Below are 144,179 nucleotides of genomic sequence, written 5' to 3' on the forward strand. Positions count from 1 at the left end.
GCTTTTCCAGCACCACTCTTATCTTGACTGTAATCTCCAGCATCTGCAGTACCCACTTCCACTTCAATATTGAGGACCTCCATGTCATGTCCTTCTGACTGTGTACCACTGTACCCCCAACTCTGTATGACCTGCCTGCTCGTGGGATAGGACTTACATCTTACTTGATGGTGATGTCTGGGACATTTTCTTTGAGGTATGATTCTGTGAGTGTGACTATGTCAGGTTGTTGCTTGACTAGTCTGGGGGACAGTTCTCCCAATTTTAACACTAGCCCCCAGATTCAGGGAAGGAGGATATAATTTCCATTGTCCTAGGTTGATGCCAGGTAGTTTATTTGGTTTCATTTGTTTTGTTAGTTGGAATTTCCTGGGCGATTCCCAGGAGTCAATAAGTTGGGATTTCTGTGGGAAGTCCCAGCAGCCACTTTGGACTGTTCTTCAATTATCTGGATGATCTGAGTTGAGATGACAAAAGATTGCATGGTACAAATGGCAAACAAAATGGTAATGGTTGTTTTTGTTTTGTTGTTTCACAGCACGCGTTCTTCCTTCCCAATTACCCAGAAGAAGGAGCTTCCATCTTGAATTGCCACAAGCTGTCTGGGTGGACCTGTGTGCGGTGGGTAGACCATTGAAGCGGTTAGTGAGGGAGTTCCAGGATTTTGAACTCAAAATTGAATGGGAAAAATGTGAAGTACCAAATGAAAGCGTGAAGTGCTACTCCTTAAACTCATGTGCAGTTTCACTGCCCCACTGCAGCAGGCCGATGATAGCTATCTCAGATCTCACAACAATTAAACATGGAAAGTTAGACTGAGAGAGGAGGTACCCATCCTGTCTGGATTATGCCTCCCTCCCCCCCCCCCCCCCCCCCCCCCCCCCGCCAGTGTAGCGGAGACTGCATTCTGAGTATTAACTGCAGTATGCTAACTTGAAACCATGATTTCAGTCTGAACAAGTGTCCGGGACCTTGGACAGTGAACGCTGAACAGTGAGGAGGTAATAGGCCAGGTGCTACACCTGCATTTCAGTGAGAAAGTACCATGGGAAAGAGATGAGGTGTTGGTGGGACATTCCATATCAATAATATAACTTGTCGAAATATGTGTATGTTGCACAAGTGATGTATTGCTCGGTTAAAAAGTAGAACAAGATTTTTATGCAAGGTCTCATTAAATTCTCTTCACATCAGGTAACATTCAAGAGCAGGAACCATAGAAATATTGCTAGAATGAGGAAAGTACAATCCCCCGCTTCCCCCATAGCAGGGTCAAGTGGGTGAAGAGATATGAAAACATGGGTATCCAGATGTCTATTAGAAGATTGGATTCATAATATCTGGCACGAACTTGAACATGGTGGCTGAAAACAGCATAGTTCTGCCTCTGTGTCAATCTTACAATGGTATGTTTAAATTACACTGGAGTGTCACTGTTGCTGTATTGCAGATATTCCCCTATTGTCTTTAAGTAAACTATGCACTGCAATAAGCTTCCATGAAAGTCAATGGGTTTAGGCTACACTCCAGGCACCGAGCAACATAGATTAGGCTGACACTTCAGTGCTGCACTGAGATAGTGCTAGATGGGACATTAAAATGGAGCTTAGTCTGCTTTCTCAGTTGGAAATAGTGAAAAGATCCCACTACGTAATTCTTAAAATATTATGGAATCTTCCTAATGCCATGAATAACATTTATCGGTCAATCAGCACTTATCTCATTACTCTTTGGACCTTGCATTATTCAAGTTAGCCACTGTATTTCTCTATAAAGCTGTAGCATCCAACACTTCAAAAGTAATTCCTTGGTGTAAGATGTTTAAGATGTTCTGAGGATTACAAAGATAAGGGTTTGGATTTACCCTCCCTCCCCCCACCCCCCACCCCCCACACCACCCCGTCGAAGGGTAGTCAGGTCTGGCCAGGGCAGGCTCCATCTATGAAGTGGGTGAGTAGTCAGGTGATCAGGGGTTAGTGTAGTCAGGAGGGTTTGTTAGGTCAGGTTGCTGATGGGGTTGGTTGTGAGGGAATTGATGGTGGCGGTGGTCTGGTTGTTATCAGGATTAATGGGGGAGCCAAGCACGGTAATTAGGTCAGAGCAAAGTGTCGGGGGTAGTTGTGGGGTCAAGAGGTAGTGGGAATTGAGGGAAATTGTTGAGGGTCAGTGTCGTGATGGGGAAAGGGCAGTTCAGCAGATATTCAGGAGTTAGACTGCAATTGAGTCTTCTTAAAATTCCCTGGGAAACTATGCAGTTCAGGAAGGAAACTGGGGAGTGTCATGTCAGAAGTTCAAACCTCCTGGACACAGAGGTCAGCCCAGCAAACCAACCCACTATTGTGGGATCCCAACATGCATTTTGGGTTATACACCCAATCTCCAGTAAGGCAAAGATTGAGAGGCCTGGTACATGATAAAAAAACAAAATTTCATTCTTGATTTCTTATCAAGCGCCATTGCAAATTACAACCTGTGCTAGACAAACTCTGACTGGCTTCATCTTCCCTCTGGTCCTGGGAAAGCCATTCTATCTTCACTTTGCTCTGACTATATTGTTCCGAGTGGGCAGATGAGAATAAAAGTAGACGTTAACGATTTTTGGATTTCACCTGTGTTGGTGCTTTCAGTAGAGCTGAGGGCCTCTGAGAAACATTGTTTAATTTTAATGAAAGAGGAGCAGAGTGGGCAACATTCCTGAGGAAGGACCTACATGAGCATTTCATCCCATTTCCCTGAATGACCTCTTTTGACCTTTCCCTCATAATGGCTTTCCAAAGGTTTCAATTCCATACTTTGTGCTATTTGGCTTTTAATGTGTGTGTTTATCAAAGTTGTCATTAAAATAATAAGATCAGTAGCAAGTTTAAGATAACTTCATCCCTTTCAGGCACTGTCTTTTGATAAAAATGAATTATTAGTAAGTGTATTATAGCAATTAAGATGACGTGGAGGTGCCGGTGTTGGACTAGGGTGGACAAAGTCAGAAGTAACATGACATCAGTTATAGTGAACACCTGACAAAGGAGCAACGCTCCGAAAGAGTGTGATTTCAAATAAACCTGTTGGACCATAACCTGTTGTGTGATTTGAGACATTAAGGTGGTAGCTGAGTGCCCTCTAGTGTTCCTTGTAGTACATTGCTCCAGCTTCACGACAGGAAGAATTCCTCATATTGTTGCTGCCACCGTGTGGAACAACATCAAACATCAACTCAAAATGAAGGAGCTTATAATTCATCACACACTGGCTGACGTAAATCTTCTCGCAGCCCATAATGATTAGAAAAGTGAACTGTATCCCACAAACTTAGAATGTTTCAGGAGGAAATTCTTGTGGAAGCTGAAATAAAAAATGCTAGAAATATTCAGCAGCTCTGGCTGTACCTTTGAGGATGAAATGTTCCAGTCACACTTGGAAATATTAATCTATGGTTTTCTTTGATCAATGGTGTCCCATCTCAACCTTGCTGCTTTAGATTCAGCAGTTTTACTTCTCCTTGAGCATAGGAGGTTGAGAGGTGAGGTTTATAAAATAATAAGGGATATTGATACAGTTAATGAGGGGTTTCCCTCATTTCCCTAGGATGGGGGACTTCATGGGTAGAGGGCATTCTTTGGGCTTTTGCCCGAAACGTCGATTTCGAAGCTACTTGGATGCTGCCTGAACTGCTGTGCTCTTCCAGCACCACTAATCCAGAATCTGGTTTCCAGCATCTGCAGTCATTGTTTTTACCTTGGCATTCTTTTAAGGTCAAAGGATAAAAACCTAAAAAAAGGGGAAATATTTTACACAGAGAGTTGTTCGCATGTGGAATGAACTTCCAGCAGAAGTGGTTGATGTGGGTACAATTACAACATTTTAAAGTAATGTGGATAAGTAAATGAATAGAAAAGTTTTGGAGGGTTGGGAGCAAGCGGGTGGGACTGGTTTAATTTGGGATTATGTTCGGCAAGGACTAATTGGACCGAAAGGTCTATTTCCGTGCTGTATGACACTATCACTATGTGAGTCTGAATAGCCCCACGTCCTCAGCTACCCCTTGCCTTTCTTCTTGTTACATTGCCCTCTTGACATCCTTAACACTTGCCCTCCATATGAACTCTGCTACCATGTTCAGGATCACCTTCTCCAACTTTCATTCTCTGATGGAGTCTACATCGGTCACCAAAAAGGAAACTTCCAACCATTTCAATCCCTATTATCAGTGTGTATCTCTGTTGTTTAATTGTATTCACATTTGGAGTTTATGGAGAGTGCACAAGGCTAGGCTGTAGGTAAATATGACCTCTTATTCAATAGTACCTTTTCTTTACAGGCAAAGTCTTAACTTGAGGCATTTATATTGAACCACCTCCCAGTGTTGATTGCACCCTCACCACTGACAGTCATGTTTCCAGCCTCCCAGCTTTCCTGCATGATGTTAAAATGATTTTCAAATGTTATAGCTGAAAACGTGTTGCTGGAAAAGCGCAGCAGGTCAGGCAGCATCCGAGGAGCAGGAGAATCGACGTTTCGGGCATGAGCCCTTCTTCAGGAATGAGGAAAGTGTGTCCAGCAGGCTAAGATAAAAGGTAGGGAGGAGGGACTTGGGGGAGGGGCGTTGGAAATGCGATAGGTGGAGGGAGGTTAAGGTAAGGGTGATAGGCCAGAGTGTGGGTGGGGGCGGAGAGATGAGGAAGAAGATTGCAGGTTAGGAAGGTGGTACTGAGTTCGAGGGTTGGGACTGAGACAAGGTGGGGGGAGGGGAAATGAGGAAACTGTAGAAATCTGAGTTCTGAGATTTGTGTAAAGCAAGTTTTATTTGACCAACGTGATTGTGCTCAAGTGTTTGCAATGCAGAGGGTAGGGTGCTGATAAATGTCATGCAATTGACATTGCACATGTTAAAGGGGCAAGAATACAAAGGTGGCTAAGGGACAGAAAACAAGTTTAAGTTAGACACTTTTTGATCTACCAGGTGGGGGGTGGTCTGGGGACACAGGCAGGAAGGTGAAGCAATGACCCCAGTCCGATTGGTCATAATCCTATCGAATGGTGGAGTAAGTTTGATCAGCTGACGACCTCCTGTTTCTATTTCTTCTGATCATTTGGATGTAGTGGTGAATAGTTGGCTTTTATTTTCAGGCTGGAGGATATTATGCAGTCGTGCTCCACATTAGGAACCCTGCTACTTCTCATATTTACTAAATATCTGGACCTCAGGCAAAATTTTAAAGTCTGAAGATGACCCTAAATTTAGAAACACCATAGCAGGAAGAGGATAGTAGCAAACATTTGGAGGATGTATGCACAGTTCGTGTGACAGCTGAGACTTCAAGCAGAACACAGTGTCTCAGTAGTTAGCACTGCTGCTTCGCAGTGCCAGGGACATGGGTTCAATCCCAACCTTGGGCAACTGGATTTGTGTGGGGTTTGCATGGTGTTTGTATGGGTTTCCTCCCACAGTCCAAAGATGTGGAGGTTAGGTTAATTGGCCGTGCTAAGTTGCCCATAGTATTCAGGGGTGTGTAGGTTAGGTGTATTAGTTAGGGATAATAAGGGAGGGGAATAGATCTGGGTGGGTTACTCTTTGGAGTATCAATGTGGACTTGTTTGGGCCAAATTGTTAGTTTCCACACCGTAGAGATTCTATGAACAATGTAAAGTCATGCATATTGGAAGGAAGTATGAGGACAGGCAATACAACAATAAAGTTTTAAGGAGAATATAGGAACAAAGAGCTGGTGATTCACAAATCATTGTACATGTGTATGGTGAATTGATAAGGGTGTTAAAAAATATCTGTACGAGATTCTTAGCCAAGCATATTAAAACAAGGAAAGGCTGCTATACACAGCACTGATTAGGTTTCAGCCAGTATGATGCACCCAGTTATTGGCACAGTTCACAAAGAATGTCAAGGCTTTGGAGATGATTTACAGGAGAATTACTAAAATGATACCGGGTATGAGGGAGGAATGAGAAATGCTTGGAACAGTGGATGGAATGAACTGGAATGTATTGTCTGAGTGCACAAGTGGATATGATAGAGGAGGAGGCTGAAAAGGCTGGAGATGTTTTCCCTGGAGCATTGGAGGCTGAGGGGTGACCTTATAGAGGTTTATAAAATCATGAGAGGCATAGAAAGGGTAAATAGACAAAGTCTTTTCCTGGGGGTGGGGGGAGTACAAAACTAGAGAGCTTAGATTTAGGGTGAGAGGGGAAAGAATTAAAAGGGACCAAAGAGGCAACTTTTTCACACAGATGATAGTGCATATATGGAATGCGCTATCAGAGGAAGTGATGGAGGCTGGTACAATTACAACATTTAAGAGGCATCTGGATGGGTACATGAGTAGGAAGGGTTTAGAGGGATATGGGACAAGTGCTGGTAAATGGGATTGGATTAATTTAGGCTATCTGGTCAGCGTGGACGGGTTGGACCATAGGGTCTGTTTTCGTGCTGCACATCTCTATGACTCCATGAGTCTGACAACTTAGAAACAGGGGACAGAGCCAAGGAAGATGAAGATTTGAGTTGGATGGTGACAGCTTATATGTGATCCCACTGGGTTTTTGAATGGTACTGTTGGGGAAGTGAGAAAGCACAGGCGTGGAAGCTGTGTTAATTGTAACTTTCACCAAGGAATCCAAAAAGAGAAATACCAAGAGTGCGAACAAACTGCTTCTGCTCAGATTTTGCTGGCGACAAGGGTGGATTTAGAGGCAGAGGAAGAGAGTTTGTGGCATTGACCAAAAATGACAGCATCTGTCTTATCAATATTTAGTTAAGGCAATTTCTGCTTACCTGGTATTACAAACAGGCTGACTGCACAAAGACAGCAGAAGGGACAAGAGATGCGAAGGTGAGGCACACAAAGCAGATCATTAGTATTTATGTGGAAACTAATCAATGAGGGCAACCAGAGGTAACAGAAAGCAAGATCAGAAAGAGAATGCATTGTAAATGACTGTCCAGCAGTTGTCAAATGGATAAGGATGGAACCATGCGAGAGTGTTCCATCCATGTTGGTTGACAGTGGAGAGGCGTCGATGGTTTTCCACACTGTTAAAAGGTGCATACAAATTTGAGAAGGACGAAGTGAAATAGGTATCAATGTCACAGTCACAGGCGACGGCATTTCTAACTTTGGTAAGAGCCACGTCAGTGCTTTAACCCAATTATTTACCTTCAAACAGGGAGTTCAGGGAAAGCTGAGGATAAATATGGAAGGCAACAACTTTGGGATTTTCAAGGAGAAAAGGAGGTTGGACATGAGAGATTAGTTTGCAAACACATAATAATTAAATAAAGGTGCAATGTCATTCTCTACCAGTGGGGTGTCATTTTAATGAATTTATTTACAAGTCCAAAAATAGTTACCTCGTGCAAGACAAATTACTTTTGCTCTTGAAGCTTACAGCAGCAACATTTTACAGGAAATAGTAAAGGTCAGGCCAACGCTGAGATGAATGCTTCAAATATTGCCGCTGTCATCAGATGTTGTTTGCAGTGCGGTTACTGGTCTGTGATGTAGTTACATTTGCAAGCGCTACTTGTTCTGAAGTTTTGGAAATGTTATCAAAATGGCAGATCTGTGTGGTGAACGACTTGCGGCTTTCTGTGCTCAGCCGGGCTCTGTTCAGATGCTCATCATTCTGACGGTCCATCCGGAAACAACAAGAGAAGGCAGTTTTAAATTCTTCCCGGAATTTGCCTTGGGGGGAAAAAGCAAGCATATTTCAATTGCTTTGGACCACTGCTGAGCTAACTGATATTATTAGTGCCATTTGGACCAGAGAAAACACAATTTATACAAATATGTTTGAAAAGGAGATAAAACTCCTACTGATTGAATGAATAACTAATCAAATTCAATATGATCCTCACTGAGCACATACATTTTTATTTTGTTTCTCATTATCTGTTAAAATCCCTCCAAGCGAAATTTGAGTGTTGTTTCAAAGAGAAAAATTAAGTTTCAAGCCAACTAATAGTGAAACAATGCAAGTATGCACTAGAATTCGATAAGAGGATTTGAGTTAAAGGGAAAGGTTGAAAGGCTGAGGTGATTTTCCCTGGAGCTTTTGAGGCTGAGGAGTAAAATTATAGAGGTTTAAGATCATGAGAGGCTTGGATAGAGTAAATAATCAAGGTCTTTTTCTGAGGATGGGGTGTCCAAAACTACAGGGCATAGGTTTAAGATGAGAAAAGAAAGATTAAAAGGGACCTAAGGGGCAACTTTTTCATGCAGAGGGTGATGCGTGTATGGAATGAGCTGCCAGAGGAAGTGGTGGAGGCTGGTACAATTGCAGCATTTAAAAGGCATCTGGATGGGTATATGAATAGGAAGGGTTTAGAGGGATATGGGCCAAGTGCTGGCAAATGGGACTAGATTAATTTAGGATAACCAGTCAGCGTGAATGAGTTGGACATCCACATGACTAATAAAATCGTTGCTGATAGTCTGCCTCAATTTCACCTCTTGCTCTCTCCTCACATCCCTTCATTTCCTCAGTATTGAAAGACCCAAACTTGAAAATACGCAAAGACTGAGCATAAACTGCTTCCTGGACTGGGGGATTCTTCTTCATTTTAGTCTTCAGTGGCTGACTGTCCTGTTTGGAATGATGGATTATGAATTTTGAATTATGCTTTTACCTCAGCTGATGACCCAACTGGATGTCAGATTGCACAATGAAGCCTGGCCTTCTAGATCACATTTTTATGTCTTTTTTGTTTAGTGAATGCTCTATCATTGAAGCATTTTACATGAGGTAATAGAAGTTTACATCAAGGAAGAACTAAATTAAAGCAAGTTAATCAATATATGAAAGACAGCAAGCAAGATCTATACATACAAAACAACAAAATTTCAACCTGTTTCCTGACACTATCCATTACAGAGACTCAAGTCCAGGGAAATTATACCCCTACCTTGATCGTTCTAATTAACCAACTCCTTACAGTTTCCTCCCTGTGGATTGTGAAGACAATTAGTGAGTCCTTTCCAAGTCAAACTCTATGAACCTTTCTCAGATTTGAGCACCTAAACTTTATCATTTCTACTGACCTTCTGATTTCTTGCCAAACTCTCCTGTTTTGATATACTCATAAGTTAAACCTCTCTGCTGAGTTAACTTGTCCTTCAACTGCCATATACTCCTTTCAGGAATTAAACTAAATGTATCTTCTGAGCTCAAGGCAATTGTCAAAGAATCCCTAAAGTGTGGAAGCTGGCAATTCGCCCATCAAGTCCACACCAACCCTCTAAAGAGCAGCCACCCTGACCTACCCTTGTGCCCCTTATCCTATCCTATTCCTGTAAGCCTGCATTTCCCATGGCTAATCCACCTAGCCTGCACATCCCTGGACACTATGGGCAATTTAGAATGGCCAATCTACCTAATCCCCACATCTTTGGACTGGGGGAGGAAACTGGAGCACCCAGGGAAACCCATGCAGACACAGGGAGAATGTGCAAATGCCACATTATTGTCATCTGAACTGGATTAAAACTTTTTCAATCTTGGATTCTTCCGAACTGAAAATAAAGCAAACAGCCTTCAATGTTAACCATTCGTAAACCATTATGAACATCTTTCAATTAAAGCACAGAGGGGTGAGGAGTAATTGTGAAAATGGTGCTGGAAGGACTATCTGGCCCTTTGTTTCTCTTTTAAAAAGGAAACCATTCATAAAAATGACCAAAACCCATATGCCTCTATTTTGAAATCTAAAATAGACAAATGATATTGAATTATGTAAATGGTGCAATTTTCATCATAATTAGGACAGCAGTTTTTCCTGACTTGGTCAGCAGCACTTTTCCATCTCCATCAGCAGCCACCACAATGAGGGGTTTAGACAGAATTGACTGGGAGAAACTGTTCACATAGAGAAAAGGGGTTAAGAAGCTAAATTAAACTGACTTGCCAAAAGAAATAACAGCTGCATGCAGACTTTTTTATGAAGTGAGTAATTTAGGTTTGGAATGTGCTTCTTGATAGGCAGATTTTATCATGTCTCTCACACAGAATTGAACAACTACCTGAAGACAATATGTTCACAGCCAAAGGCAATGGATTAAGGCTAGAGAGCTGGCGTATGCACAATAGGCACTAGAGCCTAGTATTGTACGATCATTAACATAACCGCAGCCATAAACACTGCGACAACATAATTGACCACCAAATGTGTGCAGAAAACTTTTCTCTGCCAGCTGAGCACTGAGGTGTAAATTGATGGACCTATGAAGACCCTTTGCTATTTGCAAGTATAATGAATCTTATTAGTGCTGCAATAATCAGTGCTCCACAGGGATGAGGAAGTTCAATGAATCAACTTGACACTTCCCACATGCCACATGAGATACCTTCTCGTTGCTCAAATGAATCAAGCAACACAGCCGAAATGCACAAATCACCTGCAGTTCCTGGATTTTTTTCTCATTCACTCAGGGAACATGGGCTTTGCTGACTGGCCAGCATTTATTGCTTGTTCCTAGTTGCCCCCGAGAAGGTGGTGATGGGTTGCTTTCTTAAACCACTGCAGTCCATATGCTTTAGGTTGACCCACTATGCTGTCTGGGAGGGAATTCCAAGATTTTGACCAAGCGACAATGAAGGAGTGGCGATATATTTCTAAGTCAGGACGGTGACTGGCTTGGAGGGGAACTTGCAAGTGATGCTGTTCCCATGGATCTGCTCTCCATGTCCTTCGAGGTGGTAGCAGGTATGGACTTGGATGGTGCTGTTTGAGGATCTTTGGTGAATTTCCACAGTGCATCTTGTAGATGCTACACACTATTGTTACTGAGAACTAATGATGAAGGTAGTTGATGTTTGTGGATGTGATGCCAATCAAGGAGACTTCTTTGTTCTGGATGGTGTCAAGTTGATTCAGCTGCAAATACAGTTCTGATTTGTGCTTTGTGGATGATGGACAGGCTTTGAGGACTCAGGATGTGAGCTACTTACTGCTGTATTCCTAAACTCTGACCTACTCTTACAGCCACTATATTTATACGGCATGTCCAGTTCATTTTCTGGTCAATGGTAACCTCCAGGATGATGAATTGGGGGATTAAGTGATGATAACACCATTGAACATCAGCGTTTAGATTCTTTCTTAATGAAGATGGTCCTTGCCTGGCATTTGTCAGATAGTGAACGTTATTTGCCATTTTTCACCTGAAGTCTGTATATTTTCTAGGTCTTGTCACATTTGAACATGCACTGCTTCAGTAACTGAGGTGTTGTGAATGGTACTGAACATTGTGCAATCATTGGCGAACTTTCCCATTTCTGACCTTATGATGGAGGGAAGGTCATTGATGAAGTGGCTGAAGATGGTTGGGCCTTGGACATTATCCTGAGGAACTCCTACAGAAATGCCTGGGAGGTGAGATAACTGACCTCCAACAACCACAACCATCTTCCTATGTACGTGGTATACCTTAGAGAATTGTGGTTAGATATTAAATTGTGCCAAGCAATGTGCATCAGGGAGCAGAATGTACTGTACCTATTTGTTACTGCTACATTAAAGAGCGTGGAGCAATTTTGCTCTATAGTCATTGTAATGAATCAAACTTGCAGTCACAACAGCTGTTTGTTGACCACGCATCTATGTGAGATCTGTGATCTTATAGGCACCCAGTACCTCTTAAAGGGGAAATGCATGCTTGGTGTTGCATATAAAGGAAGCCACGTAAGGAAAGAAATTGATAATGATCCTAAAGTCAGTGCTGTAGGTTCTCTGCTATCCTGGAGACCCCAGGCCAAGCAGAGAACTGGAGGAGAGAAATTCTCTTCCCTCAAAGGGGACAGAAAGCCTTCCAGGAAATAACTCCAAAACCAGTGAGAAAGTATTGCAGAGGTAAATGGTTGCCGCTACATAGTTGCAATGCTCAGAGATGTTCAATGATCTCCTCTGTTCACACCTTTGCCATATTCAGTCCTTCTATTCACAATACTCTCCCATCATCTTCGCTTCACTTTTCCACAATCGTTTCACTCCACTTCCTCGTCCCTACATACTGACTGCCGAGCACTCTCACATAGCTCATATCTGGTACAAATGTTTAAGAGACACAGTGATCCTGATAGTCTCAGGCACTGTTGCTTATCACAAGGTCTGCAACTCAAGCTCTAGTGGAGCAGTTAATCGAGCTCAGAACCAACTTCCTTTGGCAAGTGAAGACTGCTTGTACATTGCTCTTGACTGAAATTCACTGAAGATTAATCTCTCAACATATGCTGGGAGTGTAAACAGAATCCTTCTCCTTCTTCTCATCTCTATCTTTGTCCCCCTTACCCTACAGCTCCAAAGATAATCCTGTCAGACCATCTTTAATTGAAAACTGCTTGGAATGTAGTCAAATCTGCTTCTCAATATTTCCCTTTAAATTTCCAGAGTCCAAAGACATTTTAAAAAATGCCCAGAAATAACCAGAAAGATCAAATCGCCCACTAACCCGTATATTTAACTGCACTATTCCATTACATGACATGCTAAAAGACCCATTGTGTTTACCAGCATGGGGTTTTGAACCAGCTCCTGGCATGGTATTCCAATATCACATAGCAACCCCTCAACAAACACAAGGGTATAATTTAAATACTTGAGCCACTGCTCTAAATAGGTTGCCTGTCAGTCCACAGAACAACTCCACATAGTATGATGTGGCTGCCATTCTAGATGTTACCCTCCTTTCCAAACCTGTCAGTTGACTACAAATGAAGGATAGCCACCGAGCTGTGGCTGAGCATGATGGAGGATGGAACAGAGAGGCAGTGAATTCATGAGCCATTAATTTGCTGCCCACGCATGTGTCATAAGGTAACAAATATTTCTTTCATGAAACTAAATGCTTTCTTAACATTCATTGCTAATCATGAAAAACCTTCCTGGACAATGTCAAATCACAGTTCATTTTTTTGAAGCCTGAGTAATTCCATCCACTTGATTAATTGATTCTCTGTTCATGTCGCTGCTACATAACATGAATGGCAAATTATTCTATTCTTTCATTGTGCAGCTGGTCTGTGATCTCTGCTTAAAAACCATAACAGTCAATATTCAGCTCCTCAATGAGTGGAAGGACTGTGTTGAGCTCAGCCTACAGCATGGCAGTCATGAGGGAAATCTGAGTGTCAATACAAGGAGGTCTGATGTTGACAAACTCAATAACTTGCATTGGTGTAGTATCTTTAATGGAGTTAGCATTCTAAGATCCTTCATGCAAGCATTATAAAGCAAACTTAGACAGTGAGCCACAAAAAGCAATATTGGGATAAGTGGCCATGATCAGAGGAAGATATAGACAGATAGATAGATAGAATGACAGATGTACAGACAGACGGACACAGACAGACAGATAGATAAGCACGGAAGCAGACCCTTTGGTCCAACTTGTCCATGCTGACCAGATATCCTAAATTAATCTTGTGCCATTTGCCAGCACTTGGCCCATATCCCTCTAAAGCCTTCCTATTCATATACCCATCCAGATGCCTTTTAAATGTTCTAAGCACACCAGCCTCCATCACTTCCTCTGATAGCTCATTCCATTCACACACCCAACCTCTGCGTGAAAAGGTTGCTCCTTACATCCCTTTTATATCTTTTCCCTCTCACCTTAAACCTATGCCCTCTAGTTTGGACTCCCCTAAACTGGAAAAAAGAACTTGGCTATTCACCCTATCCATGCCTCATGATTTTATAAATCTTTATAAGGTCACCCCTCAGGCTATTCAGCCTCTCCCTACAGCTCAAACCCTCCAACCCTGGCAACATCTTTGCAAGTCGTTTCTGCACCCTTTCATATAGCAGGGAGACCAGAAGTGAACACAGAGTTCCAAAGGATACACAGACAGACAGACAGACTGTGGAAGAAGAGGGGGAAGAGTTTTAGGGAGGGGATTCCAAAGCTTAGGGCCTAGGCAGCTGAAGACCTAAATGTGGAACAATTAATAATTGGGGGTGCTTGTGAGTACAGATTAAATAAGTGCAGAGCCTAGGGCAACCATCAAAGACATCTCAGTACAAACTGCAGAACAAATGCTTAAAGAGTTAAATATCTTCAAATATATCACATTGTGAGACATTTAAATAACCCCAGTCAGATTCATCAAAATCAACAGCCTTTGATCCTGGCAGATTAGTTACAATATCTGACCTCATTAAGCTGTACATTATGAGAATTTTCATGTGAACTCTCTCTGCCTAGACCTGTCTGAGCTGCATGCCGCCTATCCCCCCTTTGGGTAAGTCTTTCTGTGTGAGAAATGAGATGGCCACTGACTGTCGACAGCAAGCATCAGTTCTATTAGATTTGATAGCACAGATAAGGAAGAAATGTTTCCACCTGCAGAGAGACAATAACCAGAAGAGAGAGATTTTTAAGATAATCGTCTGTAACCAGAGGGAGGATGATATTTTATTTTCCACACTGCATATCATTATAGGCTGGAATACTATCTCAAAAGGAAGTGGGTTCAATAATAGTTTTAAAAAAGGAATTCAATCTGTACTTGCATAGGAATAATTTGTTGTGAAAGGTAATTGGATAGCTGTTTCAGAGATCAAGCGCAGGCTGAATCTTTGGCCTTTTTGCTGGATTATTGGTAATCATCTGTTTGAACAAAGTCCTTTATTCATGAAATGTAACAATAGCATACAGCTACACAGCTTCAGGATGCTATAACTTGAGGATATAGTTTTCCTTCTGTAAGGTCCTTTTTAAGGACTGTTGTTGAGCACACTAAATGCCATATGCACTGCTTCATTGTAACTTTAGCATGTTTCCAAAGTGGCCCATACAAACAAAGCTATTCCATGCCTTGCAGAATTGAGGTGGAATTGAATCCTGGAGTAAACCTATCACTCAACATCTCCCAATATTTCAAGGTTAATTTGCTAAGGGAGAATTTGGAAGGTAGTGAATCTTTGCAACTTTCTTCCTTGAAAGGCAATGGAAGCAGATTCATTAATTTTTGATAAGCAAAGGATGAAAGGTCATTAGGAGAGAGGCAGGAATGTGGACTAATCATGATCTTATTGAATGGCAGAACCAGCTCCAGGGATGAGTGGCTTACTCCTGTTTTTTTGATTAGATTAGATTAGATTACTTACAGTATGGAAACAGGCCCTTCGGCCCAACAAGTCCACACCGCCCCGCCGAAGCACAACTCACCCATACCCCTACATTTACCCCTTACCTAACACTACGGGCAATTTAGCATGGCCAATTCACCTGACCTGCACATCTTTGGACTGTGGGAGGAAACCGGAGCACCCGGAGGAAACCCACGCAGACACAGGGAGAACGTGCAGACTCCACACAGTCAGTCGCCTAAGGCGGGAATTGAACCCGGGTCTCTGGCGCTGTGAGGCAGCAGTGCTAACCACTGTTCCTAAACCATAGAACTAGATGTAGTCTGTGTTCCAGACAAAACACAAGTAAGGGTATGTACAGTCTTGGGGGCAGCAATGGATTAGCAGAGAAAGCTTTTATTCTTGCAGAAGAATCTTATTCTACGGGAATGACCAACAATTTACCAGCAACTGAGAGAAAACTCAGATAAATTGTGCAGTTCCATAATTTTACAAGAATGACTCAGTTTGCAGGGACGGTTGAAATATAGCCCAGCAGACCAAATGCTGAAAAGGTAGCATGAGCAGAAACAATATTTGACAAGATTTGTTGGGAGTACAATAGAATGCTTTAAGAAATCTCACAGAAACTCCTTAGGGAACAGTGAGCTGTCATGAAATACTGAGCAAGAGCAGAGTGTGGTAGCTATGCATTTTGAAAAACATACAGGATTATATTTTGTCTATGCCAAACAAAGGGTTCAGAAAAGATTTACAAGGATGTTGCCAGGGTTGGAGGGTTTGAGCTATAGGGAGAGGCTGACTAGGCTGCGGTTACCTTCCTGGGCAGCTGAGGCTGAGGAGTGACCTTATTGAAGTTTATAAAAACATATTCATTTAATTTTAAAGAGAAAGTGCATTTGGTCCTAGTCAACTAGAGATAGATTGAAGTGACAATTCTCGATTCAACCATAGCAGACTCAGTGACCAGAGCACAGAAAAGGTTCCTTGTGATACACAGTGTCCCAGGCGATCTAATATCAGACATTGGACCTCCATTTGTGAATGAGGATTGAAGGTTAGGAGGCAGACATCAAGCAGCTGACAAGTTCTCTACTCTACCCTCAGTCAAACAGAGAGGTGAAAAGAACAGTCAAAATTGTGAAGTCACTGATGCATAAGAATCTAGATGGGCAATTAGCTCTATGTGGTTACACAGCAACACTAATGATTAATGGGTACTTATTGTAAATGGAGAGAAAATCAAAAACAGTACCAGTTTAGAACATTACCTGGTGTTGTGTGATTTTTAACTCAGGTCAAACATAACTTCCCAAAACTGCAAGAGAGATAAATAACTAACAAAATGCCATGCTAAAACGCAGCAGAGATAGTACAATTATAGACACAAGGTGAAAATTCTGTCAACTATAAAGCCAGAACACAAAGTCTGGTTAAGGGACAGGATAGTTGAAGTTACAGTCACCAGTCACAGATCAACCTGGATGCCATAGTGTCAGAACACCTGTAAGGGCAGCGAGGAGCAACAGGACTGCATTGATCTGACCTTGGCCAAGCATGTATATGATGATCACAGGATGTGGGACAGTCATAGCTTTACTACAAACAGTGTACAGAATGGTACAACTATTCCCAAGTTCAACACCATCACTCTTAGCGCCGAACACAAGTGAAACCAGATCAGAATATCCAGGCAGAGTTCCAGATTATCTCAACCTTTGAGATTCAGACTTTGGTGAGCGAGGGGAACATGCTGATAATGGTGATAACATTGGTAATGGAAATAATGATGTTAATAATGGCGCTAGCGATTACAAAGATCATGTAAGTAAGGAAAAAAACACTACTGAAATAATGTAGACCAAGTAGAGAGAAACTTGGGTGGACGTGTAGCATAACAAGATTTAATAACTAATGATATGGCGTAGATGACAATTGGAGACAGGACAGACAGAGAGAGAGGTCTTAGGCACATTGCTAAAGAACTGTTTCCCATAACCTGAATTTAAAATTGTAAATAAGGAATGATATAGTACAGCAGTGGAAGAGCCTTATTTAGAGATAGAGAGCAAGCTGCCTCAGGTACAATATATCTCAACCTGAGATCCTCCAGATTGTTATTACAATAAGCTGGTAGCACTACTGGCTTAAAGCACAAGGTAAGGCAACTATAATTGATTGTTGGAAAGATCCAGCTCTTTCACTGAGGAGGAAATTTGCCATCCTTACTGGGTCTGGCCTACATGACTCTAGGCCCTTTGTCATGTGGTTGTCTTTTAACTGAAATGGCCAAAACAATTTGAACAGTGATACCCATATCCCATGAGAGAATTTTTAAACTGTGCTGAGTGATCACTTTTAGCAGAGGATTGGAGGGCCAAAGATATTTGCAAATCCTTATCAGTATTATTGGGCCATGGTAGCTACTAACAGGCAGGCAATACACTGAAGCAATTGAAAATTTGAATAAGCTTTTAATGAAATTATGCCCTCCACACAAATAGCTAATATGAGATCACCTGCATTAATGAGTAAATTAAATCTCAACATGTGGTGTATCACAGTTGAAAAACCACAAAAATGAATGGAACAGAAAGTGTTAAGCAATGCTGTTTTCTGCACAATTTGATTCTGCAATATTTACTTTGAACCATTTGTCAGACAAGAAATGGGAATACCAATAAATTACGCTAGTTTTATCACATCACCATCAGCTGTGTTTTCTCCTTTATGGTTTGACGTTATGAATCATGCACAGAAAAAATCAACACACGTCCTTAATAATCTAAACTCTCAACTTCCTTGGGGCATGAAGCAGCTCTATCCATCAGTACAATATTGAACTCAGAAAAACATTTTCTAACCAGCCAACTGAAGAATTGACATGGTGACCAAAGAAAATTAACAATTTAAGTGTACTGTTTTGTTACAGTTATAGGTTCCAAATTAGTAAAATCCAAAAAATATTAAGTCAGATTTTGCTGTTTCGGGCCATTTAGTAATGTTTGCTGTTGTCTAATCTGAGTCCAGGACTATTCCTCTCAAAACAATCCTGCCTACTTTTGTATAATGGATCCTCACCACAGTTTGGACTTCAAAGTAACACTCCCTATCACACATCATGCTAAATGCCACAATATATGATAGTCATTGAGAAATAACTCCACAAAGGCTGGTATCCCATCATCAAGTCACCCTTTTTTTCATGTGCACAGTACATGACACTGACCCAGCTAGCTCAGATCCGGCTCCTAGAGTGAGCAGAACCTCTGATTCTCCCCGTCAGGCAGGATTCCCTGACTGGACCAGATTAACAGCCAATCAGGGAACTCATATTCTACGAGATCCACCTCGTTGGATTGTTCCAATCACTATAAGAGATATACCAGAGATATATAAGGATGAATCTAATATGTCAATGTTCTCTCTCTCTCTTCGAAAGTGTCTCATTCTAGCATATGTTCTAGACTATTCCTTTTTGTGCTTTCCAACTCCACCCACACTGTGCAATTTATGCTCAGTGCTATGCAGCTCTGTGACATCATTGCAAGGTTCCTCCAGGGTCCTGAAGCCCTTACAAAATGAGGAACAAGTTATATTGGAACAGGATCTAATTTTACTAAGATTATAAAGAAGACTTAAAGGTCTTACTGCTTTGGGATCCAAAGTTGTTACCCTTTCCCAGTCTATATGACACCATCATACTGAGTGATGCTTAATGCAGTTCAGACCCTCACAATCTCATGGAAAGCTTTTGAATGGTAAGTTAAAAAGGTCCTTGTCATGCTCCTCATTGCCAAGGCTCCCATGCCGCCTCCTTAGGCCCTTATATCCCCACACCAAGGCACATTTCTATGTTCATCCATAATGTATACACAATGTATAGAATTAAGGAACTGTATATGACTCCATAGTTGGAAGTCGACAAAAAGCTTTTGAAAAAAGGTGCATTTATGACTTTTCATAATTAACATCAGCGTGTTTAAGAAAACTCCATTCAATGCTTTCCAATGAAAGTGTTAATTATCCAAATCATTTAAAGTTTCAATACCTGAAATGGCAAGACACTTTATATCATTTAAGCTTGCGTAAATAAACATTGTGAAATTTAAAATTGAAATCAGGCATGTCGAGCTGTCAGCCCAGTAAGGGGCTGAGGTCCTGCAGCTGTCTAATGGCTATTTGACTTCTCAGTAAAGTATTCTAGGCTTCAACTTCCACCAAGTACAATAAAGATCCTGCCTTTGAAGTCGGTGTTTCTCAAAGCAGGTTCAGAATCATAGAGTCCCTACAATGTGGAAACAGGCCCTTTGGCCCAACAAGTCTACACTGACCCTCCAAAGAGTAACTCACCCAGACCCATTCCCCCACTACTCTGTATTTTACCCCAGACTAATGCATCTAAACTACATATCCCTGACACTATGAGGCAACTTAGCATGGCCAATTTCTCCAAACTGTACATCTTTGGACTGTGGGAGGACACCAGAGCACCCAGAAGAAACCCACACAGACACGGGGAGAATGTGCAAACTCCACACAGACAGTCGCCCGAGGCGGGAATCGAACCTGGGTCCCTAGTGCTGTGAAGCAGCAGTGCTAACTACTGAGCCGCCATGGGGAATTTTTCAAATTCATGTTATCTGCCATTGTGCATGGGAAATCATATTACACAAACTTAACTGAGTTTTTTGAGGACAAAACCAAAGAGATAGATGGGGATAGAGCAGTAGACATTGTCTACATGGACTTTAGTAAAGCTTTTTACAAGGTTCTGCATGAGAAACTAATTTAAAAAGTTTGATCAAATGGGATTCAGGGAGAGCTTGCCAATTGGATACAAAGTTGGCTTGATGATTGGAGACAGAGGGTGGTGGTGGAGGGTTGTTTTTCAGACTGGAGGCCTGTGACTAGCGGTGTTCTTCAGGGATCAGTGCTGAGTCCAGTTTTGTTTGTCATTGATATAAATGATTTGAATGAGAATTTAGGAGGCATGGTCAGTAAGTTTGCAGAGGACAACAAAATTGGTGGTATAGTCAACAGTGAAGAAGGTTATCTAAGTTTACAAAGGGTTCTTGATCCATTGGGCCAAATGGGCTAATGAGGAGTGGCAAATAGAGTTTAATTTGGATAAATGCAAGGTATTGCATTTTGATAAAGCAAACAAGGGCAGGACTTGTATAGTTAATGATAGGGCCCTGGGTAGTGTGATTGAACAGAGAAATCAAGGGGTTCAGGTATGTAGTTCTTTGACTTTGGATCATAAGTGCACCAGATGGGTAAGAAGGCATTTGGCACACTTGCCTTCAGTGTTCAGACCATTGACAGCAGGAGTTGGGGCATCATGTTGAGGTTGTACAGAATGGTTGTGAGGCCATGTTTGGATTACTGTGTATAGTTCTTGTCACCCTGCTGTATGAAGGATATTATTAAGCTAGAGAGGGGTCAGAAAAGATGTACCAGAATGTTGCAGGGACTGAAAGGTTTGAATTATAAGGATAGGCTGAATAGATTAGGTTCCCTACAGTATGGAAACAAGCCCTTCGGCCCAACAAGTCCACACCGACCCACCCAGGCCCATTCCTCATATTTACCCCTGACTAATGCACCTAACACTATGGGTAATTTAGCATGGCCAATCCACCCAACCTGCACATAGAGTCATAGAGATGTACAGCATGGAAACAGACCTTTCGGTCCAACCCGTCCATGCCGACCAGATATCCCGTCCCAATGCCAGCAACTGGCCAATAGTTCTCCAAACTCTTCAAATTCATATACCCATCCAAATTCCTCTTAAATGTTGCAATTGTACCAGCCTCCACCACATCCTCTGGCAGCTCATTCAATATGCGTACCACCCTCTGCATGAAAATGTTGCCCCTTAGGTCTCTTTTATATCTTTCCCCTCTCACCCTAAACCTATGTCCTCTAGTTCTGGAATCCCCGACCCCAAGGAAAAGACTTTGTCTATTTATCCTAACCATTCCCCTCATAATTTTGTAAACCTTTATAAGGTCACCCCTCAGCCTCCAACGCTCCAGGGAAAACAGCCCCAGCCTGTCCAGCCTCTCTCTGTAGCTCAGATCCTCCAACCCTGGCAACATCCTTGTAAATGTTGCACTAGAGGGTATTGGTCTGGATGGGACGCTCTTCCAAGGGTCAGTGTAAACTCGATGGGCTGAATAGCCTGCTTCCACACTGTAGGGATTCTATAATTTCAATGATATTCCCATATCAGGATGGTGCAGGACTTGGAAGGAATCATGTACATTGTGCTGTTCCCATTGCATCTGCTACCCTCATTCCTCAAAGTGGAAAAGGTTTTGGATTTGGAACATGCCTTGATAAGTTGTTGCAATGCATCTTGTAGATGTTACACACTCCTTCCACTGTGGGAGATGTTACACACTCCTTCCACCGTTAGAAGGAGCCAATCTTTAAGGTGGTGTATGGGGTGCTAATCATGAGGGTTGATTTGTCCTAAATGGTATTGAGCCTCGAGGGTGCTGTTGGAGGCAAACATCTAGATAAATTGGACAATATTCAATCACATTCCTGAATGTTGCCTTGTAGATAGCAGACGTACTTTGGGGAGGCAGCAAGTGAATTGACACAGAATTCCCAACCTCTGACCTACTTTTGTAGCCCCACGTTTTGTATGGCTTGTCCAATTAAGATTTTATCAATGGTGACATGTTGATGGAAGAATTGTCAATTAAGCTAAGGTCATCACATTTTTGTGCATTTTTAATGCACAACATTTTGGTATTGTCATACTCTTCAGGTCAATGCATTATCACAATATTACTTAAACTTCTCACGAAAAGAGTGCAATGGGGAGAACATAATAAACACATTGGAGAGTATAATGCTGCTAAAGATTGGCAACAGCCAGAATCAGGAAGAACAGTGTTGCAAGATCGAGTAGTATGCTAAATTTGTGTGACAACAGAATAATGCAAATACAATGCCTGATAACTCAATTTGTTTTCCTAGTACTTTATACTCAGCATTTTACTTGCACCGTATAACAAAGTATCCATTCTGATGTGCAATTTTCACCATTTATGTTATATTTTCCTTCTCCTTTTGTTAATGTATAAACATCCAGCCACCACTATGCATAAGGAATTGGATAACCAAAATAAACATTGGCTCATTTATTAAGAAATAGAAAAGTTGGGAGCAGTACTAACTAGAGAAATTGGAATATTGCGTGCAATTCTGATCTCCTTCCTATCAGAAAGATGTTGTGAAACTTGAAAGGGTGCAGAAAAGATTTACAGTTATTAAAAAGAGGGAGATTTAATGAACTCAAAACACCACAGGATATTTTTCGGAATACAATCTTTACTTCCTCAAATAACAGTTGTAAAGTAAAGCAGTTTGTTGATTGCATCTCCCTAATACATGGAATGGCTAATTGATCCATCTCTCAGAAAACTGCAGAATGATCCATGGAATTGCCTGCAAGATTCAGGTGCAAGCAGATTTGTTGTTATTGTTCCCTGGATCATGCCTTCATATGAATAGATATTGCAGCCAAGGTGGGCTACATTCAGGAAAGCTAAATATTGAAATCAATTGGGACCAGTAATTTGAATTCTATTTATCTGTGATTTCCTCTTGACCCATCATCCAAATAATGTCATCTCTTATTCAGCTGTATCATGAATCTGACTTTGCTCCTCCAGACTTCTGATTACTCAACTTAGTAAACTGGAAGCCACTAGAAAGCCAGCTTCCAGTCAATCCACCCAGATTTGATGCTCATGCTTTACACTTAATTAAAATGAGACCTAAGACTCAATGTTCGAGGCACCTTCGACTTCGCCAAAGGTTTGGGGATTGCTTCCCACAGCTGTGCCCATGCATCTCCAAACTGGGTGTGGCTGAATTTCTGTACCTCACCCTCCCCAAATTTTCCTTAACACAAATAAACTGATATTGATTGGGTCACTTTTGGAATACAGTGTGAAATTCCGATCTCCCTGCAGTAGGAAGGCTGTTGTGAAACTTGAAAGTGTTCAGAAAAGATTCACAAAGATGTTGGCAGGGTTGGAGGGTTTGACCAATAAGAAGAGACTGATGCTATGGACCAGACCAGACCCTCTCAAAGTATTTTAAGAAGACAACCTAGACCCTATTTTTTCTTATTTTAAAGGTAGATGTGAAATGTATGTTCAAGATGAGATGCAACTGGCCAAAACCACTTGATGTTAAGCAAAACACAATTTATTTCAACATTATTGTTAAAAGAAAGAGGAATGTAGAATAACTTAACTATTGGAAAATTTAGCTGAATAATAGATATAATACCTATGATTAATTAACTGTTCTAATATAATAACATGCTATAAACACACCCCTTGGCAAAAAGGTAAATCCAGACATAGATTCTTACAGGCAATCCTCCAATCCAGGAGGAAACAACATCAGGAGAGATTTCAGAGAAAGTAGCAGCTAGGAATCACTATACTGAAGCTCTAACTCTTTTTGGACCCAAACAGCTTCTGACTGCGACAGCTAACAAAACCAGAAAGCCTGATCTGTGAGAACCGGCCACTCCCCTTCCATAGTTACAACACTTTTGCAAAAAAATTAAAGGCTTCCTAAACTCTTAACCTAGGCCATCTCCAGTAGCCACTTTGGCACTTTTGCTTTTACAACCTCTCTTCAAAAAAAAACCCAGGAGAAAATAACCTTTTTAAAGTGACAGCATTGTCTCACTGAATAGGCTAGTTTTTTTTCCCTGAAGTACCGGAGGCTGAAGGGTGACCTTATTGAGACTTATAATATCATAAGGGGCATGGATAGGGTCAATACTCTAGGTCTTTTCCGAGGGAAGGAGCATCCAAAACTAGAGGGCATAAGTTTAAGGTGAGAAGGGAAAGATTTAAAAGGGCAACGTTTTCATGCAGAGGGTGGTACAAGTATGGAACAAGTTGTCAGAGGAGGTGGTGGAGGTTGATACAATTACATTATTTAAAAGGCTTCTGGAAGGGTATATAAATAGGAAGGGTTTAGAGAGATATGGACCAAATGCTGGTAAATCGGACGAGATTAATTTAGGATATCTGGTCAGCATGGACAAGTTGAACTAAAGGACCTGTTTTCATGCTGTATATTTCTATGACTCTATGATTCTATAACTGACTTATAAGTAAATCTTAAAGTTGCTATCTCTAAGCTTGACAATAAGTGATACATTATCAAAGAGTCAGACAATAATATAGTGCAGAAGTAAGTCATTCAGTCCAACTGAGTCTGCTACTTTCCAGTTCCTGGTCATTTTCATGGTAGATTTAGGAAGGATATTTCCCCTGGCTGAGCAGGGCAAGGTGGTGCCTAGTATCAGAATAAGGGACAGAACATTGAGAACACAGGCAGTGTGGAATTATTTTCACTGAGAAAATGGTGAACCTTTGTCGTTCTTTGTCCCAGAGGACTGTGAAGGTTCAATCATTGAGTGCATTCAAGACAGAAATCAATAGACACTCAAATCATCAAGGGATACAGGAATAGTGCAGGAAAAGAATATTTCATTGAAAAGCAGAGCACGCTCAAGGGGCCGTGAGGTCTATTTATTGTTTTCCTACATCCACTCTCAATAGAAGGTTGAAATATAATTTTCATTTCCTCCATTTCCTGCAAGATCATTAGCTGCATCCTGTCAGGTCAAGCACTTCGTATTCCTTAAGCAAAAATAACTTTGGTTACACTTGCCTTTCTGTATCAATTAAAAAACAAGACAACTTACCACTCAGAAAGTTATAAATAATAGGATTTGCAGCACTATTGGCATACACTAGCCAATGTGAGAAAGTAAACCACGCATAGAGCGTTGCTCTGTTGTTAACATTGTCAAAGGTTCCAAACACCCTGAGGAAGTGAACAAGGAAAATTATATCAGTCCCTATGGCCATTTAACAGAAATACACCACAACTGTAAATATAATCTTAATTGCTTCATAATTGTACTTATAGTGTGACCTTAATTAAAGGGCAGGATCTATGTCAGGGGACTTTAAATCAGTTTGCTTCCTCTTTTGCTTGTTCTGAAGACCCAAGGCTCTGCTTCACCATAGTGACTGTTAGAGACAAAAACATAGCAGAGAAGATCCCATGTGGGTGAGGAAGCCCACTCAATCTCTACCATCAATTCAGATGGAGCAAAACATTGCAAAGGAATTTTGGCATTTATTGCTAACGGAATGGAGTATAAAAGTCAGGAAGTTTAGCTGCAACTGCTAAAGAGGATTGACAAGGTAAACAATGAGAGGATGTTTCCTCTTGTGAGGCAATCTGGAATGAAGGGTCAATATTTCAGGATAAGAAGTAGCAGGTTTCCAACGGAGATGAGGAGAAATTATTTCTCTCAAAGAATCTGTGGAATTACTACCCTGGGATATGGCAGATACCTGACCATTGAATAACTTTAAGGAGGAGATAGAAAGATTTTTAACTAGCAATGGGTTAAAAGGTAATAAGGAGCAGGCAGGAAGATAGAGTTGAAACCAAGTTGACTGGCTATGTTCGTACTGAATGAAAGAGCAGGTTTAAGGGACTGAATTGCCGACTCCTGCTTCCAGCTCTTTTATTTGGATGTAAAAATTGAGCTCTGTCACTGGCATGCAATCCTGACTAACTCATTTTCACCTATGTCGTGTATACCTGGGCAATAACAATTGCACTATAAGAGAACACTATCTCACTGTAGAGTGCAATAGCATGGTTTAACTTTAATGGCATGTTTGAATGCAAAGTTTGGGAAAGTTATATGCCAAGCATCATTCTGTGTCAGGGATGAATTCTTACATTTTACACAGAGTCACGTTGTCTGGTCGTGATATCACTGGCCCAATAAAATCCAAAGTTATACAGCACCAGGTTATAGTCCAACAGGTTTATTTGAAATCAAATGTTTTTGGAGTGCTTGACAATAGCGCTGCGCTCTGAAAGCTTGTGATTTCAACTAAACCTGTTGGACTATAACATGGTGTCATGTGACCGCCTGATTTTGTCTACCCCGGTCTAACATCGACACCTCCACATCACAGCAAAATCCAAAATGGCTCTCACCTGCAATGTGGATTGTGAGGATATATGGGAAGGAAGTGATAACAAGATTAACAGCAAACCTTGTACAGTCATTTTTCAAAACTATCGACATACTATATTGTGCATATTTTACTCTGCATAAAAATAGAAAATGATGGAAATACTCTGAATGCATCTCTGAAGGGAGAAACAGAATTACAGACAAGACAACAACCATTCATCATAACTGAAAAATGTTCAGAAATAATAACAGGTTTTAAAGGAAGTGCAATAGCAGGAAGAAGGGAGAAAGGAAATATCACAGCAGAATTTAATTCAACTGTGAAAGATGAAGGAGTACAATAATTTGGGAGTGACTCAGATACCATTACTGCAAAGGTTATGGCAGATTTATTCTTTGATCCTATTTTGAAGTCTTCAAAAAACAGCAAAGATTACAACACAGTTGAAAACAGAGGGGTTTTTTTAAGATTAGATTCCCTATAATGTGGAGATAGGCCCTTCAGCCCAACAAGTCCACACTGACCCTCTGGAAAGTAACCCACCCAGACCCATTTCCCTCTGACCCATACAAACGAATGGGTACAGAAAGATAACTGAATAGAATTCCAGCCTCATGAACAGAGAAGATAAGTCATAAGACAGCATTCCAACAATAACCAATTAAGGAAACAATATTAAAAACATTTTACAAATGAAGCTTGTGAAGGTTTCTGATTTAGTGACCGTCTCTGGAAATAGCAAGCTCACCTTTTCAGAACATTCAGAATACTTATTGGAAGGTAGCAAAGTGTGAAAAAAATGAAAACCACCAGAAGCATCCGTGCTGTCTTCCGTCTTGTTTGAATCTGTTTGATTTCTGCAGCAACAGCATTTATTCGTGATTTGACCTGTCCTCTGCCAGCCTTCTGGGATGAACACTGCAGGGCCCGAGGCTTCCAATTCCTTTGCACTACCGAGGAAGTCCCCGGTATCTGTAATCAATTGCAAAGTCAAGTATATGGCAACCTACATGAAGGTAAAAATAATCTTTCTGTGCAAGGTGTTGGCACACACTTACCTGTTGACACCAAAGTTTCCGAAATATTTGAAAATAGGCCAAAATCATCATGCACAAAGGGGCCACATATGTAACAATGAAAAAGCAAATATGATAGATCTTGGGGTAAATGTCATCTGAAATGAACAAAGGAAGTAGAAATGAAACTGGACATTGAAATTCAATAACATTGTAAAGAGTTATTCTATTCAGGTAATAGTAGTTGAACATAATATTGACCCACTACTTGGTTTAAATTTCAATGTTACATTCCTCCAGTTAATATTAATGGGGAGTGGAAAGTTGAAGATGGCCTTAAGTATTATAATAGTCAGGTAGTTGTTGGAGCAGCTTAGGCTGGAATTGTACATTAGGTCCATAAAGGAACCATGGTGCAGCTGACTCCAAGGGTATTATCTAGGAAACTAAAACTTCAAGTGGACAACTTCCTTGTAATTGGAATCCTCTCAAATAGACTCTCAAGATTAAAGAATTCAGACAGTTTTGACTCAGTTAATCTTAGTAGAAAAAAAAACTGGAAGATCAAAAACTTAATCTAGTTCCTGGGTAGCTATTAAATAGAAGTTCCAACACACCAGTGGCTCCCCGTCATCACCCCTACTGCCCAAAATCCTTTTACTGGATGCCAATATGATGACCCTATAATATACTTACTGCAGCAGTTCAAGAAGACAGCTCACCGTCAGCTTTTCAAAGGCAACTAGAAATGAGCGAAAAATGCTGCCTAGCTAGTGATGCTGAACATTTCCTGAATGAATAACAAAAAAAGATCCTGAAATACTAGAACCTCAGGATTAGATTAGTGAGCTACAAAAGGATCTTGCAGTATTGATCTGGTTAATATATTGATAAATCATCACTAAATATACAGCCATGGCCAACAACTGGTTGGAATTATTTTAAGTGCCTTGTTTGATGATGTTACTTCTCCAGCTAAATGCCTCCAAACTTGTTCAGTCTGCTCACATGCATTCCGTTGACTGGCCACTTATAAAACAAAACGGCCAAGAAAGTGCATCCACGAATGAGCAGGTAGACGGAGCAGGAATGACCGCTGTTTCTGAAATGATGATTCAAGGCACACTGATATTGGCCCTTCTTATTATCAAGGTGCAACATTGTGGATACCATTTGACACCTAGGGAGAAAGTGGGGGATATAAGTGAATCAGTAAGACTAGATATCAGTCGGTGGCAAATGGAGATGGCTCAAGGATGCAATGGTGGGATAAAAGTGGCCAGGAGCAGCCTGTGTGATTCTAATGGAGGATTCTTTTTGTCATGACTCAACAATCAGGCATGCCTGTTCACAATGGTTAGCCAGTTGATACCTGAACTGCTTGAATGACTGCTGTCATGTGCAGGTGTAATTTTCCAGTGTACAGTCCACCCAACAGCGGCTGTGTTCAAGGCAAGCCAACCTTGCAGTACGAACCTCCTAAAGATGCTCAATGACCTATCTGAATTTGTAAATAGCTCGATGTCTCTTTCAAGTGAGCGCCCTGGACACTGATGCTTTTATCAATGTCGCAAGTGTTAAACTACTGCCTCCCAGTAAGTGTGGCACTCCCTGCTCACTGCTGCCACATCAGAAACCATGTTCAGTCAGTGCACAGTCAAATCTTAAGGCCAGAGTCTGGAAATTCCCTAATTGTTAAATTTCTGTTTGAGATGAGTTTTTGAGTAAACATTTACATTTCTACCCAGGGTTTTGAGTTGGTTTGTGGACATTACCATTGTCTTCCCCTTTATTTGTATTTCTCAATTTCGGACGGACTAAATGGGAAACTTTGTCTTGCGCCTAATGATACCCCATCCATCTTTGCCTGCCCCATCAAAAGGAGCAGCGTTAATATAAATAAAGAGTTTATCAGAAGCAATTGACTCTGCCAGTACATTGTACCCTGCTTGTTCTGACCGACACTTTTAGCATCTCACTGCTTGGTATTCACTTCCAGCAGTGTTTAATTTAAATATAATTAATATCTTGTAAAAACATAGCACAGTCATTGCACAGTGGCAATTAATGTTAAGTTCTCAATTGTATTTGTAGGAAAATTACAATTCTCCAGATAATTAAAAACATCTTGTGTTTTCCAACATTGTTTCAGGCTTGGTTGGACAATGGTCATAATGTCACTGTTGTGATAGCAGAAAGGCAGTTATTTATACACATTCAAGCAAAACAAAAACAGCATAGCGTTGGCTAAGGGCTTGGCTCTGTGGAACTTTATATAAGTATAGGAATATTTTAAAAAATGAGCAGGAAAAGGCCATTCTGCCCCTTCAATCTGCTTTGCCATTCAACTAGATCATGGCTGTGTTACTTCAATACCATTTTCAAGCACTATCTCCATGTCCTTTGATGACTTCAATATATGAAATATATCAATCTTTGAGTTGAATGTACTCAATAACTGAGCCTTCAAAGCCTTCTGGGATACAGAAGTCTAAAGATTCACCACCTTCCAGTGAAGAAATTCTTCCTCATCTTCATCCTAAAGGGCCTACCTCATTTGAAGGCGTGTCACCCAGTTACAGATTGTTTAGCCTGGGGAAACATCGTTGCGCATCTAACTTGCCGAGTCCTGTGAAAACCTTGTACGTTTCAGTGAGATCACCTCTTATTCTTCTAAACTCCAGAAAATATTGGCTCAGCCTGCTCAGCTACTATCAGCATGACTATCAGTGCTTACCAAACTGCAGGCAGTCTGGATTAGAGTCATAGAAATACATGGCATGGAAACAGACCCTTCGGTCCAACTCGTCCGTGCTGACAAATATCCTAACCTAATCTAGTCCCATTTGCCAGCATTTGGTCCATACCCCTCTAAACCCTTCCTATTCATTTTTATATAGTGGTGGCACAGTGGTTAGCACTGCTGCCTCACAGCGCCAGAGACCCAGGTTCAATTCCTGCCTCAGGCGACTGACTGTGTGGAGTTTGCACGTTCTCCCTGTGTCTGTGTGCATTTCCTCCAGGTGCTCCGGTTTCCTCCCACAGTCCAAAGATGTGCAGGTCAGGTGAATTGGCCATGCTAAATTGCCCGTAGTGTTAGGTAAGGGGTAAATGTAGGGGTATGGGTGGGTTGCGCTTCGGCAGGTCGGTGTGGACTTGTTGGGCCGAAGGGCCTGTTTCCACACTGTAATCTAATCTAATCTAACCCATCCAGATCCCTTTTAAATGCTGTAATTGTACCAGCGTCCACCACTTCCTTTGGCAGTTCTTCCAGACATGCACCACCCTGTGTGTGAAAACATTGCCCCCTAGGTCCCTTTTCGGCCCCATTGCCACAGCGGGAGTGGTGAGAGCGTGGACTAGAGGGCTGCTGGGAAGGGAAATTCTCCTGTTAAATACTTATCTCATGAATAGGCGGAGCACGGGCTCAACAGGAGCGGAAGGGGACATGGGGACTGCTGGGTACATGAACTGATATACTCTGGCAGTGGCTGAACATGTAGTGTCTCCCACCCATCCTCTTCCTTGAAATAAAATACCCTGTATGGAGGGCTGGTAAGGTAAGGCTTATTTTTATTTATTCAATCTCTCTTGGCAATTTACTGCAGAGGGGATGGAAGCTAGGGCAGTTGCATGGCCCTGTTGCAGAATGTGGGAGGTAAGGGTCACCACCAGTGTCCCTGCTGATTTTACCTGTGAGAAGTGCACCCAACTCCAGCTCCTCACAAACCATGATAGAGAACAGGAACTGGAGCTGGATGAACTTTGGATCATTCGGGAGGCTGGGTGGGGGGGTTTGATAGACAGGAGTTATCGGGAAGCCATCACACCTAATTTACAGACTAAACGTAGCTGGGTAGCTGTCAGGAGAGAGAAAGGAAATAGACAGACAGTGCCGGGACCTCCTGTGGCTATCCCCCTGAACAATAAGTATACCATTTTGGATACTGTTGGGGGTTGGGGCGGGGAACCTACGAGGGGAAAGCTTCAGCGACCAGGTCTCTGGCACTGAGCCGGGCTCTGTGGCTCAGAAGAGAAGGGGAGAGAATAGAAGAGGAAAAGTGATTAGAGATTCAATGGCTAGACGAAGGGGAGGGGGTAAGGCTTCAGATACGTCGAACATTGGGATACCTTCTGGAGAAGGTGGGACCTCTACAAGCACCAGAATTGGAGGGGCATCAATATCCTGGGTGAAAGGTTTGCTCGAGCTCTCTGGGATGGTTTAAACTAGTTAGGCAGTGTAGTGGGAACTGGAGCTACAGATCTGAGGATGGAGTAGCTAATGAATAGCCAGATACATGCAGAGAGGCTGTGAGGAAGGATAGACAGTTGGTAGGGCAAAGTTGTAGTCAGTGTGATGGGTTGATGTGTGTCTATTTTAAAGCAAGAAGTATCGGGAACAAGGGTAATGAACTCAGAGCATGGATGAGTACTTGAAATTATGATGTTGTGGCCATTACGGAGACTTGAATATCACAGGGGCAGGAATGGTTGTTGGATGTTGCAAGGTTTAGATATTTCAAAAGGAACAGGGAGGGTGGTAAAAGAAATGGGGCAGTGGCATTGTTAATCAGGGATAGTATCACAGCAACAGAAAGGAAACTCATCAAGGAGGATTTGTCTACAGAATCAATATGGGTGGAAGTCAGAAACAGGAAAGGAGCAGTCACTTTATTGAGAGGTTTCTTCAGACTCCACAATAGCAACACAGACACAGAGGAGCAGATTGGGAAGCAGATTTTGGAATTGTGCAAAAGTAACAGGGTTGTTGTCATTGGTGACTTCAACTTCCCCAATATTGATTAGAACATCCTTAGTTCAAATAGTTTGGATGGAGCAGTTTTTGTCAAGTGTGTCCAGGAAGGATTCCTGATTCAATATGCAGATAGGTCGACTAGAGGGGAGGTCATATTGAATTTGGTGCTTGGCAACAGACCAGGCCAGGTGTCAGATCTCTCAGTGGGAGAGCATTTCGGTGATAGTAATCACAACTGTCTGACCTCTACTCCAGGTAGGAGCAGTCGGTATGGTAAAGTGTTTAATAGGGGGAGGGCGAATTACAATGCTATTAGGCAGGAACTAGGGTGACTAAATTGGGAACATATATTCTCAGCAAAATACATGACAGAAATATGGAAGTTGTTTCGGGAGCACTTGCTGACAGTGCTGTAGAGGTTTGTCCCACTGAGGCAAGGAAGGGATGGTAGGGTGAAGGAACTCTGGGTGACAAGGGATATGGAACATCCCTTACTTAAGGTTGAGGAAGCAAGGATCAGACAGGGCTCTAGAGGGTCACAAGGTAGCCAGGAAGGAACTGAAGAATGGACTTAGGAGAGCTAGAAGGGGGGATGAAGAAGCTTTAATGAGTAGGATTAAGGAAAACGCCAAGTCATTCTATATTTATGTGAGGAACAAGATGTTGGCTGGAGTGAGGGTAGGGCCAATCAGGGAAAGTGGAGAAAACTTGTTCCTGGAATCGGATGAGATAGGGGAGGTCCTTAATGAATGCTTTGCTTCAGTATTCACTACTGAGAGAGACCTTGTCATTTGTGAGGACAACATGAAACAGGCTGATATGATCAAACAGGATGATGTTAGGAAGGAGGATGTGCTGAAAATTTTGAAAAACATAAGGATAGACAAATCCCCTGGGCCAGACAGGATATACCCAAGGTTACTACAGGAAGTGAGGGAAGAGATTGCTGCACCTTTGGTGATGATCTTTGCATCCACACTGTCCACCTTAGTAGTGCCAGACGATTGGAGGGTGGCAAATGTTATCCCCTTGTTCAAGAAAGGGAATAGCGATAATCCTAGGAATTACAGACCAGTCAGTCTTACATCTCTGGTGGGCAAATTATTGGAGAAGATACTGAGAGACAGGATTTATGATTACTTGAAAACCATAGTTTGATTAAAGATAGTCAGCTTGGCTTTGTGAAGGGCAGGTCATGCCTCACAAACCTTACTGAATTCTTTGAGGATGTGACCAAACACATTGATGAAGGTAGAGTAGTGGATGTGGCATACATGGATTTTAGCAAGGTGTTTGATAAGGTTTCCAATGGTAGGCTCACTCAGAAAATAAGGAGGCAGGAGATACAGGGAAATCTGGCTGTCTGGATACAGAATTGACTGGCCCATACAAGACAGAGGGTGGAGGTAGATAGAAAGAATTCAGCCTGGAGCTCAGTGACCAGTGGTGTTCCACAGGGATCGAGTCTGGGACCTCTACTCTTTGTGATTTTTGTAAATGACTTGGATGAAGAAGTGAAAGGGTGGGTTAGTAAGTTTGCCAATAACACAAAAGTTGGTGGAGTGGTTGATAGTGTGGAGGGCTATTGTAGGTTGCCATAGGACATTTGCAGGATGTAGAACTGGGCTGAATAATGGCAGATGGAGTTCAACCTGGAAAAGTGTGAAGTGATTCATTTTGGAAGGTCAAATTTGAAAGCAGTTTACAGGATTAAAGGCAGGATTCTTGGTAGTGTGGAGGAACATAGATCTCTTAAAGTTGTACGGTATGTTGCCTTTCCTTAACAGGGGGATTGAGTTTAAGAGCTGTGAGGTTATGCTGCAGCTCTATTGAGACTGGGTAGATCACACTTGGGATATTGTGCTCAGTTCTGCTCGCCTCATTATAGGAAAGATGTGGAAGCTTTAGAGAGGGTGCAGAGGAGATTTACCAGGACGCTGCTTGAACTGGAGGGCATGTCCTATGAGGAAAGGTTTAGGGAGCTAGGCTTTCTCATTGCAGTGAAGAAGGATGAGAGGTTACTTGATTGAGGTGTACAAGCTGATGAGAGGCATAGATAGAGTGAATAGTCAGAGATCTTTTCCCAGGGCAGAAATGGCTATCACAAGGTCATTGGAGGAAGGTTGAGAGAAGATGTCAGAGGTAGGTTCTTTATGCAGAGAGTGGTGGGTGCGTGGAATGCACTTCCAGCAGTGGTGGTACAGTCAGAGACATTAGGGACATTTAAATGACTCTTGGATAGGCACATGGATGATAGTAAAATGAAGGGTTTGTAGGTTAGTTTGATCATAGAGTGGGATAAAATGTTGGCACATCAAAAGGTCTGTACTGTGCTATACTGTTCTATGTTCTATATTCTATATTCTAAATTTTTCACCTCTCACCCTAAACCTATGCCCTCTTGCTCTGGACTCCCATACCCTAGGGAAAAGACCTTATCTATTTACCCTATCCAGGCCCCTTTTGATTTTATAAAGCTCTATAAAGTCACCCCTCAGCCTCAAATGCTCCAAGGAAAACAGACCTGGTCAGCCTCTCCCTATAGCTCAAATCCTCCAATCCTGGCAACATCCTTGCAAATCTTTTCTGAACCCTTTCAAGTTTCACAACATACTTCCAATAGGAGGGAGACTAGAATTGCACGCAATGTTCCAAAAGTGACCTGACCAATGTCCTGAACATCCACAACATGACCTCCTAACTCCTATACACAATGCTCTGACCAGGTAAAAACAATGACTGCAGATGCTGGAAACCAGATTCTGGATTAGAGTGGTGCTGGAAAAGCACAGCAGTTCAGGCAGCATCCGAGGAGCTGGAAAATCGGCGTTTCAGCCAAAAGCCCCTCATCAGGAATAGAGGCAGAGTGCCTGCAGGGTGGAGAGATCAATGCTCTGACCAATAAAGGAAAGCATACCAAACACCTTCTTCGCTATCCTATCTACCTGTAATCATTCTTTTGGTTTAGTTTTTTTTATTCATAAATGTAAGGTGTACAACAATATAAAATTGCTTTTACCTCCCCAGTGCTCATCACAGATGGTGAACAAAAGTGTTTTGTTTGCTAACTCTGGCACCATGACGTTGCATTCCATTACAACCGCCTGGGGAATCATTAATGCACAGGAGACAATCCATATTGCAATTATACTGTTTCGTGCTCTTCTGGCTGTACTTTTGAACAGAAGTGGATGACATATTGCATACCAGCGATCCAGTGCTATGCAGCTTAATGTCAGTACAGATACAGATACTGCAACAGTCTGAAAGAAAAAGAAAACATTAAATTTCATTTCTAGAACCAAATGTTAACTACACAAAAGAACAAACTGATTTGAAGTGATTTTTATTAAGACCGCTCCTGTTCCTCTGCTTTAAATCTGTTTCCTTGTATAAATGAACTTCTTGTATTCCAACCAATCCCTGCTGACATGACTGGGCTAAAAAGTGATTCTAATGTTTTGGACTCGGTGAAGTCAGAGCCTGGACCTCTTTCAGAACTTCCTAAGCAGGTTGTAAGCATCAAACAAATGACTAATCTTGAGATAAGGGAAGTGTGATTGCATATTCCCTGGTTGGATATGTGTTAGGCATTTGTTGAGAAAGTGTAAAGTCAATTAGATCCAAGGAATCAGCATATTTTCTTAATGTGGAAAGACTTGAAGCTTTGGGAGAGCAAATGGATTTGTTTATCTTTGTACACACATCATTAAAAGCTTTTGCACATGTGCAAAGAAATGGAAAGTTATCTGAAGAAAACGAGAGGTGGAACACAAATAAGAGCAAGTGATAGTTTATTGTACAGAGCCCTTGGTCAAACTGCAGACACTGCATGCAGTTCTCAGTATTGAACCTTGAGAATGATATATTATCCTTGGATAATATAAAGCACTGTTTCGACAGAATGATATTGGGCCCTAAATGTTAATTTATGAATTTCTGATTCTATTGAAAGATCATTCACCTGAAATATTGACCCTGCTTCTGTCTTCACTGATGCTGCCTCACGTGCTGAGTCTTTTGCTTTTGTGTTAAATTTTGAGGCCTGTATTCACTACATTTCTGAACCTAGAAGATTCTAAAAGGATTTGGTACAATTCAGAAGAGATTCCCTTTGGCATTAGCCATGACTCAGTAGCAGTATCTCTCAAACCACATAGCCACAGTTCACATTCCAGTTGAAGACTTGGAGATCAAAATCAAGGCTGACACTCCATGTTGCTCACGGAAATGCCATCTTTTATATTGGACATTAAAACTGAAGCTCATCCCCTTTCAAGTGGGGCAAACAAGATACCAGGGCATCATTTCAAACAACAGGAAGGCTGATACCCTGGTGAATATTTCTGATTCAGTCAACAGCACCAAAATGGACTTTTGGTCAATATCATCTTGCTGTCTGCAAATTGATTACTGCTTTACCTATCATACATCAATGACTACAATTCAAAGTACTTCGTTGGTCGGAATGCACATTGAGGAGCCCGGTGTCTGTGAAAAAACACAAAATTCCTTTATTTCCAATAGTGATAGGCAAATGAGTTTCGAGAGGCTGTTTGGCTCATTGCTGCCTTCCTGTGCATTGCACAACCTCAGTTTGCATTGTAACTGGGGCTTCTCAGCTGAAACCGGTCATCAATCTGCCAGTGTTAGACTACTACTTAACTACAGTGGTGCAATGGCATTGTCCCTACCTCTGGACTAGAGGATCCAGGATCACATCCAATCTCCTCCAGCGGTTGTATCATAATGCGTCTGCACAGATTGATTAGAATAATTATAAAGTGCAGTGAAACAATTACCTACTTATTCGATCACTACAGTTTTGGTACAATCACCAATTTTAGTGAATAAAAATGAATGTGTGGAGTGGGACAAGCCATGAGGAATTTTCATCTCTGTTACCATTGGGATTGTTTAACACTGGAGTAAAATTATACATCAACTTTGAACACAATCTCACAAGTGATTACTTTAACATGGGCTTTAAAAATTCAAGAACCAGAGGTAGGAGGGGTAGACAGGTAGTGCAGGAGTCTTCTGTGGCTATCCTCATTTCAAATAAGTATGCTGTTTTGGAAAATGTAGGGGGTGATGGACTCTCAGCAGAAAGTAGCACGAACAGCCAAATTCCTGATATCGAGACAGGCTCTATTATAATAAGGGGTATGTTGGGTTCCAAGCAATCAATTGTGTTAGGGGATTCTCTCGTCAGAGACACAGACAGACAATTCTGTGGCCAGCAGTGAAAAATCAGAATGGTGTGTTGCCTCCCTGGGTGCCATGACCAAGGATATCTCAGAGACGGTGCAGAATGTTCTCAAAGGGGAGAGGGAACCAGCAGGAGGTCATTGTACACATTGGAAACAACGACATAAGAAGGGAAAAGGATGAGATTCTGAAGGGAGAATATAGAAAGTTTGGCAGGAATTTAAAAAGGAGGTCCTCGAGGATAGTAATATCTGGAATAATCCTGGAGCTATGAGCTAGTGAGGGTAGGAATAGGAGGCAAGAGCAGATGAATGTGTGGCTGAGGAACTAGTGCAGGGAAGAAGGGTTAACATTTTTGGATCAGTGGAATCTCTTCTGGGGTAGAATTGACCTGTACAAGAAGGATAGATTGTACCTGAATTGGAAGGGGACTAATATACTGGCAGAGAGATTTGCTAAAGCTGCTTGGGAGGATTTAAACTAGCAAGGTGGTGGTAGTGGTGGTGGGGCTTGAAGGGGGGGGGGGGGGAGGGTGGGGAGTGGAGAGAGACCCAGGGAACTAGTGAGGAAAGAGATCAATCCGAGACTGGTACAGTTGGGAAAAGAAGCCAGTCAGACAGTTAGGGCAGGAAGGAACAAATCAGAGAACAAGGTAGGACTGATAAGTTAAACTACATTCACTTCAATGCAAGAGGCCTAACAGGAAGGCAGATGACTCAGGGGATGGTTAGGAACATGGGAATGGGATATCATAGCAATTACATAACATGGCTCAGGGATGGGCAGGACTGGCAGCTAATGTTCCAGAACACAAATGCTACAGGAAGGATAGAAAGGGAGGCAAGAGAGGAGGGGGAGTGGCGTTTTTGATAAGGGATACTTAGGGAGGATATTCCTGGGAATACATCCAGGGAAGTTATTTGGTTGGAACTGAGAAATAAGAAAGGTATGATCATCCTATTGGGATTGTATTAGAGACCCCCTAATAGTCCGCAGGAAATTGAGAAACAGATTTGTAAGGAAATTTCAGTTATCTGTAAGAATAATAGAAGTGATTATGGTAAGGGATTTTAACTTGCCAAACACAGACTGGGACTGCCATAGTGTAGAGATAGAGAGGAACTTGTTAAGTTGTACAAGAAAATGTTCTGAATCAGTATGCAAATGCACCTACTAGAGAATGCACCTACTAGTCCCTTTCCAATTCAGATGCAATCTATCCTTCTTGTACAGGTCAATTCTACCCCAGAAGAGATTCCACTGATCCAAAAATGTTAACCCTTCTTCCCTTCACTAGTTCCTGAAGAAGGGCTCATGCCCGAAATGTTGAATCTCCTGCTCCTTGGAGGCTGCCTGACCTGCTGCGCTTTTCCAGCAACACATTTTCAGCTGTGATCTCCAGCACCTGCAGTCCTCACTTTCTCCTACTAAAGAAGATGCAAAACTTGACCTACTCTTGGGGAATAAGACAGGGTAGGTGACTGAGGTGTTAGTGGGCGAGCACTTTGGGGCCAGTGACTATAATTCTATTAGTTTTGAGATATGATCTGGAGGAGCCAGTGTTGGACTGGGTTGGACAAAGTTAAAAATCAAGCAACACTAGTTTATAGTCCACAGGCTTATTGGTAAGCACGAGCCTTTGGAGTACTGCTTCTTCATCAGGAGGTTGTGAAGCTGGACCATAAGACACAGAATTTATAGTAAAAGATTGCAGTGATACAATGATACATTGAACAAACTTAGATTGTTCAGTCTTTCTTCTTTTAAAATGGATTTGTTGATTTTGATTCTTTAATATGTAAATCCTAGAACTTGTTTTAAGTCACCTTCTCAAGATAATTTAAGATTTTATAACAAAAAGTGACATCTCAGCTCAGATAATGCTTTAAAGGTGTGACTCAGACCAATCTTGAGTCAGACTGGTTCTATTTCCAAAGTGGAATTTACAATATTAGATGGATTCACTGCCTGCATTGAGTGCTTGCAGGTCCTGCATTTTGAAGGCTAATTTTGATAGTATTAAGTGAGAATGTTCAAAAGCTGAGTGGAGACAGATATTCACAGGTAAAGAGACGGCTGGAAAATGAGAAACCTTCAAAAGTGAGACTGCAAGAGTCCAGAGACAGTATATTCCTGTTAGGGTGAAAGAAAAGTCTTGTAGATGTAGGGAATGTGAGATATTGAGAGAAATTGAGGCTTTGGTGAAGAAAAAGAAGGAAGCATAATGGTCGGACCAAAGGGTCTGTTTCCGTGTTGTACATCTCTATGACTCTATATGTCAGGTATAGACAGAAGAGATCAAATGAATCCTTAGAAGAGAAGAAAGACAGTAGAAATATACTTACAAAGGGAATTAGGAAGGTAAAAAGGGGACATGAGCTAGCTTTGGCAAATAGGGTTAAGGAAAATCCAAAGAGTTTTTAGAAATGCACTAAGGACAAAAGGGTAACTAGAGAGAGAATAGACCCCCTCAAAGATCAGCAAGGCAGCCTTTGTGTGGAGCTGCAGGAGATGACGGCGATACTAAATGCATATTTTACATCAGTGTTAACTGTGGAGAAGGACACATAAGATATGGAATGTGGGGAAATAGATGGTGACATCTTGAAATATGTCCATATTACAGAGGTGGTGGTGCTGGATGTCTTGAAACTGATAAAAGTGGATAAATCCCCAGGACCTGATCAAGTGTACCCGAGAACTCTGTCGGAAGCTAGGGAAGTGATTGCTGGACCGCTTGCTGAGATATTTATATTATCGATAGTCACAGGTGAGGTGCTGAAAAACTGGACATTGGCTAACGTGGTGCCACTATTTAAGAACAATGGTAAGGAAAAGCCAGGGAACTACAGACTGGTGAGCCTGACATTAGTAGTGGGGAAGTTGTTGGAGGGAGCCCAGAGGGGCAGGATGTGCATATATTTATAAAAGCATGGATTGATTAGAGATAGTCAACATGGCTTTGTGCGTGGGAAATCTTGTCTCACAAACTTGATTGAGTTTTTTGAAGAAGTAGCAAAGAGGCTTAATGAGGACAAAGTGGTGGACACGATCTATATGGACCTCAGTAAGGCATTCAACAAGGTTCCTCATGAGGGACTGGTTAGCAAGGTTACATCTTATGGAATACAGGGAGAACTAGCCATTTGGATACAGAACTGGTTCAAAGGCTGATGGTGGAGGGCTGTTTTTCAGACTAGAGGCCTGTGACCAGTGGTGTGCCATAAGGATTAGTGGTGACTACTTTTCATCATATATAACAATGATTTGGATGTAAACATAGGAAGTATAGTCAGTAAGTTTGCAGATGACACCAAAATTAGAGGTGTAGCTGACAGCGAAGGAGGTTACTTCAGAGCACAGTAGGATCTTGTTCTGATTGGTCAATGGGCTGAGGAGTAGCAGATGGAGTTTAATTTAGATAAATGTGAGGCGCTACGCTTTGGAAAAGCAAATCAGAGCAGGACTTATACATTTAATGGTACAGCCCTGGGAAGTGTTGCTGAACAAAGTGATCTTGGAATGCAGGTTCATAGTTCCTTGAAAGTAGAGTCGTAAGTAGATAGGATAGTGAAGAAGCTGGTTGGTATGCTTTCCCTTATTAGTCAGAGTATTGAGTACAGGAGTTGGGAGGTCATGTTGCAACTGTACAGGTCATTTGTCAGGCCACCTTTGAAATATTGCATGCAATTCTGGTCCCCTTTCTATCAGAAGGATATTGTGAAACTTGAAAGGATTCAGAAAAGATTTACAGGGATGTTGCCAGGGTTGGTGGGTTTGGGCTGCGGGGAGAGGCTGAACAGGCTGGGGCTGTTTTCCCTGGAGCATTGGAGGCTAAGGGGTGACCTCATAGAGGATTATAAAATCACGAGGCTCGTGGATAGGATAAATAGACAAGATCTTTTCCCTGGGATGGGGAAGTCCAGAACTGGAAGGCATAGGTTTAAGATGAGAGGGAAAAGATATAAAAGGGACCTAAGGGGCAACTCTTTCACGCAGAGGATATTGCGTGTGTGGAATGAGCTGCCAGAGGAAGTGGTGGAAGCTGGCACAATTACAGCATTTAAAAGACATCTGGTTGTCTATATGAATCGGAAGGATTTAGAGGGATATGGTCCAAGTGTTGGCAATTGGGACTAGATCGGGTTAGGATATCTGGCCAGCATAGACGTGTTGGACTGAATATGAGATCTGGATGACAACATCTGAGGGAGAAACAACATAGTCAAGAGAGAAAAGCTTTCTTGTGTTATTGCTTGAAATGATAGGTTGAACATCAGAACGTATTTGATTAATAACATAATTAATTATGGAGTCAAGAAGTGTGGCGCTGGAAAAGCACAGCACATCAGGCAGCATCCCAAGAGCAGGAGAGTCAACGTTTCAGGCATATACCTTAATTAATTATGGTGTCAAGATGACAGTCCTGTTTTTATCCATTTGGCCACAGGATGCAGGCTCATCTTATTTGCCACCATCCCTATGCTCAACAATCTACATTGGCTCAGAGCCCCACAAACTCTCAAATTTAAAATTCTCACACTTGTTTTCAAATTTCTCTATAGTGACACACCCTACTCTATCTCTGGAATCTCCTCAAGCCCTGGAACCTTCCGATATCTCCACTTTCCTCCAAAGCTGGCTCTTGAGCATCCTTAAAGTTAACTGCTTCACTACTAGTGGGTGTGCCTGCTAGCTTGGGCTGGGTCCTAAGTTCAGAAATTTCCTTCCTTCCTAAAACATGCCACCTCTTTCCTCTTCTTCAAGGCATTCTGCAAAGCTCACTCTTTCATTAAGCTTGTAGTCATGTACCCTAATCTGTCTTATATGAGCCTGACTAATTTTCATCCTGTTAATTAAAAATTAAACTAAGTGGATTCTATGACTCGCTAACCAGTAGGGTTTTAAAATAACACCAATAACTCTGAAGTGTAAGTTTAAAAGCCATGGTAAATGGAAGCCATAATTGCTTCTGTTAAGCTACCTAAAGGTGTTTGACCACAATTTATGTTATGTGGATGCAACCTGTTGTTCATGAAACTGAAATTAACTGGAGTCAGGAGTCGAAGGAGTAAAGGAGTGAACGTTCAAAATGTAATAGAACCTCCAGGCATTGATGCTACCAAAAGGCCAAGACTTGCCCCCACAGCCTAACAGATGTACCTCGCATGACTGAGCAAAGTATAGTTTATTCGAAATTTTTATTTCTTCTGGTGGCTTTATATTACTCTAGACACAGTTATATAAGAGAAGAGTACACTAAATTACTATTGAAAGTTTGCTCTGTTCCTTTAGAAGGCACTGGTTTTTATGGAGGATCCTGTTTATCTGAACTAGGTGCTCCACCTACCTCACCAAGTGGCTACTGTGTCATGACAATGAATCAAAATCAAAATCCCAAAGTACATTTAATTGTAGCCATGATTTTCGAAAGAGAATTATTACAGACAAAAAAAAAGACTGAAAATAAATTGGTGCTGTCTGTGTGGGACCCATTGAATGTGTTATTTGTAAAGCATCCGCAAAACTTCAAACAGAGGGAAAGACAGAAAAGAGATGCAACAGGAAGAGACAACGAGATGTCTGACTATCTTTCTCCTCTCAACAGAAAGCTACCTCTAGCAACATATTTTATTTTTGTCCCATGCAGGAAAATACAAGAAAAAAAAGCCATCCTAATGTGTGTGTGTGTGTGTGTATGTGTGTGTGAGAGAGAATGTGTGTGTGCGTGTATGTGTGTGTGAGAGAGTGTGTGTGTTTTAGCTGAAGAAGATGGGCTGGTGAAATGAGGTCCCTGTGTACTAGCCACAGTTCAAATGCTTGTATGCTATGAAGTCAAAGAACTATCTCGTTTTACCTGTGCACTGAGTGATAAAAGCAAACTACACTTTAAGCCAGTCAAAAGGAAATGCAAAGAGAAAACTCCTTTTGCTCTGAGTGCTGGCTGCTAACCAAAGAAACATGACAAAAGGATTTGATCTAACCTGCAAGATCCAAGAATCACAAAATCAACTGTTCAACCAACAATTTCCACTATCTACTTTCACAAGTGACCCAGGGAAACCGAATCATATAGTTTTTGACTTTTAGACACAATCTTAATCTGAATCTGTGTGTTTGTGTTTTTGCAATAATATTTTTTTCAGGCTTAATAATTAAAGAACTCAAGAAAGCTTGGATAAATTGACTCCTGTTTAAACACAAACTCATTTGATCTTCAAAAAAGCAGCCACAACTGAAGGATACTTCTTTAACCTTGTTGTGATCAACTGAGGGGGCAGGTGACTGGGGAAGAAGAGCCAGCTCAACTCTACTCGCCCAGGAGATATCCGTCTGGTCACATCACAGAATCTCACCCAGGTTCTAGTCGTAGCAATGGGTTTTTGTGAGTCAAGACACTAAGTTGTCATTAGGCTATTTGACTGGACAGTGAAGAGGAGGAACAATGCTTTTTCCAACTAGTATCCACAGACTCCCACCTTTTAGAACAGTCACCAGATTGTGACCAGGAATAGGAATGCTTGCTCATCTTTCCCTGTCCTCCCTGAACAGAGATACTGAGCTCAGCATCCAACAAGTAACATACTAATTTCTGCACCAGCTGTGTTATAGAGTCATACAGCACGGAAACAGACCTTTCGGTCCAAACAGTCCACGCCAAACATAATCCCAATCTAACCTAGTCCTACCTGACTGCACCTGACCTGCATCCCTCCAAACCTTTCCAATTCATGTATCAATCCAAATGTCTGTTAAACGATGTAATTGTACCCACATCCACCATGTCCTCAGGAAGTTCATTCTACATGCGAACCACCCTCTGCGTAGAAAATTTGCTTTTCATTTCTTTTTTAAGTCTGTCTCCTTTCACCTTAAAAATGTGCCCCTTAGTCTTGAAATCACCCATCTGAGGGAAAAGACAATTACCGTTAATTCTGGTTAGCAAGGTTACATCTTATGGAATACAGGGAGAACTAGCCATTTGGATACAGAACTGGCTCAATGTTAGAAGACAGAGGGTGGTGGTGGAGGGGTGTTTTTCAGACTGGAGGCCTGTGACCAGTGTATTGCCACAAGGATCAGTGCTGGGTCCACTACTTTTCGTCATTTATATAAATAATTTAGAATGTGAGCTTAACAGGTATAGTTAGTAAGTTTGCAGATGACACCAAAATTGAAGCTGTAATGGACAGCGAAGAAGGTTACCTTGGATTACAATGGGATCTTGACCAGATGAGGTAATGGGCGAAGGAGTGGCAGATGGAGTTTAATTTAGATAAATGCGAGGTGGAGCATTTTGGGAAAGCAAATCTTAGCAGGACTTATACACTTAATGGTAAGGTCCTAGGGAGTGTTGCTGAACAAAGAGACCTTGGAGTGCAGGTTCATAGCTCCTTGAAGGTAGAGTCGCACGTAGATAGATTAGTGAAGAAGGTGTTTGGTATGCTTTCCTTTAACGGTCAGAGTATTGAGAACAGGAGTTAGGAGGTCATGTTGTGAAACTTGAAAGGGTTCGGAAAAGATTAATAAGGATGTTGCCAGGGTTGGAGGATTTGAGCTTTATGGAGAGGTTGAATAGGCTAGGGCTGTTTTCACTGGAATGTTGGAGGCTGAGGGTTGACCTTGTAGAGGTTTATAAAATCATGAGGGGCATGGCTAGGATAAATAGACAAAGTCTTTTCCCTGGGGTGGGGGACTCCAGAACTAGAGGGCATAGGTTTAGGGTGAGAGTGGAAAGATATAAAAGAGATCTAAGGGGCAACTTTTTTCGTGCAGAGGGTGGTGCGTGTGTGGAATAGGCTGCCAGAGGAAGTGGTGGAGGCTGGTACAATTGCAACAATTAAAAGGCATCTGGATGGGAAAATGGATAGGAAAGGTTTGGAGGGATATGGGCTGGATGCTGCTGGGTGGGACTAGATTGATTTGGGATATCTGGTCAGCACGGATGAATTGAAATGAAGGGTCTGTTTCCATGCTGTACACCCCTATGACTCTATGACCTCTCAACCTCCTACACTCCAGTAAAACAGCCCCACCTTTCCAACCTTTCTTTATAACCCAACCTTCATACCCAGCAACATCCCGGTAAGTTTCTCCTGAACCATCTCCAGCCGAATAAAATCCTGCCTATAACTGGGCATCCAGAATTGGACACAGTAGTCCGAAGAGGCCTCACCAATGTCCTGTACAACCTCAACGTGACTTCCCAACTCCTATACTCAATAATTAACAAAATCAGAATTGGTTGCATAAGTCTGTCAGGTCTCTATGAATTAGGTCCAAGATGGACAAATGCAACACATTACTGACTGTGTGATCAAAGGAATTTGAGAGTGAATCAAGCAGGATAATTTATTTCCACTATTAGATAGTGAGCTTTGTTCTATGTACTGCATGAAGTCCAATTAGAAACGTGCTTTTTTTATAAATCGATTTATGGTTCTCCTGCACTCAATGTAAGCCTCAATGTAAATCCCTCTCCTTGGTTGAATCATCTTTAAATTAAATAACTTCTTAGGTTGTATTGAATTATTTTAATTAAACAGAACAATGATGCTTCAGCTATCAGCAATTAATACAATTTCCCTAAATTTCTTTTTGTAACATTTCTTTTTTTATATTATTGTGGAATGACTGATATTATGAGCTTTTTATTTCTTTATTTTTCTAATTTATTCCTGTGATTTTGAACTTTTGAAGGTCTGGACTTTTTAATTTATTTACTTTCCTAACTTTTTTGCTAAGCATTTGTACTCAAAAATCTATACCTAGTAACTTTTGTAACTAAGATGGTAGTGTAAGTATGTGACAATAAAGCTAATTCAATTCCATTCAATTCTTCCAGTCATTTTCTGCTTCCATTTGCAAGATTCACAACATATTTTTGCTCTTAAATTTTCAAGGTTGCATAGTGTAAATTTGTTTGTTTTATTTCAAACCAGCTTTGAAACATCAAATGTTTGCACATGGCACTCTATAACTGCAAGTTATTTTTTATTATGAGTCCCCATTTAGAACTTGTATTTTTAGCCATTGAAGTGTCAGAAATGATAATGTACTTACTTGTAGGTAAGGAATTATTTTGCAGAAAACTGGCCCAAAAAACCATGTCTCAGTTATATCAACAAGTAGGCTGGCAGGAAGGCAGATAATTGTTACAAGGATATCGGCAAATGATAAATTAACTATGAAATAGTTTGTGACTGTCCGCATGTGATGATTCTTCCAAACTGCAATGCAAACTAAAAGGGAAAAAAAAACAAGATTAGAAAGAGTCGAGATAAAAGCCAGTCCCTTCACTGCTTGCACAGTTCTTAGCCCTTTCTGTTAGTTAGGTTTTAAGTGTTTGGCTGGGAAACAGGCCGATAGAATGTAGGTGGCAGGTAGGGGGGGAAAGTGAAAGACAATATCTCTTACTCTGATGAGAAAGCAAAGGCTTATTTTAATGGGCGAACTTGTTTTGCATCCCATTTGCCAGCTGTATACGTGAAGCTTATTTTGGCCAGGCAGACAACCAGAACACCCCCCCCCCCGCCAGGCTTCGTGAAGGCTAGTTCAGAATGGACGTGAAACTTGGTTGTTTGTGTTGGTGGGAGAGTCCAGAACCGATTTTTCCTTCTGTGCCCCAAAGGCACTCTTGCTCATCTCCCTTTGGAGAGTTTTTGACTTAACTTTTCTTTCCCACTGAACTGCCAAAGTGCAGCACTCTGGGCCGTCATAATTCTATTAAACTCTGAATTCCATCCGAGGAAACCAATTAGCATATGTACAGTATAGATATAGGCCCTTCGGCCCAACAAGTCCACACTGACCCTCTGAAGAGAAACCCACTCAAACCCATTCCTCTACATTTACCCCTGACTAATGCACCTAACACTACGGACAATTTAGCATGGCCAAATCACCTTACCTGCACATCTTTGGACTGTGGGAGGAAACCGGAGCACCAGGAGAAAACCTGCACACACAGGGGAAGAATGTGCAAACTCCACACAGACAGTCACCTGAGGTGGGAACTGAACCCAGCTCCCTGGCGCTGTGAGACAGTAGTGCTAACCACTGAGCCACCGTGCCGTGTATCGATGTGGCATCTAGCAGCTGGCTGCAATAGCCTCAATCACTAAATGATAATCAGTGGAGATGGAGCCAACGTAGGGTACATTTCAACTCATTTTGACTGTCCATTCACTAAATCCAATCTTTGCTTAAAAGCTGCAATATTCCATGCTTTAACCACTCCTTGTAACCACTCCACATTCTAATGACTTGCTGTATAAAGGAATTAGATCTCCTCAGCAGCAATTCACCCTCTATCTAGTGGCTTCAGTATATGGTTTTTAAGATGATGAACATTCACATTGTTTTAAAGAAGAATGATTGAACTGCACATCAAGTCAGTCTCTGCTCTTTGCAAAAATAATCCAATTAAATTCATGTTTTTGCTCTAACCCCAAATTCCTGCAAAAATATTCTCCTCCAAATACTTATCCACTGCCTTTAGCAGGCTCCGATTAGGCAGCACAATGGCACAGTGGCAAGCACTGCTGCCTCACGGCACCAGAGACCTGGGTTCAATTCCCGCCTCGGGCAACTGCCTGTGCGGAGTTTGCACATTCTCCCCGTGTCTGCGTAGGTTTCCTCCGGGTGCTCCGGTTTCCTCCCACAGTCCAAAGATGTGCAGGTTAGGTAAATTGGCCATGCTAAATTGCCCATACTGTAGGGTGAAGGGGTAAGTGTAAGGGAATAGGTCTGGGTGGGTTGATCTTCGGAGGGTCGGGGTGGACTTGTTGGGCCAAAGGGTCTGTTTCCACACTGTAAGTAATTTAATCAAATATATCCTCTAACTGACTCTCAGTGAAGTAATCGTTTCCATTCAACTATCAAAAGACTCCAATTTCCTTTTCAATGTCCTAACTTTGTCTGCTGTAGTAAGTAGCTGAGATCATTCCCCTGCAGTTTCCCTTTCCCGTCTGCATCTTGATGAATCTTTACCATTCAGTTTATTGTTCTTTGTTATAGGCATAAAAAAAAACTGAACACAATTCTCTGAATGTGGCTTCCTACTTTTAGTGTAAATTTCTCATAACTTTATTTATAAAACTCTTGTTCATTTTGCAACGTTGTCCACTAGTACTCACGCTTTCAGGAGATGAGGTGTGCTGAGCCCTCTGTCTCTTCATGTGTTCACACAATTCAGTGTTACAAATGTTGGGGCTGCCTTTTAAAGTCTCTCAATGTAACAGGGCTGGTCACTCCCAAAAGCATTCATGGGATCTTGTACACAGCCAGATGGCTTAACAATCCAACTTTTGCTTATGCAGTTGCATGACCCCGAACAACATCTTATGATATTGGAATTAACACCATGTCATTCCTTTATCCAATCTCTCAGTGGGGGGATTAAGAAATAATTCAATGCAGCAAATCTCAATCATAATGAATTGTAAAGCTCCTTTAATTTACACACAGAAAACAAACCTGTAAGAGAGGCTGCCAGTAAGCCTGATCATCTTCAATTCATTTTAATTCTCTCTTTGATAAGTGAGTAGAATATTAAACCTCATTTCTAGTTGAAGAATGACTCTCCCACTTCTTATTTTCTAGTCTCCTGTTTGAGAATGTCTCGCCACTTTTATCCCATACAGAAAATGAATCGTCATCACCTTTCCCATTCATGGATTTATGAGCAGACCCATCAATTGAATTGACAATTCCCATGCCCAAGATAATTCATATATTAGTAGAAGTGCCACCACCACATGCATTAATTAGACCATCTGAGATGAGACTTAAAAGTCGTCAGTCACATCGAATAGAATAAGGATTGATAGATCACACGCACATCACACTCACTCTCTATTTTCGTGGCTGCAGCATGTAGCTCATAAAACTATGCAAGTTCACATGACTTCAAAGAATCATTGAATAATGCATCAAGTCCGTCCGTGTACTTTCAAAGATCAACCCAATTAGTCCCACTTTTTGGCTTAACCGCAGATCCTCACTTTTTTCTTTTCTCCATCAAATATTCAGCACCATTTTGTAGGCTGCTATTGAAATCATATCTTTCACCCTGTCGAGCAATCCATTCCAAATCTTAACCTCTCACTGCATAATAACACTGTACTCATGTCTTTCACCAATCATTGCGTATTGGTCCGAACTGAAAAAAAAAAAACAATTGACCAACTGTTTCTAGATGAAGCTTGCTTTGAGCCCTCACCCACACTGCTGCTGGGTCTCAGACATCTTGCTCCACTGGTTGAAAGAGTGACTGTGCAAAGACAACTCACAATGAGTTCCCAGTGAACTACTATAAAAAGGTACAGCATATCCTTCCACAATCTTGGTTTAAAACAGTCCGTTTCATTTTTTTGGCCCACAATAAAAATAATGAAATATAAAAAGATGTGGTCTTTGTGGACATAATTAATAGTTTCCTTCATTCTGGAGAGGTAATGGCTGAGTGATTTGATCACTGGATTGTTATTCTAGAAACTCAGCTAATGTTCTGGGGACCTGGGCTCAAATCTCACCATGGCAGTTGGTGGAATTTGAACTCAAACAAGAGTCTGGAATTAAGGGTGTACTGATGATCATGAAACAATTGTCAATTGTCTGAAAAACACCATCTGCTTCACTAATGTGTCATCCTTATCTGATCTGGCCTGCGTGTAACTCCAGAACCACAGCAATGTGGTTAACTCTTAATTGCCCTCTGGACAATTAGGAATGAATCAAGATTAGAGTGGTGCTGGGAAAGCACAGCAGGTCAGGTAGCATCCGGGGAGCAGGAAAATCAACCTTTCAGGCAAAAACCCTTCATCAGGAATCTTTTCCAGCACCACTCTAATCTTGACTAGTCTCCACCATCTGCAGGACCCACTTTCGCCTAATTAGGAAGGAATGCTGGCCTCGCCAGTGATGCCCACATCCCATGAATGAATTTTTTTAAAAAAACATAACTTCCTTGCTTTTGAACTCCACACGTATAATTAAAAACAAAGATCTCATATACTTTATAAATCTGACCGGACACCTTCATAGATCCATGCACAATTAACCCCATGTCTCACTGCTCTTGCATCCTCTTTAAAACTGTACCATTTTGTTTGTATTATGACTGCTCATGCTTATTGCCAAATTTCTTCCAAATTATAACCAGTGTTTGGGGAGAAGGTTTTTGTTTTGTCACGCTATCACTGGTTCTTCTGCCAAACAATTTAAATGAAGTCACACTTGGCCCAGTTACTTATCGATCTTTTGGACAACAGAAATAGTTTCTGTTTGATCCACTTAAATTCTTTGTAATCTGATGTCTCCTTAGAGCTTCTTGGCTCTAAAGAAGGTCACCTAGGCTTCTCTATAATTCCTATTCCCTGGAGCCATCCAAGTTAATCTCTTCCGAACCCTTGACAAAACTTTTACATTCTTCTGCTGTCCAGAATTTGAAATTGCAGTCACAAAGGAGTTGAACTGTTTTGCAAAAGTTTAACAAAACCTTTTCATTTTGTACTCTATTTGTGAAGCTTATTGACAGCTCAGTTTCAGTGCAATGAACTCTAAAATGATGGCTTAGTTAGACACAACTTGGCCATTCATATTATGCAAACAGCTTTGCTTCTTTGTGCTTGAACCTGAATCAGAAAAACCTTTTTGTAGAGCTCATTTTGAGATTTTTTTTAGGGCTAATAAATAACTTTTAACAGCTATGTTTTGCTTTTCAGTGTCGCCTTTTTCACTGTCACTACAGATTTATTAAATAAGGCTGTCATGTGGTAACAACATCTTTTGCATTTGAGTAGGCTTATGGGGTATTTCAACACACACAGAAGCAAAGTTAGAAGAATTCACCAATTTCAATTATCAACCCTCCATGAAACTTCAGTCCACAACACAACAAATCATTTTCTAGTCATAAACAGTATTTAAATTGGCATGATCAATAGGCATATGTTATCAATAAAAGTTATTTTTGAAGTAAGTGACAGATTCTTTTACACAAAAAAAGCCTTACCCTAAACATACCTTCTGCATAATGGTGAGGTGTGTTTCCATTGCATAGACACAGGCTTAAAAAAGTTTGATCAGGCAGTCACTACCCTATTTATTGTATCGCAGATCATAATCACAGATTTAAATTTAACAATCGACAGTCTTATAAGAGCATCCATTACATTTCTGCACAGACATTTCCCCTTTCAAAGAATGCTATATCTCTGTGAATTTGATTTTTCCTGGCCCGAGTAGTCGAATGCTCCATTGGTGAAATGTTTGAAATTGTTATCTCTCCTTTGTAGCCTTCTCTTCCACCTACCTCTTTCCAGTCATCTTCTCCCCACCTTATAGACTCATTTTCCTTTTCTTCTTTCAGTATTCTGCTTCTCATACACACTTCTTGCAGCCTTCCAATATCCCTCATTGCCCCTTGTAGCATCCTCGTCTCCCCATGTCTTTTGGAGTCTTCCATCCTTGCCTCTAGTCTTTGTAGCCTCCTCCATCACCCCTTCCTCCAAATCGATTTCAAGTAACATTTCCCAGACCTGATCAGCAACAATATTGAAGGCCCTGAACAGTGCTAGGCACCCCTCAAAACCTAGAACTTGGCAACCCAAGGATCAGAGTGAACTTTGATAACCCCAAGAGTATGGAATCATATTTAGCAGCACCCCAAGGCCAAGAAATAAAACAAGATCAGAAGTCAGGTGACACCAAGTTATAGTCCAACAAGTTTATTTTGAAATCACAGGCTTTTGGAGCACTACTCCTTTGTCAAGTGAGGTGAGAGAGAAGCACTAGGCACAGAATGTATACTCAGAGAGATCAAAAGGTCATACAAATGGTGTGGGTGGACTGTCAACAAGCTAAATAATGGGTTTCTACAGGTGATCAAGAGTGTCAGACAGTGTGAGCAAAGCGTTAACAGCTAGATAAGCAAAGGGATGACCTATAATCTGATTAAATTGTGGCAGAGAGATATTTACAAAAAAATTAAAATAGGTTGGTGCTGGAGCCAAGCAAAAGGACTGGAATAACATGGTAGGTTTAAGAGTCGCATGCCAGAAATAAAACAAATGAAAATTACTTGATGTCTACAGCGACATAGTTGCTCGGTGACCAGGACTTGGAACTTAATATCCAAAAGTATGGTATTCAACGTTCAGGTAAAATAAGGGTAGCTTTGTTAAAAAAAAGTCAAGGTATCAGTGCAGTGGTATGCAATGAAACAGGTGATGATATAGAATCAGTTTGAGTGGAAATAAAGAAAAGCAAGAGAAAGATGTCCCAAATGGGAATTATCTATCAGCACTGAAGAACTGCCTCACCAAAGGACAAAATATAAATCAGAAAACAATGGAGGCATGTAAGCATTAATCCCTGTAATTGTCATGGGTGATTTCAATCTGAATATCATGTGGACAAGTCACAAGGAAGACAGCTTTCTAGAATGCATCAGGAATTCTTTTTTAGAGCAGAGTATGCTGCAGAATCTACCCAGAAACAAACAATGTTAGATCTAGCAATGTATAATGAGGTGTGATTAGTAAGAGATCTCAGAGCTAAGAATCCTGTGGGAGTATTGATCACAACATGGAGAATTTCAAATTCCATTTGTGGGAAAGCAACTTGAGTCTCAACCCAGCATTCTCAATTCAAATATGGGGCCAATACTGAGATATGAAGAAAGAATTGTCAAAAGCAGACTGGGAAAATAGATTAAGAGAGGGTCAGTAGATGAGCAGGGATGGATTTTAAGCAGATATTTTGTAATACTCCGCATAAAGTTCTTCCAGTCAAAATGAAGGGCTTGATGAGAAAGACCAAAAATTCATGGTTAAGAAATGCTGTGATGGAGAGTATCGAAATGCGTTCTAAGTAGCAAAGATTAAAACACTATGATGGAACTACATTGGCTGAAGCAGGACTTGAGGACTATCATCTCTCAAAGACAACCACCTGGACTTCTATGCAACTGGCAATGATGGTGATGGTGATCTCTCAGAGAATAGTGTAGCCTCACATTCTTTAAATTTGGAACGGGTAAAGATGGATAAATCCCCAGGATCTGATCGGGTGTACCCTAGAAATCTGTGGGAAGCTAGAGACGTGATTGCTGGGCGCCTTGCTGAGATATTTGTATCATCGATAGTCACAGGTGAGGTGCCGGAAGACTGGAGGTTGGCTAACATGGTGCCACAGTTTAAGAAGGGTGGTAAAGACAAGTCAGGGAACTATAGACCAGGGAGCCTGACCTCAGTGGTGGGCAAGTTGTTGGAGGGAATCCTGAGGGACAGGATGTACATGTATTTGGAAAGACAAGGACTGATTAGGGTTAGTCAACATGGTTTTGCGCGTGGGAAATCATGTTTCACAAACTTGATTGAGTTTTTTGAAGAAGTAACAAAGAGAATTGATGAGGGCAGAGTGCTAGATGTGATCTATATGGACTTCAGTAAGGCATTCAACAAGGTTCCCCATGGGACACTGATTAGCAAGGTTAGATCTCATGGAATACAGGGAGAACTAGCCATTTAGATACAGAACTGGCTCAAGGTAGAAGACAGGGGGTGGGTGGTGGAGGGTTGTTTTTCAGACTGGAGGCCTGTGACCAGTGGAGTACCACAAGGATCAGGGCAGGGTCCACTACTCTTTGTCATTTACATAAATGATTTGGATGTCAGCATAAGAGGTACAGTTAGTAAGTTTGCAGATGACACCAAAATTGGAGGTGTAGTGGACAGCAATAAGAGTTACCTCAGATTACAACAGGATCTTGACCAGATGGGCCAATGAGCTAAGAAGTGGCGGATGGAGTTTAATTCAGATAAATGCAAGGTGCTGCATTTTGGGAAAGCAAATCTTAGCAGGACTTATACACTTAATGGTAAGATCCGAGGGAGTGTTGCTGAACAAAGAGACCTTGGAGTGCAGGTTCATAGCTCCTTGAAAGTGGAGTCACAGGTAGATAGGATAGTGAAGAAGGCATTGGTATGCTTTCTTTTATTGGTTAAAGTATTGAGTACAGGAGTTGGGAGATCATGTTGAAGCTGTACAGGACACTGGTTAGGCCACTTTTGGAATACTGTATGCAATTCTGGTCTCCTTCCTATCAGAAGGATGTCATGAAACTTGAAAGGGTTCAGAAAAGATTTACCAGCATTTGCCTGGGTTGGAGGATTTGAGCTATAAAGAGAAGTTGAATAGACTGGGGCTGTTTTCCCTGGAGGGTCAGAGGCTGAGGGGTGACCTTATAGAGGTTTACAAAATTATGAGGGGCATGGAAAGGGTAAATAGGCAAAGTCTTTTCCCTGGGGTCAGGGAGTCCAGAACTAGAGGGCGTAGGTTTAGGGTGAGAGGGGGAAAATATAAAAGAGACCTACGGGACAACTTTTTCACTCAGAGGGGGGTATGTGTATGGAATGACCTGCCAGAGGATGTGGTGGAAGCTGGTACAATTGCAACATTTTAGAGGCATTTGGATGGGCATATGCATAGGAAGGATTTGGAGGGATATGGGCTGGGTGCTAGGTGGGACTGGATTGGATTGGGATATCTGGTCGGCATGGACAGGTTGGTCCGAATGTTCTGTTTCCATGCTGTACATCTCTATGACTTTATGTGGAGTCGGAGAATTAGTCCAATGATATTACTGTATATCAGAGATTACCTGATTGGTATTGGTTTTGTATTATGGTGCCATGGTTTGAACTATCATCACCCTTAACCTCGACACACCAGTTTAGCATTAGAGGCCTCAAGAAGTGTTATAGAAATACTTTCAGTCAAAATTGTCAAATGATTAAAGTATTCAACAGATTCACATTTTAACAAGACTTTCAGAGATACTAAAATCCACCAGAAGCTACAGAAAAGACTCAAGCCACAGCTGAAACTACTGAATGAGTCATGCAATGGTTTTAACTTGCCTATGTCAGTCCCCATGAGATAGAAATATGCGATATGAAAGAGAACTGGCAGCCTTTCCAACTGTTATGGCAAAATGACAAAATTACAAAATAACAATATATTTACCTATCAGCTAGAGCAGCTACCAATCGCCATACTAGCATTTGAAAATATCTGACTGAATCTGACTAAATTTGGATCGGTACCTGGGACTACGATGTTGTGGCCATCACGGAAACGTGGATAGATGAGGGACAGGAATGGCTGTTGGAGGTTCCTGGTTACAGATGTTTCAGTAAGATTCGGGAGGGTGGTAAAAAAGGAGGGGGTGTGGCATTGCTAATTAGAAATGGTATAACGGCTGCAGAAAGGAAGTTTGAGGGGGATCTGCCTCTGGAGGTAGTATGGGCTGAAGTCAGAAATAGGAAAGGTGCAGTCACCTTGTTGGGTGTTTACTATAGGCCCCCCAATAGCAGCAGAGATGTGGAGAAACAGATTGGGAAACAGATTTTGGAAAGGTGCAGAAGCCACAGGGTCGTAGTCATGGGCGACTTCAACTTCCCAAATATTGATTGGAAGCTCTTTAGATCAAGTAGTTTGGATGGGGCGGTGTTTGTGCAGTGTGTCCAGGAAGCTTTTCTAACGCAGTATGTAGATTGTCCAACCAGAGGGGAGGCCATATTGGATTTGGTACTCGGTAATGAACCGGGACAAGTGGTGGGCTTGTTAGTGGGTGAACATTTTGGTGATGGTGACCACAATTCTGTGACTTTCACCTTGGTTATGGAGAGAGATAGGTGCGCACAACAAGGTAGATTTTACAATTGGGGGAAGGGAAATTACGATGCTGTAAGACAGGATTTGAGGAGCATATGTTGGGAGCATAGGCTGTCAGGGAAGGATGTGGTGGAAATGTGGAATTTTTTCAAAGAGCATATACGACGTGTCCATGATATGTATGTACCTATCAGGCAGGAAAGAAATGGTCGTGTGAGGGAGCCTTGGTTGACGAGGGAGGTTGAATGTCTAGTAAAGAGGAAGAAGGAGGCTTACATAAGGTTGAGGAAACAGGGTTCAGACAGAGCAGTGGAGGGATACAGGATAGCCAGAAGGGACCTGAAGAAAGGGATTAGGAGAGCTAAGAGAGGGCATGAAAAATCCTTGGCGGATAGGATCAAGGATAACCCCAAGGCATTTTATGCATATGTGAGAAACCTGAGAATGACGAGAACGAGGGTAGGTCCGATCAAGGACAGTAGTGGGAGACTGTGTATTGAGTCGGAAGAGATAGGAGAGGTCTTGAACAAGTACTTCTCTTCAGTATTTACGAACGAGAGGGACCGTATTGTTGAAGAGGAGAGTGTGAAACGGACTGTTAAGCTAGAAGACATACCTGTTAGGAAGGAAGATGTGTTGGACATTTTGAACAACTTGAGGATAGACAAGTCCCCCGGGCCTGACGGGATATATCCTAGGATTATGTGGGAAGCAAGAGAGGAAATTGCAATACCGTTGGCAATGATCTTCTCGTCTTCACTGGCAACGGGGGTGGTACCAGGGGACTGGAGAGTAGCGAATGTTGTGCCCCTGTTCAAAAAAGGGAATAGGGATAACCCCGGGAATTACAGGCCAGTTAGTCTTACTTCTGTGGTAGGTAAAGTAATGGAAAGGGTACTGAGGGATAGGATTTACGAGTATCTGGAAAGACACTGCTTGATTAGGGACAGCCAGCACGGATTTGTGAAGGGTAGGTCTTGCCTTACAAGTCTTATTGAATTCTTCGAGGAGGTGACCAAGCATGTGGATGAGGGTAGAGCAGTGGATGTAGTGTACATGGATTTTAGTAAGGCATTTGATAAGGTTCCCCATGGTAGGCTTATGCAGAAAGTCAGGAGGCATGGGATAGAGAGAAATTTGGCCAATTGGATAGAAAACTGGCTAACCGGTCGAAGGCAGAGAGTGGTGGTAGATGGTAAATATTCAGCCTGGAGCCCAGTTACAAGTGGAGTCCCGCAGGGATCAGTTCTGGGTCCTCTGCTGTTTGTAATTTTTATTAATGACTTAGATGAGGGAGTCGAAGTGTGGGTCAGTAAATTTGCAGATGATACAAAGATAGGTGGAGTTGTGGACAGTGAGGAGGGCTGTTGTCGGCTGCAGAGGGACTTAGATATGATGCAGAGCTGGGCTGAGGAGTGGCAGATGGAGTTCAACCCTGCCAAGTGTGAGGTTGTCCATTTTGGAAGAACAAATAAGAATGCGGAATACAGGGTTAATGGTAGGGTTCTTAGTCAGGTGGAGGAACAGAGGGATCTTGGGGTCTATGTACATAGATCCTTGAAGGTTGCCACTCAGGTGGATAGAGTTTGTAAGAAGGCCTATGGAGTATTATCGTTCATTAGCAGAGGGATTGAATTCAAGAGTCATGAAGTGATGTTGCAGCTGTACAGGACTTTGGTTAGGCCACAGTTCTGGTGCAGTTCTGGTCGCCTCACTTTAGGAAAGATGTGGAAGCTTTGGAGAGGGTGCAGAGAAGATTTACCAGGATGTTGCCTGGAATGGAGAGTAGGTCGTACGAGGATAGGTTGAGAGTTCTCGGCCTTTTCTCGTTGGAACGGCGAAGGATGAGGGGTGACCTGATAGAGGTTTATAAGATGATCAGAGGAATAGATAGAGTAGACAGTCAGAAACCTTTTCCCCGGGTACAACAGAGTGTTACAAGGGGACATAAATTTAAGGTGAAGGGTGGAAGGTATAGGGGAGATGTCAGGGGTGGGTTCTTTACCCAGAGAGTGGTAGGGGCATGGAATGCGCTGCCCGTGGGAGTGGTAGAGTCAGAATCATTGGCGACCTTTAAGCGGCATTTGGATAGGTACATGGATGGGTGCTTAATCTAGGTTAGAAGTTCGGCACAACATCGTGGGCCGAAGGGCCTGTTCTGTGCTGTATTGTTCTATGTTCTATGTTCTATGTTCTATGTTCTATGTTCTATGAAAGAATTTCTGTAACACTTCTTGAAGCCTCTAATACAAAACTGGTTATCCAGTGATGGCTGACTACACCCCAGACCATTGCGCCATAATACAAAACCATTACCAATGGGGTAAGTTTGTCATGTACAGCAATATCAGATAATGGTGATAAAGAATGTGGACAACACTGCTGGGGAGACACTATTATAAAATGCATTTCAAGCTAAATTCTCTCTGAAGAATAAATAAAAGATGACAGAACTTTTAGAAGCATTTTAAACTGAATTTGAACATTGCATATGAATGGTAAATTAGTAGAAAGCGAGGACTGCAGATGCTGGAACCCAGAGTTGAGAGTGTGGTGCTCTCAGGCAGCATCCGCAGAGCAGGCGAATCGATGCTTCGAGCATAAGCCCTTCATTAGGATGATTCAATAGTACCACATAAGAATGGTAAATGTCCAAGTGTTCAAGCTTAAGTTGAACAAGAACCTGTTGTTAAATACATTACTGCATTAACACAGCTTACAGCACCCAATGAATTCACTCACTTGAAAATGATCTAATTCAAGATGGAATGCTATTTGACCTGAGATTACCTACGAAGGCTGCATGGATGATAAGAGAAGAGAATCTGACTCTTTATTAGGTTTTACACATATGCAGAGGCTCTGAGGTTGTCAATCAATAGCTTTAGCACACACGTGCGAGAACAGGTGGAGAACCAACCCAAGGCTGTGTATTATTTTGATAGGGAGCTCAGACCTATCCATTCTGTTGAAAAGCAGTCTTGACAGTTCAAACATGACAAGGTGGAGAAAGTCAGTAAGTATTCACAGAAAGACCAGCAAAAAAAAACAAGAAAGCATGTCCAGTGATTTAATCGCAAGAAATGAAGTCTTTTTGCATGCAAACCTTTAACCTGAAAGAAGACAATCAAGCCTACAAAGACCAGAAAGACTATTGCTACAGCCAAATCAGATGAGGATTCTGATCAATCAAATGTGGTACTGCGAGATGCTAGATGAAGATACAAATGATTCAATCTACACCATTGACATTGAGCTGAAAGGAGAAAAATGGTTTTCAATTATTGCAACAAAGATAGCAGTATAAGAGCTTCAAATGACTAATAAGGGTCATACAGACTGCAAAACTTTCCATAACGCTGAATTTTTTGCAACAACGTAAAGTTACATCAGATTGCAATCAAAAAGTGAATTCTTCAATGGGAAATGTGAAGTTCTGTGTCAGAGCAATGCTCACCCTAAGAGGACAGAATACTCAGAGCCCAAGGTAATGGCAAGAATGAAGTCTTGAAATTCCAGTGAAGAGGTGTCACTGGACCCAAAGCATTAGCTCAGATTTCTCTCCACAGCTGCTGCCAGAACTGCTGAGTTTTTTCAGCAATTTGTTTTTATTTGTGATTGACATCCCAGATACAAAACATGAAGCGAAACTCACTCAGCTCAGTAGAAGCAAATCAAAAGCTCAAATAAGAAGTCACGGAAGTGCCAGAAGAGTGTTTCGCTCATCACATTGACTGATGAAGACTAGCAAACAATGTGAGTCACAGATGGTCTGATGACAAGACTATAAAATCGAGTTGAGAACGTGGTGTTGGAAAAGTACAGCCGGTCAGGCAGCATCCAAGGAGCGGGAGAATCGACATTTCTGGCATAAGCCCTTTATCAGGAATCCTCCATAAACATTGATTCTCCTGCTCCTCGAATGCTGCCTGATCTGCTATGCTTTTCCAGTACCACACTCTCAACTCTGATCTCCAGCATCTGCAGATCTCACTTTCTCCCAGAACCACAAAGTAGGTCTGATGACAAAATCAAAAAATTGCCATGATAATGAAATAGGTGTTGAAGGCAACAGTGGAAATCAGCAGAGTCAACTGAGCTGATTCCCGAACTGAACCAGAGTACATCATTCCAAACAGCACTGAGTGCCACTTCTTCATAAACAGATAGGGTAGTGCCGGGGGCACTCAGGCAGAAGTGGAACTAGATACAGCCTCCTCAGTGATATCAACTCAGAACACTCCTGAGGTAGTCAGGGTCTTCACTTCCATCTGGCCAGCTCCTTTCTGACTCTTGAAAGTTCACACTGCAAAGGGTCACCTGCATCTGGCAAGAAGATCCTCAGCATGTCTGGCCCATGCAGACCAGAGTGTACTCTAGACCACCTGAACAAACACCTAAGGCCAACAGACTCCATTACTGAGTGGGCTTCCTCCCTTCCCAGAGGCAGTATCAGGGAGTATATTAATACTTAGTTGGAGGAGGAAGAAAATGTATTGAGGACACTTTAGGTCTTAGGTGATTTTACATTCTTTTTGCACTTTTTTAAATAAATGCACTATTTTCATCTTACATCTGATTATTTGTCTCTCTGTGCAGTGCCGGATGTAGTTTTTCCAGCATTAGGCATAACATCATGGCAACAACCCGTGTACCATGGATGGATATCTGTGGTGAGGGCCTGCTACAGCATCTAGATGCAAGAAGAACAAGGTATAATAGAGAGTAATGGCCCTCCTTCTACAACATCCTTATTCTTTCCTAACCACTGTGTCCAAAACTGTTGGTGTGATTGAGTTATTCAGCAATGTCTCTGCAGCGCCCCTTACACCCACCCCCAGTCCTGAAGGAGGGTTACACCTGAAACATTGACTTCTCCACCTCTTGTTGCTGCCTGGCTTGCTGGGTTCTGCCAGTCTCCTGCTTGTCAACTAGCAGTGTCTACAGCAGCAAGGTACATCACAAAGGGTAATGCAGTGGGATAGTCACGGGATTAAGGACCCCATGGCTTTAGATCCTACACAGTACATGGGTGTACATGTTTTTTTCATTCTCTTTACAATCCCTAAAATCTGTTGGACCTACAACTCCCTTCCTCCACAGGTCACTTTATACATTAATGATCTAGATGAAGGAAATGAGGGCATTCTGGTTAAGTTTACAGATGATACCATAAGACCATAAGACATAGGAAAGGAAGTAAGGCCATTTGGCCCATCGAATCCACTCCGCCATTCAATCATGGCTGATGGGCATTTCAACTCCACTTACCCGCATTCTCCCTGTAGACCTTAATTCCTTGTGACATCAAGAATTTATCAATCTCTGCCTTGAAGACATTTAGCATCCCGGCCTCCACTGCAATCTGCGGCAATGAATTCCACAGGCCCACCACTCTCTGGCTGAAGAAATGTCTCCACATTTCTGTTCTGAATTTACCCCCTCTAATTCTAAGGCTGTGTCCATGGGTCCTAGTCTCCTCGTCTAACAGAAACAATTTCCTAGCGTCCACCCTTATGATACAAAGATAAGTGGAGGGGCACTTATTGAGGAGGTAGGGAGGCTGCAGGAAGACTTAGATAGGTTAAGAGAGTGGGCAAAGACGAAATATAATGTTGGAAAGTGTGAGTTCATGCACTTTGGTAGGAAGCATGGTGGCATAGACTATTTTCTAAATGTGGAGAAAATTCAGAAATTTGAGGAGTCCCAGTCCAGATTTCTGTTAAGGTAAACTTGGAGGTAGTTGGGAAGGCAAATACAGTGCTGTCATTCATCTTGAGAGGACTGTAATATAAAAGCAGGGATGTACATCTGAGGCTTTATAAGGTTTTGGTCAGACCACATTTAGTGTATTGTGAGCATTTGTATGTACTGGCCCTGGACTGGGTCCAGAGGAGGTTCATGAGAATGATCCCAGGAATGAAAGGCTTAACATACGAGGAACATTTGAGGACTCTGGGACTATACTTGATAGAGTTTAGAAGGATGAAGGGGTATCTGATTGAACTTTATAGAATACTGAACGGCCTGGACAGAGTGGACATTGAGAAGATGTTTCCATTGGCATCTATCACTTCCTCTGGCAGCTCATTCCATACATTCACCACTCTGTGTGAAAAAAGTTGCCCCTTAGATCTTTTTAAATCTTTCCCCTCTCACCTTAAACCTAGGCCCTCTAGTTTTGGACTCCCCAACCTGGGGAAAAGACCTTGGCTATTCAAGTCCATCATGATCTTATATAACCTTAGTGGGCGGCACGGTGGCACAGTGGTTAGCACTGCTGCCTCACAGCGCCAGAGACCCGGGTTCAATTCCCGCCTCAGGCGACTGACTGTGTGGAGTTTGCACGTTCTCCCCGTGTCTGCGTGGGTTTCCTCCGGGTGCTCCGGTTTCCTCCCACACTCCAAAGATGTGCAGGTCAGGTGAATTGGCCATGCTAAATTGCCCGTAGTGTTAGGTAAGGGGTAGATATAGATGTAGGGGTATGGGTGGGTTACGCTTCGGCGGGGCGGTGTGGACTTGTTGGGCCGAAGGGCCTGTTTCCACACTGTAAGTAATCAAATCTAATCTAATCTAAACCTCTATAACATCACCCCTCAGCCATTGATGCTCCAGGGAAAGCAGCCCCACCTATTCAGCCTCTCCCAGTAGCTCAAATCCTCCAACTCTGGCAACATCCTTGCAAATCTTTTCTGAATCCTTTCAAGTTTCACAACGTCCTTCCACTAGCAGGGAGAGCATAAACTGAATGCAGTATTCGAAAGGAGACCGAACCAATGTCCTGTATAGCCGAGGCGTGACTTTCCAACTCCTATACTCAATGCTCTGACCACTTTCTTTGAAATAAATACTTCATTCATTTGGAACACATTGAATTACTGTCAATCCTTTTCGCAAAATACTGAGTTATCAAAACTATATATATTGACTAATTGTCAACTGCTTTTCAATTTCTCTGAATAACTTATGCTTCCACAGTCTCCTTTCATATTTTTCACATTTAACAGGATATACTCGAGTGATAGCAAGATTGAGCTGTGCTGTCAACATTTCAGTTAGAAGTTGATCAAATTAGAGAAATGACTTTCAATCTTTTACTGCTACATAATTTGGAGAAATGGGATTAACAGATTAAATGATTGCCAATACCTTTAGAATATTATGTGAGATTTACAAAGTTAGAATTGGTTAGTCTTCCCTTAATCAGTACAACTCTAGCTTACCGTGCATCTAGGGATATTACATCTGGGTATTCAGCTTAGCTCAGAGCATCATGAGGCAAATGGGACTGATTCATTCAGTTGATGTCTTGAAGTTCCACTTCAGTGAAATGACTGCATGTGCTGGGGACTAGGAGTATGCTTAGAATACATTGGCAAGTCAGTGGGTGCACAGGCAGCAAAATCTCACAATGCAAAGATAAACTCAATTCATCAATAACAAGAGCAGTGAGACAGGTTGATGATGTGGTAGTCCCACAACCAGCTGAGCTAATAAATCTCAGAGAAACATTCCTCCATTTGATGAAAGTTGAGGGGTTGTCTTGATTGAATGTATTATATTTACAGTATTCTTGCCTTTGGATATTGGAATGAGCCTTTTCCTTTGACTTCCCACATTTTGATCAGAAAGTAGGTAGCACAAAAACTATTCCAGAGTGGTTGTACACTTTATCCTGGGCTGACATTAAGTAGAATACTTGAATTTGGTGGGAGTGAGAGCCTCCCTGTCACTAAATGTATCAACTGTGGAAGACCACAAGTGGGATAAGAATCATAACTGTATGATTCTATGACTTAACATACAATTACATAATTTCAAGTCATAACCATTGCTCCCATTTTGAGTGAGTAACTGTTATTAATGATGCTGTTGCTGCTATTTAAAACTCACAATATTTGTTTGTTTATTTGTCCCAGCACCACTCTTTCTCACCCTTGACCTTTGTCTCCTAGGTCTTATAATCTCTCTTGGTTTCCACTCGATCATAATCCTTTCCTTTTGTTTAATCTAGAATTTGCCATTTCATTGTCTCTACGCCTGCTTAAAATTTGTTATACATTTTAACTTTTTCCACTTCTGATAGAAGTACCAATGTTAACTTTCTCTCTCTCTCCCTCTCCACTGATGATGCCTAACCTGCTAAGGATTTTCAACATTTTCTGTTATTATTTCAGGTTTCTAGCATCTGCCTGAGGTTTCTTGTTCATAATACTGGTTTGCAGTGTTCCAATTGTATGAAACTGTCCCATCTAATATTGTCAATAAATGGATGATCATTATGAGAGGTTTCATCTATTCTAGGTGTGGAAAACTCCAGCATAGCTGTCATGGGTAGTGATATGGCGAAAGTCACAGTCTATATGCTGAGCATGCTGGTGCCAAAGTTGGTAACAGCAATGTTCAGTTAAAGATGGAGGAACAAATGTAGCAGAGGAATAGTTCCTATTGTTGCAGTTATGGCAAAAGCAGCATTCTCTTTAATTGAAGTGGCAAAGGTGATATTTGAATGTCTGAGTCATGCTGACTGATTGTCACATCACCACATCCTTCCTTCCTTAACCTGACAGTATCTTGCGATCTCATCTCTAAGTTAATGGCCAGTACGAGTGCCCCTCATGGTGTTTTTAATAATGTCTTTGACACTGTAGAATATTTGGGCTGTACACTATGGGACTGTGCTGAGCTTCTAAAAATCTGTCAAGACAAAAGAACATCAGGAGTTCCTATGCCATTCCAGTCTGACATCATGGGTTGCTGAGATCAGAGTGGTGCTGGAAAAGCACAGCAGGTCAGACAGCATCCGAGGAGCAGGAAAATCAACGTTTCAAGCAAAAGTCCTTCATCAGGAATGATGAAGGGCTTCCTGATGAAGGGCTTTTGCCCGAAACATTGTTTTTCTTGCTTCTTGGATGCTGCCTGACCTGCTGTGCTTTTCCATTACCAATCTAACCTAAACTCTGGTTTCCAGCATCTGCAGTCCTCACTTTTGCCTATCAAGGGTTGTTGACAGTGCACAAGATGGGGGTAGTATAACCTTTAAATCATGCAAGAACATGAGCTATCCAAGATAGTGTTTAGTACCTATGGTACTCACAGTCACTGTCTTTTCCAGTCTGTGATCTTGCAAATTATCTCATTCAAAAGCAACTTCTCAAATGTTGGTCATGTTACAGACACCAACTTCCAGTCACTTCCTGCCTTCTATTGTGGAAATGGACAAGCACTGGATACCACATCATGGAACCTGTATGTTTGCAAGGGTAATCTGATTAATGACAAGTACTAGTATGTTTATTTTTATTCATTCATGGGAGTGAGCATTGTTGACTGCACCAGGATTTTTTGCCCATCCTTTGATGCAGTTGAGAAGATGGCCACTGTTTCTTGAACTGCTGTAATCCATTTGGTACAGATAGGCCCACAATGCTGTTAGGGAAGGGATCCAGGATTTTAACCCAGTGACAGTGAAGGAACAGTGACATATTCCAAATTGGAATGTTGCTTGACTCAGAAGGGACTCAGAAGGAACTCAGAAGGGTGGTGTTCCTAAGTATCTGCTGTTCCTTGTCCTTCTAGATTGTATGGCCATGGATTTGAATGGTGTTGTCTATAAGAGACTTGGTAAAATTCTGCAATGCATCTTGCAGGTGGATAGCGTGCATGTTTGGGAATGTTGGAATAACCTAATGTCCATTATGTGCCAAATATTCATTAGCAACAGAATTTAAAACTGTACACAACAGCCCAGTTTATAAAGTCATCGTGTCATGCGGCATAGATGAGGCCCCTTAGCCCCAGTGATACCATAGGTACTGTGTAGAAGCAGGCTTTCCTGCCCAAAGTGGTTGACAGTTGTATTGACGTTCCATATGATCCTCCTTCTACTTTATTCCATCTAACCCTGTCACCATAGGCATCAACAATTACAGAACTAATCCTATTGCCACCACCTATTCTTCAGGATCTTCTCCAGTCAGATAACAATGATTTAAATTTCTATTGAGAAGTGGACAACAATTTCCAAATTTCCCAAATCTGCCTTCTCTACAAGACTGCATCTTGCGATCCAGTATTCACTGTAGACACCTCTGAATGTTCCAGGCCCCTGGGAGAATTCTGTATTCAAATTGATCATCTATACTGCAGGAAGATCTAATGCCTGAAAGATTAGGGAGAATGGAAGTTTATTTTTCATTTTCCAGTGACAGTACACAACAGACTGTACCCTACAAGCAGCAACTGCATGGTGCTATGAAGTTGTAGAGGTGTACTGTACCTTTAAGAGGGTTGAAATGCTAGCAACGACTGAAAGCATAGAGTGTCCTGAACAAGGTAACAATTTAATACTTGATCAAAACAAATAGAAGCACCTGGGTTGCATGAAACAAAAACAAATTCAAATTCAGCCAGTTTAAATTATGCCCCAAGATACCAAATTCCAATCAAATTTGAATTTAGTATTTTGATAATATTAAAACTAATGAAACAAACCAATGTTTTGGGGTATAAAACCAGACATTTTGATCAGGTAGAATGAGAACTGCCAAGGACATCCACAAATATAGACTACTAGTTGAAGAGCTCTCTGAAAAGGTATCTGTCCAGCAGAACATTGAAATCAACCTGGAGAGAATCTACAGAGGAAAATCTATAAAGGACACTTGACAAAGCTGACTGGTTTTGAAACGTGAATTTATTTTTGTAAATCTTAATCGTGATTTTTTTTATCAGACTAGTATTATAGAGTGGGAGGTAAAAGATAGGTTTAAGAAAAAGGAGTTGTAAATAATTGTTGGTTTAATATTCTCTGTTGAACTTAAAGAATAAAGTTATCAATTTTTACATTAAACAGTCACCTATGGGATAGTTCTTTGCCTCTCAAATTTTAACAGATTAGAGCACGGTGGTGACTCTTTTCTGTGTTGTTGGTTTAAATTAACAGAGGGGTTAACCCCTGTCATAACAAAGGGGATTAATTTTATGTCTATTCATTTAAATGGAATAGTGCTTCCAAAATCCACAGGACTGGAGTAACTGACGTTAACGGCTTCATTCAGTAGTGCCTTTTTGACAGTTCTAGTGCATTCAGGGATAATAATGAAGTATTTGCTTCTACAGCTCAAGCCAGTCACTTTTATTCAATTATTAGCCTAATAATGTGATTTTATATCAGATTGACTTTCACATTGACAAGGTTTAAAAACAGATACACCATCAGTTTAACCATTGTCACTTAAAAATCATTTCAAATATATTTCTTAGGTGAACGACAGATATTCCAGTCTTACGAACAGATCTACAAGTTTTAGAAGGTGGTTACAAGAAAATCTAGTCATGGTTTAGATTTTGCAATGGCCCAATAATCATAGAATTGGTGGAGTCTTGCTCTATCTCCTCAGACTCTGAGGGAGTGACCTGGGAAAGTGAAGCTTCTGATCAGAAACTCCCCTACTCCTGTTTTGGTTGTGCAATATAGCAGTATATTCAATTTGAGGATTTTATTGAAGTCAAGAGGTCTGCCTACAGGGGTGTGGTTCAATAGAATCCCCTGATAGGAGTCACATGATTATTGCAAATTAGGAAGGATCTTTGTACATGTTGTTTGTTATATAAAACAAAGAAAGTATATTGCACCCATTATCATCTAGGTTCAAGTTATCCAAGTTACCAATCAGAATGGCCAGAATGTTCTGAGGATCTGAATTCAAATCCAACCATGGTAGATGGTGAAACTTGAATCCAATAAAAACCTGATATTAGAAGTCCTAAAGATAACCATGAATCCATTGTCAATTGTGGGAAAAATACATCTGGTTCACTAATGTCCTTCAGGGAAGGAAACTGCTACCCTTACCTGACCAGGCCCACCGCAATGTGGTTGAGTTTTAACTGTTCTCTGAGCAATTAGGGATAGAACATAGAAAAATACAGCGCAGTACAGGCCCTTTGGCCCTTGATGTTGCACCGGTCCAAGCCCACCTAACCTACACTAGCCCACTATCCTCCAATTACCTATCCAGTGCCCATTTAAATGCCCATAAGAGGGAGAGTCCACCACTGCTACTGGCAGGGCATTCCATGAACTCACGACTCGCTGAGTAAAGAATCTACCCCTAATATCTGTCCTATACCTACCATCCCTTAAATTTAAAGCCATGCCCCCTCGTAATAGCTGATTCCATACGTGGAAAAAGGTTCTCATGGTCAACCCTATCTAAACCCCTAATTATCTTGTACACCTCTATCAAGTCACCCCTAAACCTTCTTTTCTCCAATGAAAACAGCCCCAGGTGCCTCAGCCTTTCCTTATACGATCTTCCGACCATACCAGGCAACATCCAGGTAAACCTCTTCTGCACCCGTTCCTGTGCCTCCACATCCTTCCTATAGTATGGTGACCAAAACTGCACACAATACTCCAGATGCGGCCGCACCAGAGTCTTATACAACTGCAACATGACCTCAGGACTCCGGAACTCAATTCCTCTACCAATAAAAGCCAGTACGCCATATGCCTTCTTCACCGCACTATTTACCTGGGTGGCAACTTTCAGAGACCTGTGTACATGGACAGCAAGATCCCTCTGCTCATCCACACTACCAAGTATCCGACCATTAGCCCAGTACCCCATCTTTTTGTTACTCATACCAAAGTGAATCACCTCACACTTACCCACATTGAACTCTATTTGCCAATGGATGGGCAATAAATGCTGGCCTAGGCAGTGATGCCGTCCTATGAAAGAATAGATATAAAAAATCATACACACAACAGCCCTCAATAGCCACTGTTTGTTAGTTTGGCTCGTCCCACTTTTGTTTGTTTATTTACATGCAGAGCACCAATGGCCTTTGAAATGCTTGTGTCTTTTCATGGAACATATGCAGATTGGTGGATTTTTTTTCCAACATCTACTGGTTGGAATGACGTGCTCTCTGGTTTGCTTTCCAAACCTTCCCAGTTAACACGGCTGATTTATGCTGTTGGCTAAGATACATTTTTCCTTTTGTTGCATTAACTCTGTCTGAAAATCTAGAAGGGATAGACAACAAAAAAAATCATGCTGGAAAATGAATACACTGGTCTTCCTAACCCTCCATTTTAAAGGATGCAAGATAGGATGGACAAGTATATCTCACTTACCCATTTATGTGATTTGTTTTTCCTTCCAGGAAAGCAATTTTTTCATTCTCCAACTTAAGCATCAAAATTCTTTTGTGTCCTTGCAGTCAGACCCTGTGCATCTTGCACCGTTTGTTTCTCTTGTTTGTTAGCTGATATCGCCTGTGAAACACTATGAATCTCTTCTGGACTGTTTAGGATTAGCTCGTGACTTGTTTCTGCTGAGGTGAGTGTCTTAGAATTGGATCTGCCACAGCCATCAGGTCTCACGTTAATTTGTCCCCTCAGAGTGAGCATTGTTCCAACACAGAACCTCAACTTTACCTTCAGTCCACTTTTAGATTGCCTCTGGCCACTCTGCAAGACGCAGCAGGGTCGATCTGAAACTTTGTGTGTGGATAATTCTCATTGCAATGGTTAAAAATGATTTTTCTCTTTAGACTTGACATTCCCAACCTGCACTCATATGTAAATCAAACCATCCAAATCTTCATCTGACACCCCTTCGAGTCACTTTTGGTTGATCTGAATCATTGTCTGACATCTTTATAGCAATTTTCTTTAAAGGCATTGTTTGTCTGATTCCGAGCTAAACACTTTTGTACAAGGTGGCTTAGCTTCATACAGTTAAAACACAGTTTTCCACACAAAATGGACATGCTTTCTTTTGTTGTTTATGATTACCTCCACAACGTTTGCAACTTGTCCTTCAAGCTTGATCTTTCCATTGGCTCGGTGCTTTTTTTCTACATTGTTACATGTGTAAAATGTCAGCAGATTATCAACATAGCGCACATGTCTGAGCTGATGACCCACATAGCATACAGCTCTGGACTGATTACCAACATAGCGCACAGCCCTGGGCTGATTACCCACACAGCACACAGCCCTGGGCAGATTACGCACACAGCACACAGCCCTGGGCGGATTACCAACATAGGGCACAACTCTGGGCTGATTACCAACATAGCGCACAGCCCTGGGCTGATTACCCACACAGCACACAGCCCTGGGCTGATTACCAACATAGGGCACAGCCCTGGGCTGATTACCCACACAGCACACAGCCCTGGGCTGATTACCAACATAGCACACAGCCCTGGGCTGATTACCAACATAGCACACAGCCCTGGGCTGATTACCAACATAGCACACAGCCCTGGGCTGCTTACCAACATAGCACACAACCCTGAGCTGATTGCCAACATAGCACACAGCCCTGGGCTGATTACCAACATAGCACACAGCCCTGGGCTGATTACCAACATAGCACACAGCCCTGGGCTGCTTACCAACATAGCACACAACCCTGAGCTGATTGCCAACATAGCACACAGCCCTGGGCTGATTACCAACATAGCACACAGCCCTGGGCTGATTACCAACATAGCACACAGCCCTGGGCTGATTACCAACATAGGGCACAACTCTGGGCTGATTACCAACATAGCACACAGCCCTGGGCTGATTACCAACATAGCACACAGCCCTGGGCTGATTACCAACATAGGGCACAACTCTGGGCTGATTACCAACATAGCACACAGCCCTGGGCTGATTACCAACATAGGGCACAGCCCTGGGCTGATTACCCACACAGCACACAGCCCTGGGCTGATTACCCACACAGCACACAGCCCTGGGCTGATTACCAACATAGGGCACAACTCTGGGCTGATTACCAACATAGGGCACAGCCCTGGGCTGATTACCCACACAGCACACAGCCCTGGGCTGATTACCAACATAGCACACAGCCCAGGGCTGATTACCAACATAGGGCACAGCCCTGGGCTGATTACCAACATAGCGCACAGCCCTGAGCTGATTACCAACATAGGGCACAACTCTGGGCTGATTACCCACACAGCACACAGCCCTGGGCTGATTACCAACATAGCACACAGCCCTGGGCTGATTACCCACACAGCACACAGCCCTGGGCTGATTACCAACATAGCACACAGCCCTGGGCTGATTACCAACATAGCACACAGCCCAGGGCTGATTACCAACATAGGGCACAGCCCTGGGCTGATTACCAACATAGCACACAGCCCTGGGCTGATTACCAACATAGGGCACAGCCCTGGGCTGATTACCCACACAGCACACAGCCCTGGGCTGATTACCCACACAGCACACAGCCCTGGGCTGATTACCAACATAGGGCACAACTCTGGGCTGATTACCAACATAGGGCACAACTCTGGGCTGATTACCAACATAGGGCACAGCCCTGGGCTGATTACCCACACAGCACACAGCCCTGGGCTGATTACCAACATAGCACACAGCCCAGGGCTGATTACCAACATAGGGCACAGCCCTGGGCTGATTACCCACACAGCACACAGCCCTGGGCTGATTACCCACACAGCACACAGCCCTGGGTTGATTACGCACACAGCACACAGCCCTGGGCTGATTACCCACACAGCACACAGCCCTGGGCTGATTACGCACACAGCACACAGCCCTGGGCTGATTACCCACACAGCACACAGCCCTGGGCTGATTACACACACAGCACACAGCCCTGGGCTGATTACCAACATAGGGCACAGCCCTGAGCTGATTACCAACATAGCACACAGCCCTGGGCAGATTACCCACATAGCGCACAGCTCTGGGCTGATTACCAACATAGCGCACAGCCCTGAGCTGATTACCAACATAGCGCACAGCTCTGGGCAGATTACCCACACAGCACACAGCCCTGGGCTGATTACCAACATAGCACACAGCCCTGGGCTGATTACCAACATAGCACACAGCCCTGGGCTGATTACCAACGTAGCACACAGCTCTGGGCAGATTACCCACACAGCACACAGCCCTGGGCTGATTACCAACATAGCACACAGCCCAGGGCTGATTACCAACATAGGGCACAGCCCTGGGCTGATTACCCACACAGCACACAGCCCTGGGCTGATTACCCACACAGCACACAGCCCTGGGCTGATTACGCACACAGCACACAGCCCTGGGCTGATTACCCACACAGCACACAGCCCTGGGCTGATTACCCACACAGCACACAGCCCTGGGCTGATTACCCACACAGCACACAGCCCTGGGCTGATTACCAACATAGGGCACAGCCCTGAGCTGATTACCAACATAGCACACAGCCCTGGGCAGATTACCCACATAGCGCACAGCTCTGGGCTGATTACCAACATAGCGCACAGCCCTGAGCTGATTACCAACATAGCACACAGCTCTGGGCAGATTACCCACACAGCACACAGCCCTGGGCTGATTACCAACATAGCACACAGCCCTGGGCTGATTACCAACATAGCACACTGCCCTGGGCTGATTACCAACGTAGCTCACAGCTCTGGGCAGATTACCCACACAGCACACAGCCCTGGGCTGATTACCAACATAGCACACAGCCCTGGGCTGATTACCAACATAGCACACAGCCCTGGGCTGATTACCAACATAGCACACAGCCCTGGGCTGATTACCAACATAGCGCACAGCCCTGAGCTGATTACCAACATAGCGCACAGCTCTGGGCAGATTACCCACACAGCACACAGCCCTGGGCTGATTACCAACATAGCACACAGCCCTGGACTGATTACCAACATAGCACATAGCCCTGGGCTGATTACCAACGTAGCACACAGCCCTGGGCTGATTACCAACATAGGGCACAGCTCTGGGCTGATTGCCAACACAGCACACAACCCTGAGCTGATTGCCAACATAGCACACAACCCTGAGCTGATTACCAACATAGCACACAGCCCTGGGCTGATTACCAACATAGCACACAGCCCTGGGCTGATTACCAACATAGCGCACAGCCCTGAGCTGATTACCAACATAGCGCACAGCTCTGGGCAGATTACCCACACAGCACACAGCCCTGGGCTGATTACCAACGTAGCGCACAGCCCTGGGCTGATTACCAACATAGCACACAGCCCTGGGCTGATTACCAACATAGCGCACAGCCCTGGGCTGATTACCAACATAGGGCACAGCTCTGGGCTGATTGCCAACATAGCACACAACCCTGAGCTGATTGCCAACATAGCACACAACCCTGAGCTGATTACCAACATAGCACACAGCCCTGGGCTGATTACCAACATAGCACACAGCCCTGGGCTGATTACCAACATAGCGCACAGCCCTGAGCTGATTACCAACATAGGGCACAGCCCTGGGCTGATTACCAACATAGCGTACAGCCCTGGGCTGATTTCCCACATAGCACACAACTCTAGACTGATTATCAATATAGCACACAACACTAGACTGATTTCCAACATAGCACAAAGCCCTGAACTGATTACCAAAATAGCACACAGCCCTGGGCTGATTACCAATGTAGCACACAAGTTGAGGCTGCTTCTCTACAATGTGGATAAATTTCCATGTACTCTGGTGTTTGTGTTGTGGCTGTTGATTTACAAGCTCAGAGATTCTGCACCTGTTTATCATTCCATCAAGAGTCAGATTTTTTTCTCTTAGTGATTACACTGCCATGGTAGGATCTCATAGGACTAAGATGATTCGATCTTTCATTCACTCATCTTTTAGTTCCATAAATTCAGAGGTACTAAACAGCATAGTAGACAGTGTCTGCTGCTCTCGATGTGGCCTCCTCTACACTGGGGAGACAGGATGCCAACTTGCGGAACGTTTCAGCCCTGTGGCAGACCAATTCAAATCCCCCTCCCACTCTGCCAAGGACATGCAAGTCCTGGGCCTCCTCCATTGCTCAATCCTAGCCACCAAACACTGGAGGAAGAACAATTCATCTTCCACCTGGGAACTCTCCAACCACACTGAATCAATGTTGACTTCATCTGTTTCCTCATCACCTCTCACCCCACCTTATCCCAGAACCAGCCCTCCAATTTGACACAGCCCTCTTGAACTGTCCTACCTGTAAATTTTATTTCCCACCTATCCACTCCACCTTCTGCTCTGACCTATCACCATTAGCCCCCACCTTAATCTACCCTGCGCATTCCTAGCTACATTCTAACCCCCAGCCCCACACCCCTCTTTTTATCTCTCAGTCCCCTTGTCCCCCTCCCCCCAAGATTCCTAATGAAGGGCTTATGCTATAAGTGTCAGCTCTCCTGTTCCTCAGCCTGGCTTGCTGTGCTTTTCCAGCACCACACTTTTTGACCCTTTTTCTCCCTTGGCCCCGAATGCTGAACCCAGGACAATAACATGCACTTGGAGCTCAAAATGTGCCTTCAAAATGTTTTAAAGTTCCTTCCATGTGCTTTTTCTGCGCTTCAGAAAAAGTTAGCGTGGAATACATTTTGAAAGTCTTTTAGTCATAAAGTCATTGAGTTATACATCACGGAAACAGATCTTTTGGCCCAACACATCAGCACTGCCCAGACATCCCAGTCTGACCTTATCCCATTTGGCCCATTTCCCCCTAAACTCTTTATTTATTTACCCATGCCTTTTAAATGTTGTAATTGCATACGCCTCCACCACCTCCTCTGGCAGTTTGTTCCATAGACCCACCACCCTCTGCACAGAAACATTGCCCCTTAGGTCCCTTTTAAATCTTTCCCCTCTAACTTTAAACCTATGCTATCTACTTTTGGACTCCCCTACCTTGGGAAAAAGACCTTGGCTATTTGCCCTATCCATGTCCCTCATGATTTTAAAACCTCTTGTCAATAAGTCCATAACTATTACATAGTCCATAATGATTAACTTCCATGTATTTTTAAGGTCATGATGACTTATTTTTAAAAAATAAATAATCTTGAAATTGAATAGCTCTTAGAGGTTAATAGGAATTTATTTATTGGGAGAGTTTTATAAGCACTAAGTAAACAGTGTAGTTTATCAGGCTTGACGTAGAAGACTCTGGAAATGTGGGGCAGGGATGGTCAGTTTAGTTTAGAGGAATTGCCAATAGATTGGAAAAGCTTTTTCGTTTCTGTTTGATCATTTGCAAAAATCTTGGCTGAAACCGGAAATGTAAAACAACTGCTCCTAAACAAGGGAGATAATTTAATACTGTTAAGAAACAGATTATCTCAATGCAAGGAGTTCAGTTTAAAAGTTCCAGACCAGAAATGTTTGGTTAAAATGCTGAAGGGGTTGCTTTAAACTGAGAAAGTCTAAGTTGGTTATATGAAGATTCAAAAAAAGCGATTATTATATTCTCAAGACAAGAAGCAAGCAGGTACAATTACATTAAGCCCCACAGAGTGAATAGAGGAAGGAATTCTCTATGATATGAATATTGTTAAGGATGTTTTTTAAGATTAATAGGAGTATATTTATCATGAGTTTCAAAATCTTTAAACTTGTGTTTAATGTAAGTGGTTTGGTTAATTCTATTTCTCATTATACTTTAGATATAAACTTCTATTTTATTATTAAGACCAAATCGGCAGCAGTGTGTAATTATGTTTCAGTGAAAAACACTGAAATAAAAACAAACAAAAAAGAAAATAAGATCCATCAAGCCAGACTTCAGTCTAGGGTCTGACTTGTCCAATAGTAACATCAGCTGCGATCATAACAACTGTGAAATGCTTTGTTGAATTGCACTTTTTAAAAAGATCTGCAGATCACCCATCATCAGCACGTACCTGTGCCTCCCAGCCAGTAGTTGTGTTTTTGTACAACTTTGCAATACACATCTCAGGGCCTCTTCTAATGCCACGTTTTGAGCAGACAGTGTAGCAGTGTGTCCAATACATAGACTTTATTGAAGTGAAGTCAAGTTGTCTGTCTACAAGGGCTGTGCCTCATGGTACAGATCACATGACTAATTTAACATGATGCATTTCTATCCAAACAGTATTAACTTAAATTGAAGAATTCAGAACGTTCTGCTGAAGTTAATCAAATAGTTATCCAAGAAAGAGGAGACAATTAACAACGCAGTCTATCTCTTGGTTAATATTAAACTAACTCCACAACTTACTGTACATTTCCTCAACCACACTTTCCCCAGATCCCTTATGCCCCTCAGATTCTGACCAGACATTCCCACTTCCCAAAACTGAACAACCCCTGCTGCTAAACCTTACACCACCCCATCTCCGCTTACCCTGGGACCTCACACCCCTTCGAACCCCTAGAGTCCTGATATTTTCCCTTTTTCCTGGGACTGACACCTAACAATACTCCACTCCATACTGCCAGATCTGACAAACCTTCTTTTCATCCAGGATCCTTCACTTACACCTCCCAACTGCCCAGAACCTGACACCATTCCCACTGTCACTGGACCTGGCAAACCTTCACTACCCACTGCCCCATCAAGCCTGGAACCCAATGTCTGCCACCTTCCCCAGGACTCTATACTCTGAAAGGACACAAACATCATGCTATGAACACTCAACTACAATGATGCATAGATAAACCATTCTCTTAAATTGTTAATGCACTAAAATAAATGCCCACCCACTGAAATTTCTTGCCTTCATATTTATAAGGGAAATAGTCCATTACAAGTGTCTCTCTCCCACTGAAGGTGCTGCAGTTCCATTGCATACAAAGAATAGAAATTGAATAGAAATAGAATTGAATAGCAAGTTTATTATATTGTAGATCTGAGGAATTAATACTGTCTAGTCCATCTACAAAATGGCAGGACTTGAGTTGGACTATACTTGACTGCAGCAGTCCAACAAGGCAGCTTATCACTATAGTCTCAAGGGCAGTTCTGCTTGGGGAGTAAATCCTGATCTAAGCCAGCGAAGTCCGCATTGCAGAAAATAATTTTCTTGAGAATGGGTGCAGTGGAGCCTGAGCTCATGTGCACCATTGTAACTGTGCTTCTCTTTGAAAGAGCTGTCTAATCCATTGCATTTGCCTTTGACCTACAAATATTTCCACTTCAAGTGTGAATCTGATTCCATTTTGAACATTGTCATTGAATCTCCTTTCATCACTTTGTCAGTTTGTACATCAGAATAACTCTGCATAAAAAAGACTCACGTCACCTATGATCTTTTTCCAAAAACTCTTTGAACCTTGTCTTTTGTTTACAAACCCTCCATTAAATCAGCCCTTGAATTTGTTTACTTTAGGTACCCTGTGACTCCAGGGTTCTATTCCAAGTAAATTTCCTGTCATCCATCCTAAACATGTTATGAATTAGTTCCAAAGTACATCCACTACATGGTCTAAGTAATGACACGCATTCACCTGTTTAAATTACTTGTTGCATTACTAACCTTAATAAACTCATGTCTGATATGTTCTATACAAATTGAACATCCCAGCTCTCTGCCCTTCTTCATTGAACTTCTCAGCAATTTTCTCAATTCAAAAGACATTCTGGAACACCATTCACCATAACCATCTGAAGGTCACAGAGATGCTCTCCTACCTGCATGTACCTTTTGTCCGATCAATCTCAGTGCCCTTCTCACCAGAATGGATTTGTACTGATTCATCAGAAATACCCATTTGTCGCACAGAGAGATGTCCATTGGAGGTGTTCCCACCTCCTTCGATACAGTTTGATTTAGATTCTGACAAAATACACACAAATGAGGGAGCCATTTTGGCCCATCATGCATATCCTTTTCCTAAAGATAAAGCAACCACACCGAATCGGAGCTGCAATCCATATCAGCAGCAATAAAAAGTTAGAGACTGTCAGTAAGCACTTTAATCTCTTGGAGCAGTGAACCAGTAATTGCATTGCAACTGCTGCCCATGCAGATAAGAAGCACCCACTGTTATGTATATACACTGTGCTCTAAAATGATGAAGTTAAAAATCACACTACACCAGGTTATAGTCCAACAGGTTTAATTGGAAGCACACTAGCTTTCGGAGCAACGCTTCTTCATCAGGTAATAGCTGATGAAGGAGCGTCGCTCCAAAAGCTAGCGTGCTTCCAATGAAACCTGTTGGACTATAACCTGGTGTTGTGTGCTTTTTAACTTTGCACACCCCAGTCCAACAGCAGCATCTCCAAATCATGACTAAAATGATGAAGAATCAAAGCTTAACCATTTTATCTGTCAGTAATTTTAGTGTCAAATTAATAGTATTTGTAGAATACGGCACATAGGAAGATATGCTGGCAGATCTACCTCACTGCATTTTGTATAGAACTCAGTAGGAGTTCTTTAATACTCTCACCTGTCTTTGGTCAGGGATGAGCGTGAACATTGATCTCAAAAGAAGCTTTCAGTCTACATAGGAATTTCAAGTACTCAAACGATTGTGTGTGTGGATAGTCATTTCATTCAGCTCACTGTGCAGTGCAGAATCATGCTAACAGGACAAGTTCAACATCCACACTGTCTGAGGTAGTTCTTCGGATTCACCCCATCACCTTACCCCATCATTATCATGATCACCGCCTCTCGATTCACAGATAGTGCCTACTCAGAATTGTGAGTTTCTATTGTGATTCTCCATCTGTACGAATGGATTGATTCTCAAGGTACAGATCATTGGACATATGAGGAAGGACATTCTGTGAGGAGAAGGGATTTGGAGTGCAGGACTTTTTTTTTACTTGTCCTTCCCCTCCCTGCTGCCACTTTCCTCATCATTAGGGATGACGTGATTCAAAGTGTGATGCAGCTTGATGGACAAGTTGCCTTCATTTTCAATGATTCAAGACAAGCACCTTCCAGTCATTTATGATAATGTTGTTGAATGTAAAAGAAACCTTTGGAGCATTTTCTTTGTCTTCCCCTGGAATGTTGCCCATTTCAGTGTTAGAAAAAAACTGGGCCTTGCAGGGAAGCCACTTTTTGGTCCCTGGGCCACCGAATCCAGTCTATTGATTGTGCATGAAGTTTGCCTGAATCCTCAGAGCTCTAGCTTCAAAATAAACAGCAGTGTTTGATGTTTCTCCAGGATGCAGTAGAGATATTCCTTATGTAATTTCTCCATTGCACGTATATGTTGCTGACTGATACATAGTCCAGGTCTCACTGCAATGCACTCATCAATGATGACCATTAAAGAGAGATGGCTGCCAAGGTGTAGAAAGTGCTCAATATAGTACAGAGCCTCTCCTTAAACATATATGGGAGTGGAATTAGTGGACCAGGTATGGGTTGACTGAAGGATTTTTCTTAGCAACAATCAATGTAAGGTGAGATTCTTCCTTGCAAAATTGGAGAGACTGAGAGCGGCTTGCAAATTTTGAGCAAAGTGGGTAACAACACTGCAGCCATTTGTATCATGTATCATGGAAGTCAATTTAGTTTTGACATGGAGGCGAGTGAGGTTAAAAAAGCTTTCAATCTAGATGGTATTTAATGTTATAATCCAGTTAAAGACCAGTGATGAAAGTAACTTATTGGTTATGACTGAGGTGTCATGTCAGGAGATTTTCGATGATAATAGAGGAGTGTTCTGGCAGTTTATCCAAGGTCCTATTCTAAATGGCGAAGTCAACTCTGTGAAAATGACAGTCATTGTCAGCCTTCCTGTCCCATTAATAGGTGTATTTCCCTACTTGCGCATTCACTGCTTCTCCCAAGCCAGGCAAATGCAAAATGCATCTTTTCTGTTAACAAAGTTCCCGTGTGGATAGAGATTGCACATTATTGCATGGTATGGGTTGGAGCTAATTTATTCAAACATTTTGCTACTTTAACGTTGGAAGTGAAACCAGGAGTCAAATACCAATGGAGTATGTCACCGTTGATTCAACATACTTTCCATTGTCCATGGGATGGTTGTTTACAGGTTCAAGTGTTTTGGATGTTGCCAGGTCAGGGTCAGGTTCAAGTAGTGGAGGTGGATGCATAATATGAACAATTGTATGTAATAGTCTGACAAAGCTTTGGTTATAAAGTGTATCACACTGAAACCTGTGCTCCACTGGAAGAATATGAAAGGGAGGATTGAACAGTTTGGGGTTAGAGATCTGGATTCAGGAAGGTATCAGAGCTCATGATTTCATTCCCCAGCTTTGCCCAATGCCATTGTTCAATCAAGGCACATCAGTCAGAAATCCATGATGTAACTGTGTAATATTTTGTAATGAAAGTGACGCCAGGTTTCAGAATTCATTAGTTATGGTGTGGTGGGTTTTTTTTGACTCCTTGAATGTCTCCTTAAACTGTTGTTCTAGGAGAATCGGGAATAAACATTGAAAAGCCCACTTGTGCAAACAGTAAGAATGGGTCGAGGAAGCACAACCGGATTAAGATCTCTGTTCACACAAGGGCAAAGAGAGCGCCAGCTGCTCTTCCAATGTGGACTCTGATAGTCTCTTACTAGCGAAGCTCTCTGATACAGTCCAGCTCCCCCCTCACTGTGTGAAACGCTAAAAGCGATATTGAAGGCATTTATTCAGTTCTCTGCAAACAAGGATCCTTTCTCACCCTAGAAAATTACAAACAGTTGACCTTGCTCGGCAATGACATGTCATGTAAAGGCAGGGACCTGCAACCTTATCTCTGTCCACAGAGACGCTGAACATACCCGAACTGTCAGATCTCCAGCATCCGCAGGAATTTGCTGATGCCACACACTTTTAGCTAGTTTGAGTTTCAGTCGGTGTGATAATCGCTGCTAATATTTATGTATTCCTGAGAAACCAAGACATCCTTATGTTCTCTCCCATTACACCTGTTTAGCATTGGAAAACTGGCTAAAAGTGGGGGGAGGGGGGGGGGGGGGTCATATCACCAGGTGTCACTTTTACTATTGCAATGAGACGGACTGCGAGACAAGGCACTTTTAAAATTAATATCGGACGGTTGTTTTTAAAAGTGACTTCTTGCAATTGCTGCCTGTTTCTAAGTGAGCAAAGCCAGGCAGGGAAAGAGGTATCGGGGCAGGGAAAGGTTTAACGATACATCAGCTACAGGAACACCAAAGCTCAGCTACTGAACGGTGCAAAGGGCAGGAAAGTGTTACTCACCCAGTATGTTTCCGACCAGGGCGACAATGAACACGGTAATATAAGCGATAATGAGCACCCACTCGTACTGCTCGGGATATAAATATTCCTGCCACAAGTAGCGAATAAACTCATCGTCGTAATCAACGCCGGACAGGAGGGCGCCGCTGCTGTTGGTCTCATTAAGTGCAAAGAGCTGCTCAGCCTGGTCCCTCTCCATCTCCTTCATTGCAGAGTGAGCTCACAGAATGCCCACTCCCTCAGACCGCTCCATTCCCTAGCAGTGCTGCCCAGGGATTTCCGTGAGTGGGAGGGAGTTGCTAAGGGAGGAGGTTTCACTCCAACTCGCTGACGTTCTCCCAGTGCCCACTCCCCACCAACTTCACTCTCCCGCAGTCCCTCCAATGGGAAAGGGAATGAACGCATCAATCCAGCCACTCCTCAAGCCTCCACAACACCCCCCCCCTCCCATCACCTGGGGGAACCCCCTACTCTAATCCCCACCCCAAGACTGGGAGACCCCCCTCCCCACACACACACACACACACACACACACATACAACCCCTAGACTGAGAGACACTCCACCCTCAAACCCCACCCAACCCCAGACAGGGATCTTTTCATCCTCATTCCCTACTCTGGGATTCCCCCATTCCCCATTTCCGTTATCCCCTCCCTTCCACCCCAGCCTAGGAAACATCCAACACTCATCCCCACCCCCAACCCTGAGAGTTTCCCCACCCTCATTCCCCTCATCACTCTGGGAGTGGTCCCCCACTTCCCACCTCCTCAGCCCACTTCCTACTCCTGGGATCACTGGATTAACTATCCCAGGCTCTGTACTTGCTACTTGGAGTGGCCCTCTACTATTCAACAGACCTGCGAAGATACACAGTATAGTGTGTGTGTGAGAGAGAGAGAGATGGAGAGGGAGCAAGCAGAGAGTGCTTTTGGAAAGCCATGGGTCCAAAAGCATAAACAGCCTTACTTGATCCAGATTGGAGGACATTCTTTCATGATTTGTACTCAAATATATCTGGGATCTCTGATCGAAATCTCTCAAACAGTACAACACATCAACAGGGAGACTAGATTGCTTGCAGTCTGTTGGCTGCAGGCCAGTAGTGCCACCCAACACAGTGCAGAGGTTTACACATATCCCCAAGGGGCACATATCCTTATAAATATACTCAATGGGTATTTATCTTTACACACAAGAGGCATGTACCCCTACATATATACCTAAGTTGACATGCACCGACACACACAAGTGGCATGCGTTCTTACACATATACTGAAAGTGATGTATTCTTATGTACCTGAGGGGCATATGCCCTCACACATTTATAGGGCAGAGGGGCACGTTCTCTTATACATTTATGAAAAAGGCATGCATCCTTACATACATATCTCGAGAGACCAGAGTAGCATATACAAATATCCAAGGGGCATGAACACCTTTCCCATGTACCTGACAGACATGAACTCTTCCAAATGTGCTGAATGCAATGCCTTTTTACACATATTCTTACATAGTACTCTTACATATGTACCTGAACAGCATGTATTCTTAAGGGTGTATCCAAGTGGCATGCTCTCTTACACTTGTACCCAAAGGCTATGTACATAAACACAGGTAACCATGGACCATGTACTCACACATGTAACCAAAGACTATGCATATGTGTGCATATGACTGACAGACATGTGCTTATGCACTGTTACACATGTACCCATGAAGCACATAGTCTTAACATGTACCCAAGAGGCATATATTCTCATACATGCAAGGGAGAGTATGTGGTGTTAACTATGTATAAAGGGGCAATATATTCTTACACAAAACCAGGGAGAGAGCAAGGTGGTTATTAAAAATGTGAGAATACAGTACTGTTTAAAGTTGCAATCAAAGCTATGAGGAGGTATAACACAGTAGAAAGATAATAAATAAGAGGCAATCACACAATGGGAGTGGAGAGTTAGTCAAAAGAGGTTAGGGGAGCAAATGTGTAGACAAATTTCTGAGAAGGCCATTAACAATAAGGCAATAATAATGGGAAAAACCAGGCACCCTAATACTAACTGGGGATGAAATTAATGTGAAATACACCAAAACAGCAGAGTTTTAAAATGCATTCAGGAAAACCTTATTTAGTTGATCATGATGGGGTTCATTTCTGGCCTGAGTTTTAGAGAATGATGCTGGGTGAGTGGGAAGGCTCTCATTTGGGGAGCATTTTGTTGGAAGTGATCAACATTCAATGCGATTTAGAATGGTTATAGGAATGGCTGAAGCTGAACCAGGTGAAATAAAACTCTCAATTGGGGGTCAACTAATTTTTGCAAGCTGAGAAATGATTTCAATAAAGTTGACTGTAAATAATGCTTGAAGGTTCATTAGTGCCAGATCAGTAGAAAGCAATCAAGGAAGAAATGGTGAGAACACAGAACAAGTATGCCCCCCTCTGAAAAGGGATAGGCAGACAAATCTACAGTCCTCTCCATCACCACTCCCCTACCCCAGAATTGCAGGGAGGTAAAGGAGAAAGAGCAAAAGGTGCAACAGACATTTGAGATAGGTATCAAGAGCTCAATACTGCAGAAAACCAAGAAGACAAAAAAAAAACAAATGGAATGAAATTACAATAGAAATTAGGAAAATAAAGATGGGGCATGAAAAGCTATTCAGTTCTGAAGCAGGGTCACTCTCAAAATGTTAACTCTGCTTGCTGTCCACAGATGCTGCCAGACCTGCTTAGTTTTCCAGCAATTTCGGTTTTTGTATCTGTTTTTGCTTCTAGCATCTGTCACTCTTTGTTTCTTATTATGAAAACTATTGACAAGGAAAACTTACAGGTGTTTTCCCAATGCATAAAATTTCAAGAGGCTAACTAAGGAAAGAGTATTAAGGACCATATTGGTACCATGTGTGTAGAAATGGAGGGCATGGATATCATTTCACAGAAATGTTTTCACACAGTAGTGGAAAGTCAAAACACTATCCATTAGAGTCAACATGGTTTTATGAAGGGCAAATCATGTTTGACTAATTTGCTAAAATTCTTCGAAGATAGGACAAACAGTGAAATTCACAGCTGACCTTGGAGGAACCTGTGTGGGAGAGCTCACAGCACAGGAAGAGATAAGTGCATAGTTTTTAAGGTGTAACTTTGCTGTAAGTCGACAGTAGTGAGTAGAATGGGCTCTTTCTTGATTATTTATTGAAATCTGTCTTTTGCTTTGCAGACCACGTGGTGCCCGTGTCCCATCTGACCACCCCAGAAGAAGGCCAGGCCAGCCAGAGGCAGCCTACATGAACTACAGGCTTGGGGTCTGCCGAAAAATTGAGAGACTCGAGAGACCTGCCCCAGGAAGGAGAACATACACGAAACACTCCCTCCCCCATAAAATGCCTGCCTGACATGGAATCTATCAGAACATACCTGGAGAGCAGCCCAAACACCTCTGCAAAAAACATGGCTGAACCTGGGGCAGCAAATCAGCAGCAACTGAAACCAGGAACTTCTCCACTGGGTCCTAAGCAAATTCCCTCTGGTAAAAAAAAACAGTAAATTACCTGCTACACAGGTCCTAAGCAGACCCTCTGCAAAAATACACTAACCTGCAACCTACCTGCTCTACAGGGTCCTAGGAGGGATCATGGAACTGGAAGCAGTCACAATCGACTCCATCAGACCACCAGACCACTCTGTAAAAAACCTGAGAGGAAGTGGGGTAAGTGTGCCAGCCTGCTAGTAAGACTGAGACTACGCAGATTCAAGAACAGCCTTCCTAACTTACTCCTAGCTAATGTACAATCTCAGGAGAACAAGATGGATGAACTCAGATCACAGTTCAGCTTCCAACATGAACTGCGGGACTGCTGGGCACTCTGCTTCACAGAAACCTGGCTCAATCCATCCATTCCTGACTGCGCAATTCAGGCTGATGGTTTTCCTATCCATTGCATGGACTGTACAGCGCCCTCGGGTAAGATAAAGGGTGGAGGAATTTGCTTTTTAATCAACAGCTTGTGGTGCATGGACATTGCAACCCAGAGAGACAGTGAGGAAAGAGATCAATCTGAAACTGGTACAGCTGAGAACAGAAATGAGTCAAACAGTCAGGGCAGGCAGGGACAAAGCAGAGAACAATGTTGGACCGATAAATTAAACTGCATTTATTTCAATGCAAGAGGCCTAACAGGGAAGGCAGATGTACTCAGGGCATGGTTAGGAACATGGGACTGGGATATCACAGTCACATGGCTCAGGGATGGGCAGGGCTGGCAGCTTAATGTTCCAGGATACAAATACTACAGGAAGGATAGAAAGGGAGGCAAGAGAGGAGGGGGAGTGGAGTTTTTGATAAAGGATAGCATTACAGCTGTACTGAAGGAGGATATTCCCAGAAATACATCCAGGGAAGTTATTTGGGAGGAACTGAGAAATAAGGGAAGATCACCTTATTTGGATGGTATTATAGACCTCCGAATAGTCAGAGGGAAATTGAGAAACAAATTTGTAAGGAGATCTCAGTTATCTGTAAGAATAATAGGATGGTTATGGTAGGGGATTTTAATTTTCCAAACATAGACTGGGACTACCATAGTGTGAAGGGTTTAGAAGGAGAGAAATTTGTTAAGTGTGTACAAGAACATTTTCTGATTCAGTATGTGGATGTACCTACCAGAGAAGGTGCAAAACTTGACCTACTCTTGGGAAATAAGGCAGGGCAGGTGACTGAGGTGTCAGTGGGGAAGCACTTTGGGACCAGTGGCCATAATTCTATTAGTTTTAAAATAGTGATGGAAAAGGATATACCAGATCTAAAAGTTGAAGTTCTAAATTGGAGGAAGACCAATTTTGACGGTATTAGGCAAGAACTTTCAAAAGCTGATTGGAGGCAGACGTTCGCAGGTAAAGGGACGGCTGGAAAATGGGAAGCCTTCAGAAATGAGATAACAAGAATCCAGAGAAAGTATATTCCTGTCAGGGTGAAAGGAAAGGCTGGTAGGTGTAGGGAATGCTGGATGACTAAAGAAATTGAGGTTTGGTTCAGGAAAAGAAGGAAGCCAATGTAAGGTATAGACAGGATAGATCAAGTGAATCCTTAAGGCAATAGGACTTTACTTAAGAGAGAAATCAGGAGGGCAGAAAGGGGACATGAAATAGCTTTGGTAAATAGTATTAAGGAGAATCCAAAGGGTTCTTACAAATACATTCAGGACAAAAGGGTAACTAGGGAGAGAATAGGGTCCCTCAAAGATCAGCAAGGTGGCCTTTGTGTGGAGTTGTAAAAAATGGGGGAGATACTAAACGAGTATTTTGTATCAGTATTTACTGTGGAATAGGATATGGAAGATATAGAATGTAGGGAAATGGATGGCGACATCTTGAAAAATGTCCATATTACAGAGGAGGAAGTGCTGGATGTCTTGAAATGCATAAAAGTGGATAAATCCCCTGGAACTGATCAGGTGTAACCTAGAACTCTGTGGGAAGCTAGAGAAGTGATTGCTGGGCCTCTTGATGAGATATTTGTATCATTGATAGTCACAGGTGAGGTGCCAAAAGGCTGGAGGTTGGTTAACATGGTGCCACTGTTTAAGAAAGATGGTTAGGGCAAGCCAGGGAACTATAGACCAGTGAGCCTATAGTGGTCAAGTTGTCAAAGGGCAGAATGGTAGACGCGATCAATATGGACTTCAGTAAGATGTTTGACAAGGTTCCCCATGTGAGACTCATTAGTAAGGTTAGATCTCATGGGAAACAGGGAGAACTAGCATTTACATACAGAACTGGCTCAAAGGTAGAAGACAGAGAAGGTGGTGGTGGAGGGTTGTTTTTCAGACTGGAGGCCTGTGACCAGTGGAGTGCCACAAGGATCGGTGCTGGGTCCACTATTTTTCATCATTTGTATAAATGATTTGAATGTGAGCATAAGGGGTATAGTTAGTAAGTTTGCAGATGACATCAGATTACAACAGGATCTTGACCAGATGGGCCAACGGGCTGAGAAGTGGCAGATGGAGTTTAATTCACATAAATGCGAGGTGCTGCATTTTGGGAAAGCAAATCTTAGCAGGACTTATACACTTAATGGTAAGGTCCTAACAAAGCGACCTTGGAGTGCAGGTTCATAGCTCCTTGAAAGTGGAGTTGCAGGTAGATAGAATAGTGAAGAAGGTGCTTGGTATGCTTTCCTTTATTGGTCAGAGTATTGAGTACAGGAGTTGAGAGGTCATGTTGCGGCTGTACAGGACATTGGTTAGGCCATTGGTCTCCTTCCTATTGGAAAGCTGTTGTGAAACTTGAAAGGGTTCAGAAAAGATTTACAAGGATGTTGCTGGGGTTTGAGGATTTGAGCTACTGGGAGAGGCTGAACAGGCTGGGGCTGTTTTCCCTGGAGCGTCGGAGTCTGAGGGGTGACCTTATAGAGGTTTGTAAAAACATGAGGGTAAGATAAATAGACAAAGTCTTTTCCCTGGGGTGTGGGAGTTCAGAGCTAGAGGGCATAGGTTTAGGGTGAGAGGGGAAAGATATAAAAGAGACGTAAGGGGCAACGTTTTCACGCAGAGAATGATACGTGTATGGAATGAGCTGCCAAAAGAAGTGGTGGAGGCCAGTACATTTGCAACATCTAAAAGGCACTTGGGTGGGTATATGAATAGGAAGGGTTTGGAGGGATATGGGCCGGGTGCTGGTAAGTAGGACTAGATTAGTTTGGGATATCTGGTCGGCGGTTGGACCAAAGGGTCTGTTTCTGTGCTGTACATCTCTATGACTCTAAACAATCGAAGGAAGATATTGCCCAAGTACAACCAAAACATTACCTACCCCAGCAGGAGCCTAAACATTTGAGACCACTGCTACACCACTGTGAAGGATGCCTGCTGCTCCATCTGCCGCCATCATTTTAGGAACTCTGACCAGAAAACTGTGTTTCTTCTCCAGGCTTACAGGCAAAAGCTCAAGCAGGAGACACCCCCTCGCAGATACAGGTCCAGTGCTGGTCGGAGGAGACAGAGGATCAACTCCTGTGCTGTCTGGAATCGGCTGATTGGACCATGTTCAAACAGTCCGCAGGTACCTTGGACAAGTGCGCCACCACAGTCACAGACTTTATCAGCAAGTGTGTGGAAGACTGCTACCGAGAAAATCAGTCCGGGTGTTACTCAATAGGAAACCCTGGATGAATCAGGACGTACAGAAGCTGCTAAAAACCAGGCATGGCGCCTTCAGATCAGGAGACCCACTCAAATATAAGGAATCCACTATGACTTCGCAGAGCCATTAAGACAGCCAAGGACCAATACTGATCCAAACTAGAGACCCAGTCAGACACCCGGCGACTATTGCAAGGACTGAATGATATCACAGGTTTTAAAAAGAGACAGTGCAAGATAGCAGATGACGCAATCAGTGAAGATTGGGGACAATATTTCATCCTCACCAGGGGTGTGTACTCAGCCCACGACTGTACTCACTGTGTCCCCATGACTGCATCACCAAATACCAGACTAATGCCATTTACTAGTTTGCTGAAGACACCACTATAGTCAGTCGAATCTCAGATGGCAATGAAACAGACGACAGATGGGAGGTGGAAGACCTGGAAAAATGGTGCACTGAGAACAACCTAGCTCTCAATGCCAGCAAAACCAAAGAACTCATTATTGACTTTCGGCAAGATGTTACTCATGCCACCCCCCCCCCCCCGCCCCCTCCGCCCCCCACCCTTAACATTAACAGCACAGAGGTGGAACGGGTGGAGAGTATCAAGCTCCTGGGAGTGGTCATCCACAACAAGCTTTCTTGGATTCTTCGTGTGGACACACTGGTTACAAAGGCCCAACAACGTCTCTTCTTCCTCAGGCAGCTGAGGAAATTTGGCATGTTAGCAAATACCCTTGCCAACTTTTATACGTGCGCTATCGAGAGCATTCTGTCTGGATGTATCACTACTTCATATGGCATCTGTACTGTTCAAGATCAGAGACGGTTACAGAGAGTGGTGAACTCAGCCCAGACAATCACAAAGGCCAACCTCCCATCTATAGAATCCATCTACCAGGCTTCATGTAAAGGAAAGGCTGCCAGCATTCTCAAAGATCCATCCCACCCTGACAATGTTTCTTCCACAACCTCTACCATCGGGGAGAAGGTACAGAAGCCTGCACACACGCACCAACCAGTTTTGTAACAGTTGTTTCTACCCTACTGTTGTTAGAATACTGAATGGACTCACAAACTCTTAACATTCCTCTCTACCTGTTTATGTTTTTGCCACTGTTTACCTATTATTTACTTATTTATGCAACTTAACTATGTGATTTGCCTGTATTGATCACAAGACAAAGCTTATCACTGTGCCTCGGTGCACATGACAATAAATTCAATTCAATCTCGATCTGAGACTTGTACAGTTGGGAAAAGAAGCGAGTCATTGTTCATGGATGGACAGGACTAGCAGCTTAATTTTCTAGGATATAAATGCTTGGGAGGATGGAAAGGGAGGCAAGAGAGGAAGGGGGAGTGATGCTATTGATGAGGGATAGCATTACTGCTGCACTTAGAGAGGATATTCCTGGGAATACATCCAGGGAAGTTATTTGGTTGGAACTGAGAAATAAGAAAGGGATGATCACCTTATTGGGATTGTATTGTAAACCCCATAATGATGAGAAACAAATTTGTAAGGAGATCTCCGTTACTTGTAAGAATAATAGGGTGGTCATGGTAAGAGATGTTAACTTTCCAAACATAGACTAGGACTGCCATAGTGCTAATGGTTTTAAATGGAGAGGAATTTGTTAAGTGTGTACTAGAAAATTTTCAGTATGTGAATGTTTCTATGAGAGAAGGTGCAAAACTTGACCTACTCTTGGGAAATAAGGCAGGGCAGGTGACTGAGGTGTCAGTGGGGGAACACTTTGGGGCCAGTGACCATAATTCTATTAGTTTTAAAAGAGTGATGAACAGGAGAGACCAGATCTAAAAGTCGAACTTCTAAACTGGGGGAAGGCTAATTTTGACGGTATTTGGAAACAACTTTCAAATTTGCTTGGGTGCAAATGTTCACAGGTAAAAGGATGTCTAGAAAATGGGGAGCCTTCAAAAAGAGAACAAGAGTCCAGTATATTCCTGTTAGGGTGAGAGAAATAACTGGTAGGTGTAGGGAATGCTGGATAACTAGACAGGTTGAGGTTTTGGTTAAGAAAAAGAGGGAAGTATATGTCAGGTATAGACAGCAGAGATTGAGTGAACCCTTAGAAGAGTATAAAGACAGTAGCATACTTAAGAGGGAAAACAGAAGGGAAAAAAGGGGACATGAGATAGCTTTGGCAAATAGGGTTAAGGAGAATCCAAAGGGCTTTTATGAATATATTAAGGACAAAAGGATAACTAGGGAGAGAATAGGGCCCTTCAAAGATCAAAAAGGCAGCCTTTGTGTGGAGCCACAGGGGATGGGGGAGATACTAAACAAGTATTTTGCATCAGTGTTTACTGCAGAGAAGGGCAGGAAAGATATAGAATGCAGGAAAATAGATAGCAACATCTTGAAAAATGTTCATATTGCAGAGGAGGAAGTGCTGGATGTCTTGAACTGCATAAAAGTGGAAAAATAACCAGGACCTGATTAGGTATACCCTAGAACTTTGTGGGAAGTTAGAGAAGTGATTGCTGGGCCTCTTACTGAGATATTTGTATCATCGATAGTCACAGGTGAGGTGCAGGAAGACTGGAGGTTGGCTAACGTGGTGTCACTATTTAAGAAGGGTGGTAAGGACAAGCCAGGGAACTATAGACCAGTGAGCCTGATGTCAGTGGTGGGCATGTTGTTGGAGGGTATCTTGAGGGACAGAATTTACATGTATTTGAAAAGGCAAAGACTGATTAGGGATAGTCAGCATGGCTTTGTGCATGGGAAGTCAGGTCTCACAAACTTGATTGAATGTTTTGAAGAAGTAACAAAGAGGATTGATGAGAGCAGAGCAGTAGACGTAATCTACATGGACTTCAGTAAGGGGTTCGACAAGATTCCCCATGGGAAACTTGTTAGCCAGGTTAGATCTCACGGAATACAGGGAGAACTAGCCATATGGATACAGAACTGGCTTGAATGTAGAAGATAGAGATTAATGATGATAGATTGCTTTTCAAAGTGGAGGCCTGTGGCCAGTGGTGTGGCACAAGGACTGGTGCTCTTTTTCATCATTTATATAAATGATTTGGTTGTGAACACAAGAAATATAGTTAGTAAGTTTGCAGATGACACCAAAATTGGAGGTGCAATAGACACTGACAAAGGTTACCCCAGAGTACAAGGGGACCTTGATCAGATGGGCCAATAGGCTGAGGAGTGACAGATGGGGTTTAATTTAGATAAATGAAAGATGCTGCATTTTAGAAAAACAAATCAGAGCAGGACTCATACACTAGATGGTAAGATCCTAGGGAGTGTTGCTAAACAAAGAGACCTTGGAGTGCAGGTTCATAGTTCCTTGAAAGTAGAGTCACCAGTAGATAGGATAGTGAAGAAGGCGTTTGGTATACTTTCCCTGTTTGGTCAGAGTATAGAGTATTGAGTATTGGTGTTAGGAGGTCATGTTGCGGCTGTACTGGACATTGGTTAGGCCACTTTTGGAATATTGTGTGCAATTCTGGTCTCCTTCCTATCAGAAGGATGTTGTGAAACTTGAAAGTGTTCAAAAAATATTTACAAGAACAGGGTTGGAGGTTGGAGGATTTGAGCTATCTGGAGAGGCTGAACAGGTTGGGCTTTTTGCCCTGGAGCATTGGAAGCTGAGGGGTGACCTTAAATGAGCTTATAAAATGATGAGGCACACGGATAGGGTAAATAGATCTGGGATGGCGAGTCCAGAACGAGAGAGCATATCTTTAGGGTGAGAGGGAAAAGATATAAAAGGGACCTAAGGGACAACTTTTTCATGCAGAGAGTGATGCATGGATGGAATGAGCTGTCAGAGGAAGTGGTGGAGGCAGGTACAATTATAGCATTTAAAAGGCATCTGGATGGGTATATGAATAGGAAGGGTTTACAGGGATATGGGCCAAGTGCTTGCAAATGGGATTGGATTAGATTAGGATACCTGGTCAGCATTGGACTGAAGGATCTTTCTCTGTACTGTGCATATCTATAACTCCATGACTCTATATAATAAGTAAAGTATATAATGGGGATCCTGTAGATATAATATACCTGGGCTTCCAGAAGGTATTTGATACAATGTCGCACAAAAGGTTAATTCACAAGGTTGGATCATATGGGATTAGAGGTAATTTACTAGCCTGGATACATGACTAGAGTCAAAAAGAACTGCAGATGCTGGATTCTGATAGCAAGGTCTAACTAGTGGGGTGCCACAGGGTTCAGTCCTTCATCCCCAGCCATTTATGGTCGACATTAATGACATGGATACGGGGATAGGAAGCTCTGTAGCCAAATTTGTGGATGACATGAAAATAGGCAGGACAGTAAATTGCAATGAGGAATTAAGAACCTTACAAATGGATATAGGTGGGTTAAGAGAGTGAGCCAAAATGTGGCTGATGGATTTTAACATGGAGAAATGTGAGGTCATGAATCTTGTTCAAAAATTGGAAAGGCCACTTATTGTCTAAATGGGGAGAGACTTTGGGATGCTCTGGTGCAGAGGGATCTGGGTGTCCTCTAGAAAACTAGCATCCAGGTGTTGCAGGTTATAAAAAAAGTCAATGGAATGTTGGCTTTCATAGCTAAAGGAATAGAATATAAAGGTAAGGAAGTATTGTTGTAATTATACAAGGCTTTGGTGAGTCCGCACCTCGAGTATTGTGGACCGTTTTGATCCCCTTATTTGAGGAAAGATGTAGTGGCATTGGAGGTTCAGATGAGGGTCACTAGATTCATCCCAGAGATGAGGGCTTTGTGGTATGAAGAGAGATTGAACAGTTTAGGCCTCTACTCTCTGGAATGTGAAAGAATGAGGGGGATCAAATTAAAGTGTTCAAGATGATAAAAAGTATTGATAGAATAGACGTGGAGCAGATGCTTCCTCTAATAAGGCATTCTAGGCTGAGAGGTCATAGTCTTCGGATCAGGGGTAGTAAATTTAACACAAAGTTGCGGAGAAACTATTTCTCCCAGGGTGTTGTGAATCTGTGAAATTCATCACCCCAAAGTGCAATGGATGTTGGGACAGTGAGTAAATTTAAGGAGGACATACACAGACTTTTAATTGATAATGGGTTGAAGGATTATGGGGATGAGGCAAGAAAATGGGGGTGAGGAGCATTTCAGTCATGAACAAATGGCAGAGCAGACTCGATGGGCCAAATGGCCTAATTCTTCTCCTCTATCTTATGAATTTATGGATGACAAACACATGCAAACAGAGAGGCAAAGTGTGAAATGCTCAGTGAAATTGAAATAATGAGAAAAGAAATGTCAATGGACTTGATAGCGGATGATAACAAAAGTATCACGGGCTATGATGTGAAGATGAGAAGAAATAGCAGAAACTCTGACCATCATTTCCAAATCTTCACTTGTCAGTGTAGAGTCAGAAGACTCAACAACATTGTGTCAATGTTTTGAAAAGAGAGAAAGTAATCTGAGTAATCACAGGTCAGTGAGCCTTATCTCAATGATGGGAAAAGACTCTGAAGGACAATGAGATGTTCATTTAGAAAGATGTGATTTAACCACAGTTTGTTTATCATAGTTTTGTTAAGGAAAGATCATGTCTGACCAACCTGATCAAATGTTTTGAGGGAGAAACAAGGAGGGTAGATGAACGAAATGTATTTGATGTAACTTCTATGGATTTCAGCAAGGCATTTGGTAAGGTTCCATAGGGGTAGCACAGTGGCTCAGTAGTTAGCACTGCTGCCAGGGATCCAGGTTCGATTCCAGCCGCAGATGACTTTCTGTGTGTTGTTTGCACATTCTCCCTATAGCTCCCTGGGTTTGCTCTGGCTTCTTCCCACAGTCCAAAGATGTGCAGGTGAATTGCCCATAGTGTTGGGAGCATTAGTCAGAGGGAAATGGGTCTGGGTGGGTTACTCTTCAGAGGGTTGGTGTGGACTTGTTGGGCTGAAGGGCCTCTTTCCACACTGTAGGGTAATCTAGTCATGATTGACTGTTCAAGAAAGTAGAACTCCATAGAATTCAAGGGGGAGTGGCAAATTGAATATAAAGTTAACTCAGAGGCAAAAAACAAAGGGTGTTTTTGAGGTTCCGTGGGAGATTTCACAATAATTAGTAAGGGAGCTCTGTTACTATCAATGATTTGAATTTGATAGCATTATGTATGGCTAAGAAGCCTGCAGATGATGAAAGAGTCTGGAATTCATACCAAGAGTTGGAAAGTGAGATTTGGTTGAATGACTCTTTGTCATTGGCTGTTGACACATTTGACCAAATGACCTCCTTCTGTGATCTGAATGTCTATGATTCTAAGTCACATTGAATAAAGGGTCATGTAGGCTTACATATAGCCAGGGGTAAAAACACTTACATATGTAACTCAGGGGAAAATATATTACACATGTAAATAAAGGACATATACTTTCACACATATGACCAACAGACATGCATATGTCACTTGTAATAGAGGGGCATATATATTTATAAGCATGCACTTAACCAAAGGGCATACATTCTTATCCGTGTAAAAAATGGATATGTGTTCTCACCCATGTAAAAGACGTATTTAGCAGTGGCTGGAACTGTAACATAGTACAGCATGCACTATAACACATCTATATGTAGGGTACATATTCTAACCATGTAAACAAGAAATGTATGATCTTATTCAGTTGTAATGGATTCATATGTAAGTACCTGAGGAGAATATATAAAATGCAAGTACCCAAGGAGTGGTGACTGAAAAGCATATGCATTTTGACATAAAATTGAAGGCCACATACTGTTGAGTATGCAAGAGATGGATATATACTCTTACCCAGGTAATCTTATATAAGAACCTGGGGAGTATGCACTCTTACACACGCACTTGAGCAACACATACTCTTTTACATGTAACCAAAGATATGTACTGTTGCACATTTATTCAAGGTACGTGTTCTCATACACATGTACCGAGTAGCATGTACCTTTAAACATGTAGCTTAGGTTATGTACTTTTGTATGTAAAAAAGTAAACTTGAGCATGACTACTTGCATGTGATACATAACAACATGTACTGTTACAGAGGGAACCAAGTGGCATGCACACACAATGATTATAACGCTGGGAATGTATTTTTTCACAAGTCACCATGCAGCATTTAGTCCAACATATGGAATTGAGTTCTCTTTTGTACATCCCATTGACCTCATGATGTGTACGTGGCATTAAGGTTTATTATGGCAGACATTTTGCTTGAAGAGCATTCTATTTCTATTGTATAAAAAATTAGGAATTGTTATCTTCTCAATAGAATTTTTGTTTGGCATTCTCTGTGGGATTCCTTTCTTTATAATTTAGAATTGAAGGCTATGAATTTCTTTTGTTGTCTGATATTGATTGCTTCATAATCTTATGATTTGAATACACTGGTTTGAAGCAATTGCACAGATTTTTTTCAATATACTTTTCCAGTTAGCCTTACATGTGGATGCATTGTAAATGACACACCACTGTTCAAAAAAACAATAGAGGAAGATATCTGCTAATTACAGACCAAACAGTCTAACACTTGTTATTAAAAAAACTTGAAGAGACAGTAATCCATGAAAAAATCAACTGTCATTTGAAAAAAAAATGGCTTTGTAAATGACATTCAGCATGGATTTGTTAAAGACAAACAGTGGTTATCATGGCTGAATCGTTCAATGTTGCAGTGGAGATGGTTCAGGAAGGTAGTGTGGTTGACGTATATTTTGGTTTCTCAAAAGTGCTTTGATAATAATTAGCTGACTAATTTTTACCAAAATCGAAATTTAGCAAATTAGATGAATATTGACATCTGAAGAAAATGGCCTCAGACAAGAGCTGAGAGCAATTGTGAGTAATTATAGAGCCATAGAATCATACAGCATGAAAACAGACCCTTTAATCCAACCAGTCCACGTCAACCATAATTCCATACTAAACTAGCCTCACCTGCCTGCACTTGGCCCATATTATTCCAAACATTTCTTATTCACAAACTTACCTAAATGTCTTTTAAACATTGTAATTGTACCCGCATCCATCACTTCCTCGGGAAGTTCATTCTACATATGAACCACTCTCTACATAAAAAAACTAGCCCCATATCATATTACAATCTTTTTCCTCTCAACTTAAAAATATGCCCCCCAGTCTTGAAAGATCCCATGTTTTGCTTTTTGAATTGAAAGGAAGTATTCAGAGGTGGTAGGCCTGGTATTACTCCCATGAGTCACAATGCAAATATTTGGAGATGGAATAGAACTCAGAAATAAAATAAACAGTAAGGAGAATGGAAACAACATGAGGAGGACTTGGACAGACTTTTAGATTGGGCAGGTATGTGGCAGCTACAATTGAATACATGTGGAGTCATATGTTTTGTTGGGAAGATTGAGGAGAGGCAACATTACCTAAATGCAGTCATTCTAAAGTAAGCACTGGAGCAGAGAGACCTGGATTTATGTTAACACAAATCAGTGAACATAACAGAAGAAGATAGGAAAGTTGTTGGGAAAGCATATGTCTCCTTGGCTTTGAAAACAGAAGCAAAAAAAAATGTTCAAAAGCAAAGGAAGTAATGCTTAACATTTGTAAAACACTTATTAGGTCTCAGCTGTAGTGTTGTGTTCAATTCTCAGGCAGCATTTTAAGAAGGGTGTCATCAAAGAGGGTGCAGACAAGATGTAAGAGTTATATTCAAGAGTTGGTTATGATGATTTGTAATGCTACTTTTTCCTCAGGTTATGTTTAATATCAACCTTAAGTTTGGAATCCTGATCATCCTGAGACTGAAAGGGTTCGCATCTGTTGTTGGACAATCTCGCTGTTAAACCATATCAATTTATTTTCACTTTCAGGAGTCCATGACGTATGTGGGAGCCTATTGTACTTGTGCAAGGATTTGTCATTTAAATCTGACTTTTAAAGAGACTGTTCATTTTTTATTCATATTTAAAGGTGCATTTCTACTAGAAGGAAACTGTCATCCCTACTTTAACATTTCACATGGCAATGTTAATTTGTGATTGCATATCATAATGTCTGAGCATTTCTGCTCTGCGTAAGTGCATAACTTATCAATAAAGTTGTGATTTGGACATTCTTGCATTTTAATTTTAGGTGGACTATGTAAGAATGGTTGAAGATAGAGCAGTGTGGTATATCATGACAGCAAATCTCCTGGCAGGTGTAGCTGTAATACAAGCAGCAGCAGCAACAGAATCTTGGTTCAATTGAATCTGATTAGATAACTCTCATTCTTATGGAAATGTCTCCCAAAAATTTGAAAATATAACATCGTGTGGGTGATGTAAATGATAGACTGTCTTTATCCTATAAGAGCGATTTTGCCAATAATACTTTAGTTGATTGGAGATATTGTTTGCACTGCTTTCAAGTATAAATTGAAGGAAGTCAGAGAAATTTAGAATTTCACTTGCATATTCTTTCCAGAGCTTTTTTTTTCATCTTTCAGAAAATTGCTAAAGTGATCAATTGTTGCTCATGTAAGTTCCTTCTTTGTTTATTACTGGTTGTGACAGGAATGATCTAAGGGGTTATCAGTTTTAAGCTGTGACATTAATGATGTAATAGGTTGTTTTATATCAATTTTGACCATAGTAATGTAATGGGTCATCTGTTATTAGTTGTGACAGTCATGATGCATGGTTGTGGGAATTGTCATTCACTGTCCTTCTTATTCCTTGGCTCTCAACATGCTCTACCAATGTCATTTTCATGTCCAGATGACTTGTGTAACTTCTTGTTGGACTAATCTATTTATTTTGATAGGAAACAATATTAATCTGACTAAAACCAAAATCCTCCAGCCAGAAACTTCCAATTGTAGCTCATGATAAACTATTTCATAGGAAGACACTAAGGGCATTTGGTAAAAATGGTGCATGTATGGACTTCAGGCATACGACCTTTTGTCAAATCCATTATCACGGTGTGCCAGTCATGGAGTTAGTAAATGTTTAAGTGATTATTGGGGTGCTGAACAAGTGGGCTGTTTTGTCCTGGATAATTAAAAATTTTCCTGAATACTATTACAGCTGCAATCATCCAGATAAGTGGTACATTTGGACTATATTTATGACCTGTGACTTTCAGATGCTGGAAGGATTCAGGGAGTTAGAAGCTGAGTTGCTCATAACAGAATTCCTAGCATCTAACATGTTCACATATCTACAGTATGTAAAGGAGATGGTGGTGCAATGGTATCGTTGCTGTACTAGCAATTTAAAGACCCAGTTGATGTCTTTATACCTGGGTTTGAATCCAGCATGTGTGGAACTTGAATAATTAACAAGTTGGAATTGAAAGTTCAATGATAACTGTGAAACCATTGTGAATCTTGTTATAAAAACCCACCTCGTCCATTAATACATTTTACAGGAGAAAATCTGCCTGCCTCAGCAATGACTTTCGACTGCTTGTGGCCTTGTGACATCAGGTCAAACCTGGGCAAGGAAACCTCCTGCTTCTGCAGAGATACTACAACACTGACATTAGATAAGATTAGATTCTCTACAGTGTGGAAACAGGCCCTTCGGCCCAACAGGTCCACACTGACCTTCCGAAGAGCAACCCATCCAGACCCATTCCCCTACATTTACCCCTGACTAATGCACCTAACACTACGGGCAATTTAGCATGACCAATTCACCTAACCTGCACATCTTTGGACTGTGGGAGGAAACCGGAGCACCCGGAGGAAACCCACACAGACACGGGGAGAACGTGCAAACTCCACACAGACAATTGCCCGAGGTGGGAATTGAACCTGGGTTCCTGGCACTGTGAGGCCGCATTGCTAACTACTGAGCCACCGTACCGCCCCGACAATGTGGAAAGTTGCCAGGTTTGTCATGTACATAAAAAGTACAGGACATACCCAACCCAACAAATTACTGCCTCATCAGTCTACTCTCGATCATCAGTGATGAGGGGGAAGGTGTCAACAACAGTGCTATCAAGCTGCACTTTTCAGCAATGGTCTGTTCACAAACATTCAGTCTGGGTTTTATTGGGGTCATTCAGTTTCTGACCTCAGTACAGCCTTGGAACTGAATTTCAGAGGTGAGGTGTGAGTCACTTATGTTGACATCAAGGCAACGTTTGACTTAATCTTGCAACAAGGAGCCCTAACAAAACTGGAGTCAATGGGGATTGGGAGTGGTCTGGGGATATCTCTCTGCAGGTTGGAGTCATACTTGACACGTGGGAAGATGGTTGTGGTTGTTGGAGATCAGTCATCTTAGCTCCAGGACATGTCTGCAGGAGTGTCTCAAGGTAGTGTCTGAAGGCAATGACGTTCCCTTCATCATCAGGCAGGAAGTGGGGATGATCACCAATGACTACATAATGTTCAGCACCATTTGCGACTCAGATTCTGAAGCAGTCCACATTCCAAATCAATAAGACCTGATACTATCCAGACCTGGGCTGATAGGTGACTAGTGACATTCACACTGCGTAAGTGACTGCAACCACCACGTCCAGACAATGCCACTTGACATTCAATATTACTATCATAGCTTTATCCCCTAGTATCAGCATTCTCGGGGTTACTATTGACCTGAAACAGAATTGGACTCGCCATATAAATGCTGTGGATAGGATAGCAAGTCAGAGCTAAGGAAAATTGTAGTGACTAACTTGACCTCTTGACTCCCCAAGGCCTGTCCATTACACCACCACACCTGCGAAGCATACATCAGGAGACTGGACTACTCCCCACTGGCCTGGATGTGACCAGCTCCAACAATACCCAAGAAGTTTGATACCACCCAGGACAAAGCAGTCCATTTTATTGGCACCACATCGGCAACATTCACTTCCTCCAACTCCAATGCTTAGTAACAGCAATATGTACCATCTACGAGTTGCACTGCAGAAATTCAGAAAGCTCCTTAGACTGTGCTTTCCAACTATATGACTGCTACCACCCAGATATACAAGAGCAGCAGATATCATTCTTCTTAATCTTCTAAACTCCAACGTGTACTAGCCCAACCTACTCAACCTTTCTTCATTAGAAAATCTCTCCATACCTAGAATCAACTTAGTGAACCTTCTTTGAACTGCTTTCAATGTCAATATTTCTGTATCTCTTTGCTCCCTGCCCATTCATGTATCTGTCTAAATGCATCTTCAATGATGCTATCGTTCCCACCTCTACCACCTCTGCTGGCAATGCATTCCAGGCCCCCACCACCTTCTGCGTAAAGAAATTTCCACGCATATCTCCCCTAAACCTTTCCCCTCTCACTTTGAACTCATGGCCCTTTAGTAATTGAGTTCCGCACTCTGGGAAAAAGCTTCTGGCTATCCACCCTGTCTATACTCTTCATGATTTTGTAGACCTCAATCAGGTCCCTCAACCTCTGTCTTTCTAATGTAAATAATCCTAATCTATTCAACCTCTCTTCAAAGCTGGCACCCTCCATACCAAGCAACATCCTGGTGAACTTTCTCTGCACCCTCTCCAAAGCATCCACATCCTTTTGGTAATATGGCGACCAGATCTGTACACAGTATTCCAAATGTGGCCGAACCAAAGTCTTATACAACTGTAACATGACCTGCCAACTCTTGGACAAAATACCCTGTCGAATGAAGGAAAGCATGCCAAATGCCTTCTTAACCATTTTACTGACCTGCATTGCCACCTTCAGGGAACAATGGACCGGAACACCCAGATCTTTCTGTCCATCCATTTTCCCCAGAACTTTTCTATTTACTGCATAGTTTTCTCTTGAATTGGATCTTTCAAACTGCATCACCTCACATTTAGCTCAGATTGAACTCCATCTGCTATTTCTCTGTCCATCTCTCTAATCTATCTATATTCTGCTGTATTCTCTGACAGTCCCCTTCATTATTTATTACTCTACCAATCTTGGTCTCATCTGCAAATTTATAATCAGGCAACCAAAACCTTCCTCCACATCATTAAATATATCAGAAACAACTGGTTCCAATCTAGACACACCAGGGATATCTTTACCCTATGGTAATATCCAATAAGTGTCTTTCTATCCATGTGCTAACACCTCCACAGAATGACTGGCTGGTTGGGATAGTGGATCCATACCTCACTCCCATTACAGACAGGTGACTCCGTTGCCCCCTCATGGTCATTCGATAAGTGTCCATTTTCAAGTGCCTGTTTTACTGTCTTGATTGCCCTTCAAAGTTTGACCCATTATCAATTTGTATTTCCATTGACCTCACATATTGTAAAGTCAGGGTTTGTAATCCTTTTATTGTACTGGTTTGGTTTGCTCTAGTGGCCAAGCGGCCAACAGCCTAAGCAGCTAGGCCCAACATAACCAACTCTATCAACTCTTGGAAGGTTTTAGTGTGTGGTGCCTCTGGGAAAGTTAAGCCCCTAATAACCAAAAGTGCTGCCAGTCTGAAAGCAGTTAGAAGGATTACTCATTGCTTTACATTTCTCCATTGTCATTCTCCTGGAAAATAATTCCAATCTTTCCGCATCTTGGGCCCAGTCTCCAACAACAGGATTGAATGAGAAAAGCTTTCCAAATAAAGGCATGATGCCAGAAATGCTTACTCCAACTCCAGGATGACTGTTGCAAGTGAATGTTTTTCAGACACATACTGGCTTCCCACTGTCATCACCACTGAAGTACCGCACAGAGGCAGGTATCCTGTCACCAAATCACCCTTTATCTACTTGTGCACAGTACACTGGCTGTCGTGGAGGGAATCTAGAGAAAGTCTGGTCCCATGGATTAATGGATGAAATGATGATTCGAAAGGACATGATGGAATGATTTCAATCTTAAGTGAGGAATAAAACTGACTTAGACACATCGTCAAAGGTGAAGACAGAGAAGATGCTTCAAAAATTCTGCAGATCATCCTGGAGATTTCACTAACCTCGTATGATGTGAGAGACTGCAGAGGCAACATGGCTTCCACGATTTTCCTGTCACAAGAAATGGTAGCTTTCTGGTGCCATCCATTTTCGCACAGATCACAGCAATTACAACTTCCTTACTTTCCTTTCCACGATCACACGTTTTGTCTCTGAAATTTCATGTGTAATCTTGTGTGAGATAGTCAAACAGTTCTGTTCCATCTGCATAAAAGGTGCCTCTTGGTGCATATTCATTCAGGACATAGGCGAGACCACGTTCAGCAATTGCTGCAGGCTTGCCTATGATTTGACCCATCACAATTTCACTGTTTTGGCATATGTTCCTATTTTATAATCTTGGTCTGAGGCGCTGGGCTAAGTGTTTTGCCCTCTTAGTGTATGCCACAAATCTATCACCTCAAATATGATGCTTCATTTATTTTGTTTGTTTCTTCACTAGCTTAGAATCAAGTGGGTCTCAGTGCGCCCCTTGAAAACAATTGATATCTAGATCAACTATTAACCAAATTGGGAACTGTGAATCTATTTCTTGCCTTACACTTCTGTTAGAAAGATTACATTGTTCGAATTTTGATTGTGGACTAGTTAGATGTAGCAGAGTAGAAAGATCAGAGAATATTAATATCTAATCCTTCTATGAAATCTCAAGCGGGTTCATTAATTCTTACTTCTCTGACATGCAGAAACAAATGCAAAAATATAGAGACAGAAATTGAGAGCACTGTCAAAGATCATTAATTTAAGATCCATCGAGCCACTGGATTGTCCTTTTAGTCTCTAATTAATTTTGAGCACCAATATTAATCATTCTTACTCTTCATGGTTCTGAAGAGAACTGCTCTGCTAGATATTCTTCACATAACCGAATATACTAACCTTTGGTACAAATGAGGAAGTCTCTTCTGCACCCTCCCCAAAACTTTTCATACCCTTCCAAATCTATAAAGTGCAGTGCTGGCAATAAATTACCTCAAGTCTAGTCAGTGAATTATAAAGATTCAGCAAAACCTCCTTATTCTTGGATTCAGAATGGATCTTACCATGGTCTAAGCAGCCAAGAATCTTTGGTGCTTTTCAATAATTTTATCAACTTGTCCTGAAACCTGCAAAGTTGCCTGCATAGATCCTAAATTGTTCTTTTCCTACACTGACTTTTGAATTGTACCATTTCCTTTCTACTATCATCATTCGTTTTTTTTTTCTCCAAAATGTAGTTTTATATTTACCAGCATTAAATTTCATCTGCAAATCTCACCAAACCACCTACATTCAATTAATGTTGATATTTTCTGTATCGTTGTTGATTACATCACTGCATTTTGTACCATGTCCTGAGTCTGAAATCATTCTGAAGTCCAGTTTATTGAGGTGCATCAAACAAAATCATATACCTGATGCCTTGTTCCTGCAGGAGAGCATTGCATATTTCCTTCTGTCTGTAAAGCTATCATACACAATCTACTCTCGTTTGCAGTTGAAGCGTGATATTGAGTTTTATGGTGTCCAGATCATCGTGGGCTAGAGTGAATTTTCTCCTGCATAAGTCTGTTTTTCATCTCATTGAATGTATTATCAAGCTGTTGGGCACATTCTCGGGGAATTGTGCAGTCAGAGAGGTAGAAATGCTTGCATTTCAGCACACTTAAAACCCAGCCACATTCAGATGCTGCAAGCCAGGAACTTCACTTCATATGGTGTTGTTTCAGCCAATTCACTGAAGACATGACATGACTCCAAAGGAAGCCAAGCTTGCATCTTGCCTCACTGGTAAGGGCCTGAAGGTGCTGGCAGTTAGGATGTTAAACAGCAGGATAGTTCTTTCCCCACAGGAATCTATGCTACCAGACACAGCCAGACTGGTGCAGATTGTAGCCCACATCAGTACTATTGCCTGGATGAGGTAGGATGCCCAGCATTACAGAAAGAAAGTCAATGGTCTTCCTGTTTCGCAACAGTAAGTGTCACTATGCTCTCTCTGTGACCTCACACCTCACTTTAACTCTGACTGCCCTTGTCTCTCATTAAGACTCATGGATTACAATTATGTCCCCTCAACAGCTCTCATCCACCTTACCCTCTCAAACTATGGATAAAACTGGCCCTCTGCAATTCCTATTCTCTCACTGGAAACCTCACTATCTCGTCTGATCCAGCTTCACCACTAACTGCTCTTCCAGCCAATTGCATCACCTTCTGTCGCATTGCAGAAAACTTTGCTCAGAAACAGGTTGAGGGTGCACGATTGGGACTGACGGAGGTGGGAGGGGATGGGATGGGTGAGGTCACCTTAGGGAGTTGATAGACTTCATTATCTTCACTGTCTATGAGGAGAAAATTTCAGATTTTGCTGGTCAAGTCTGTTGAGGCAGGAAGACCTCAGTAGCTAACTAACTCAGTGAACTGTATTGTGGTGAAATGCACTGTATTCCTGTCATCACCAACACTGTATGTTTAATCAGCACAAACTTTTATATCTCTTTAACTAATCCTAACCCTAAACCTAACCCTAAACTGAATCCAAACCCTAGTCCTAATCCTAAACCTAACCCTAACCCTAATCCGAACCCTAACACTCATCCTAATCTGAATTCTAATCCTAAACCTAACCCTAACCCTAACCTTAATCTCAACCTTAATCCTAACCCTAAATCTAACCCTAATTCTAATGCAACCCTAACTCTAACCCTATTTCTTGTCTTATGCAAACACTAGCATCCAGTGAACCTCCACAAAGAGGCCAATGTCTGAGACTCTCAGCTTCACCTCCACCTCTCGCCCCACCTCATCCCTGAGAAGATGCACCAGTAAGACATTCACTGACTCCATCCACCAGCTCCATGGCTTTCAGCTCAGTGGGTATTATTTCTACTTTAGACATGGGAGTGCATCTGATGAGCATATCACTGATACATCTGCAGTTGGTTGAAGAAAAAAATGTCCCAAGTGTCTGATGCTCAGAGGTGTGCCAAAGACCAGGCACCAGTTCAGGCCCAGGCTAAAGACAAGGCCCAGTTCTCCACTATTAAGGACTTAGATAACCTGCACAGACAGGCACAGGAGCAGCTGGCAGGTTTGTCAGGGGCACTCAGTAAATTGAATTGAAGGACGGAGGAATCCAACACTATTATTTCTTCTGTGCCACCTTCAGTGTGCATGCATATGACTGTCTCTGTGGATGCATTAGCTAGATCCCAGCATTATTATTGCATGCCAGATATGTAAACTGACGTGCAATCCATTGCTCTAATCATTGGTGGTTAGCATCAATGGCAAGCAGTGGAGAGGAATGAGGGAGCTCGACGTTTCCATCATCATAAAGAACCTTTCACTTTTATTACAGCATGTTAACTCATACTGTTCAACTACCTGTGGTATGACTGTTAGACCCAAATGCATCGTACTCACGTGAGTGATAAGCAGCCTTCTCAAACATACCAAGGATGAATTAAGTTCTGATGAATAGCCACCAGACTTAGTCATAGAGACGGAAACAGACCCTTCAGTCCAACTCGTCCATGCTGACCAGGTATCCTAAATTAATCTAGTCCCATTTGACAGCACTTGGACCATATCCTTCTAAACTCCTTCCTACTCATATAACCATCCCAATGTCTTTTAAATATTGTAATTGGACCAGCTTCTACCACTTCATCTGGCAGCTCATTCCATACACAAACCACGCTCTACGTGAAAAATTCACCCAGTAGGTCTCTTTTAAATTTTTCCGCTCTCAGCCTAAACCTATGACCTCTCATTCTGGACTCCTGCACCCCAGGAAAGAGACTTTGTCTGTTTATCCAATCACGCCTCTCATGATTTTATAAATCTCTATGAGTTCACCCCTCAACCTCTAATGCTCCAGGGAAAACAGCCCCAGTCTATTCAGCCTCTCCCTACAGCTCAAATCCTTCAACCTTAGCAACATCCTTGTAAATCTTTCCTGAACACTTTCAAGTTTCACAACATCCTTCCAATAGGAAGGAGACCGAAATTGCACACAATTTTCCAAAAGTGGCCTAACCAATGTCCTGCAAGCCTCAATATGACCTCCTAACTCGTATACTCAATGTTCTGATCAATAAAGGGAAACATACCAAACACCTTCTTCACTATCCTATTTACCTGCGACTCCACTTTCAAGAAATTAGGAACCTACACTTCAAGGTGTCTTTGTTCAGCAACCCTCCCCAGGACCTTACCATTAACGGTCTAAGCCCTGCCCTGATTTGCCTTTCCAAAATACAGCACCTCACATTTATCTAAATTAAACTCCATTTGCCACTGCTCAGCCCATTGGCCCATCTGATCAAGATTCTGTTGTACTCTGATGTGACCTTCTTCGCTATCCACCACACCTCCAATTTTGGTGTCATCTGCAAACTTACTAACTATACCTCCTATGTTCACATCCAGAAACATTAGCTGGTTTCTTTCCACGGATGCGGCCAGACATGCTGACTTTTTCTGGCAAATTCTGTTTTCGTGAAAGGATTTGTAATTTCCAACATTCCTCATTTCTCACAAACACGCAACTCCTTCACTCCTGCATTGAAGAGAATCTCAAATGTCAGGGATGCTGGGACCATGAAGTTGAGGATTGCAGATGTTGATGTGAATGATATTCAAACTAAACACAATTTTCAGGGGCTATGCTCGGGCCTGTGCTATACTCATCATTCCACAATTACACCCGGTCTTCTACATGAAAGTATAGAATAATTGGTAATTCCACACACTCTTCACGGGAGAGTGTATGAGCTGTTCAAGGGAGTATGCTACTATGCAAGATTGTGAGACGTACATTGGGCAGTTTTTATGGTCCATGGTTCCTCGTAGTTCACTGGTTTGCAAGAAAAGCTGCACAAAGTGCTGCCTCTCACAGGTTCCTCACAGTCCTAAAGGATGATCAAACATTTCAGGGCAACTCAGCAGTCTACTTACATTTGGAAAATTGTACCAAGCATAAGGACCCTCTCAACCTTCTCATTATCACCTGAAACTGCACTACACAGCTCACAGATATGATTTCCTGATGACCATATTACGAGTGAACTAACCTGATGAAGGGCTTTTGTCCGAAACGTCGATTTCGAAGCTACTTGGATGCTGCCTGAACTGCTGTACTCTTCCAGCACCACTAATCCAGAATCTGGTTTCCAGCATCTGCAGTCATTGTTTTTACCTCATTAACCTTAACCTTGATTTTAGTGCATTATCTCACTGATTGCTGTTTCTTCCTCAAGGATCAGTTACATACATATACTTTACAATGGGGTCACTGGAAGATACCAAGCACATAATCACATGGAAAATGAGACATGCTTTCAGGAACACAAAAGTCCATGGTCTGTATAAGTAACAAGGTTTACCTGTCATTTGTAATTAGCAAGGGCTGCTTGCCAGAGTAGCAACAGAATCATAAACAAAGTCCAAATCCAGCGCATCCATCTTGGATGCCAGTTTTCATAAAGTTCTCTCTGACCTCCTGGGCTCTGGGATGCATTGCTCTGTCATGCTGTCTTGGACAGCCCTCCCAGTCAATGCTCTAATTCTTATCCTTATCTTCATCCTCAGAAGGCTATTGCTCCAGTCTTTCCCCTTTCCTGGCTCCAGTTGTGAGGGACACAGCTTCCCACAGTGATTGTGGTATCATTTCTGAAGTATTCTCCAAGTGTATTGTCTATTCCACTATAGCCCTGGTTGAAGTGTTAGTTACATTTATTTATCTGCCATGATAAGGAGACAATTAATGCTTATGAGTTCTTGAGACCATTTTTTATTGCATTCTTGGATCTTCTGATAAAGTTTAATTGAAGCCAGATGGTGGTATATTAAATCAGTGGAGGCATGATTATAAATGTTTCTGAAGAGCCTCCAATTCCAAGAGTTTTGTTGCATCCCTGTAGATAAAGCCAGTAGTTCTCACCACCCACTTTGCACTCGGTGATAGCCATGTTGTTCAGTTATCATGCAATTGACTTTCAATCCAAAATGGCAAGATTCCAATAAAAGCAAAAAAAATGCAAGTGCTGGAGATCAGCAATAAAAACAGGATGTTCTGCATCTTTAGTTCCAAAGAAGTTCCCTAGATGCTGCCAGACCCACTGAGTTTCTCCAGCACTTCATGTTTTTATAGCTAGGTTCCAACATTTTTTCTTGATTTGGAGATGCCAGTGTTGGAGTGGAGTGTGCAAAGTTACAAATCACAAAACACCAGGTTAAAGTCCAACAGGTTTCATTGGAAGCACTAGCTTTCGGAGCGCCGCTCCTTCACAACTCCACAACCACCTGATGAAGGAGCAACATTCCAAAAGCTAGTGCTTCCAATTAAACCTGTTGGACTATAACCTGGTGTTGTGTGATTTTTAATATTGTTTCAGTGTGAGTGAGTTGCAGGCTCTGCCTGTGACCCAAAGGTTTCCCCACATCCTTCATATTCTCTTTCAAATTGCTATCCCTGTTGCCTTTATAACCTTCCTGCCTCTGCATTTCAGTCAATTCCTTTCAAATAACCATTAATGTAGCCATTTTATCCCTGAGTCATTGAGTTTGGAAGTTCTATGTCTTTTTTGTCATTACACCCTTACCATCAAGAGACAGGAGTTACTGTGACTTCCTTCAATGCCCCCTTACAGAGCTTCAGTTTCCTCTCATTCATAATGTGATGTAATATCTGGGAGTTGTTTCTTCATAAACAGCCACTGCTGTTGTACAAGTCTGTTGACTCCTCATAATCTTTCATTGATGTAGTGTTATGGAGGTGCCAGTATTGGACTGGGTGGAGAAAGTTAAGAGTCACACAACACCAGGTTATAGTCCAACAGTTTTATTTGGAAGTATCAGCTATCGGAGGGCTGCTCCTTCATCAGGTAGCTAGTGGGGCAGGATCATAGGACACAGAATTTATATTAAAAGATCAAAGTGTCAGACAACCGACATGATGTATTGAACAAACCTAAATTGTTGTTAAGTTCCCAGGAATGGAGAAACTATGCAATGTTCTATGCAACCTACAACGCATTATCGATGAGGATGAGCACCTCACCAAGACCATTCCTACACCTCCTCTTCTCGCCTTTAAACAACCGCCAAACCTTAAACAGATCATTGTTCACAGCAAACTGCCCAGCCTTCAGTTCAGCATCAACCACAACACCATACAACCCTGTCCTGGCAACCACTGCAAGACATGTCAGAGTGTCGACACATTACATGTGGGACATCACTAAGTATATACACAGCAAGTACTCATGCGACTCAGCCAACGTTGTCTATCTGACACACAGTAGACAAGGATGCCCTGAGGCATGGTACGTTGTTGAGACCGAGCAGAGGCTACGACAATGGATAAATAGACACCACACAACAATTGCCAGATGGGATGTTCCCTCCCAGTTGGTGAACACTTCACGGTCAAGAACATTCAGCCTCGGATCTTTGGGTGACCGTTCTCCCGGGTGAACATCAGGATACGCGACAACGCTGAGTGGCTGATAGCCAATTTCAATACCATGAGGATGGCCTCAACCGGGATCATGGGTTCATGTCATACTACAGGTGAACCTCCTGCACTATATACTCTCACACACACTCACAAACACTCTTACGCACTCACACACTCACATACTCACACAGACTCCCTCTCATACACATGCTCTATCTCAAGACACACACGCACACTCACACTCTCTCACAGGCATGTACTCCATCACACTCATACACACACTATCAAGCATGCACATACGCACATGCACACGAACACACACACACACGTACACACACACACACGTACACACACACACACAAACACACACATTCTCTCTCTCACTCCCTCTCTCCCAAACACACATAAATACTCTCTCTCTCTCAAACACAGACACTTATATAAGTCTACTGCAGATACACTCTACTTTGTTAAAAAATCACACAATCTGTCGGCAGTCAGTCCATGTCATAATTTATAAATTCCTACTTTGGAAATAGAACCAGTCTGACTCAAGGCTGGGATACAGGCAGATTCTAACTTCACACATTTAATGCATTGTCTGATCTGAGGTGTCAAATTTTTCAGGAAAACCTAGTTATCTTGGGATTGTGACTTGAAAGAAGGTCTGGGATTTACATATTAATCAATCGTAACCTGTATCCCCATTCTAAGTGATCAAAGGCTTAACAGCAATCTAGGTGTGTTCAATACATTGCATCAGTTGTATGACACTTTGATCTTTTATGACAAATTCTGTGTCCTATGATCCAGCTCCATTAGTTACCTGATGAAGGAGCAGTGTTCTGAAAACTTGTACTTCCAAATAAACCTGTTGGACTAAACTGCAGGCACACAGTACAAGTCTGACATTGATATTGTATGAGGCTCCACAATGACATGCCACTCCATATCTGACTAATAGATAATCTACCTGCCTCTCCATCTGTGTTAAAAAGCAATGCAAACCATAGAGGCTGGTCGCCTGTAACTGAGTACTAATGACCTAATGCATCAGGACAGCATTGTGAGTCTCACAAGAGTTGTCAGTCATTGCTGAGGTAACTCAGCGTGTTCTAAGGAAACAATGTGAAGTAGGGAGAGGCAATCGCCTCCAAATAAGTTGTTCAGTGAGTTAGTACTAAGAAAGCAAGCTAAGAGTCATAAAAAGGTAAAATTACCAGAGTTCGATGGGACCATAGAGCTGCTGTCTTATTAGAGAGAGAGAGAGAGATAACTGGTGGTGGTATAACCTGAGGGTCACCATATCTCAGGCAAGGAGAAAGGTGGGGAAGGAAAATCCTTCCTGGTAATCTCAGCCAGAGCAGATATTGAACCCACCCTTTTGGCAGCACTCTGCATTGCAAATCAACCCTCCAAGCTAACCAGCCCCCACTATTCAATGCTAGGTATTGATATCAGCACAAAAGCATGATGTGTAGTTGCATGATGTACAGGTCTGTCCCTGAGTGCAAAGCAACTTGGCAGAAGCACACAAGTCAGGGGGGCCTTTAAGCTTCAAAATAGACTGTTGAAGGGTTGAAGTGTTGGTTCAGTCAGTCCAACCGCTGGCGTGATCATGTGGTGAGACTGATGGTTAGTCAGTGCAGATGATGAGCTGAGGAAGATAGTAGCCAAAGAGCATGTAGGGATGTTATGCTGAGGAATCAGTTAGATGCCTACCAAGACAAGCAGTCAGCTAGTTACAGCCACAAGGTCCCCAATCTAATTTACTCGTCATTAATTTGCAGCATCTAGTTTCTCAGTTGAGGAGAGTGCAATTAGAAGTGTGATGTTAACTAGGACAGATTGGGTCTTTAATGAGATGCTAATGTATGCAAATAGAGCTGTCACCACTCAATGACGAGATTCTGAAGTCGTTATTAAAGGCTTGGAGTCAAAAATGGAAAGTGCTTCTCAATGACAAGAATTTGATTTTCTTTTGCTTTCATTGTACTTTCATACTTTTCTCACCATTACTCATACCACACCAAGGTAGGGACTATTCTGCCCATATTTAACTCTTTGCTTCTCAATTGTATATCCATACTGTCAGTGCCTTTTCAGTCCAACAAGTATCAATTCTGCTCACAATGGTGAGAGAAAAGAGTGTCCTAATCAGCCCTAAAATTATTTCTTCACTACTTTTAACTCATGAACCCTATCTCACTCTCATGACTTAATGTAAAATAATAATTTGAATTTAATTTCCATTCTTGTCTTGTTCATCTCCAAATATTCATCACTCAAGTTCTTCTTTTTAGAATGAAAAGTCAAAATTGTACATAACCTCATGCACATATACAATTTTGTTTTTGTTGAATATTGGAGTGAATTGATTTGCTATTGTAAAGGTTGTATTGGAGTAAGTGACTGTACATTGACAGTGATCTCACTATCTAAATCCCTTTCTGCCCCACCCACCACAACCTTAGCTCCTTTGTCTTTGTGTGTCCCCCAGGCCCACTGTCCCCTGTCATGCATTTGCCTTAATTTCACCACTTACAGCTTTAGCTACTTCAATCCAAGCTGTACAAAATGGGTTGTTGGTGGAAGGGAAGGTATTTAGAATCACAGGTGGGGTCAAGGAGTGAAATTCTATGGTTTCCACCTCAGAGACAGCCATGGCTGCTCGAGGTTCTTCCCCTCTCCACTACTCTCACAGGTCTCTCTTTCTCTCCTCCCCCCCCCCCCCCCAACAGCATATTACCCCTCCCCACCCACTTCCACAGGTCTCTACCCGCATCCCCCCCACCTGCCCACCCAAACTCCTCCTTACTCAGGGTCATGCATGGGATAAGTTTGAGAAGCAGTAACTTCTCAACTTAAACCTTTGTAGTTCACCATGGTGGCCTTAGCTTCCTCTTTTCAGACTTCCCTTAAAACCCACCAATTCAAACTCTTAGCCACCATTCCTTGTATCTCTTTCTCTGGTGTGGAGTCCATTCGTTTATGCATGCACTTCTGTGAAGCATCTCAAGGTATTTTTTTCCTTATAGGCATTACGTAAAATTATTATTTATGATATGCTTTATTGCCACAGTTCAGCAATTTTAATATCAATATGACTATAATTAACTGATCCTACTTAAAGCTCCAAGGCTTTAGGCTACCATTATGAATCACTGGGTAGCAGACAATAGATGCATTAATCATTTAAAACAGATTTGATAAACTAGAAGGAAAACAAATCTGAAAATGCAAGATAAATGGTCCTGCACGTGGAACATCTGGCTGGGGTGATTTGCATGGAGCCCAGATGGACAGTTAATGATTGTGCATTGTAAAAATATTTTGCTTGGATCATACAAATGCACCCGGCATTGGACAAAGCATTGCAAAAACCCTGGAAACTTTCCAAACTTGCAAATGTCAACACTAACCCGTTCAATTGTCAGTTTATCATGAATCATTTCCAAATAATGCATGACTACCTTTGCTAAAATTGATTGCAAAGTATATTGAATCTAGGTGTCATTTGTTGAAGGAACAATTCCACTTACCGGCAAAACAAGTGGAACTAAACTTTAACTTTTAAATCCCAAGCGAGATTTAATTGCTTCTACAATCCACCGCATTCAGTTTGCTGATCTTCTCCTATGTGTTTCTTTTGCATTGTTATCAGGCAGAAGCCAGATTACACTCATTTCTAACAACATTTGGCATACACAGGTAGAAGTGGATTCTGGCTGCTCTTGTCTCGGAATGCCAGCCCACTACACCATATGGACTGTTCGTCATGAAGATTGCTGACCCCTTCATGTATAGGAAACTACAGGCCCTGCTTGGTCTAGTCTGGTGGAGGAAAACTACTGCTGAACTACCTTGGGGTTGGGATATCTGGTCTGCATAGACAGGTTGAACCGAAGGGTCTGTTTCCATGCTGTACATCTCTATGACTCTATAACTAAGAAGGATCTCATCTAGTTAACAAGATATCATTTATTTTTAGTTAGCAGTTAGTTGTGTAAAGATCAATTCTTTTGGACTATGGACCAAAAATGGGAAAAGATACTGCTTTAAAGCTGCACACAAAGATGTTTTCAGTTTTAAAAAACAGGTTACTAGAGTATATTATATATACAATGTTGCATTTTTGGAAAGTGAAGGAGAATTCCAAACAAGTCAGCACTACCTGCATGTGTTCAGGGCAATTCTACCCAAAGACAGTCTTTTCATTGGCTTTTCAATTGCTAGTAATTGTTGTGGGTTTTAAAATGCATATCACAGTTAAAACTTCTTGAACCATTCAAGAAGTTTTAACTATTGTCTTATATGTGAACATTATAGCAGAAATGTCTTATATGTGAACTATTGTCTTATATGTGAACATTATAGCAGAAATGTCTAACTTGCATTTCTCTTTCTTCTCTCTCTCTCTCTCTCTCTCGCTCGCTCGCTCTTCCTTCTGTGTACAAAAGTAGAAGAAAATCTGTAGCAGCTTGCTGTTCTTTATTACCTTCTTCTTTGAGCTGCTCTCTCTACAAATTTCCTGTCACAAGGAAAGGGGAGAAACCAACTTCAGAGTCACTTAAGAGGCCAATCTTCAACCAGTGAATGAAAGACTGAAAATTAGTAAATCCAAAACTTCATGCCATTAGCAAAATGTTGGAAGGAATTGAAAGAAACTGGTAGATGTCTGTAGTCCAAACTGATGTTGTCGAACTGTATTTCCCTGATCTTTCCTTTTGTCCACTTATAGTATTCATGGCCTGTGCATCTTTTTTCTGTCTGTGTGAATGGAAATTTAAAGTTTAAATTATGTGGTTATAAGTTAATGATTCGACTTGACTGCTTGTTACCATTAATTAAAAACAGTTTAATTGCAATAAACAATTATTTTCTTGTTAATGGAAATCAAAACCTGGTGTGCACATTCTTTTAACCTAAATTAGATAATGAGATAAATTTAGGGAACTGTGGGACTTAATCAAATTTTCACATTCCTGATGACTTGCGGAATGGTGGGCTTGAAATGCAGCACAGTACCCCAGTGAGTCATGATAATCGATATGACAGACAATATTACTGTCCAAGGCCAACAAACAACAGACCAGATTGAAACTCTGCTGTCCTGCTACATACAGACAACAAAATTACTCACTTGTGGAGGAGCACAAATATTCCCATCATTGTGATGAGGGAGCCCAGAACATTGATATAAAGGCTGATCCACCTGGTCCTCCTCTGGAGGACTGCAGCATGACTGATCCTTGCCTTAGCCAATTGGATTCACTGCAACATCAGAGCAAGAAATGGCTAAAGACAATGGCCATGACTCTTAACAATATTCCCACTGGACTACTGAAGACCTGTGCTTCAAAACTAGCTTCATCCTACCCAAACTGTTCAGGTAGAGCCACCAGGCGTATCCAGTCCACAACAACAGGGCTGATTCTGAAGGGGTTAATTTTCAGAATACAGTGGTGCCACCTTTTTACTGATATGACACAGCCATTTATGGGGGAGACAGGAAATTCTACTCTAGCTTTCAGAGGAAGAATACGATGTGTACCAGTTGTGTAAGGACTTCATAATTACACCTGACCAAATGGCGTTGCATTTATTGCTGTCATCAATTAACCTTCTTGTTATCGAAAAACAGTGCCTCTTCTGTAGATGCTATATTCTATACCAATCATCTCCACATAGCTCCAAGATAAAGGAGACTTCAAACAATGCTAACCCAGTATCACCTACCAAAGATGGAGAATATCACAAAGTCCCAGGTGTGGTCATCTGGGAAAATATCACATGGCTATGGCTGTCTAGATCTGATCCCACTGCAAGGGGAGAAACGCGGGAGCCCAAAAAGAAAAGAAAATTAAGTTAAAACCATTTGAGCTTATCATGTTCAGCACATAACCATTTCAAAAATACAAAGGGGCTTTCAGCAGCTAAAATGTGGTAACTGACGGAGAAATAGATAGGGATAGCAGTGGCTGTGGAAGCAACGAGGCAAGCTTCACACATGAGAGAAAGAATTTCATTCAGAACCTGGTAAATAGTACTGGATCAAGAGTGTGAGAAATGAAAGACAAACCACTTTAAAAATACAAATGCCTAATTGAGGAGACAGTGTAAGAACAACTTAAAGTGTCCAGCAAATAAAGTTAGAGATCTCTAAGGAAAAAGGAAATAACTTTCTGAAAAGGAAACATTGACCATTCAGGGAAACAAGGGAGTTTAAAAGAGAATTCTTAGCTCTCACAATGACCATTGCCTTCATTGACATTAGGCTGCATGACCTTAAACTCAAGGAAAAGTGAAAGGGCAAGAAAAGGAATTTTGACTAGGATTATAGAATTGGGAAGGATTCAGAATGTAAATTTAAAGAAATCCAGGAAAGGATAAAAAATTAAGAGATTTGTAAAAAAACTGCAGCCAGAAAACTTCATTTAAAATTTTGTATCTATATAGTGTTTAGTGTTTTCAAGTGTGAAAGGTGAGAAAACATGCAGAAATAGGAAACATTTGCCTCAGAAGTAGGGAAACCCTCGAAAAAGTGGATGGCCAACATTTTAGAACAAAGAACAAAGAAACTTTACAGCCCAGGAACAGGCTCTTTGGCCCTCCTTGCCTGAGCCGATCCAAATCCAATGTCTAAACCTATCACCCAATTCCTAAGCATCTGTATCTCTCTGCTCCCCACCTACTCATGCATCTGTCCAGACGCACCTTAAATGAATCTATCGTGTCTGACTCTATTACGTCTGCTGGCAACATGTTCCAGGACCTACTACCCTCTGTGTAAAGTACTTGCCGCATATATCCCCCTTAAACTTATCACCTCTCACCTTGAATGTGTGACCTCTCGCTATTGATTCCTTCACCCTGGGAAAAAGCTTATCTTTATCTACCCTGTCTATACCTTTCATGATTTTGTAGACCTCAGGTCTCCCCTCAATTTCCTTTTATCTAATGAAAACAATCTGAACCTACTCAACCTCTCTTCATAGCTATCACCTTCCATACCAGGCAACATCTTAATATACCTTCTCTGCACCCTCTCTAAAGCGTCCACATCCTTTTGGTAATGTGGCGACCAGAACTGTACACAGTATTCTAAATGCGGCCGAACCAAAGTCTTGTAAAATTTTAACATGACCTGCCAGCTCTTATACTCAATACCCTGTCCAATGAAGGCAAGCATACTATATGCCTTCTTGACCACTCTATACACTTGTGCAGCCACCTTCAGGGTACAATGGACCTGAACTCCAAGATCTCTCTGCTCATCAACCTTTCCCAAGGCTCTTCCTTTAACAGTACAGATCGCTCAAGAATTAGAGTTCCAAATGCATCATCTCACATTTTCCTGGATTGAACTCCATCTGCCACTCCTCTGCCTAACGCTCCAGTCTATCTATATTCTCCTGTATTCTTTGACAGTCCCCTATACTTTCTGCTACTCCACCAATCTTAGCAAGGTTAGATCTCATGGAATACAGAGAGAACTAACCATTTGGATACAGAACTAGCTCAAAGATAGAAGACAGAGGGTGGTGGTGGAGGGTTTTTTTCAGACTGGAGACCAGTGACCAGTGGAGTGCCACAAGGATGGATGCTGGGTTCATTACATTTTGTCATTTACATAAATGATTTGAATGCAAGCATAAGAGATACAGTTAGTAAGATTGTAGATGACACTAAAATTGGAGGTGTAGTGGACAGCGAAAAGGGTTACCTCAGATTACAATAGGATCTTGACCAGATGGGCCAATGGGCTGAGAAATGGCAGATGGAGTTTAATTCAGATAAATGTGAGGTGCTGCATTTTAGGAAAGCAAATCTTAGTGGGACTTATGCACTTAATGGTAGGGCCCTAGGGAGCATTGTTGAACAAAGAGACCTTGGAGTGCAGATTCATAGCTCCTTGAAAGTGGTGTTGCAGATAGATAGGATAGTGAAGAAGGTGTTTGGTATGCTTTCTTTTATTGGTCAGAATATTGAGTACAGGAATTCAGAGGTCATGTTGCAGCTGTACAGGACATTAGTTAGGCTACTGTTGGGATATTGCGTGCAATTCTGGTCTCCTTCCTATCGGAAAGATGTTGTGAAACTTGAAAGGTTCAGAAAAGATTTACAAGAATGTTGCCACAGTTGGAGGATTTGAGCTATGGGGAGAGGCTGAACAGGCTGGGGCTGTTTTCCCTGCAGCATTGGAGGCTGAGGGGTGACCTTATAGAATTTTATAAAATCATGAGGGGCATGGATAGGTACATAGACAAAGTCTTTTCCCTGGGGTCGGGGAGTCCAGAACTAGAGGGCATAGGTTTAGGGTGAGAGGGGAAAGATATAAAAGAGACCAAAGGGGCAACTCTTTCACACAGAGGGTATGGAATGAGCTGCCAGAGGATGTGGTGAAGGCTGGTACAATTGCAACATTTGAAAGGCATCTGGATGGGTATATGAATAGGAAGGGTTTGGAGGGATATGGACCGGGTGCTGGCAGGTGGGACTAGATTGGGTTGGGATGTCTGGTCGGCATGGACGGGTTGGACTGAAGGGTCTGTTTCCATGCCGTACATCTCTATGACTCTGCAAACTTACTGATCAGACCAAAAATGCCCTCTTCTAGATCATTTATATATGTTACAAATAACAGTGGCCCCAGCACTGCTCCCTGTGGAACATCACTGGTCACCTTTCTCCATTTCGAGTAACTCCCTTCAACAACTACTACTCTGTTTCAACTATAGTTGAAAAGATATGAAAGCTCTGAAATGGAGAGAAACACAGTAAGCAATTCAGCGATATGTTATTATAAAGAAACATATTTTAAGTAAATATAAAAAGAGAAAATTACTGGAGAGCAGTCAGTAATGCAAATTGAAGCTTAATCAAACAATTCAAAACAGATTACAGAAGTATAGAGTTAAAAATGCTTGCAAATAAAATAAATATTACAAGATTATTGTGATACAGAATCCAAAGAGCCCTGTTGTCATTTGATTTAAATCTGCATTGGGGAATACAGGGATAGAAGTTCCAGTGGTCAACAGATTTAAATCAATATTGAAATGATACAAATTTAAAATATATTTACAGTGACATTAATTAACTCATTGAAAATAACTGCTTTTGAAAGCAATGTAATACCTCTTAGCAGATTCAAGGTCAGAAAATGATAATAAGAACATCAAATTGGACTTGAGACAAGAGGAAACAGTATTATCCCAAACAGTATTATCTCAAAGACTGAAGTTGAGCAAGTTAATATATCATGAAAGTCAGTGGGTCTGGTTGTAACTGATGTTATTGACAGATATCAAAGAGAGTACAAATACTTTTAAAGATTCCCTGAAGCCTTGTGAAATCTTTATTTATGAATCAATAAAATTCATAAATGAGTGTGATTGTATCAGAAGCCCTCACCTTCCATGCAAGCCCTTTAATAACCTCCATTTGTAATCTTACCATATTAATGGGAAATTGCAAATGTTGAGTCTTTAAATCAGAATCCCTAAGAAATTGAATTATTGTTGTTACTCTTAATGTAGCTTTGTCAGCTTTCTTATAGTCAAAGGTTCATTTAGCACTGGAGGAAGCTGCTCAAATCACACTGGAAGCAGAAACCAAAAAGACTCATAGAGAGTAAACCATCACAACCTCAAGTGGAAAATGGCTTCTATTCAATCTATGAGGTATCGACACTCTAAAGATTTGCATGCCAAGCCTACACACAGAGGACAAGGCAAACACCTTGTGCTAAAAACAGTATCAGCTTCAAAGGAAGTCGCTAATTCAGGCAAGCCAGAAGATGCAGACTCCGGTCATGTCAATGGACTTTTAATTGATTTAGGCCTGAATACAGGAGCAGGTTTTGGAGTCCATCAGGCCAATTAGCTTAGCTGAAGTATCAGAAGTTACAGGACAAAACTCTTCTATAGATGTTTCACTGTAGTATATCCTCTCCCACTAATCTATAGATAGACGCAAGACAAAGGAGGATTCATGGCAAGAAACAATCACAAACAACTTTTACCCAGCACTACAAACTGGTGGAGGTGACAAATACTGTGAAGTACAAAAATAAACCATTTGAGATAACACCACAATTCAGCATAATCAATGATCACCTCATTAGTCTACTCTTAACCATCAACAAAGTGATGGAAAGTGTCATCAGCAGGGCTATCAAGCAGTACTTGAACAATATTAATGCTCTGTTTGGGTTCTGCCAGGACCACTCAGCTCCTAATCTCATTACAGCCAAGCATGGACAAAAGAGCTGAACACCGAAGGTGAGTTGAGAATGACTGGCCTTGTCATCAACGCAGCATTTAGTAGTGTGGTATCAACAAGCCCTTGCAAAACTGGAGTAAATGGAAATGGGGGGAATCTCTACACTGCTGGATTCATACCAAGCATAAAGCAAGATGGTTATTATTGTTGGAGGTCAATCATCTCAGCTTTAGGATATCTTTGCAATATTTTATTAGGGTTATGTCTGAGCCCAACATCTTCAGCTGTTTCACCAATGATCTTCCCTTTATCAAAGGTCAGAGGTGGGGAGATTTTCTGATGATTGCATAATTTTCAACACCATTTGTGACTCCTCAGATACTGAAGCAGGATATGTCTCAATGCAGCAAAACTAGACAATATCCAAGCTTTGTTTAAAAATGGCAAGTAACATTTGCACTACACAGATGCCAGATGATAAGCATCTCCACAAAGATACAATTTCACCATAGCCCTTTGACATTCAATGGCATTACCGCTGCTGAAAACTCCTTCTATCAACATCTTAATGGTTACCATTGACCAAGAAATGAACAGGGTCAGCTATATAAATACACTAACTACACATCAGCTCAGAGGTTAGGAATTCTGAAGTGAGTAACTCACCTCCTGTATCCCCAGTATCTGTCCATCATCTACAAAGCACAAGTAAGGAGTGTGATAGATTACCCTTGACCTGCCTGAATGAGTGTCACTTCAACAACACTCAAGAAGTTTGACACCATACAGGACAGGGCAAATCGTTTTACTGATACCACATTTGCCACCTTCGAAATTTAATTCCTTCACCATCAATGCACAATGTGCACTATTGACAAGATATAATGCAGCAACTCATGCAGGCTGCTTTAACCTTGCAAATACTACCACCTGGAAGGCCAAGGGCAGTAGATGCATAGGAGCACTATCACATGCAAAGTGTTTCCAATGCACATGCAATCTTGTCATTGAAATATATTACTGTTCTTTCACTGCCTGTAAATTAAAATCCTGGCACTCCCTAACTGCATCATGAGTTACTTACACTGCAAACACTACAGCAGTAAAAGAAGGCAGCCCAGCACATCCTTCACCAAAGTAATTCGGGTGGCGATAAATATTGAACTAATCAGTGACATTCACACCCCATCAATGAATTCTAAAAAGTACAAAATCATGAAGACATCTAGAGATTTGAATTTGAAATTGAATACACAGTTACTAGGAAGTGAATCAGATCACCAAAGACAGACATGATCAGAATATTGTATGGGTTAGTGTATCAGGGAGGAAGTTTTAAATGAGTTGATGTCTCGAGAGAGTGAAAAACTGGAGGCTAGCTAGCAGGAGATCACTAAAGTATTCAACTCTGGGTGATAAAAAGACACAAGTAAGGATGTCAGAATCAGTGTTTTTTTTATTGTAGGGAGTGCTGGTCAGTTTATTGTCCAAAATCTCCCTGGTTCTGACACTGGGCTTATGTCATGAGATGTGATGTGGTGAAAAGCACAGGAGGCAGGTGCTTCAAAGGCAAAGAAAACTGATTTTATTAAAATTAAACAAAATTGAGAATATATATAATTCCTGAAAGAGAGTGAATATTGAGAAATAAACAATACTCTGCATCAAGTGTGAGAAACGAAGGTCACACTGTTCAATAATTTCAGTCCGAATCAAATTCTGAAGCAGTCTTTATTCATACATTCTTGCAAGCCCGGGTGAGCACAAAGTAGGCATCCCGATCAGGAGGTTACATTACAATTTATACAGTTCAGTTGAGTCTCTTGGTACTCCCCTTTTACTTCATATGTGACAGTTGTATTGCTCTGTGCAGCTGCTAATCTAATCGGCTTACCACATCTGTCTGTGGCCTGTTGTTAGCATGCAACCCCCCCCCACCCCTTGATAGCTGGGTCTTATTACATTTGCTGACGTAACACTGGGTCTTATTTGATTATCTTCTTCATACTAACTCCCTGTGTGCATGACAATTGCAATAGGCATGTCAATACATCTGTTTCTACCAGTCAACCACCTCCCTTTTCGGTTAGTTATTTTTTTGGTATACACCCTCATGATTCTGCCTTGCGATTTCTGCAGAAGCAAGATGCAGCTACTTGTAACTGTTTGTGCAAGCATATCTAGCTTAACATACGCCCCCTCATGATTCAGCCTTGTGATATTTGCAGAAACAACATTTACAAGCACCTCTCACAAAATGAAATGAGACTTGTCTGACAGCTACTAACACCCAATTAACCCTTGCAGCCCCAACTTGGCACAATGGGGTTTGGATTACAGAGAGCTGTTAATTACTGGATGACAGGGGAAAAGAGAGAGAGAATAAATGCGAATTCTGGGGACCTATCTTGTTTCCCTTTCCTGGGGATTGCCCTGCACCGTCAGCCTCTAAGCCCACCCCTCCTAACCTATCTTACTGAGCTGGGACAGAGGGTCTCAATTACCTTATGTTGATCTCCGAAGTGGCTTCTGTTGACTTGGACTGTGGTGATTGTCACTGGCACTTCCCCTCGTCAGTCTCTCAGCTCTCCAGTCACTTCTCGTCATTATGTGGAGGTCCATGGAAGAGAAGATTGCTCGCTGTCCTTCTTGTCCTGAGTCTGTAACTAGTTGTGGTCGATTCTCTTGATGCTGGCTGGGCATCTTGTGAACAACACCAGAGATCAGGGGTCCCCAGTTATATTGACTGTCGGTTTCCCTTATCTCCTGCCAAATCTGGGTTTGATCACTGAGCTGTTGTACTTCCTCTCAGGGCTGCATAAGCTACCTGAATGTTAGATGGGATGCGAATGGTACTCCAATTAAAGTGAATGGGTTCCTGATAGTTTTGAATATCCATTATTCCTCTGAGATGGGTGTTGGTTAAGGTGTAGCTGATAGTGTGAGGGCCTCCCCATTCAAGGCAAACAGGTTTGCATGTTGTACCAATGGTGTGGAATGTTCAGTATCTCTGCATCCCAGCAAATGATTAAAAGTTGAATAGTTTCATAATTTTGTAGGCAGAATGTCTTGGTTGTTTACTCTGCAGGCTGGTATTCATTGTTTTTTTTTAGCTGAGGCATTTGTGGAGGTCTTCCTTTAGCTATACAAGCTAAACTCCAGTTGCAGCCAGCTGCCCCTAAGCTTGCATGTTGTCTACTCTGTCTCAGCCTGAGGGCTCAGTGACTCTGAGTTCAAATATGAAATCCACAAACTTATGTCTCAAATTCAGACAGTTTTAGTCCAGGGTGATGGGAATGTTTGCCCCAACTTACAGTTATTGAAGCTGCATTCAGTGGCAAGACCTTGACAACTAAAAAGTTAACAACATTTTGAATAGTATAAAGAATGGAACCACAATTGGATTTTCCACCTCTGCATGGTCAGCACCGTTCTTTATTATTAGGGCATCCTCACTGCAGCAAGTCTGTGAAGAGTAAATACAGCAATAGAAGTTGAAGATTAATTCCGGCAGATATGAATTCATCCTTGGAGATCAATATCATAAGACAGTGCCTTCACAACTCCACAGCCTGGGCTCAAGGACAAGTCAGAATCTAGCATCATAAAAGAAGTACATTTCAACAAAGCATGAAGGGGCAACCTGAGACTTTATGACAATCCATTTTAATAAACAGAAACAGCAAAGTACTGTTGGAATATTGCATGCAATTCTCCTTCCTATCGGAAAGATGTTATGAAAGTTGAAAAGGTTCAGAAAAGATTTACAAGGATGGTGCCAGAGAATTTGAGCTATAGGGAGAGGTTGGATAGGCTAGGGCTGTTTTTTGTGAAGTGCCGGAGGCTGAGGGGGACCTTATAGAGGTTTATAAAATCATGAGGATAAGATAAATAGACAAAGTATTTTCCCTGGGGTGGGGGAGTCCAGTACTAGAGAGCATAGGTTTAGGGTGAGAGGGAAAGGTATAAAAGAGACCTAAGGGGCAACTTTTTCACGCAGAGGGTGGTATGTGTATGGAATGAGCTGCCAGAGGAAGTGGTGGAGGCTGATACAATTGCAACATTTAAAAGGATGTGTATATGAATAGGAAGGATTTTGAGGGATATGGGCGAGCTGCTGGCAGGTGGGACTAGATTGGGTTGGGATATTTGGTCGGTATGGACCTTTTGGACCGAAGGGTCTGTTTCCATGCTGTCCGTCTCTAGGACTCTATGACTCTATGCATTTCAGATTTTGTGTTGTGCTCACCGTAGGCAGCATCCCTGGATTTCCAGGCCTAACAGTCACGTCTGGAGCACGAGCATCTGTTAGTAATCTGCTCCAACTCGCAAACATTGTCCAAGGTCTTTTTGTAGTCTGTTAAGTTGTAGCGTTTTGGTTAATTTCTTACACAGGCCACTGGAAGACTCAGGTATTCTGGTTAACTTCAGACACTTAACAGGAGGCTGTGTCCCATTCTGTCTGATCCTACCTCTGTCCAATACACCTAAGAAACCATCAAACTCCATACTCCTCGATTAAATGCACAGGCATTGTCTACATTTCATTGTTGGACAATATAGAGCAATCTTGCTTTCAAGGTCTTTCTCTTATCTGGCCTGCAGGAATCAGAGGTTAATATTCTCTGGTCTGCTTCCAATGCCTTGTACAAGGTTGTACAAGACTTCTCTTCAATCATTTCTGCTGATGTGTACCCTTGGGGTGTTCAAAGTTCATTCCTGTTAAAATATACTTGTATTAACTTTTAGTACTAATTTCTAACAGTCATCTTACATCTGTTGTAACACATTTTGATAAAATCCTATTCAATTCCCAGTTCAGCATATTGCCAACAAAGAGGCAGTGTCGCAAGTTGCTGTTTAACACTTACCTACTACTAGAAATAATTGTCTGCTACTTTCAAATATTCAGTTTGTGTCCACTCTGGGTATGTGTGCTCTATGTTTTACTCTGGCTGCAATACAGCAATTCATTAGAGTGCACTTACTTCTAAGATGTATTTCTTACATTATTCATACTTTCCATGGAATGCTGAAATTATTTTAAATGGCAGAAATATCCTGATTTTATCCTTACAGTGTGAGAGAGACTTCTCCGGCCAGAGGTCACCCTAGGTAGCATGCACAGTGATGAATTCATGTACTTGACAAGTAACAGAATCATAGAATCCCTACAGTGTGGAAGCAAGCCATTTGGCCCATCAAGTCCGTACTGAAACTCCGAAAACCATCCCTCCCATACCCACCCCCACCACCCTATTCCTGTAACCCTGCATTTTCCATGGCTAATCCACCTAGCCTGCACATCCCCAGACACAATGGGCAACTTAGCATGGCAAATCTACCTAACCTGCACACTTTTGGATGACAATAATAGTTGTATTATTGCTTCTCTGTGATAACATAGTTGCTGATAGCAAATCTATTTGAAGCCAGAAATACAGTATTTCATTTGTCGCAACAATAATACCAAACGGTCAATGCCCCACATTGAAACTAAAGTGAACTTGCCTGTCTTTCTGACAAACACGCCCACATTTCAGAGAAACATTACTGATTGCACTGAGCTGTGAGCACTGATCCATGTATCTCATGTATATACTACATGTGGGAAGCTGCCTCTCCATAGGATTCTGACCACAACCTTACGCCTGCGACAAAGATTTTGTGCACAATTACAATGTGAAAGGAATGTGCAGGGTTCACAAATATGCAATATCATAGATAGCCAGCTTCCTGTGCAATGTCATGGAATCTCCAGATGTTGAGGATAATGTAGGAGAAGTGCTTGCCAACTGACATTGTAAAATAGGTGATATCTGTTGATGTTGGCAAGTGACTTTCAAATGGACATAGTAGACAAGCAATGGTGGGTGTGTGAAGGTGAGGCAATGGAGGCAGAAGATCATGTGAAAGAATGTGTTCAATCATTAGCCTCTGTCTATAATATGTGGGAAAAACGGCATCTCTCTTCTTTCATTTTAAATCCAGTTCACAGCTGTGAATCACGAGACTATGGGTGGTATTCTGTTGTTCAATATTTTGATGTTTGATTATATAATCATGAGGGGAATGGATATGGTAAATAGACAAGGTCTTTTCCCTGGGGTGGGGCAGTCCAGAACTAGAGGGTATAGGATTAGGGTGAGAGGGGAAAGATTTAAAAAGGATCTCAGTGGCAACTTTTTCATGCAGAGGGTGGTGAGTGTTTGAAATGAGTTGCCAGAGCAGATGGTGGAGACTGGTATAATTCCAACATTTAAAAAGCAGTGAGATGAGTATATGAATAGGAAGTGTTTCGAAGGATTTGGGCCAAGTGTTGGCAAATGAGACTGATTAATTTTGGACATCGAAATTTCGGTCAGCATGGACGAGTTGGACTGAAGGGTCTGTTTCCATGCTGTACATCTCTATGACTCTCTGAGTCTATGATTGTTTCCTGTATATGATTAGTTACATTGTATTGTGTTTCACGGTCAGTATGTCTGTATACCGTTAAGAGGTAGACTCATTATATCCTCACTGTATCTTAGCATTTGACCGGTGGATATAAATATCTCATACTCCATCTTGCCTGTGATCATTTAAAGCATGACTCTCAACTGGAAGCATGTTGCTGTTTGTACTCTACACATTTAATGTTGGCCCAGACATTTATGTCTATGAATGTAACATTTGTACATAATAGTTTGCTTTAATAAATGGATTATTCAATATCACAACAGCCACACAGTTTCTCACGTTATTGATGAACAACATAAGCATCACCACATCATGTAAAACACTGATGGAAGGATATTCATATAGAGTAAACTTTGCATTGAGAGAGAAGATGGTTTCAAAGCATTGAATAAAACTCCTATTACAGATAAAGAAGCTGGAAAAAGGACATAAAGAATAGGAGCAGGAATTGGTAACATGACTGAACAGGCTAAATTAATAACAGTTCAAACTTTAGCTTATGCAGTCAGAAATAAGCAAACAAGCAAAGTACATGGGAACTAACAATGAAAGACATCTGCACTCTTGAGGTTCATAGCTCGCAAAAATTATAGGTAGCAACAGATATTACCTACAAAGACTTGGGAAGCAGATGAAGTGTAGGCGTTATAATTATAATTCAATCCCATGCGTTAAAGTTTTTCCTTTACAAACACGTGAAATAAATGGTTGTTACAAGTGAGGAGTCCTCTGTCCAGTCCACCTATTACAGTCGCCATTCAAGCCCGCCCTGCCATTCAGTGAGTCTATGAATTAGCTTCTGCTTGAAAAATATTTTCCTGCACTATCACCAGATCCTTTGATGTGTTTAATCTGAGGAAGATATCAAGCTCATTTTTCAACATATTCAGAAATTGACCCTCTAAAGTCCTCTGGGACAGACAATTCCACAGATTCACCATTCTTTGAGTGCAGGAATTCCTCTTCATCTCAGTTTTAAATGACTTACTTCTTATTCTGAGACTGTGCTCGTTGGTTCTAGACTGCCCAACTCAGAGAAATATCTTACCCTATCGAGCCCTGTAAACGCTTGATCTGTTTGAATGAGTTCACCTCTCATTCTTCTAAACTCCAAAGAATTTTGACTCAGACTATTTAACCTTCCCTCATATGGCAAGTCCTCCATCCTAAGGATCAGTGTGTTGAATCTTCATTGTACCCCTCTATGGCAAGGATATATTTTCTTCGGGAAGAAGATCAAACCTCACACAGTACTCCAAATGTGGTTTCAACAAGGCTTTACATAATTGCAGTAAGATAACTTTACTCCTAAACTCACATCATCTTGTAACAAAAGACAAAATACCATTTGCCTCCTGAATTGCCCGACGTTCCTGTATGTTCATGCTAAATGACTCATGAACAAGAGTACATAATTCCCTTTGAGGTTCAACACTCCCCAGCTTTTTTCCATTTAAAAAATACTGCATTCCCAACCAATACGAATAACCTGTCATTTTTCCACATTGGGTTCTATCTGCTAATTTTTTGCCCATTCCCGTATCCTCTCCAATCCGCAGACAGTATCATTTCAGCCTCAGGACAGCTCCCACTTCTACTACTTGTTGTGTCATCTACAATCCTGGAAACATTTCAGTTAATCCCACAGTCAAATCATTGATTGTCTTACCCCACTACTCATAACTTGCCAACCTGAAAGTGATACATTTGTTTCAACTCTCTGTTTTCTATTCATTAACCAGTTCTTCAACTATTCCAGTATATTCTCCTGAATCCCACATGCTCTAATTTTGTTGCTAACCTCTTGTGTGAGACCTAATCAATAGCCTTCTGAAAATTGAAATATACTGCATGTGCCAGTCTCCTCTTATCTGTACTGCCCATAACATCGTCACTTTCTAGCGAAGTTTGCAGATGCTACGAAGTTAGGTGGACAGGCAGGTAGTACTGAGGAAGTGGGGAGGCTACAGAAGGGTCTAGACAGTTTGGGAGAGAGGTCCAGGAAATGGCTGATGGAATTCAACGTGAACAAATGCGAGGTCTTGCACTTTGGCAAAAAGAATAAAAGCACAGACTACTTTCTAAACAGTGAGAAAATTCGTAAAGCCAAAGTACAAAGGGATCTGGGAGTGCTAGTCGAGGATTCTCTAAAGGTCAACATGCAGGTTGAGTCCGTGATTAAGAACGCGAATGCGATGTTGTCACTTATCTCAAGAAGGTTGGAATATAAAAGGACCATTGTGCTACTGAGACTTTATAAAGCTCTGGTTAGGTCCCATTTGGAGTACAGTGTCCAGTTTTGGTCCCCACACCTCAGGAAGGACATACTGGCACTGGAACGTGTTCAGCGTAGATTCACACGGATGATCCCTGGAATGGTTGGTCTAGCATATGAGGAACGGCTGAGGATCCTGGGATTGTATTCATTGGAGTTTAGAAGATTAAGGGGAGACTTAATAGAGACGTACAAGATAATACATGGCTTGGAAAGGGTGGACGCTAGGAAATTGTTTCCGTTAGGTGAGGAGACTTGGACCCGTGGATACAGCCTTAGAATTAGAGGGGGTAAATTCAGAACAGAAATGCGGAGACATTTCTTCAGCCAGAGAGTAGTGGACCTGTGGAATTCATTGCCACAGAGTGCAGTGGAGGCCGGGACGCTAAATGTCTTCAAGGCAGAGATTGATAGATTCTTGTTGTCTTGAGGAATTAAGGGCTACGGGGAGAATGCGGGTAAGTGGAGTTGAAATGCCCATCAGCCATGATTGAATGGCAGAGTGGATTTGCTGGGCCGAATGGCCTTACTTCCACTCCTATGTCTTATGGTCTTATGGTCTTATAAAGCTCCAGCATGTTTGTCAAACATGATTTTCTTTTCATAAATTCACATTGTCTCTGCCCAATCATATCATCCTTAACTAAATTTCATGTTATCATATCCTTAATTACATGTTCTAATGTTTTTCCTTGGCAAATGAGGTTCAGGAGAATCCAAAGGGATTCTACGAATACATTAATGACAAAAGGATAACTAGAAAGAGAAAAGCGCCCCTTAAAGATTGAGTCTAAAGAATTTATTTAAATACGTTCCATTAATTTCTCTATTGCTATTTTCTTTTTAGTGTTATTAATATCTTGAGGCATTCAAAGGGGCATTGGATGATTTTGGATCAATATAGGTTGCAAGGATATGGAGGAAAAGCAAGAGATTGGCACTGGATAATGGTCTTTTGAAGAGCTGTTGTAGGCATGAAGGGGCTGAATTAGTCTCCTTCTGTACCCTAACAATTCTGTGATTGTGGTATCTCATTCATAGCTACTAGATACATCCTAGTTCCATCAGTATTCCTGAGCAGTTTTTAGTATTTTCATTCCTAAAGACTGACACAAAATGTTTGCTTGACTTTTCTGTCATTTCATAATTCCCCATTATAAACTGCTGACTCTGCTTGTAGTGGGCTCACATTTATTTTTATTAATCTTTTCCTATTTGCAAAGCTACATGGATCAAATTGTCATAGTCCCAGAGGACTAGAGGGCTTGGTCTCAATAGAAGAGGGGTACTGGTGGTGAGTTTAACCTGAGGGTCACAACACTTTCGGTGAGAGGTGAGGTTGAGAAGCAAGACCTTCGTGGTAATCTCAGCCAGTACACAAATTGAACTGTGCTGTTGACTGTTGGCAACACAACCAACCATCCAGCCAACTGAGCAGCATTAGAATGATCAGATTTAGGGAGGTCATTCAATCCCTCAAGCCTGTTCCATATTTTAACAGGATCATGTCTGATCAACCTCAACTTCACCATGCAGCCAAGCTTCTCTCCATTTCCTTCGATCCTAAACTCTATCAACATCTAGCTTGATTATGCTGAACCACTGAGCAACCATAGCTCTCTGGGACACAGATTCCCAAAGACTTGAAGTTAAGAGATCTCCTCTTATGAAAATATTCAAGGACTGTGACCACTTTGTCCTCAGTTTGTCAACCACGGAGATTTCTGACATCTACCCTGCCAAATGTCTCAAGAATTTATATTTTTCAGTTGGGTTCCCAGTACGAGTAGCAAGTAATAAATACATGTTTAATTATAACTCATTTACATACGTAAAGGATTTTTATCTATCATTATGAGTGTCCATAGAAATTTTATGATATGGCAAGGGAAAGTCAGAAATGAAAATAAGATTCTATCTCAGGCACTCTTAGCCTACACATTTCCAGGTAAACAGTAGCTTGGAGATAGTAATGTCTGCAGATGCTGGAAGTCAGAGTCAGTAGATATGAAGCTGGAAGAGCACAGCAGGTCAGACAGCATCCAAGGATCAGGAAAATCAATATTTCAGACCAAAACATTGACCTTGCTGCTCCTTGGATGTTGTCTAACCTGCCATGCTCTTCAAACTTCACATCTAACAGTTTGACTGAGGGATTGAACAGAGGCTGTGCTATTAAAGTTGGAAGATTGGCATGTATCTTGTGCTGCCTTGTGATTCACCACACCTTTGGAGGTAGTATTGGAAATGGAGTCTATCAGAACAAAATGTAATCACTACAAATGGGAATCCATTTCCAATTAGTGTAAACACAGTCTCAGTCAACCAGTAGGCCAGCTCTTCATTAAATTGTCTCAGATGAGATTCCATTCTCTCCACTTCTAATTTTCTCTCTCATTTATGAGCTTGTTTGATACATATGAATTATATTGTGTGGATTAATTTATTAAGAGCACTGTATTAAATTATATTCTGCCATGGTTACATTATATATGAGATTTGGAGATTATTACAGGTGGAAGGAAAGGCCCACACAATACACTCTTTCAATGGGCCAAAAGTTACAAGGAAGTGTGAATTAAATCTGTGAATGAACCTTTGTCCAAACCTAATCACTGAGCCCTCAAAGGCAGTGCTGATATTTTATTGCCTCTTCTATTCTGACTTCTACTCAAAGGCATTGCACAATTGAAATGTATTCACAATCTGTCATAATTATAAGATTTAACTATTCACTTAACTGAAAATCATGATGAAGAGAAAGTTAATTAATCCACAATCGTCTAATCAGCTTGAGTCCCACAAGCTTTACACAGGATTATCGCAGATGTCCAATGGTTATGTAGGTCTGCTGCTTCTGTGAGGGTTTTGTTTTGACTACCAATTCTATTGTTAAGCTGATTTCAGATTTTAGTGGTCTTGCCAGGAAAACGTCAGTAATAATGGTTATCATCGCCCACTCTTGGCATCCTACTGCTTACCGCAAGGGTATCTCAAGACTGATAATAGCATCTTTGCATTGTTTGATGCATTTTGGTGGAGGAGACCAAGCTAAGGAGGCATAACCCTGAAATTAGAGCTAAAATCATTCAGAGGTGATGATTAAACACATCTCTTCACAGAAAGAGCATGATAACTCTGTGAGTTTCTGTTTAAAAAGCTATTTTGAATCAAATCAGTTTGAAATTGCAAATCAAAGATGTTAGATTTTTGCTAGGCAAGGGCATGGAGATAAGATGGATTGTTGAAATTAAAATACAGTTCAACCACAATCTGATTGATTGGAGGAACAGACTTAAAGGGTCCAATGTTATTGTGTTCCATGCAATTTCCAGAACTTTGTTTCCAATGCAATTTCTGTTAAGTATCACATTATGAGCTAATACTGGAAATCCCTCTAATACCTCTGGCGGTGAACTTTAGGAATCTAATTAAAGCAAAATAATGATATTCAAAGCTCAACACCTTAACCAGAAATAAGTCACCCTGTAACAAATGAACTGGTTACCACCTCAAATATATTAGCTCCATACTGATGTTTGAAACTGAAAGAAACTCTGAGACTGAGAACAATCATCTAAATATTAAGCATCTTGCAAAATACTTGCAGTAATAATAATTTCAGTTGACCAAATCTATGATGAGATTGTTTTTCCATTACAAGGAACTTAGATTCAAGATTTATTTTGCTGCATCATTCTGTCATGATTTCTAGCCAAAGTTAAATTTTCTCCACAGCTTGTGTATTTTTCATTTAATATGTTGCTAACAGCTTTCACAAATGGATTTCAGATAACTTAGATCAGGCATTAAACCTTCATTCTAATTTATTGTGTGACAGTTTGAGCCAGAGGATGCCAATTCATATTGTCCAAACTATGCAGAGCCCTTCTGTAATAATTTAACTTCACCTTTAATCCGACTGGGAGTCCAGCAAAGGAGCGATCAGGAATTGATGCTATTGTTACTACCACCAACACCAACTTTCTTTTGCAGCAGTAATTCAACCAGTTGAAGTGGTTGATATAATGGACAAAATTCTTCTAAATCTAAATATTATCTGAGACAGTCCAGCCAGAACCTTCTGGGTGAACATCAGGACCATATCTACTCATCACAGTGATGCACCCACCAGTGAAAACTTCTAGGGACTGTTGAATGTGGTTGAGCCCACGCAAGAGGGAGTGGACTTTTACCCATTGATTACAGTGGAAACTAAGGGCAATCGGTTAGGCATACGTTGCTCCCAAAGGCCAACTGTGATACATGCACAGATAAACATGTTAGTGATGAGATGTTTACCACAATTGATAGCTCTGACAGATTGGGACCCTCTTTAGAAACATACCAACTGCACTTTCTTATGGATGTCTCTCTTTTGAGGTGCCCTGTGTTCTCTTTGCCTGAGCAACCCATATTGGTCCAATGGATCTGCTCTTCGGCCTTCCAATTGACCCTCTAGTATCCCAGTACCACCCAGCATCCCTGATTGGACAGAGAATGAAGAAGATGTCTCCTAACTAGCCTAATTGCCATACTTCTAGGAAGACCTGCGGAGTGAAAGGAAATGACAGAAATAGGGAGGGTGGGGGGCGATGTTAGGGAAGGACTTTAAACAAGTTGCGAGTTTTAATGTTATGATACTGTAAGATTAATGTGGGTCAGCAGCACTTAATATCTGAGGAAAATAATATTGGTATCACCTTTTGGAAGTTTACTTCTTTGATCTCTCTGGAGACGGAAGGGTCAGGCATTTGAAGAGTTGAAGCTGGATACAAATCAGTTACATGCTTTATTTCACAGTAAGGTAAGCATGAAGAACAGTAGTCAGCATCAGACTCACATAATTCAGTCTATCTCATTTCCACAGAACCAGCCCAGCATTCCACGTCAGTCCTGTAGATCATTTTTCATCATTTAAATAGAATAACTATTTACTGTCCAATCATATTTACTGTCAATCAGCATTTTCCTTTATCTTCTATGAGGGCCATCCAGATTTTATTTAAAATCTTGGCTGGTCATCACTGCCTATTTATAAGTGCTTTATGCTCTGTTGCTCACAGCCTAACATAGCTGAAGGATTTTTTTAACATATTAGTGAGATTTTTAAAATGAATTATACAGAAAGTGCTGGAGAAACTTTCTGGAGAGCAAAAAAAGTTAACATTTTGAGTCCAATATAACCTTTCTTTGAAATTCAATTTTAATGACTTGTTGGTTAATTATTGCTTGTTAGAACTAAGTTCAAAATGAACTCATTGGTATTTAAGCAACTGTTGGGTATTTGCTGGTTTTGTTGTATGCTTTACATATCCAATTTATCTCAGAGAAATGCAAGAATAACACCAGTTTACATCCATTGTAGATTTAATTATAGTGCTCCTATATCTCTTTAATTCTCCATGATATCGCCGCAGATGTTCACAGCTCAGCTTCATGAGTCTTTTGTTTAGTTTAGTTTCTAAAACTGCATCCAGGTTTAAATAATCGAGCAAGTGCACATCGATGAATGATCAGATCAACACAAATCAATTAAACATCGAACGCTACAAGACCAATTATCATAGAGTCCCCTTTCTGAACATCACATTTAAAGGTAATTTATTTTTGTGTAATCTTGTGAGGGCGAATAACCAAAAATCCTGGACCTTGACAGCATTGTTCAATAATAGTTTCCATGGAAACAGTCACAGAGCAGATCAGATATAACTACAAGAAGGTTTCCATGTAAATTCAGTTTTTGAAGAACAGCAAAGGAACATTACATTAAACAAAGCAGCTGCTGTCAAAACTTGACAAAATATAGGTTATATTTCAAAGAAATAAGCTGTAGCGTCCATTTGGAGGTTGGCCTAGATTTATATGGGAGCATTCAATACCATGTTGATAAATTAGGTGTTTAGTTATAGTTCACAAAGAACCATGGATTGCTTGCTCCATTACACAACTGGCTGTGTGTACCTTGAGATCTTATAACTCGCTGTAAACCTGCTTTCTCGAATTCCCACAACTGTGAGAGGTTTTGTATGGCTGCTGTGGTTATCATTCTGTAAAGCACCCACCATCAAGCTAAATGAGTTAACCAACCCTCCTTACCAATTACAAAGGATAATATCTTAATAAAATATTTTTGAGGGATATAATGCCAGTTATCACCCTTTCCAGATGGAATGTCAATGAAGCTTCTCCATCAATGCGCAGAGAAATCAACATAGATAGAGTTTGCACCATGAGCAACCTACAAAGTTTGACTTTATAACTGCAGCATGGGGAGGCTTGGTTGACATTGACCCATCTTTTAATTGGCAGTTTAGAAATGAATGTTTAAATAAGTGAGGGTTTTTTTGTGTATTTATTTGATGGCAATCAAAGACCAATCTGTAGGCCATATGTAGTTCTATTGTTCCTAGCGCCAGAGACCCGGGGTTCAATTCTTGCCTCAGGCGACTGTCTGTGTGGAGTTTGCACATTCTCCCTGTGTCTGCGTGGGTTTCCTTTAGGTGCTCCGGTTTCCTCCCACAGTCCAAAAAATGTGCAGGTTAGGTGAATTGGCCATGCTAAATTGCCCATAGAGTTAGGTGAAAGAGTAAATGTAGGGGGATGGGTTGTGCTTCAGCAGGTCGGTGTGGACTTTTAGATTAGATTAGATTACTTACAGTGTGGAAACAGGCCCTTCGGCCCAACAAGTCCACACCGCCCCGCCGAAGCGTAACCCACCCATACCCCTACATCTACATTTACATTTACCCCTTACCTAACACTATGGGCAATTTAGCATGGCCAATTCACCTGGCCTGCACATCTTTGGACTGTGGGAGGAAACCGGAGCACCCGGAGGAAACCCACACAGACACGGGGAGAACGTGCAAACTCCACACAGTCAGTCGCCTGAGGCGGGAATTGAACCCGGGTCTCAGGCGCTGTGAGGCAGCAGTGCTAACCACTGTGCCACCGTGCCGCCCACTTGTTGGGCCGAAGGGCCCATTCCCACACTGTAAGTAATCTAATCTAATCAAAGGCAGACGATCCATTAAACAACCTGTGATCAGCACAAACTACTTTAAAATAGAAGACATCGAATGAACATCAACCCCATCCTATATCAAATGATTCTGCACTATTCCTGCAAGGCCTTTTCAAGGGTCAGGAGGCCCTTGTGTCATGACCAATGTTCCCTATGTCAGTGTCCAGGCAGGAAGAACATTAGGGAGAACACTTGTCATGATGCATGGCTCCATATATTTAACACTGTCATAAAATGTGCAGCAAATCCAGATATCCATCTGCTCAAACACGTTTTGTAAACCTTAACCACCTCCCCACCATCGAGTCATGATCCCCTCTGCCAGCTGGGTAAGAGTTTGGGAAGGGTACACTGAAGAGGTTTACAAAAATTTGCAGGCAGCTTTTCACTGCAGTCAGTACTTCTACAACGTGATGGTGGCGTTCTTGCACAACTCTGCATTATAGAAAAATCGTGCTTTCGAAACAGCGCTATCAGTATTGGTGTAGTCGCGTTACAGCCAACAGACATTTTAAAAGTTCACGCTTTAGAAACAGCATCCCCAATCCATTCAATCGTGTTACAACCAACACACATTGACGAAATGCGTATTATAGCTGAATGACCAGTACTTAAAAGTCAGCATTGCCAGCCGGGGTAGAGGTTATCTGTTGGTTGAGCAGGAGGGTTTGTCTTTGAGAGCACAGAAGAGTCTGCACAGGCCACACATAGCACAGTTGCAGAGCTGTCAGACAAAGGACTCCATTGCGACCTCCAAGCCTGGATCAGTCAGCCACTGCTTTTACCATTGCGAGGATTTGTCTCCATGTTTGAATATCACAGGTCCTGTGTACACCCCAGGCCAGTACAGTAGGGCCGGACAATAAGCTCCATAGCGCCATCTCACTCACCACTGTGTGACAGCTCAGATGTCACCCCTGCACTGTTCACTATCTCTGCTATCTTCACTAATCAGTCATCTTGGAAGGCAGTTGGGCCCTTGAAGAAACAGGACATCTTTATGGGTGTCACCCTGTTGCAGCATTATCTCCAGATCAAATTTATTAAACCTGCCACTCGGTTCCTTCACAGGAGCTCAGAGTCATAGATTCATAGAGATGTACAACATGGAAACATACCCTTCGATCAAATTCATCCAGGCCAACCAGATATCCTTACCTAATCTAGTCCCATTTGCCAGCACCCAACCCATATCCCTCCAAACCCTTCCTATTCATATACCCATCCAGATGCCTTTTAAATGCTGCAATTGTACCAGCCTCCACACTTCCTCTGGCAGCTTGATCCATACACGCACCACCCTCTGCATGAGAAAGCTGCCCCTTAGGTCTTCTCTTTTATATCTTTCCTCTCTCACCCTAAACCTATGCCTTCTAGTTCTGGATGTCCCCAACCCCGGGAAAAGACCTTATCTATTTACCCTGTCCATGTCCCTCGTGATTTTATAAACCTCAATAAGATCACTCTTCAGCCTCTGACACTCCATGGAAAACAGCTCAATCATATCCAGGCTCTCCCTATAGCTCAAATCCTCTAACTGTAGCAACATCCTTCTAAATCTTTTCTGAACTCTTTCAAGTTTCATAACATCCTTCCGATAGGAGGGAGACCAGAATTGCACACAATATTCCAAAAGTAGCCTAATCTATGTGCTGTACCACCACGACATGATCTCCCAACTCCTGTACTCAATGCTCTGATCAATAAAGGAAAGCATACCAAATGCCTTTTTCATTATCCTTTGACTTGCGATTCCACTTTCAAGGAATTGTGAATCCTTTCATGTTTCATAACATCCTTCCGACAGGAGGGAGACCAGAATTGCACACAATATTCCAAAAGTGGACTAACCAATGTTCTGTACAGCCACAATATGATTCCCAATTCTTATATCCAATGTTCTGACCAAGAAAGGAAAGAATAATAAATGCCTTCTTCACTATCCTATCTACCTACAACTCCACTTTCAAGGAATAATGAACCTGCACTGAAAGCTCCCCCCCCCCCACAAAAGGGTCTTACCATCAAGTGTATAAGTCTTGCTCTGATTTGCCTTTCAAAAATGCAGCACCTCACATTTATCTAAATTAAACTCCATTTGCCACTCCTTCATCCATTTAGATGCATCTTCCATCCTGGGATCCAGACTAGACAATGTACATCCAAGACAATGCTAACTATTTCAACCATCTCTCTGAAAATTCCTGGTGGAGACTGGGTGTGGGCTTGAGCACAGGCTGGGCAGAGTTTAGGTGTGGAGAGGGTGTGTGCCCAATAAAAGGTCAGTTGACAGTACCCTTCAAACTTGTGCCCATGGGTACGATCCAGAGTAATCATTGGACAAGGTCTTTGAGTTTTGTGCTGTTGGTACTTTTACAATAATTGATGCCTGAAGCATTGATTCACTGTGAGAGCTGGCCCATTCACTGTATTCCTAAAGATTGTAACCAGTATTGCCATGCCAACTATTCTGAGCCTGAGGACCATTGTCTTGCTTGTCTCTGTGAATACGTTGTCAATGGTATGGAGCTTGGCCTCTGACTGCATGCATGCCAAAGCATTGCATACTGCAGCTCAAGGACTGGCATCAGGGTGGTCTTGGTTAGGATCTGGAGCTGATGAAAGTTGAACAGTTTCCACTTGTCCTATCAGAAGCTGTGCTCCGGAAGGAAGATGGCAAAGAGCATTTACTTGATTATGCATATATTGGATATGTGGTGGATCTTTTGGTGAAGATCACTGCTTCCACATTATTGTGCAGCAGGAGACAATGATGATGAATTTCCATGAGCAGTCAAGTCAGGGGACTATGCTCCATAATTCCTTCTGGTTGACAGAGTGTGAGATTGAAAATGCCATATATAGTTTACTGCTGCTGTGTGCACTTTTCTTGGAGTTGTTTTGCAATGATGATGATGATGTTTCGTGTTCTTCTTAATTGCTGGAATCATCATGTTACTCTAGCAAAAACTCCTCACCAACTGAGAGGAAGTGATTGAGGAGGAATTTTTGTAATGACCTTCTCTGTGGTGTGCAGCAGGATTACCCCTTTGTAGTTATAATAATTTGGTCTTATTTCCTTTTATGAACAGGTCCATGTTTACAATGTCTCAACGATCCTCTGCCATGCTCCCTTCATTCAGAGGAGGATGAAAAGATCACAAATTTAAACCAAGATTGCTTCTCCACTGTATTTCAGCAAAGACTCCCTTTATGATAGTAGCCATGCTGGCTCTCGGGTTGCCCTTTTTCAATCACTGGTTGGACTGAGATAATGGTGGATAGTATGCTGTGGGATGAGGTCAAAGACACACACATTAAGGTCTGAGTCTCGTAAAAGGATTGTTCCTTCCAGTGAGTGCTGACTGCGTCTCTCTCCTTGATGAGCACCACTCAATTCATAGTTCTCACTGTGCTTGTGTCATAGATGTTCTGAGAATCTACACATGTCAAGGCTGTTGCCATGTGCTTTAGGTCACAGTTTTATTGCTGGACCTTGGCCCTCATTTGTCTTTTCTTTGAATTTCATTGGTGCTTCCTGTTCAGGAGCTGCTTGTGCTTGGGATCTAGTAGCTCCTTGTTCTGATCAAACTAGTCTTGATGTTTCCTGATAGAGAAACCTAGAATCACCTCTGTGGTTCCTGTTCTTACAGCGTCACCAGGTTTGCTGTGAGGTACTGACAGAGTGCATCTTTCTGTACAGACTCTTTCGGTTCATAGACATTGAACTTCCTGCCATTTGGGGCAAAGTTGATGGGCCAGTTTTATTGCAGCAGTGATTCCACAAGTTCTTACACTTTTCCAGTGATGATTATAAGAGGAGAACTCATATTAACAATGCTACAATAAGTTTGGTGAATTTGCAGAAAGTACTTGCATGATTTGAATTTGCAGTTTGAAAGAATTTGCATTTTACAATCAAAAGAACCCTGGGATGAGGGACTAGAAAAGATCATACTGTATACAAACCTCTCTTTGAGTCTGTATTTCCCACATGGAGATGTAATTTCCTGAAATCATTCTGCGAGTAACCATTGCAATCTTTAATATTGTTTTATTTACTTTCTAGTTCATTTATTCTTGGAAATACATCTATAATGGGGTCAGTGAACTGAATTAATACAGCTCCTTTAGTCCCCACTTTTAACTTTGTAACGATTCAACTTAAAAGTGACCAGCTCTTGAGTGTATTGATTAAGCAGGTTAAAGATGACGTTTGTCCAATCTATTCCTGAAAGTACCTTCAAATAAAGAGATGAAATTATTGATTTCAAAATTACACATAGCAAGATTAAAACTAGTACAGTTGAGATAAATAATACCTTTAAGATCAAAATCCCAATATGGTCTTCGTAGTGTTAACCTGGGACATACTGATTGCTGAATCAGAGATTAACACTTGAAATGAGATCCTGCAGCTGTGATGAATAGTGTATGTTTCCTTGTGCAGGAAGGATCTGCAAAACAACAGATTTTGGAAAAAGAGAGAAGATTCCTGGCTTCTGGTTCTGTAGATGTGCCACTTCCAGTTGCTTCAGTTGCACCCCAATAGCTGTTTCAAGATGTTTCTCTCTCTCTGGAGAAAACGTTTCCTGCAGATGTTTTAAGATGATGTCTCCCCTTTTTAGAAAGCTGGTGTTTTTGTTTAATTCTTAGTTGGCAAGTTAAGGTGACTGCATTATCAGGTGGCCTTTGCAAAAAGCTAAATCCTACTTGTGGGCGGCACGGTGGCACAGTGGTTAGCACTGCTGCCTCACAGCGCCAGAGACCCGGCTTCAGTTCCCGCCTCAGGTGACTGACTGTGTGGAGTTTGCACGTTCTCCCCGTGTCTGCGTGGGTTTCCTCCGGGTGCTCCGGTTTCCTCCCACAGTCCAAAGATGTGCAGATCAGGTGAATTGGCCATGCTAAATTGCCCGTAGTGTTAGGTAAGGGGTTTGGGTGGGTTGCGCTTCGGTGGGGCGGTGTGGACTTGTTGGGCTGAAGGGCCTGTTTCCACACTGTAAGTAATCTAATCTAATCTAATCTACTCCACATAAAACTGTGGGATTAGAGAAACAGTCCTTCTGCCACCTGCATCCCAGCCTTTGTTATGGTTAATGCCTAGTTTACATTCTCTCAATGAATCATCAATGAAATTTTGTTATCTCCTGAATTATATTTTCTCTGTAAACTATTTCAGGCTCGCAGCAGTATAGCCAAATGACACAAATCAGCCAGGTTTTTAGCTTCTTCTGTGCTGTTACATTCAGATTAACATTTTATTCAAAAACATTGTAGCCCTTACACTGCTTAATTTCCACAACGTTAATGGGCTGCATCTGCATAATTTGATAGAAAGGGACCCTGAGAATTTATTTTCTTAGGTACAGTATAAAGATAACCTAAATGTCTGTGTTAAGGCTTCCTCTAATTCTCACCTTCAGCATTCTAGCTGAGCGCTATCTTAATTCCTCAACAAAAACAAAAACAAGAGCTCCAGTTCTCATTACAGTATTCTGTGATTTATTTTCTTTCCATGGTACCTCTTGTGTGTCTAATTATTGTGTTGTATGGTATTAGTTGATGAAAAGATAAAGTTACCATCGTCCTGCCAGACCATAGAGTTGCTCTCCATTAGAGAAAGACAGGCACGGAGAGAGAGAGAGAGAGAGAGAGACAGAGACAGAGAAATCACTGGTGGTGGTTTAACCTGAGGGTCATCAGGCATTAGACAAGGTGAGAGGTTGAGATGAAGAGTCCTTCATAATAATCTCAATGCTTAGGACTTGAACCCATGCTGTTGCCATCACTCTGCACCACAAACCAGAAATAAGCTAACTAACCCACTGTTTGCATGATTATATTCACAACTGAAATTGATAGATTTATGATATAAAGGCAATCAGGAGCCAGATAGAATGGATGAAAGTAGTTGCTGCAGAAGATCAGTTGATGATCTTGTCAAGGGCTGCGGCCTACCTCACTTGTATTTCTGGCATTCTTATGAATCTGTCCAAATGTGAGCATTTGAATTTACTGAATACCTCCAATCACAATTACATGAAAGTTTGATAACTTGTTTTGAAATAAGGCTTATATTTGTCACTTTTCACAGCCTTAGAGATAACTATATCAGTAATTGAGCCTTTTCTCATCTAATTTACATGTCTGGGACTGGATTGTTCAAGAAGTGTTTGTAAGTTGGGAGCAAATTGGGGTCAGTCTCATACTTACCCAAGAGGTCAACTAGGATCTTAAGTGTATAAACCTTTCTGAGTAATTATTTACTTCAGCTAAATGATTTTTGGATTTAAATGGTTTAACTTTTGAATGGTTCCTGGGCCAGTTGAATCATCAATTTAGAGTCATTGAGTCGGATAGCACAGAAACAGACCCTCCAGTCCAATTTGTCCATGCCGACCAAATTTCCCAACTAAAGTAATCCCATTGCATTTGTTTGGTTCCTATCCCTCCAAACCCTTTCCTGGACAATTCCCTCGGAGTAAGTTAGTTCAGGGATTCCACAGAGTGCCTGTATGCTGCTCCCATCTACACTGCAGGAACACTGATTAGGCCCATTTGAAAATCTGGTCCAAAACATAGACTGTATTCTTGCAATTATACTTTTTGGATAAGTTGTAACAGAATATGGCATTGTCATAATTTCAGAAAACACTGAATATACATAGTGCTATATTTTCACAAATAAAATAAGTGTGGTTTGAATAGTCTTTGTGGGTCAGTTTCTGCTGTTTACTGTGGCTGATGAAAAGTCAGATTGCTGAGCTTGTCCTTGTGTGCTGTCCGAAGGGACTGCATGGCTGGCAAGGAAATGTCTCATTGGAAATAATTGTGAATTAATTTATTCACAATTTACATTGACTGTAATGGCTTCAGAAGTGATTTAGCATACCATTCTAATTGGAATGTAGCTTTCACTGTAGGCAGGAAAGTGTAATGCAACCTCGATTCCACCAGGGAGTTGGACAATAGACGCTATTTTATATTGTGAATGATTATTGTATTTCATCCTGAATAATGACTGCGTTAGATTCTGACTGATTACTGTTCAAAGTCCTGAATAACCTTTATGCATTATGGGTTGTGTTAGGATCCAAGAAATCTCTGTGTTTATCCCTGAATAATTGTTAAGTTAGATCTTTGAATAATAATTACTAACACTGATCATGGAATCTTTTCCATAGAATCATTTTTCATAGAAGCATTGAATCATACAGTACAGAAAAGGCCCTTCAGCCCAGCAAGTCTGTACCACCAAAATTATACAACGACCAATGCTCGTCCCACCTTCCCACACTAGGCCTACAGCCTTGAATGCTACTTGAAGTCCTCATCCAAGTGCTTATTAAAGTGTGTGATGTTCCCATCTCAACTATCCTTCCAGGAAGTGCATTGCCCAGACCCCCAACTAACGTTTTTCCTCAAATTGTCTCTAAATTTCTGGCCTTTCACTTTAAAATTGTGTCCCCTTGTAATTGGCTTTTCAACTAAGAGGAGCAGCTGCTTTCAATGTCCATGCCCCTCATAATCTTATACACCTCAACCAGGTTTCCCCTCAACCTTCTTTGCTCCAAAGAAAAGAACCCAGTTAGCATCCCGCTCTCTTCATAACTGGAATGCTCCATCCCAGGCAACATTCTGGTGAATCTCCTCCACATCACATCTAATGCAACCACATCCTTTCTATAGTGTGGTATTGTCCACTTTTAAGTGCACCAAAACCTCCAACACTTCTTAAAGCAATCTGCTCAAGAGCTTCTCAGTGCATCTTCTCAAATTCTGTACTTGCATCCTCCTTTTGCCAAGTGAAGACAGATGTGAAGTGCTTATTTAACTCTCTACCAATGTTCTCTGGCTTCCTGTAGATTCTCCCATTGGTCCCTAATAAAAGAGAATCCCACTCTAATAGGTCCTTCTAATAGGCAGTACTCTTTCCCCAGTTATCCTCTTCCACATCTTCTACTTATAGATATCTTGAGATTTTCGCTAATCCTACTGACTAGCATTTTCTCATGCACACTCTTTGTTCTCCTAACTTCTTTCTGGAATTCCTCTTGCATTTCCTCTGCTCCTCTAGGGCCTCTGTTGTTTTGCTTCTTGTTATTTGTCTCATTATTCTTTTTTACCCATGAGATAGCCATGGTTCTCAGAGCTTTTTGCTCCTATATTTCAAGCCAAAGGCCATGTACTCTTCTGAGGAGTTTTTGGACTACCTCCCACTGTTGTGCTGTACCTTTAAGTAGCTATTCCCAGTATATTTTGGCCAGATCTTACCTTATTTCCATAAAATCTGCTTTATCCCAATCCAAAACTCTTTTTAGTAGACTGTCCTTCTCCATAACAAACAAAAATCATCTAGTATTGCGGCTGCTGTCACTGAAATGCTTCCTCCACTGTCACCTAAACACCTGTCTGGCTTTGTTCCCCAGAATTATGCCCAGCACTGCACCATCCCTTATCAAACAATCAACAGCTCTCCTATGTATGTTCAAAGAAATCGGTCCCTTCAAAACCTTTCATATGATGATTATGCCAATTAATCGTGGGGTAGTTGAAATCCCCTAATATAATTACCAATTTATTATTTTTACAAATGTTAGTGAATTGATTACATGTTTGTTCCTCAATTGCTCATTGACAGTTTGAGGCCATTGCTAACAGTGTGACCTTTTTCTTCCTAAGTTCTACCCACAAAGCCTCATCTAATGACCCTTCCAAGATATCATCCTTCCTTGTTATAATAACTGACTCCTTAATTAATAATGCCATACCACTTCCACTTTTGTACCCTCACCTGCTTGCCTGAAAATCCTATACCCTGGAATGTTAAGGTTCCAGACTTGACCATCCCTCAAC

At 41.8% G+C, this 144,179-nt stretch overlaps 1 protein-coding gene across 2 annotated transcripts; it reads right to left on the minus strand.

The window, feature by feature from the left end:
• Positions 1–7,315: 7,315 nt before the first annotated feature.
• On the minus strand, positions 7,316–81,045 carry hcrtr2 (hypocretin (orexin) receptor 2). Of its 2 annotated transcripts, XM_072549777.1 has the most exons (7): positions 80,832–81,045; positions 46,213–46,391; positions 34,958–35,201; positions 27,225–27,340; positions 26,915–27,138; positions 24,864–24,985; positions 7,316–7,697 (listed from the first exon to the last, which is right to left on the minus strand). In XM_072549777.1, the coding sequence occupies exons 1-7, from the start codon at positions 81,037–81,039 to the stop codon at positions 7,477–7,479; spliced, it is 1,314 nt and encodes a 437-aa protein (XP_072405878.1). In that variant the 5' UTR covers positions 81,040–81,045; the 3' UTR covers positions 7,316–7,476. The 2 variants fall into 2 exon arrangements, with proteins under 2 accessions (XP_072405878.1, XP_072405886.1); XM_072549785.1 differs by lacking the exon at positions 46,213–46,391.
• Between the last annotated feature and the right edge of the window lie 63,134 nt (positions 81,046–144,179).

The sequence above is a fragment of the Chiloscyllium punctatum genome, chromosome 3, assembly GCF_047496795.1.
Source record: "Chiloscyllium punctatum isolate Juve2018m chromosome 3, sChiPun1.3, whole genome shotgun sequence".
NCBI classification, from domain to species: domain Eukaryota; kingdom Metazoa; phylum Chordata; class Chondrichthyes; order Orectolobiformes; family Hemiscylliidae; genus Chiloscyllium; species Chiloscyllium punctatum.

What these genes read in the sequence shown, in the direction of transcription:
- hcrtr2 (XM_072549777.1), bottom strand. Translation starts at nt 81,039, where the DNA reads ATGAAGGAGATGGAGAGGGACCAGGCTGAGCAGCTCTTTGCACTTAAT. An exon ending in CTGTGATGAGCACTGGGGAG is followed by an intron (nt 27,341 to 34,957) that starts GTAAAAGCAATT and finishes TGTTCATTTCAG; the next exon opens with ATGACATTTACCCCAAGATC. An exon ending in GGAAACTTTGGTGTCAACAG is followed by an intron (nt 27,139 to 27,224) that starts GTAAGTGTGTGC and finishes AATTGATTACAG; the next exon opens with ATACCGGGGACTTCCTCGGT.